A 144,179-nucleotide genomic window follows, 5' to 3' on the forward strand; every position below is an offset into this window, starting at 1 on the left:
GATTACTGACAACTACAACATTAATGTTACTGTTTTAATCACATTTAAGTTTCCTGAACGTTACATTAACATCAACCAGCCACAGTTTTATGAACTTAATGAACCACATTACAGGAACACGGCACACTTCAGCTGTTGACAGGAAACAACACAAACATTGTTAGCTTGATGCTACATTTAGCTGCTAATCAGGACTGGTCATCTAGCTCAGGTAGCATCGCTAATTCACATTAAAGCTAATATTCACTGGATGCTAACTCTCTTCTCTGGTCAACACACACAAATAAACTCCACCAACTCCTGGGGTTCATTGCTCACATTATATCCGACTCTGAAGTCGAACATGAAGTTCATTAAAACCAGCACTGATCAGTAAATTATCATTTATTACCAACCAGCTGTCGGAGTCCTTCAGTGTCTGTTGGTCCAATTGGCCGAAGGACTGAATTACTGAACTGAAAACTGATTAAAACAAGACAACAGACAGTAAAACTGTCTGTGGAAAATGTGCTGCTGCTCCACCGATAAATACCAACAAACTAAAACAAACTTGGTGGAAGTGTTGCTTTTAGTGATTTTTTTAAATAAATAGCAAATATGAGGCTTTTATTTTTCTGGAAGTAAAAGGAAACATTGCTTATCCGTAGTTTTGCTAACTTAACTTAACTTTAGCTGTACTTTCACCATGTTCTAACTGATAGATCATTGTTTTTATATTAAAATAGCTGCACTTCCTTTGTATATTTGGTCATTTTTTATGTTGCTGCTGTTTCATTGCAATTATATTTTAATAATATCACTTTAAATGCAGATAATTGAAAAAAAATGGCTTTGAAATACTCAATGAACTGATACGTCATCTAGTGTTAAACTGAATAAGAACTCTTCATAATATAAAATGTAACTGACTGAGCTGTATTAATTAAATCGAGATATTTCAAATTCAAAGAAACACAACATTGACTGAAAGAAGTGCATTTAGTTAATAAAACTGTTCATGGAGACACTGGTTCACATTACAGTAACACAACACATTTCAGCTGTTTACATGAAACTCAACACAAACATCGTTAGCTTAATGCTACGTTAGCTTAATGCTACGTTAGCTTTAATGAGGCTACGACTGAGCAGGTAGCTCGGTTAGCATCGCTAACATTAAAACTAATATTTACTGGATGCTAACTTTCTTCTCTGGTCAACACACACAGAAACAAACTCCACCAACATCTGGAGTGCATGGCACACATTATACCTGACACTAAAGCTGCATATAAAGTGCATTAAAAGCGGCACCGATACGAAAATAAACATTAACTTACCGAACTATCAGTCCTTTCAGTCTCTGCTGGTAGCATCAGCCGAAGGCAGAAAACTGGTTAAAACGAGCCAACGGGCAGGAAAACTGTCTGTGGAAAATGTTCTGCTGCTCCACCGATAAATAAACCAACGGTTATTATATCAGAATTAATCCAAAAGAGGAAAGCAGAGTCTCTGCTGCCTCCTCCATAGGACCTGTCAATCATTCCAGACCATACTGTCAATCAAGTAACCCCGCCCCCTGGCTTCGCAAAACTTTAACGCTCTATAAAAAAATTCAATATTGATTTATTTTAAGATCGGCCACCTGATCTCTCATTTTGACCATGAAAATTAACGAAAAGAAATTATATACAGTCTATGCACCGTACTGTTTGGCTCCACACTTCCTGATGACCACTTCCGGTCTCAGAAAATGAAAAAAATGGACCTTTTTTGTTTCTGTCTCTTTCTGATTTTACTTTTTTGTTATTCTAAATATAAAATGAAAATCAGCGCATTTTTAAAATTTCGTATATCCTGTTTTGATCATGAAAAAGAAAAACGCCTTGTATTTCAATTTTAATTTTTGTATTTTAAAACGAAAACCAAATAACCACTTGTTTTTTGTTTTTCAATACCCGTTTCAGAACGGAAAATCCAATTGTCAGATAAATACACGGACCGATGTGCCACTGCCCGTTCGTTTTGCCATTATTATAAAGGGTCAACATAAGCAGCACTGAGCATGATTGGCGTGTCTTCACTCCACATAGGCCACACCGCTCTGCTAGCTCTAATAACGGCGGCTGCACAGAAGGACGCCTGTCAATGTTGTTAGCTGCGTAAATATGGATGTGAATCGCATCATTGGCTGGAGCAGCCAGTCACCGGTCACTCACTGACTCACATTGAAAAATAGCACAAAATGAATTGTGTGTTTATTTTATTTTCAATTTAGGTTGGATTTTTTTGTGCGCAGCACAGATTTTCTGTGCGCGGAGACTTTGTCAGCAGTGCGCAATTGCGCACCCGCGCAGTTTAGAGGGAACAGTGCCCAGTAGTCTCATTTTTCACTGCAGTGTAAAGTCCTGCACCTCTATGGAAACAGTACAATTATGGGCAAGGAGAGAACTCAAAAATGAAAGTTGAAGTCTTTTCATTATTTGTTTTACAAAAATTGGACAATCCCATGTGTCCAATCTTATTTTATACATCAACTCTTGAAAGATATTTCATGCTGTATGTATCTTCCAGCAATTTGCTGATCTGTATATGATTTTTGCTCTATGCTGTATTGATTCTATTGGTGGACTTTATTTTATTCTACTTTTAATCGCTGTTGTTGTCTCCTAGCTGCTCTGTGTAAACACAGCCTGCAGCTCAGGCGACTATCCATCCATCCATTATCTATACACTAATTAATCCTCATTAGAGTCAAGGGTGCTGGAGCCTATCCCAGCTGACTTGGGGCGAAGGTCACCAGTCTGTCAGGGCTACATCCATCCATCCATTATCTATACACTGCTTAATCCTCACTAGGGTCATGGGGGGGGCTGGAGTCTATCCCAGCTGACTCAGGCGAAGGCAGGGGACACCCTAGACAGGTCGCCAGTCTGTCACAGGGCCACATACAGAGACAAACAATCACTCTCACATTCACACCTACAGGCAATTTAGAATGATCAATTAACCTCAGCATATTTTTGGACTGTGGGAGGAAGCCGGAGTACCCGGAGAAAACCCACGCATGCACAGGGAGAACATGCAAACTCCATGCAGAAAGATCCCGGGAAAGCCAGGAAGTGAACCAGGGATCTTCTGGCTGCAAGGCTAAAGTGCTAAGCACTACACCACTGTTCAGGTGACTAATCACAGAATTTTTGTCACATGACTGATTGTTGCAGTTGAGTCATGCTTCTCAGTTGCACTGCAGAGCATAGCACTTTTAGCTGTTTTTTTTTTTTTTTTTTTTAACAGCATTTGGTGCAAACAGTACATTTTAAGCAATTTTTTTGAACAATTTTGATTAAAAATTAAGCTTATATTTGGCAGAACCAAACGCAAAACTTTAACAGGCTTTGGAGGTTGAAAGTTTATCTGTATTACAGTTTCTGGCTCTAATAAAAGTTATTTTTTGTTGTTTTGTTTTTAAGGAAAACATTCCTTTCAAATGTGGTTGGTTTGGAGTTCAGTGGGTGAATATTCTAAGTAACTGTAAAAAGTGCAATATTTCTCTCTGAAACAGCAAAGGAAACTTGTTCTTAAAAATAACAGCTTTTAAATGACAGGATTTAACATAATCACAGACCCAGTGAGTGATTTTCAAAGCAGTCACATTTATTTGTCTTTTTATACACATTTGATAAGCAGCCTGTTGTGCTAGCAGTTGGCTTCGATAGGATTTACTATGGGATTTCCACAACGCTTACTAAAAAATAAATACAAGACAAAGTGTTCCACATCTCAAAAATATACAAAGGTTTGAAATTAATGTAAACTTTGAAAAACATGTATTTGTTTTTTACATAAACAATTTAACATTTGGGACAAATCCAAAAAGTTTTTGTATTTACAAATTTGTACAAAAAGAAAATCTGATACCTACAGTACAGTATGTCGAGGTTGATCTGAAGTCTGAATGAAATGCATCTAGTACCGTGAGTCTTCTCTAGTGTTGGTTCTTGTTTTCAAGAATGTTTCAGTTAAGTAAACGAACGAGAGGAGAAAAGCAATTCAATGCCACTAAGACGTACATGTTCTAGCCTTTGGCAGAAGCATCTACTGTTTGTAGTTTCCTCCTAAAGCGAGTGTGAGAATATTACTCAAGGAAATGTTGAACAGCTCCATGTAAGGATCTATAAATATCTCCAGGTACAGCAAGAGACAAATGAAACTTCACACACATCACTTTATCAGTGCAAAAAAGCAAACAAAAAAGTTGGAATGAAGGTTCACAGACTTAACTCATCGTGTACCCTGTTTTACTGGATGCCATTATATTTGTATGGAGTGTCATTAAGGCCAAAATTACGTTGGTGTTGACAGTGTACCTACAGGGAAGAAGACTCTTCCACAGGGCAATATGGTGACATAGATTGTGTCAACTTTGCATAATGGTTGCGTACCATCACTCCAATAAAAACCATGTATGTGTATCTATCTATCTATATATATATATATATATTTATATATGTGTATATATATATATATATATATATATATATATATATATATATATATATATATATATATATATATATATATATATATATATATATATATATATATATTATTGTGAACATGTGGGACAAGAAAATCTGTGTCAGAGTGCCTCAGAGTTACAGCTAAAACCTCATGTGTAGCTTATGTCTGTCCATGCCATCGTTTCATGCCATTTATGAGTTGCTTTCCTATTTGTCTCAGTGTCTTGAATACGATCTAAAATTTGCCTCTTATAAACAAAATAAGCATCTGAATAAACTATGTTATTAAAAATATCAGCGACTCACTGCAAACCTTCATGTTGATGTTTCCATTATTATAAAGGTGTACCCAGATCAGGTGGGGGATTTTTCTGTGTCGGTTATAAAAATAAATACATTTAGATTGTTTTGCGACACAGAAAATATGAAAGTATTTTTGATGGGGGGAATAAAGACTGAGGAGCGTTTGGTACAAAATAGCAGCAAATGCCAAAATCCAGAGCTTCCTCTTTTCATCAAACCTGACTCCATATTTAAAGGAACATCCGCCATCAAAACTGGAAAAATCTCACAAAGAAAACGCTCAACTTGCTGAGGCCCGAGCTGCTTCGTCGTTTATTGTCTCCTGTTTAGTAAAATAAGGCATATTTGATCCTCCTGAGCACTTTCCACTTGCCTCTTTCAACAATTCATAAACACACCAAGTCAGCAAACCAGAAATGACCCTTGTTTTATTTTTCTTTAAACCTCCTTATTCGCTCTCAGAATTCACTGCCTCCAACTTTTTTGATCACTTTTTCATCTCCCCTGTTAACACCTGCTCCCTTCTCGTCTCCAGAGATTGTCGAAGTTAGTTCTTGGCTTTGACATTTCCTGCCTCTAATTACTCCTCTTATTTATTGCATGACAGTTTTAAAATGTTGTAATAAGCTTTCTTTGCTATAATTTACTATATGCTTCAAAAAGGAGAGATTAAAAGATACAAAGACATCATATCAAATGCTGTTTACAACTCATATGAATAGAAGGACCAAAGGTTCACATTTTGTAGTTAGTCCTGATGTTTAGTTGGGGAGGGGGGGATCAAAAATAATTCAGTACAACTGGCTTGAAGAAATGTACAACTTGTGTCTAATTGCATAGGTATTCACAGAATACATACAGTTCATTTTCATAAGATACTAAAAATCTTGTACAAGTTTTTTTTTTTTAAATTCTGGAGTAAAATCTGACAGCAGAACAGAGAGAATCAAACATGAATATACTGTTGTAGGGCTGAAGGAAGGCAACCAGCTGGGTTACATGGCTTTGCGAAATGTGCCTTAAACTAACATTTAAAAAAATGTTTTTAGAACTACTTATTATGCTTCCTTTGTTTTTCTGGTGATTTTTTTTCCTACCGTGTGCAGATGATAAATAATCTTGTTTCTAATTCCAACTGTTAATTTCATAAAGACATATTTTTTAGAAATACATTTTATATAAAACAGGTAAAATTGCTGCCACAGAAAAATCAGAAAGAAAACTGCTTTAAAAATCATCCACAATCACTGAATTTATGAATTTAACGTTTATCAAACCGTTTTATCTAAATTAACCTCATCAGTTCTCCTGCCTTCACCTCATCATATATATTATATTTCATTCTGGTCCATTTGTTTTACCGTAAACTAATAAACTTATTTCATTTCTGCTCTGTTCTACGTGGAGCCCTGTGACGAGCGGTCGTCGTGAGGGCTTCCGTCTGAGTTCTCTGTCTCGCCCTCGGAGATGGCCTGCATGGGTGCCGAGTACAACCGGCTGCGCATGCCGTAGCGGCTGCTGTTGGCTGGTGGGGGGATTCTGGAGCGTCCCTGCCTGGAGGAAGAAGATGTGGGGAAGGATTTCGGGGAGAAGCCCTCAGAGTTGGCTTTGGGGTAGGGGCTGGAGAGCTGCTCTGGTCCTGACTGCTGCTGCTGCTGGGGGGAGGCGGGCTCCTCAGGGTGTCTGGGCGACTCCGCCAGAGACTCTCCGGGTGTTTTAGGAGTGACGGGGCTCTTGAGGATCTCTGTAGCCGACATGCGGTAGCTGGAGTCCGACCGGCTTCCCTTTTTAAGAAGCAGCAGCTTGAACTCCTCGTTGGAGGTGCTGGACTTCTTTGCGTTCCTGTAGATGGGGCCGGAGACTCTCTGGAGGCCTGGTGGGGTGACGCTGGCGATGGAGGGTGATGACACCGACACCGGGGAGCTCACAGTGCTGCTGGGTGGTGTGTTTCCGGACGCAGCACCGAGTCGGTTCCTCACAGCCACCTCAGCGGAGTCCTTCCTCCCCAACACTTTCCTTTTGGATCTGAGGATGATAAAGTTTATTAAAGAATCTCTGCAAACTCAGAGTGAACACAAAGATGCTGCTCTAAAAAGCACTCACCTGTGAATCATAGCGAACAGATCCTCAGTGGTGCGAGCTTTGGTGGGTGACAGAAACACGCTGTCATCCTCTGACCTCGACTCATCATTCAGTGGAGACACTGCACTGTCACTGGGTGTCGAGTCTGTTAACAGAAACACGTTTTATTACGCTGCATGTTGCATATTCATGTTACCCATGGTTAATTGTTTTGGCTTAAAAGGTCAAACAGGCATAAATTCCAAGAGCCCAAAACAAATCTTAGAATAGCTTGTTTTGTACAAACAACAGACATTACAAGGACATTAAACAAAGAATATCAGTCAGTCTACATATTTAAGAAGTTTAAGAACCACCCAATATTTGATATTTTTTACTTAACTAAAAAATTATTTATTTGGCCATCTGTTTTAAAATCACTTGTGACTTTTTATTTCACATGTCTGTGTTTGAGTTCAACCAAAAAATGATTTCCATTCACACACTGTTAAATTTGAATCATATCAGTGAACTGATTGGAATTAGTAGATAAACTAACATTATTGCTTTGTGGTTATATGCCTCCAGGAACCAGTCAAATTGCAATTTACATGCGTTATTTACATTAGTCCAGACTTTTGACATTTTGAGTATAGAAGAACATCATTTCATTATTTCATCCTATTAGATATTGTTTGAAATGTCGTCATAACTGGTGTATCAGTTCTTGAGTTCTTGACCTTAAACCTAACCGTGTTCAAAAACAGTCACCTTTGATAACCAAAATCTAATCAGTTCATTGTTTCACTTTTGTGTGAAATTTAAAGAAACTCCCTTCCAGATATCGGATCCATGATGAGGCATAAAAACAGAGGTTTTCCCTGTTGCCAGGCTAGAAACAATTATTCTATGCAGTTGACAAAATCTGTAATCCTGTGCATCAGCAATTGCCAACTTCTTACCATGAACGTTATTTTCTTCGCTGACTGGATAACCACACACAAAGTCAGCCTTGATATAATGTTAGAAAATGGCAGGACTAAGAGCAAAAAGCAAAAGAAAAAGTGCACGAGAAAGGGTGTGGCTAAGTATTATATAATTAAACCTGGCATTGTTTCAGAATTAGTTGTGAGCCTTGATCACATGTTGCACGAGTTCAATCAAGGAATGATTTCCATTCTCAGATTGTTAAATGTGAATATTTTCAGTAGCCTGATGGAAAATAGGCAAAAAAAAGATTAACTGGAATTTAGCCTTGTTGTTGTTTGCCTCCGTCAATCAGTGAATTTGCAGTTTATAAAACATCACTTTAAACTGGCAAAACTGACAACAAAAAGCAAGACAAAATTTGCACAAGAGAGTGTAGCTGAGCAAAATGAAACTGAACCCAGAGCTGGGGAGCAGGAAGTACAGCATGCATTAGTGATGAAGACATTAACTATCTACCTTTACTGAAATAATCCTCCGTCTCTGCTGTGGAATCCTCCTTGCCGTCCTGCGAGGCACTTTCGGCTGAAACACCTGATGAATCATTCTCCGCTTCTCTGCTGTCTTCATCGCTGATTGGACTCACTTGCAAAGTTTCTGACTGGCTGTCAGTAGCAGGCACTTTATCAAGACTGTTGTAACTGCTGGGTGAACTGTGCGGAACAGAGGCAGGAGGACATGTTTCTTGTTCACGCTGTTCGTTCTGTTGCTGTTGTAAAAGCTCTGATAGTGAGCCGAAGTCTCCAGAGCAGACGGATGGTTCTACTGACTCTCTAAATGTTTCTTCTCCTTCAAGGACATCCTCGCCCTTCTGGTCTAAACTTGGGTCTGACTGCAGTCTTTCTAAAGAAGCCTTTGGGTCCTGTTTGCTCCTCATCTCACTCTGACATGCTGCGTCTCCACTTACAAGCTCTTCGTTTGAGGTAAACAACGATTCACACGAATTCTTTGAGGATGTGAGATGATTATGATGTGCGTTGTACATTAAGGGACTCTTGAGCTCTAAAGATTTACTACTTGAAAGAGTGCTCTGTAAGTTCACAGAGGGGTACTGGAGTCTGGAAACTGCTTTGTCATCATGATTTCCTTCCAGTTCCTTACTGATGGGTCGGAGTTGTACTGAGTGTAGTACTGTAGGTGTAATGGACAGGGGGTGGGCGCTGAATACATCTGAGCTCGGAGCTGCTACAGGTTTGGCTGACACTGCAGCTCTTTGTTTGTTTTGCTGAAGGATTTGTGTCTGGGTTCTGTAAGCTGAGGCCTTGTTGCTGACGCTCTGAAGCGCACTTAAGTCCAGGTGGGAGGGAGGGATGACCGGCAGCTCCAGATCTCTCTTCGAGGTTGCTCCCTCCCTGCAAGACAACGACTGCAGTGACAGTGATGAAAGAGAGGACTTCCTCTCTGGGACTTTGGGCTTCCTTTTGTCGCTTGATGGTGACATTGGTCCGGGAAAGAAGGTGGAGGGAAATGAGGAGGTGGGTGTTTCTGACTGACTGGAGTAGCCGCTGGACGGGCTGGCCAGGCCTGCCAGTTTCTCCGGGGACGTCAGCTTGAAGTCTCCCTCCACTGATGGGAGTGATGGCGTGGTGGCTCTGGAGCCCGACTGGGACGTCTGGGACTCTGAGCTTTCCTGTGACTTGATGCACTCGATAACAGTCGTACCTGTTGCTGTGCTCGAGTTGGACAAGGATCGATAGGGATCACTGGATTTTAAATCATTCAGGAGCCAGAGATCTGCGTAGTCTGACTGTACAACGCCCTCGTCCTTAAATGAATGTGCATCTGTGGAGCTTAAAATGCCTAAATCAGGGAGATCAGCTGAGCCTTCAACCCCCCAAATCACAAGAGGCTCTCTGACCAATGAAGAGTTTTCCATGTGACCTGGAGAGCCGGACAAAACCAGCTGCATCTTCCTCTCTTTGGAAGTCAGAGGAAGCTGCTGCCCGCATGTAATCTTTGGTTCTTTCTTGTCAGGGATGTTTCCCTCACTGCATATTTTTCTTAAGGAAGAACTCCTTTTAGGCGGAGACGGCTTCACCTTTGGTTTCTTTAAAGAGAGGCAGCGTCTCCCCAGAGTCATGTGACCATTTAAGTCAAACAGGCCACAGTCAGAGCCAGAGGGTGCATAGTTGTAAGTGAAGCTTTTGCTACCTTTCAGACCGCAGTCAAAGTGCATGGAAGTGTAGTAACCTTCAGTGTCTACAGAGTAGTGTGAGACGGTGTCTGCTTTCTCTGATGGAGGTTTGTCAGAGTAGCTGCTCTCGCAGGTCGCCATACTGGTGAAGCTGGGACAGCCCAGGCTGCTCTCAGCCTCTCTGCTTGGCTCAGGGCTGAAGTTCTGTGGACGAGGAGGCTCCGGGTGGGAGTAACCCCAATCCCCCTCGATGGGAGTGCTAACCCCTACTTCCTCTAATATGTCCATAGCTGTGGAGGAGAAGGAGCCGGCCCGCTGGGTCCTCAGGCCCTGATAGGGGTCCAGCATGAAACTGGTCTGGTCATCATTAGTGTGAGTGGCAGCGTTGAGGGAGAGCTCAGAGTCACAGTGCGAGGAGCCGGTGAGTGGCGGAGACGCTGCAGGGGGGATTGTTTCCGATGTCTGGGATGGGCAAGTGGAGCTGCTGCCGCTCCAGTTCCCACTGGATGACTGGTGGTCGTCCTTATGGTCCATCTGGCCACCCAGCACCCCTGCAGCTGAGACAGAATGGACGGGGCTGCTGAAGGTGTCGGAACTGGACGAGATCTCACAGCTGCCCATGTCGGCCTTCCTGGGCAGTTGGGATCTGGTCCGCTCCATCCAGCTACGCTCTGGACTCTCCGACAGCTGGTTGTACTTCAGGCTCCCCAGCTGGTGTTCGGGCATGGCCTGGTCATCGGTGCTCTCTCCTTCATCCTTCAGAATTAGCTCTCTGGGTCCAGGTAGGAAGCTCTCAGCATTGAAGGGGGAAAGCTCCTCCTCATCGTCACTGTCATTGTGTCCGTTGTCCAACATCCGGCTGCCGTCTCGGGGCAGACTCCGGGAACGCAGGCGAGCTCCAACAGAGGCAGAGAACATGGCGTCGGCACTGTCTGGCAGCGAGGAGATGTTGCCTGCAGAATGGGAGAGGGAGAGGGAGACTCCCTGTCCTCTCTGGGCCCTGATCCTCCTCCGAGACGGAGCTCCTGAGATCAAAAACTCTTCTGTCTGGCAACCGGAGTCTCTGGTGCTGAGATGGCTGGCCAGCTCCTCGTTGGAAGGAGTGATATCTGGACTGGCATGAACTATCACTGTTCGCTCTCTGGAACCAGGAGAGTCATCAGAGTCTGTGAAGAAGAAGGAAGCACAAGGACTGTAAGCCAAAGAAAATACAGTTTACACATGAAACCTGAAATGAGCACACTTTGATGTTCTTGATACAGTGCTTCTTTCTTCAAGATTTATTTTTGGATTTTGTATTTGAGTCTTTATTTGAAAGGACAGTGAAGAAAGGCAGGAAACTGAGAGAGAGAGTGGGGGAATGACATGCAGCAAACAGTCGGGCTGGATGGAATCGAGCTGGTGATCCGCTACTCAGGACATATGTATCACTCTATGCAGTACTTTGAAGACTTGCAATTGTGTGTTTGGGTGGGTTTACTAGATTTTTTAGGGGTTCAACTCTCTGAACCTCAAAATCTGCCAGGGTATAAAAGGCATGTTATCTTTAAATTTATTTAACATATAGTAGAGAGAATTCATGGATTCTCAATATTCTTAGAGACCTTGAACCACTTATCAGTTCCATCAGAAAACTAGACAAAATTTAAGCTTAAAATTATGATCTATTATCAAAATTGTATTTTTTTTATAAACCCTTTGCACCAAATTTTGCAACAGATCCTGTAAAAAAAAAAAAAAAAAAATTTCTGTGGTCCTCAGTGCAACCAAGGAACCACTAGTGACTCAGCTGTAATCCACAATCACGTGACAAAAAGGACTATTCAGTTGAACTGCAGGCTGTGCTTGCATAGTGCAGATCGGAATTAACTCCTTGATGCCTGAATTTATTTACAGTTAAATAAAAAAATTTTTTGTGTGTTTTTGCTTTCCACTGATGCTAAAATAAGTGGAGATTGTTAATTTATCTATTACACATAGAACATAGATACAGAGATATATAATAATAACAACAAATATAAAATAACTAGGTCCCACTCCGACCAGTCCTATGAGAAACCAGTGCTAGCAAAAGGTTCCAAGGTTCGTATTGAATATTCACAAAACGGCATTGGGAGAGTGGATACGCTATCTCGGCTGCAATCTGAATGAAAGTGGTATGTTGCAAATTCACGACAATGGGCGTCAAGGCTTAAAAATGAAAGTAGTAAAATATCTACTATATGTAGAATCATCATTTGCTTTTGTAATACTGTTAACACATCCGATAATCACAGAAATGGAACTTTTTTTCTAATTTTTAATGATTCACAGCATTTAACTCTGTCATACTACACAGAAGATATTTTTTATGGTCTTTCTACTCTAGTCATGGTTGCGTTGTTTTCATACAGGTGCAGGACTTTACATTGCAGTGAAAAATGAGCCAGCAGTGAGTAAAAATGTGACAATAAATGGCCAGAAACGGCCAGAAACAGCTTGGGGTTAATAGGTTTAAGTTTATATTCATGCATTTAAGTGTCTTTGTTGCAAAAAACAAACATTTAAAAATCATTAAGTCATTTGTTATCTTATCTCCTCCTTTTTCCGACATGCAGATCATGACATACCCCAAAAATACCTCAAAAATGTAACAAAGACACACTGAAAATACGCTGTCTGTTTGCAGTTGATGTGGGTACTAAAAAATATATACATGAACGGCACTAAATTATGATTAGCACCCTTTTCATTGCAATGAAAGACTTCAACTCAATATAATTTAGCGTCTTAATATTAAACATTTTTCCTTTAAGTGACACAAGACAGCATGTAAAACAGCTACAGAACATGTTTCCTAAATAAGCAGCAGTTTTAAGTAAATTTAAGTCTTTGCGCGTGTTTCTGACATACTGAGTGAGATGTAGTAACATACCTAAGTCCTGCTGCACCTGTCTGGGGACGCCGGCAACCGTCCTCCGTCTCCTCAGCTTCCGTCTCCTCTGAAGCACAGACTGCGAGTGAACGAGCGAGCAGCGCACACTAGCATCTCTGTCAAAGCCAACCCCTGCAACGGAGACAGGACATCTGAGGAATCTTTGTTCAGCCTCAACTGCAGAGGCTCCTTCTTTAACTCTCACGCTGTCTCGTAAAAAATAATTAAATGGCTGAACTAAATTAGGTGTTCTACAAAAATAGCAGTTAGGAATGGAGGACAGAGATCTGATGGAACTTAAAGCCACAGTGTGACAATCTACAGAAGATGGTCTGGAGTCTGAACGTGGAGTTACTTGCTGCTAAATTCAATGATTTAGTTGTAACAAAAAGAAATAGTAAACAGTATTTGACCCTGAAGAATAACCAGAATAAACATCCTGCTGTGATAGTTTCTCTTCCTTTTTTTGTTTCCAAGTCTCCTGTCGCTCCCTCACCATACATTATGACTATCATGTGATAACAAGTCAGGCCTTTCAGCACCATAGCGATTTGCTGGACTTTGCTTACAATGTGCATTTTTTATCCCAAACTGTCTCTGACTCAGCCGGTGTTGGCCTACACCTCTCCTTTTGAGTCAATGTGAGCCAGAGTAAATTAACATCAGGCAGGCCTTTTCAACAATTTGGACACAACTAATTGGTATTCATGTCACAGCATCTCGCCTCTTTGCAATCGCAGCACAAAGCGTCAAAGCATGAGAAACAAAGTTAACAGGGCATAAAGCATGACTTGCACATTGAGAGTGAGTCTCTGTAGCAGCGTTAATGCCCATTAATAATGACTTGTTTCACTGACAGCTGCAGAATTTCATGATTTCCTTCCAAATATTTCATTTAATCAGGGAAATTAAACTCTACACAAAAACTGTTGTGGCACAGAAGAGTGCCAAGATCCAAGAATGCAGAGAGAAGGAGTGACTGTGTGACTCCTTTTCATGGATACTGGGTGTAAACAACCGTGTTAACTGTAAAAAGAATACTGTGACATTTTGAAAAATATGCTTATTTGCTTTCTCGCTAAGAGGCAAAAGAGAATATTGATCAACTGATAATTTTGCATGAATAGTAAGCAGGGGACTGGGTATGTTCCCCAGGAAATGTTAACCATCCAACACATAATTTCCTGCATTCTGGTGACTTCTTATGCCCAAATTTGTGCCTTTTCTGCATCAATTTATGAAGGAAATGTTCATTCACATAAAATAACCCCCACAAAATTCAGGAATCAGGTGACAGTTCAAAATATAATTGAATATCAATATAAATTATTCTCCCCTAGAGCAACTTTTCTTATTTAATATGCACTCATGTGTCAACACATATAGGCATGGTTTCCTTTTATGTCCTCATTTGAGTCTTTTGCTTGTTACATTAAAAAAAAATCCACCTATCTTCCCCTCTGAAGGTCACTAATGAACACATTATGTCTTGTTTAATATTGTACACACAAAAGTTAAGCAAAGAGCTTTGGAGTTGCTAGTATTCATATTTTGACTTGGGGAAATGTGTGTTGTGAAACTGAAAAACCTCAATTTCTGTAAATTTAGAATTTAGCAAATAAATCAGACTTTCATGAACAGCAAAATCATATCTCAAAATTTCCTATTAGGTATATAACATTGTTTTCAAGGGCTTTACCGCATGATCAGAGTGACAGTTAAATAGCTATTTCTACTTCTTTGTAAGATAAACATTAAACATTCTGGGCTATATCTTGTGGCGGGCGTCACAAAGCCACTAGTGCTGTCAATACTCTGATCTAATACTGAGCAAAAAAGCTACTAACTGCATTTCCCAATATGTCCAACCATTCCTTTACAGAAGAAGTAAAGAGGGCTGGCTCTTCTGAGTAACAGCAAACAAGTCAGTTTGAGTAATACACCCCACGGCTCAGTCCCACCACAGTAAACAGGTTCAGTGTGAAAAACATGAAGTGATTGAAATTTACCAGTCACATTAATGGGGATGACACATGAGGTGATGACTTGGGAACTGCATTTCATTCTCTCCTCTGGGGTGGGCAGCGGCAGAGCTTTAGACCAGTTAGTCTGCTTGTCCAAGGTGGAGGGGATGTTATGGATGGGGAACTTAGATCGGTGACCTAGAGCCACCCCGTCAGTGTCGGGGTCAGAGGGCGCAGCCTGCAACAGATGGATATTTGCATGGTTAGATTGTTAAGGTTGGCCGGTGTTACGTGAGAAGTTAGAAAAAAACATGAACAAACTCAGCTTCAGAAAGGGGGACTGTGCAGAGTTGGGTGATTAAAGTCAGGGATTATGCTGGCATTGTTGAGGGGCCGAAGACTAGATGTAGAGATTAGTGTCTTATTAATCTGCGGCAAACAGCAGATTGACGTAAATCAATACACATGCCCTTAAAGCAGCTGAGTTCCAAGAAGTAGTGGAAGCATGCGAGAATGAATGGAAAGCACAAGAAACATTTAAAGAATCTACTCTGGAAAAAAAAAAAACACCAAGAGGAACTCTAGCATTCAAACCTCGACTGCACATGTCATGATAAAGAGGCTTCACTCAGCAGCTACCAAACAGGACAGAAATGTGACAAACGGCATAAACAGTCATTTCCAGTCACGACATGCTGCTCAGGAAACTCTTAGCTCATGCTCCGACAATCCGTGGCACCTTTGCGAGTCTCCTGCATAATAACGAGTCTCCGGAAATATTCTGAGAGGAAATACTTGACTTCAGCATTCCTCTGAGCTTCAGTATCAGTCACCACACAACTCCAGACTTCCCCACAACTTCTGATCCGTCCTCACAGGATCCCCCCCTCGCTACTCTCCAGATTAAATCCCCCGTTGATACTTAAATACACCGCCGTGCTAAATGAATTTAATTTCTTACCTCGAGATTCCAGCAGAGAGACACATGTGAAACTGGGAGTGATTCTCAGGCTTTAGCTGGTTCCCACCTCCACAACCCGACAACCTCCCACCCCCCATTTAAAGGCAGCTCTCCAGCCTTTGTGCTCTCTGTTCCCAGCAGACCAATGAGACCCTGACAAAAAAACCCCAGCCACAAAAGAAACCGGTTTCCTTGGAAACTTCTCCCCAACTTGTAGGGAGGGGGAAAAAAAATCAAAGAGGGACACCATTTACAGCTGATTTGTTTTGAGAACAGAGTTTTTAGGAGCATCTGAGAGGAAGAAGAGGATGACGAAGATGGTGAGAGGAAAAGGCGGCAGAGTAGACACATGCAGGATAAAAAAAAAAAAAGAGGAGTGGCAGTGTTTGGTGTTTTTCAATGCGGGCATCGTATATTTGGCGGAAAAAAACAGCACAAAGAGAGAAACATGAGGCTGTCAGCTGTGCAGCGAGGGATCATGGGTAATCACAGACGCAAGCTGCGAGGAGTCGACCCTATCATTAAGAGAAACCCCGGCTGCTGGGCGGCTGTGATTGCGGCCCTCGTGCACACATTCCTCACATTCTGCAGACTCAATACCCTTCACATGAAACCCAACAACTACTGTCTGAGCAAATGTGTGACGTGTGGAGGAAACTTTAAAGTCCTTCTCCAAACTGGGTGGAGCAGGACGCAGCTACTGCCAGAGAAAAGGCTGCCTTTAGAGAGCATGCATTTAAAAAGAGATTCACTGTGCAGATTAGAAGAAGCCAAACAGGCAGAGGACAGGTGGAATAAAAAGGGTTAGCAGGAGCACTCAGGAGCTAAAAACGAGGGAGGGACGATCAATACCTTTCTGCTCCAGGGAGAGAAGCGGCAACATTCGGTAGGGGAGGAGGATCGGGTGGATTCGAACTGAACCACGGAGGGAAAAACACACAAAAACAAAAAGGACAACAAAAAAAAATGATAGGAAATGAACATGGTGATATTCAACATGAACACACACGCAGACAAAAAAAAGACAACAATAAAGGGGTAAACTTGTCGAGGAGCATGTAAAGATATTTGGGTCAGGGCAGGATGATGAGCTGAAAACAAAATCCTGAACAGTTAATGCTACATTTACTCTCAAGATGATGAAACAATGAACGAATGAACAAGCATTCATTCTGTGCACAGACCACAAGACATTATAGACACAGTCCACTTTCCTCTTTACCTGAGCTAACTGTGTTGTAGCATCTCTAAAATGCCTCTCTGGCTGCTTAAAGGGAGAAATGTGAACGTCACTTCAAAAGTATGTGAAATCTGATTTCAGGAGGTAAAACATCACCATGATTTAAGATAAAGGAACTTTTTGCAAATCTATTTTATCGGCATATCAAAAGGGTTCCAACAGGCTGATGATTTTTTTAAAATATAAGTATGCATCATGAGCAGATTAAGGCTTTATGAGACCTTGCAGTATTAACTGTGAAGGATTCTATTCATTACTCAATGCTCTTTTTTACTTGTCATGTAAATGTATTCCAGCTGGTTCATCTACAAATGATGTCTGCAAGATATTGGATGTGTAGAATTTTTGTTCTTAGGGGTTACAGGCATTAACATAACAGCATTTTACTCATTTACCTTTAAAAATGTGCCACAATTACACCAAATATCAGAATGGAAACTGTAAAAACAGACAGAGTAATTGGATTTTTAACATTCTGAAGGTCCTTGACCTACTCATCTGTGATGTGTTGTCTGTTGGAAAACTTAAACAATTCTAATATGAAAAATGTGATTTCTCAAATTAATCACTTTGTTTTGCATGTCTCATTTAGATAAAAAGAAATCACAAAAAATTAACTGGTTGCGTTAGATCCTGGAAAAAAAAAACACACACTTCTTGGTGCAGCCTAGAGATCACAAGCAGCTCAGGTGAAACCAGCAGACGCGATAAAATTCAAAGCATCTAAACTGCAGATTATGTTTACACAGAGCAGAGAGGTGATGAGTATGGAAATAATTTACAAATGTCGATACCATGTATAACCTTAAATTCTCCTCAGAATTAGTAATGCTGATCCCAGATTATTTAATTTATATAAATCATTTAAAAAAAAAATCTAATTTTGTTTTTACCCTTTTTATGAATTATAGCATTATAACTTTAATGCACGTCACAAAACACATTTTAAAGTTTCCTCTACTTCTATGGTTGTATTGTTTCCACAGAGGTGCAGAGCCCATGTGAGCCCACAGTGAGTAAAAATGTGACAGGAGAAAAAATGAACTCCCCCAAACAGTCTGGGGGTCATTTGGGTACATTTTTGACTGTTACTGTTGAAACTGTGTTCTAACTTCCTCTGTGTTTTTAAAAATTGCCATTCAGTAAAATGATACTTTAGGAATCATACCTTCCTATAGTACTGAGGAAAGTGATTGATTAACCTACAGACACTCCAAAACATTTGCCTGGTGAAGGTCTAGCACTAAAATGTAGCAAATAAATGCATGCTTTTTGGAATCTGCTGGAAACTTTTTGATAAGTCCATGCATGCACCATGCATACGTAAAGCTAATGTACATTCTTATGTTCAAATGGAAATAATACATGGTGAAGGCCTTTCAAATATTATATAAAGAGTGAAAAAGAAGTGACATCTATGCACACTTAAATATGCAAGAAGATTCTTGTTTTCACCAGTTGCTCAGATTAAGTTACATAACTTGATTTTACAGTTTTAACTGCATTTTACTTCTTTATTTCAACTGCTGAGCAACAAATTCTAATATGATATTCACTTTAACATTAACATCATCAAGAATTTTTATTCACGCTCAAGCGAAAAGATATTCGTCTCACCGTTGTTAAATTTGCCCCTCTCTGGACGACCTGAGGGGAGGGGTACAAGGGCATCGGGGGCAAAGCAGAGATGGAGATGGTGACTCTTCGTTCCCTGCTGCCTGATCGTCTCCTCTGGTGATCTGCAGCAGAAAATGCACAAAACACTGAATGAACTCTGTGGTGTAAATGTAATGTAAAGGTAATTTCAAAACCACAGACCAAAGGAAGAAGGAACTCCAGCACAAAAACAAAAAGGATGCACATGTTACAATGAAATCAATACAATATGCCTTCCATTAATACTGCCTTTGTAATAATAATTAATAATTATTATGTACTGACTTAAAAAGATGGTAAAATCTGATATGTAATAAGTCTTTCTGTTAATTTGTCCACTCATCCAACCCCTCTACTGCTCTTACATCCAGAATGCAGTTGCAAAATGTCTCCACAAGAGGGCAGAATGACACCAGAATCACAGATTTCCAAGAACATGGTCGACTGCATGTGACACAGACTTTGAAAAGGTCTTCTGAAATACAAGCGGAGGGCTGCATTAACTGGGACCGACAGGTACAGAGCAGCCTCTATGGCTTCCCTCCCATGTTGTGGTCGGAGGGGCTGAGTGGTGCTGAAGGCCTCACCTCGGTGCAGGGCCCACAGGTTGAAGTTGGCTTGCCTGTGGAGCTCTTCTACACATGCTGGCCGTGTGGAGGGATGGAAAACGTTCCTCTGCTGGTGCCAGGGAGCTTGGTAATGTGCTGTCAGCTTACTCTCCACATCCAGGTTGGACACCGCTGTCAGAGAGAGAGAGAGAGACGGACCGGGTCAGGAAAGCTCCAGGAACCACATACAAGAGTGTGGAAATCAACATCCCACAGCAGTATTTATATTATACGGCCTTTTAAACCCTCAGGGGCAACTGTTAAATACTAAAACATCTTGTTCCAGCCACATTTAATCCTTCTGTCCTTAAAATACTGCGTTAAGCTTGTTGCCAATATAAAGGAACAACCCAGTATCAGCTTGGTGAGGAGAAACAGTCACAAACCAACCACTTTAAGCGCTCTTTAATATGTTTCTTGATAAATGAGGTACAGTGCATGTCACGGGATCTATTGCAAATGCACCATATGCCAGCAGATGTAATGGAAAGGCAGCTTTCATCATAAGGAGCCTGCTGAGCTCCACGGGTAAGAAAATCTTTAAATTTCCACCCGAGCATTCTTGCAGTGATACACTGGTTCAGGTGAACTCCACAGCTTCTGACAAATGAGCCATGAAGTCGATATTCCTCCACATATGAACATTTCCACCAGCAGAGAGTCAAAAAAATGCTTCGGGATCTAAGGTGGAGATGAAATAACAGCATCATTAAAGTCTGACAATGAAAAGCAACACAATCAGACTCACTGTTAGCAGGACAATAGGCTGTTTACTAATGCAATGCCATCACCTGCAGCCTCACAAAAGGTATTAATGTAACCTGATAGTGTGACTTTCATCCTCTAAACACTGACCAGTACCTGGATTAAACCTACTACTCCCCCCGTCGCACCTCCTCGAGTTACACAGTTCAAATTACACATAATGCGTGAAGGGGCTGCATGTAGTTACAAAGTTAAAAGCAGTTGTTGGGTCTTTGTGCTGTAACTTGTTCGAATGCTGACTCCTTAAAATGCCACAGAAATATTTCATGATGTAATACTGTGTAGATAAATGAGCAAACACATTTTAACTTCCTCTTTGCACAAATGTCGAAGTCAGACTCTGGAAAACAAGCAAATCAAACACAACAGTTGTAAGAAATGGACACAACTGCATTAAACTAACAGCAGTCAGATATTAAGCTGCATAAAAAAGTATCACTCAGCGTTTGGCTTGAGATTGCATCTTACACATCTGTAGTAAAATCCAGGAAAAACCTCGAGGATTAACTGCTGAGCCTCTTGCTTTAGCAGACAAACGTTCCCGTCAGTCTTCCTCTACCTGGCCGACATTCCCAGGCTTGTACTTGACCTGACAGCTTTACCGAAACACACTCCGTCTGACCTCCATGTGTGATGAGAGCCAGCTTTGGCTGAGCACGCTCCAAGTTTGCTTTGTAGTGCAGCCAGAAGCTAACTTTAGTCTCTTTCACTCACAAAATACATAGTTCAACTCCTGATTGCAGCTACCAAAGGTCAGGGAGACTGAAGTAAACCTCAGGCTGCAGCTGCACATCTAGCTGCTGCATGTGATTTTCTAGCTGTGCTGCTACTGCTGTGATTTCTCTGACAGGTCTTTTCCAAGAAACATGGTGCCGTGCATGCCATCCCCTGGAGAGGTCGTGTGTTTATCTGTTACTCCGAGGCGACCTGACGTTTTCCATAAAACAGCCCAGAGTGATCTAAAAGGCCTCCACTGTGACCCTGCTGACCTGAAAGCATGATCTGTGCTGTGTCTCCTGCTCAGCTGTAGATGCTAAATGTGAACTCAGCAAAGAGCAGATTTACGCTGGTAGAGCAGAGCTGAATGAAAACGTTTTACTCCCACCAGATGTTTCTCTCTGAGTGCCATGTTTGATTTTTCATGTTTGCTGTGAATATGGAAACATTTCCTGGCTTAGAGTTGTTATTGACTTCCAGTGGAATTGTATCATCACATACTACTGTAATTTTACAAAATAATGTGGTCCAGATGATTGATTTCAAGGAAACTGTTATTGAAAGTTAAAGACCAACTTGGTAAAAATCAAGGTTTTTACCTTGTTAACATGCCCAAATGGATTTTGTAGTGTGCTGTTTACGTCATGAGAAATATAACGGTCAATACCATTTCTGTTTATTTCCACTTTGAAACTTTGCAAAAATAGTGTAGTTACATTTAACCCATTTGAAGGCAGGGTGGGACTATTTTAACTGAAAAAAATGTAAATATGTTGCTCTGACACACAGATATGATGTGTTAGGAGTTAATCAATGACATGAGAGCAACTTTAAGTCAGGATAAATCAGTTCTATTCATGAAATAGTTTGGAGAAATCTATATTTTTGATATTTGATAAGAGTTAAATTTCAAGATTGATCACTCTTATCTGTGCACAGATATGAACAACAGAGGAGCTAATCGAAGGAGATAAAGTTTGTTTTTGAAGTGCTTGTAGATACGGTCTCCTCTTCATTTCTTCCAGAATCTAGCAGAATCACCGTACAGGCATGGGAGATTAAATCAATCTTCTTAATTAATTCTCAGCAAGAGTACAATTACGCATATTCCCAAAATCTTAAACTATTCTTAAAATTTCATTTTGTTTTCTAATCACAGTGTGTTCCCCAAAGATCCATAGCAATTACAAGATTTCTTTTGCTTCTTTATCTTCTCTCTTTTTCTGCCAGTCGAGTCTATTGCAGCCACTAAAGAGTTTGGATATTTGCACACAGATTCGAGAGACTTGTCCGATTCTTTTGCCAAGTTTCTTGTCTGCAACTGCAGCACTCATTGAAGAGCACAAGCTGAAGAAGTGACATGCTCTGAACCTAACAGGGTGATCAAAAAGTTCCGGATGGTGTGCATGCATGGAGTGTATCGCACTCGAGCAACATGTGACAAATGTGATTTCTCCATGGATCTCAAACTGGAGCAGTGAGGAAAACATATTTAGTGTGAATCAGCAGCATGAGGAGGACCAGAGGTGGGTCAGTCTGAGATTGGAGAAGGAACTTCAGGTCAAGAGCACCTGGAACATGCTTGTTGTTTTCTTCAACATTTATGTGGCTATGCAAAGAAAATCATCCCCCAGTGTTGAACTGTTGAGGCAGAGTTCTACTGTAGTGTCTTTAGGCGTCTAAAGGAGAGTATTTGGCAAAAATACTCCAATGTACAGTGTGCCAGGTCACCATCCAGCGAATATGCATGGAGATTGTGACCACAACCACACAATCATTGCTCTTCATCTGTCCAGCTCATCAGACTGGACTCCCTGTAACTTTAAAATTAAGTTAAAGAGCCGCCACTTTGACACGTTTTAAGAGATTTAGCAGTAACTGCATACAGTGACATGTCTATATATTGGGACTTCTAGGGAACATTACAGGTGTTTCAGAAGCACAGCTTCACTGCACAAGGAGACTACTTTAACCAAGGTTAAAGGTAGGTATGGGTTTTGATTTTTATTGATACAGTCTTAGAACTTTGATGCACCTCATTTGCCTACTTTTCAAAACTGGGGAATCACTGGATTTCTTAGATCGAAGTGAATGTACAGCACTCTATGATGCCAGTTTTCACCTTACTGAGTTTTGTGCTTAAATTATGGTAATTTAATGTTTGAGTTTGAAATAGAAATTTTACCAATCCTCACCAAAACTGGCACAGAGGATTTTCAGACCGCGCCTCACAAATGTTGCCAGATGGATTTTAGATATTTAGAACCATCTGTCCATCACAGCCAATTGAATCTGGAGGTGAAGCTGCAAAACACACACTGTGTTGTACCACTGGGCTGCACTGCGATAAATAAATGTTCTCTTTCAATGCTTACAGTGTTTTTTTGTTTTATTTTTTTTGATATTCAAATTGCCGTTGGGACTGAGCCCTGCTGAACAGCTTGACCCCCCTCACTGCCGCTTGCAGCTATATTTGACATTATTTTCATACTGATCAAAGCATTCAGTGACCCCTTGTCTGCTGCACAGACACATCTGCATTTGTTATGTTTCCTTGAATTTATTTAGAGATATGAGCCCTCTGACACTGTTTGCCAGCCTCCCTGCTGTGATATGAACTGTTGGCCCTGTTGTGACACCATCAATGTCTGCAGCACACTAAAAACCCATTTGACAACAACAATAACAACAACAACCGGGACACAGACTGCGCTCTCTCGGCCCGACTCCATTAAACTTTCGCTGCTTTTATCTTCCCCCGGCTAAAAAACACATCAGTGCTTCCTTTCACCTTGCTCAGTCAAATCTCTGACTCTCAGATAAGTGAGTCTGTGCTTGTGCAACAAAGCTCGACTTCCTAAGAGGCCTTTAAGAGAGGTTTTCATGGAGACAGGAGTCCATATGGGGAAAGCCTTTAATGGTAATTTAGTGGTCAGCTGTTGCCCCAAATGAGGCCAAAGAAAACACATCAGCCTTCAGTCATTTCATTGACCTCTTGGCAGCTTTCTCTTACTTTCACAGTCAGGCTAAGTAATCTTCAACATGCTTTTACTAAACCAAATAAGCCACGTGGTCTCAGGTGAGAAGAAAAACAAGACTTATGACAAAAAAAAATTAAGTTTTCTAGCCTTTTTAAAAGTTTCAAACAAGCACCACACCTCTATCTTCTTCTTCTCTACTTATTCCCATTTAGCATCCAGCTGTGAATTTTCCTTATGAGGTGATATCACACACTCTATTATCTACTCCTTGACACAACCCATCAATCTCTCCTCCTCCTCCTCCTCCTCCTCCTCCTCCTCCTCCTCTTCATCTCCAGCAGGATCATCCCCCAATCAGTGCTGCCAGCAGCCCTGCAGGCCAGGAGAAGTGGGGATGAAAGCCTGCATCCTCAGACTGCTGCTGCCTTGTAATTTAGTCAGTATTGGCCCAGACAGGAGCCAAGTGAAAAACCCCTTACACCTACACTCACACTCTCTCACACCTACAATTTGCCAGTGGCCTGGGAAAACACAGCCGCAGATGTCAGTCATTAGGTCACACTTAGATTCAAACTTTTTTTTTTTTTTATTCCTGAATTACATGCAGCAGGGAGACAACCAAGCTTCACTGCTTCCATTCAGATCTGTGCAAGTGAGATGAGTTAATTACTACGGAAGAAGTGAAGAGGCAATGTCTGTGCAAAGATGCAAAAATATGTTTGTTTGAAGGTAGAGGCAAAACAGATCAGAAACTTGCAGCTTCCTCAGGAAACACAGATCTGCTTTGTCCACTTGTAGACTCAATATTTGGCATGTTCTTATTTGTAAAGCTTTTCTTGGTTTGCTTTATTAATATCTATACTAACTATTTATATATGTCAACAACAAAAAAGCTATGGGAACCTGCTGTCTTCGGTACCAGGACTTGATCCTGCTACTTGTTCCCAGAGCCAGTCCTAAACTGGAAAAAAGATTGTGTGTTTAAATCCACTGCAGCTTTCATCAGAATCAGCTGCAAAATTGCCCAAATCTTAAAGAGCTGATCTCACTAAATAAATTTAATTTGAATTTACGCAACTCGGAGAAAGACACATTTAGTTGTGACAGACTCACATGGGACCTGGATGATTACCCACCATTATGTTTTTTTAGTGATTTTATGATATTGCAAGGCACTGTTAATCATATGTAAGCCCAAATTGGTTTATATTTGCATGTCTGTAACCTGTTAACCCTCTGAACCAGCTGGCAGGTTTAAAAAGGCTTTTTTTTTTTTTTTTTTTATTAAATCTGTTTTTTTTTAAATTACCAAAATTGCACTGTTTATCAGAGGGAGAAGCTGTAAAAACAGAAAGAATCACTGGATTTTCATCTGTGCAACTGCCTATACTCTAAGTTTAAAATCACAATATGAATCAAAATCATTTTATTATTCATGTCACATTTAAAATTCTCTAGAAATTTACAGTTTGTTTTAACGAAGTTCTGTAAGGAACAAAAAATTCTGCACTCTTTGTTGCATCTGTGAAGCTATTAGTGACCAACAGTCACGTGACAAAAAAGCAGGGACCTATCGGCTGAACTGCAGGAAGTGCTTACACAGAGCAGAGAGGAAAAAAAAGAACGGAAACAAATAAAAAATGTAAGTAATAAAATATCTGTGCTGCAGGACTCAGGAAAATGGTCATTCCATTTTTTTCCCATTATTTAAAAAAATTCTCAAATCAATTCAACTTTTGTGTTTTTATGTTTTATGGCATTATAAATTTGCTATACCATCCAAAATATATTTTTGAAGTCGCTTTGCTTCTTGCCATGATTTAGTCGTTTCCATAGAGATGTTGGACTTTATTTACTGTGAAAACTGAGCCTAAAGTGAGTAAACATGTGACAGCTGCTTGAGGTTTAGAGGGTTAATTTGAGCTCTTGGCCAGGACAGTCTTATAAAAGCAATTCCTAATCTCAGTGAGGCATTTCCCGGTTAAATACAGTTAAATAAAAGACTGGAAAGAAAAAAATGAACAATGCGTGAATCCTGGGGAGAGCATCAGAGCATGTAGGACTTCCTTGCCAAAGGGTTTTGTTCACACTCTGCATCTCAGGTTAAACTAATTTAGCAGCCAAACAGCACGAGCTGAGAAGAGGAAAGCTTCCATATCATCATCTCTTACATCACGTGACGACGTCCGAACACAGCGCAGACATGTTTGTGCAACCGCTGTGGTTGAGGTCGTGCATGCAGCATAGAATGAAAAGGGAGGTACATGCAGCTCAATTAAGGCCCCAGTAAATTATACAGTACCTTGGGATGTGAGCGCAAGGCAGCATCCGAGAGCCATGACAGAGAGGTGCGGTTTTTAACTCTGCGCATCGGAGTGAAACATGAAATCAGTCTCTTCCCTCAGTCACCTTAGCGTGTCCCTCATGTCTTTGCAGCCTCTGCTCCACTGCCACACTGACCTACAGCTCCTCTGCAACATCTGCTCACACTCCTCCCCCAGTGTCCCCCTTCCCCACCCAGCAGCGCTGGGTACAGATGGTCCAGCCAGGCCCTGACTTGGACAACCGCTAATCTGTTTATGGTGTGCTGCAGGAGGAGAGGAGTGTTAATCCAAACTGCTGAAACAACACTGGCCGTGTAGCCCACAATGGACGAACATGGAGGGTGTAGAGGAATGTCAACGGATGCGCAGGATGGAGAATACTGTTGTCATTCACTTAAACACCATGTGGTTAAAACATGAAAGTGTCACTGTGATTCATTCTTTGAATAAAACATTATTATATTCTGAACAATTCAAATCTAGCATTGTTGTGAACATAACACAAAATAGAGCAGCTGTAAAATAAAACAATCAAACTATTCCAATCATGCAACATAACTAAAGTACCTACAGCTACATGTACACTGCAGTGACACAACGAATCTAAAAACGTACTCACCTGAATCAGGAAAATGTAAACAGACACTAATCAAACTGCTGAGATTCGCGTTTTTTCTGTTGCCACCAACATAAAGCTCCACACTGACTCTGCTGTCATTAAAGGAAACATCGCCGCTGCTGCTCGCTGTGTGTCGGCTGCTGGAGAAAGTCCCTCTGAGGTCTGATTAGTAAAGCACAAAGACCAGAGTCCTGATGCCAGCAGACACACAATAACAGCCGTCTCCCCGGTAATCCGCTCTGAGCCCACATCCACCCAGCTGATGCTGCTGCTGCTGCTGCTGCTGACCCACTGCAGCAGGTGGAGCAAGACTGGAGATGAGGTTAAAGCCCAAACGCCTGCAGAGATGCTCTGCTGAGAAAAACCCAGAGTGGAACGTTTGCAACAACTTACTTTGAGATGTGAGTTGCTTAATGCAGACATGATAGTAGCAGTGATGACTGGGAGCTTGATATACTGCTGTACAAAACATACTGTATGTATAAGAAGTCAATGTTTTTTTGCATTTCCAGCACACAGAAAGATAGTATGCTTCTTTACTGATCAGACAATAGTTTTTCTTTACTATCTCCTGTGCATTAGGTGGATTATACAGGACTGTAGCCTCCAGGTCGATGGCTGGTCGATATACTCATCCGATCCAAATCTCATTGTCAGATAATGTCCTCATGATGAGAAAGCGCTACATCAATAACCCTCCAGGATCAATCCATTATTTCTGCCATCAGGAGATGGAAACTGCTAGGTCTAACTTATTTCATGTTTATTCAAAGTCGACTCCAAACAAACTGACACAGTTACAAAGAAGTTGTCAATGTGCCTGCATTTTGTTAAAACAAACAGCCAAAAAAGTGAAGTGGGAACTTTTTAAACAGCAGTTTGTGAATCACAACTCAACAACCATCACGTATATTCAGTAAAAACAGCAGGCTAGTGTGTCTGCAGTCAATAGTTCTGTTTTCATAAATCAGGTGCATGTTGCTTTGCTCTTCATACTGTCACTGCAGTATAAAATAACCAGATTAAAATGACTTAATATGCTGCAAATACTAGTTTTTAATACTCTTTTTATGTTAATTATTATCAATTTAGGTTAATAAGGCTACCAGGTAGAGTACACTTAGTGGACTGTGGCTGATTTAGTTCATGTGGAGATAATGTGCAGATTGTTTCCCCCAACCGATTGGATGAATAGTGGGATTTTCTTTGGTTGATTACAGCTGTAGATTATGCATGGCTTAGACTCTACTTGTCAGCTTAAAGGACCAATTAGAATCATTGGATTTTTTTTTAAAGTAATGGAGGGCATCATAAAAAGGAAAAACAATCTGTCAGATATTTTGCATATATTCATAAATATGGCTCAAATGGAATATTGTCATAGTAGATTAAAACCAAAGTGTGCCACTTTTTCTGAAACTGCTTCTTTTATTCACGTCTTTGTATAACATCCTATAAATTGGTGGTATATTAAATTTGTTATAACAAAATATTTTAGAAATCAACAATTATTTCATATCTAGGTTTAATAGATGACTTAAAAATTAATGTTGACAATCATAATCGATAAATCACTTTGCAGATTTTTCACATTTTGAGCAGATTGATAGAGGATTAAATATTAATTCCCTCCATTATTTTCTCATATTGAAATGCACTGATTATGTTCACTTTATCAGCACAAGTGATGCAGGAAAGTGTGATCACTTACAAACACTGTCAGCATGCGCAGGCCAGTCACAGCCGAGACTAATTGTACTTTTAGTTCGGGAAACCTCAAGTCTCGCCTTCTCTCTCTTACTCTTCCTACCACACCTATTTAAATGGTCTCTACCTCGTCTCACCTGGAGCTTTGATGTGGGGCAGCGACTGAGCCCTCGACCTCTGCTTGGAATGCGATGCTGGGAACCAGGAGGCCTACAGGGGAGCTAATGATCATCCTGATGCTGCTGTCAGCCGTTTGGAGGTTCCACCGCAAACTGCTGCTGATCTGTAATCAAACCTCTGCTTGGCTTCCTGAAGCATTTTACTGTCCCTCACTACTACTGAGGAATGAAGAATGGACCCATCATGACAGGCAATTCTATTTATAGTCTCGCAAAACTGATTTTCATTCTGCTTAAGTCATTATTTAACATCGTGAGGTTTTTATGTGCGACGATGACATCAGCATGCAGGTTTGTGAAAGGTTTAATTGCAGCCCACTAAAGTCTACTTGTACTTCCTGACTTGAGGTCAGAATGCACGCGTTGGCAGAGCCACAGGCCCGCACACGAACACCCGTCTGGTGGTGAAATGAAATCACACGTGTGCTTTCAGGAGACGCTGCTTTATGTGCAGATATTGGAAAAGAGCCTGGATTAAACTGTATACGTGTGCTGGGAGGTACAGCAAGGAGTGGGGGAATCCCATCAGATATAACAGTCCTTATTATAACAGACACAAAAATGCATTACCTCACAATCAACACAACGTTCTGCTGATGGCAAAAAATGAGACAGATGTTCTTCTATAAATAATCAGCGAGGTGTATCAACACGCAGACCTTCATGCGAGCTGCAGTGACAGGAAAAAAAAACCTCAAAGCTTCCCTCCTGTGACACACTCCTCAACAGAGCTATGAAGTTTCTAATGTTTATCCATTTCCCAAACACACACACAGATGGAGTTTAAACTGCTCCGACTAAGAATTATTTTGGATAATATCTGAGCCCGTGTTGCTGCAGTGAAATCTTCCTGAAGATCGGCCAGCGCTCAGAGCAGCAGCAGAGGAGGAGCGGTGTGTGACTGAGGCCTGTTTTCTCAGCTGCTTCAGATTACCACTACAAAGTCTGACAGCAGGCTGCGGTGACTTTGAAATACTTTCCATTTCGAACCCTCCAGAGTGGAGCATATCGCAGGGAGGGCACGATGCCAACGAGAGGATTTCTCACTCTGAGCAGGGAGAGCGGATTTTTCGGAAAGGAGGAGGACGTGTTGAGTAAAGGTTTTAAATTTCTGACGTCCTCAGAAACATTTCCTTTGTAAAACTTTTCCAGCCTGCGTAATGTTCACGAGATTGTGTGGTGTGTTTTATAGTGCAGTAATGAGCAGGCTATTTTGTTGGAGTGTCATAACACATTTATGTGACATTAAGAATGAATTCGGACAAAAGTTTTCAGATAGGAATGAACCAAATAGATGATCTGGCACCGATTGGATCCACCAGTATATTTAAAGCTGCACTAATCAAAATACTTTTAATTAGATTGAATGTCTACATGTAGTGTACTGTTCCTCATATATATCTTTTACACAACACTGTAAGTACTTCCTAGCACTGCTGAGGGTTTTATCATCTTTCAGCTCATTGTTTTGGTCTTACCAGCTGCAGCTTTAATGTTGCGGTTCACTCACAGCGCTACCATTAGCAGCGCTCACAGCAACAGCAAGTGGCTGTTTTCAAATTCATTGTATACTAGAATAATCAGGAAAAAATGCCACTTAGCTGGTGAACACAACAGAGCATTTAGCAGCTACAAGCAAGATATTATACAGGAGTTGGTGGCCATGGGCTGGAGTCGAACCCATAACCACTGCATCAGGGACTATAGCCCCTGTTTTACCTGCTCAACCAGCTGAGTTATCTGCATCCTTCATTTATGACAAATATGTTTGATAAAAAGAAAATCTTTCAACATTTATCCTTCCATGCTGATAGGCTACTACTCATGACATGTAACCATTCAGATACCCAGTATCACATTTTTTTATTGATTTATTTAATCTGAAATTGGTTTTAAAAATAATGATACCAATAATTATTAAAATGCTAAATATCAGATCTGATATCTGGCTATTCTGGTAAATCCCTGACTGTTATTAAAAAGGATTCATAATGTTCTGAACATATTTGCCAACAACTTATTTATATAAATGTATATTATATTACTATTATTATTATTATGTTATTTTATAAGCAACATCGACTGTAAAAGATGAGCATAGCCATCACATTTGAGCCATCAGGACCTTGCTTTTTTATCACTCTCTGATACAGTAGTGACTTGTGAATTACAAACTAACCATACCCTAAAGCATAATCTGGTTTCGTGTCTGTTTTGCTCTAAACAGGACCATAATTTACAAAGCTGACGTCATGTTGTATTGATGAATATACAAAAGTGGCATGAGAGAACATAAATCCATTATGAAAATGTTTACTAAGGTAGCAAACCAAGTGATTATCAGGGTCATTTTCTCATAGACTTCTGTATAATCTGACTTCTTTTACAACTGTAGAAGTCGCCCTCTGCTGGCTGTTAGTAATAATCCAGGTTTAAGGTTCACTGGCTTCATTTTTCAGATGTGGGGAATTATATCTATCTTATATATACAGTCTGCACTTCAAATGAATGAATTAAAAAAAAAAGTTGCTCAAGGGAGGAGGAAGTTCATGCAGTTATGTAGTACCATCAATCGTAAATCATGCTGAACAGCTCAAACAGGAACAGCGGGAGTTTCTGCTGTAATTCTCAGTTTGCTGTAATTAAATCACGATTTACACTTATCAGCCAGAGTGAAAACAATGACGAAATCATTTGGAATTCACTCTAAGCAGATGTTCCCAGATTAGAATCTTAGAAACAAAACAAATCATTCACACCCTGCTCACTTCTGAATGGCTCTCTGCTCGTCTGTACATTCTGTTACCGTGTCGCCTCCGTACAGTCTGACCTCTTCTTTAAAGGGCATCCTACTCTTTGACTCACATTTGAACAAAAACTGTGAATGAGAGAGTTATTTGAGAGGGTTATTTCATTTTCCTGTCCTCTGTGTGCTCACTCAGCAGGGTCAGCGAGGGTCATGGTCTGCATTCAGCAACCTTTTGCCTCTTGACCTTTAGACACCTCATTATTAGGTCTGTATACAGACTGGGAGGTCAGCTCAAATCAGTAAACACTGAAGTAAATCACCAGCTCATTGGCCACACATTCACTCCACTTGGCTTCTTTTGTATCCCAGTAAATGCTCTAGGTACTGAGTCTACTGATGCTTAATGATAAAGCGTAAATATTCTTGCATTTTTAAAGTTGATTTCATAAAACAGGAGCTGACACTGCAGATATTCAGCTCTTTACTACAATCTGAGGCAAGAAATGAGTTGCAAACCCATTCTTTAGGGGCGTTAATGCATCACATATAGGAAACATTGAAAAAAAAACGGCAGGAAAAAACAGCCTATACACTAAAGCACACTTAAAATTCCTTCATCCCTTAAATCAGCACGAAATTCATTTTACAGCTCTTTCCTGATTTGCTACAGAGGCCTCTGCGAGGCTACAGCACACCCTCTCATATCACATCATTTAACGGTCTTTGAGGTCACAGCTGACTCCTATTGGGCTGTAATGGCTTCCCCGCTGAGCTTGGCCCGGGTCCCTGCTTTCGCTAGACCTTTGAAGTGCTCACACTCCGAAGCCCAGCCTCAGCACAGGAGGAAGGGGTGTGTCTGGGCTGGTCCCAAAAAAAAAAAGAGAAAAAAAAAAGCTCTCCGAGTTTCCGTCCCCTCCAGGTACACCTGGAGTCTCACAAATGAAAATGTGCGACCTCTGACCTCCTGCTTTTGTTCAGTCTGTACTCACGTCTCGCAGGCACCTCGAGAAAGGCGGGAATTCTTGGTAGGAGAGTAAAGAAAGAGTTCCTGGCTTTACTGGAAATAAAGGTAGTGTTAACCACGAGGCAGGATAATGAAAAACCCTGAAGTCAGAACAAGGGGAAAAGTAATATGAGCAGCTTCGGGTCTGTCAACACGAGGCCGAGCGCTTACGGGAATACGGCTGCATTTAAAAAGGTGTTTTCGCTGTGGCCAGACAGGATGAGCAGCGGAGGGGTGAATTTACCTTTCCATTAGCACACAGCCAAGAAAAACGAGAAAAGAATAGCAAAAGAGATTAATCTTTCATCAGCCTGTTTGTCTGTGAAAACAGCGTGCTTCACCGAGCCTTTTGTTCCTGCACGTCACTCGTATAATAAACCTGCATCATGGTGCCTCTGTACTGCAGATGTTACGTAAGGTAGAAACAGCTCCACATGCATGACTTCACAACACTGAAGTCATGCACTGATATTGATTTTAAAAAACGTTGATATCAATTTCATTTCATGCTTATTATAAGATATATACTTTAATATTTCCATTTAAACAAATTTAAATGTGATCTAGAGAGTTGTGATCAGTAAGGTACTATCTTCAGTCTTGTCTGTCAATTGCAAAGCATTTTGGGTGAGAGTCTGTTGTTTTAAATGTGCTATATAAATAATAGTAACTTGACAAAGAGGATGTAATGCAGTTCATACTGGGCAAGTACAGGGTGTCTCTAAAGTCTGGACACATAGGCAAAAATACTATGTGTCAAGAGATGAAATTTTTAACATTTTATTCAATATATAATTTTTTTATATAATGAATTTGATATATATTTGATAATTAATCAAATCTATATTTAATATAATAGCCATATTTAATCCGTGGAGGCAAAAAAATTATAGTTAATGAGATTTCCTATGTGTCCAGACTGTAGGGACACTCTGTAGTTTATTATACACTCAACAGGCCACCAGTCTTTCACAGGGCTGAAATGTCCAACAAACATAGATCCTAGATGGACTATGAAGGGAAGCAATACAACCAAACACATTCACAGACAGGATGAACAAGCACAGAGCTGTCAGAGAAAAGTCTGATGAGGTTCAAGCCCAGAACCTGTCGGCTGTGCAGGTGCTGCAGCTATGGGTCCACTGATATGGGTTTGTCAGGGCTGATCCAGATTGTTAGTAATTGAAGAGGCTGTTGCACAATATCTGGAACTGTATGTATATGAAATAAGAAAAAAACGTTGATGTCAAACACAAAATCCAACACAAAACACTGTTGAAATGACTTTTATATGGCTATTACTCATGATGGATCAGATAATGCTCTGCAGGCATAGACAGAAGCAGCTGCACCAGAGACAAGTCAGAGCGTTTTTTAAATTAATCAATTAAATTCTTTTATCGAAAAATAATTTTAAGAACACTATATTGATAATTGAAAAAATGACTGAATATCGGATTCAGTATTTGCTCAGGCTGATAATGTGTGAACTCCTAGCTGCAGCTATCTATATGCTGCCCTAGAGAAAATGAAACATCATTTATAATTAATTTTTCCCAGCAATACACTTGCACAAATCATAATAATAACAGCCACAGCCAAACAGCCTCATCATTAAAAGCACTGACACTGGAAAAATAAAACAATTATCATCTAGTTACAATACAACGTTCTGCTTTGAACCTTCCCCAGCAGAACATCTGCTACACTGCTAAAACTGCTCTACAGCCTAAAGCCTTAATAATCCTGCCTCAAAACTCCTCAGATCACATTCTAATTAAGCATCTACAGGATGTGCCAGAACAAGTCCGACCCACAACAGATCTTCACCTCCCAGTGCCAGACACCACAGGATGCCCCCAGAGGTCCTGTGTCAATAGACGGGGATCTACACAATATTAGGCAGGTGGTTTGAATGTTGTTTCAGTTAATAACTTTTTAACGTGCCACAAAAAATAAAGACTCACACGGTAGTACAAGACAGAGCTATTAATAAAAGGCTGGTCTGCACACTGTTGACTGACTGGTGTTATTTGTGCAGTCTGATTGTTTCATAGTCACAACAGCAGCCTTGGCCCTCAACTTTGGCTGAGGAACTGTACACAGCTTTTAAACAAAAAAGTAGCTCGCAACAACAGAAGCACGTCCAATGTTTTGTTCAGCTGCTCATTCATCAGCTTGTTAATCAGTGTGTGACAAGATGAAGGGTCAGAGGGTACAAGTCTGTATGACACGACTGTTTCCGGTCACAGACAGAGCCGCGGAGGTTATGGAAAGTGTGAACTGATAGCAAACATACATAGATGTGTATATGTGAACATATGTGTGTGTTCAGGTGTCTGTACACAGTGGAACAGTATCACTGCAACAAGTAACCTCACACATTTGTAACCTGGCTAAAGGTACATGGGAATATGCAGACTGTTATGTAAGTGTCTGAGCAGCTTAATCGCACAAGGTTTTCTCCACAGTTTCCTGTGTAAACACTGAGCTGTGCGAGCCTCAGACTCTGGTTTCACCAGTTTACTGGCATCACTCAGCGCTCACATGGAGCACAATAAGCAGAACAGACAGACCGTGAAGGGAGAGACGCACAACGAAGGGAAAATAGGAAACCCTGAATGCAGACACGAGGGAAGGTGTGGTTTTGGAGAGAGACAACGAGGGCTGAATTTGCGCCGGACAATTGCAATGGAAACCTCTGTTTAACTGAGAAATATGGTCAGACTGAGGTCAGCTTTGTAGGCGAGTGACCTGTGTGTGTCTGTGGGAAAGTCATTAGGAGGGAGTGGCATTAGGCCGAGCTGGCAGGGCCGAGCTGAGGCGTCCCTCACACATCTCTGCCTGCTGGGATTCAGTTCAGACTCAGAGAGAGAATAAAGTGGACGCCTTGCTGGTTCAACCCAAACCAACAGTTGGCAGGAGGATGGATACGCAGAGAGCAAACCCAGCAGCCCGCTGAATGGAAACAATGGAGAGGATCTGGCCAGTTCCTGGTGGCTTCCATCGCCACACCCAGGCAGCTCCAAACACACAAGCTGTTCATGAGCAGTGTGAGTTGGCATCTTTTAGGAAGAAAATGCAGCACTAAAGCCTCATTTGCACAGGGCCAGTGCTACCTGGGGACCTTGTATGATTTAGAAATGACCCCTCCCACACATATATCTCTACTTTTTTGCACTATATTCGTACGGAATAACGAATTCTGACTTTTACTCTAATTTACTGACAGATGTGATGTTAATAAGCTGCCACATTATGACTGTTGAGCCTCTTGAAACCAAGCAAAATGTTCCCTGATATTATGCATGCCATTCATCTCACCATCTTTTTAGATTTTGCCCTTTTGATGGATTTAAGCTGCTGTTTCCTTGAAAGAAACTTCTGATTTTGCACTGAAATGCTGTCAAAACTTTCAATTATAAATACCAGCACTGCCTCCATAGTTCTCAAGCAAGAAAGTGGCAGAAGAAAGGCACAGTGAAAAGAAAAACCTTGCAAAAAATAAAACAAGAAACCACTTTGGTGACTGTCAGGTGGTAGAGCGGGTTGTTTACCAAACCCAAGGTTGACGGTTCGATCCTTGGCACCTCCACATGCCAAAGTGTTCATGCGCACCATTTTAAAAACATCACTAAAGTGCACATTTGCATGGGACTAACATTATTACATCAACTCTGTGTTTGGCAGTTTTTATTGGAATTTTTACTTTACAACTGACAAATATGGCAAGTTTGCACAAGACTTAAGCCTTCAGATGACCTCAGCAATTACTATGAACTACTAGCGGTCATAATGCTGCTGTTGTACTGTGCTGTTTTTTGATTTTCCAGTTGACCTAAGTTTCAAACCTCACCTATGGTCAAGAGTTCTGGTTAATAAAAATAAAATCGTGGGTTAAAGGAAATCTGTTTCCTCCTTAGGGCGGCTGGGTTCCTCCTTAATGATGGCACGAAGAGCTTGAACATTTGGAGTGGAGTTGCTGCTCGTTGCATCGAAATGAGCCACCTGAGGTAGTTTGGGCATGTGATTACGATGCCTCCTGGCAGTCTTCCTTTGGAGGTTTTCCAATCACCTCCAGCTGGGAGGAGACCTCAGAACAGACCCAAAAATTGCTGGAGGGATTATATATCTCATCTGGCCTGGGAACGTCTCAGGATCTCCCAGGAGGAGCTGAAAATTGTTGCTGGGGAGAGGGATGTCTGGGATGCTCAGTTTAGTCTGCTGCCACTGTGAGCAAGCTCTGATAAGTGGAAGAAAATGGATGAATGAAAATACTCAGGTAATACTAGTCCCATACAAATTGAGCTTAAGAAAACATTAAATGTAACTGTTGATGAGGAGCATGTAGTGGGAGCACAGATTCTCAAAAGCAGTGTGTCACCTCCACCACACTGGGATTAGACCACAAGTATTCTCCTATTGTTTGCCTCTAACAATAACAGCGCATTGCTACAACACAAATATGCCGACATACACTGCTGGAGATGACTGTGCTAAAGTGGTGACCTGCTGTGTGACCTCTAATGTGTATGTGTGTGTAGCATGTCCACGGCCTGAAACAGAGAGGTGTGTGTCCACTCATTAGCCCAGCAGTGCAGAGAGCATCAATGAGCTGGAGTGTCTACGCTGAGGAAATCACAGCTGGCCTGTTAGCGCAACACTGACACCTCATCGCAACTCACGCCAACAGACTAAAAAAAGGATGGCATTGTGTGTATTACTGCGAGCGTTGTGTCTCTATGGAAATGGTCACATATGCGCAGAGTGAGGGCGTGCTCCTTCACAGTTCATCATACCTCAGCTGTGGAAAGTAAACTCAAGCACAGCCCTGTAGTGAACCAGGAGTCCTCTGCAGCTGTGTGTTTGAGCAGCATTGGGAAAACTAACAACAAAATGTACAAAATATGTAAAAAACGGTTATTTAAAAACAGACACAGATTGGTTCCAGATGTAGTGGAAATTTTATTGGTACTTACCTATTGATCATGAGAAGGAAGTCCATGGGGACATGAAAAAAAAAGAAAACACATTGTTAGTTGATGGCAGGAACATATCAAGAAAAACATCTTGTTATAATTACACACAGAGCTCAGTTTAATCTCCAGAGAGCTGGAAAGTAGCTGGGTTAGTTTTCATTACATTCAGGACAATTTTTGCTTTACTGCTCCTCTGAAACAATCTTATCTGTGAGATTGTCCCGAGCAGGAACCAAACATCTTCATCTCCCCCTAATCTCTGCATGCGCACTCCCTGGAGTGTTTCTTTCTGACATGACTTTACAGATGCCAGACTTGGGCCTCCGTCGGGGCACCGCTCACGTGTCGGCAGCCTCGCTCTGAATACGCCTCTGTCCCTAGGGAGGTGGCTGAGGAAATAAAGAAATGGACCTGGGTAGAGGCTGGGAAAAGAAAGTAGGCCTGACTCTTGAATAGCCTGCTGCCCCTGGAGGGCTCGCTCATGCAAGTGCTCCATGAATGGCAGGCCAGAGTATGCCAATAAGCACTGAAATCATTCTGGTTATTGTGCTGCGAGGGACAGGTGCCATCAAGCTGAAAGAGCAAATATTCTTTTTGGCTATAAAGCAGTGGCTGAAGAGCAGATATGCCTTCTGGATTTGCTATTTTGTGAGGGGCTTTTTGTCTTTTCCCTTATGCTGTTGGCATCTTTTCTTAGGACCTGCATCTCTTTCACCTCTTATTCTCGGCCTCGTGCTGAACTGAACTGCAGCCACCACTGAACTGCACAAGCAGCAGTTTGGTAATGATGGGTTTGTTGTTATGTCATGATGCCAAATTAGTGGGTGCAGCCAACGACATGGCACCCGTGACACACTCTGCTGGGTATGTGGTGACAGTTTTACGCAAGTCAGAGCGCTTGAGAATACAAGCCAATCATCTTTTCTTTTTCTCAGACACATGGAGACACTTCCAGCAGAAGTATATACAGTAATCTGGACAAGAGATTAAAGATCTGGGATGAATATATCATTGTAATTTTTCTGACAGATACTGTAATTGGATTTGCCCTATAATTTTTCAAAGTCAACCTACGGTACAACATTCACAGTATCCTAGACTTAAAGCGTGATAGAGCATTACACATGGGACTTTATCAAAAGTGTAACTGTAGGACAAGGAGGATGAATTTGTGAAAGCATTGACATGACCTAAAATTTGTAGTAACTTTAGACCTTGATTTCAATTTAAGACAGTTTCCTTGTTTGCCAAGTAAATGTTCATAAGCTTTGCGATTTGTCTAAAACTGCCATCTCATTTCGTGACTCAAATGATGATATTCGAACCTTTTCCAAATGAATTCACACAGTGCTGATTGAGTCTGTCAGCAACAGGTAAATCTTTCTGCATTTTGCAATATACTTGTGTTTTGAATGTGGTTTCAGTGGTGACATTCCTGCGCTGGTGCACCAGCAGCAGTTTGTTTGAATGTGAACCAACGATGACTCTTGCTTGCCAGAGCTGAAGAGGGCAGCAATCATAGTGATGGAGATGGAGGAGGCTACAGCAGATTTCATACCAGGTCTTAAACAACCTTGTTTTTTTTGGTTTGTTATTTACCTTGCTAACATGTTCATATGGTGTTTTTTTTTTAAATACATATCCTTCAAGACATGTTATAAGGGCAACAAGCAGCCAATAGCATGGCTGATCATTTCTGCTTTGAAATAGTGACCAGTGACAATCTCAAAAACATGGATGTAGACGTCGGGGATTTAACACAAAACAAACTTACAAAACTAAATCCTGTTTGGTTGCTGTTTATGGGTTTCGTATCATCATTTTTCTTCAGAATCAGTTTGTACTTCAGTCAAACGTACAGCTGAATTGCTGTGTCACTGCAACTTGTCATTGTGTCGCATAGAGCAGTTTTATAGAGCTAATTTGTAGGTGAGCTGGTGTGCTCGAGCTGCGGCAAGCTTTGGAGAGGTGGATGGGGAGTCGCGAAGACTTCGGGGATTTCACATCTAGAGGAGCCAACAGTGTACAACAGTTACATTTAGGCCATTTAAAATCAAGAAGGGATTTTTTAAGTGGGAAAAAACATATAAATATGTAACTCTGATGCACAGACGTGAGTTTTTACGGGTTTAATCAATGACCAGAGAGGGACTTTAAATACACACTTCAAACCTGAACATTACACTAAATATTGAGGTTAAACCTGCCTGACTCATCTAACAATCTAATCAGTTAAAGTTCAGGGCACTTATGGCCAGAAGTATGTTCAACGTCAGCAAACCAGACCTCCAAATATACATGCCAGAGGTTTAGCAGAAAAAATGGAGGTGTTTCACCTCATTCTTGTCCTGAAAAAACAAACAATGAAGACTGATGTAAATGAAAATAACTACAGAATGTCAAAGTAAAGTTGAGTGAACTAAGAAAGCAGGCAGCTTACCAAAGCAAATCATTCAAAAGAACTTTGTAAAACCTACAAGCTGCTCACCTGACAACACCAGCGGAGGAAATTAAATACGCTGCACATACAGAAGTACATCAATCATGCTACCTCAAAGCAAAACAGTGAAATACTCTGCAGACCGCTTTACACAGGATTGTTGCTGTGAGCATAATCATGGTGCCCAATGTTTTAAAAAGCTGGATTCTTCTGACATAAACTGCCACCTTTATTTATAAATATATCTTCTGTGAATGTAGTATGTGGCCTGAAGGCTGTTTTTCTTTTCTGCTCGGTGTTCTGGGTGTGTTCTCGAAAGTCTGTTTGGGTGGTTGCCTGTACAAGACCACCAGCGTACAGCAGAGGTGGTGGAGGGAAAAGTTATCTTCATCCAGTCAAGCTGTTTTTAATGGTGTCCAAAATTCCACCAGATGGCCTTTTTCAACAGATGGCAGTTGAAGGCAGACCACAGGACGAGTCTAAAGGCTAAAATCCCTGAACAAATTTTAGCCTAAGTCTCAACACGGCTCGTATCTACCTCAGATCCACTCACGGCTCTGCAAAGTCAGCACCAATACCGAGCTATACGGTTACATTTTCCAGCAAGAGCGCAGAAATCCAAACTAAAAACCAAGCTGTGAAGCAAAGTGCACACAGTAAAGATAATAAATGACCCTGAGAGAGGCCGAGCTGTTATCACTGATTCTGGAGTCCCTCAGTGGAAACACTTTGGTATGTTTCCTGTAATTTTACACACAGTCTCAGCTTGATCAAAAACACAAGCAAAACAAGAAAAAAGAAAAGCAGGCTCATTTCAGGAAGAGTAGTGCCGTAATCATAACAAGCTAGTTGGGTTCTTTCCCCCTTAAAGCACCTGTGGGAGCTGCAGCCAAGTAATAAAAACATACAAGCCCTTAAATCTGCTGCGCATCGCTCCCGAGGTTGCAACCCCCAGAGAGCAAATCAGGGCTGAAAAATACAACATCTGCTTGCTGTACGCTGCTGCCACCGATGCCCCGGACCCCGGAGAGGTTCCTGTGAAAGGATGGAATTTAACTTCCCTACTCCTCTGCTGAAAGAAGAGGAGGATCCCCTGATCCAGCTGAACAAACAGCTCTTGCAGCATATAGCCGTTTGGGTGGGTGTGTCTGCAGGAGTGTGTGGATATGTGAGCATGGAGGTGAGCCTCATCCTGACCTTCTGCATTTCAGCATAGCAGCAGCACTGACAACACGCAACTATGAAACAGAAACAGGCAGACGCACTAAATCTGCACATGGAGAGGCTGCCATGTAGGACATTAAGGTCATGCACTCGATAGTATATGGCAGGCAGAGATCTATTATCATAATTATCAACGTACAAGTCAGCTCAGCATGTTTGCTAATGTGCTCTGTATGTATACCCATATATGTATACATATACGGGTGTAGTAATAATAAATAGTCACACATGTAGCCAGATAGCCATGTTTGCTGAATAAAATAACATTAACAGTGCATAATATACTTCAACATAAAAATCTGTTTCAGCGGCCTAATTCCTTGCTTCCATTACACAAATCTGTCTGAAAACAAAGTTCTGCTCCTCTGTGGAAACGGAAAAACCATGGCTAGAAGTAGAGACAATTCAAACATGTCTCTGGTGTAGTAGAGCAAAGTTACAATGTAATAAATCCTTTAAATTAAAGATAAAAGCTAAAAATGATTTGTTTTTATTTTCTGTTATTAAAAAAATTAAAAAAACAACAACTGGCATGTCTAATTTTTTTTGCTTACATTTTAATTTGTTTCTATACGTATTCCTTCTCTACTTGATGTAAACACTGCCTGCAGTTCAACCCAGTCTAGTCAAAAAAAAGTTCCTGAATTTTTGTCATGTTAAAAGCTGACTTACTACTGGCGTCTCAGTTAGCTGGATTTTTTTAAAAACAGATTTACACATGTAGAATAAAGCGAGCTTGATGAAATGTTATGATTTTAGGCTTATAAACTGCAGGCTGCAGATGAGTCAGAATGTTAAAAATCCAACAATCTGATGTTTCTGGGTCTGGTGTGATGTTGGTGATTTATTCTATGAGAACAGGCCTTTCAAAGCTGCCAGTGAGGTTAGGGTTTCACAGGGTTAACTCATACATGTCACATGCCAGACCATGTTTTACAATGTATATGCTTCTTTTTACAACTCCTAGATTCTGTAGTTTATCAGAAATCTTACTGAAACAAGTAAATCTTGCATGTGTTGGGGACTATTTTCTACTTTTTACTATTTTCGATTTTCACATTTGGCACCTCAGTGAGCATGTGTCTTTAATCAACAGAGCTCTCTGGCACTGAATTCTCTTTGGATACAATCATATAACTTGTTAGCGGGATCAATATTTTCTTGGTTTTGGTTTTCATAGTTTCGCTGACGCGAAGAAAAGAAATTGAGGAGAAACAGACTCTGTCAAACATAAACAGCAAATATGTAGTGACAAAATTAATAACGTTTCACATATAAACAATAAAAAGCAACTAAAACCAATGAAAACTATTCATGCGGATGAGTCATTTGAATTATATCTGACTGGAGCATTCTGCCAATATTATGCTGGAAAAGAACATGAAACTACTGTATATTTATGAACACCTGGGGTCACGATGGCTGATGGTATGTTTAAAGTGAAAAGATGAATGAAATACTAATCCTGACCCTTGTGGAACCTGTGAGGATCCACCTGCCAGCTTCATGCACTTCTCATGGTATCAGAGGTGGGTTTAGAGTCATGAATGCTCTGTACAGTTGAATGTCATCAGATTTACAGATCATATGAGAAGGGGAAGCGGCGTTGCTCTGCTGCAGGTACATGTTTCAGCTAGAGGCATTTACAGGAAGCTGCTGAGGCAGCGTCTCTGGTTCCACGAAGGCCTCTGGTGTTTGAGAGTGATGCTGTCAGTCCTGACTGTCATACGGGGAAACTGAATCCCCCCCACGAGCAATTGGTTATCCTTTTAACGCGGCCCTCTGGCATTATGGCCGCCCTGCCTGCCTAAATATCAGAAGTCAGCCGGAAGCATGAGATTCAAGTCCTCCCAAAGCGGTGAACCCAATCTGAGCAGCTGCATTGTATTTTATAGAGAGAGCATATAGAGTTTCCTGAGGTTGGTATTCCCAGAGGTGTAGTATTTCATTTGGAGTCTGACGTTCTTGTGCCTTTTGTTTACAGTTCTGGCAAACTGAGCTCCATCTAATCCAGAGAATGTTTGATGAAAATGCCAACTTTCCTCATTTCCTTCAGAATGATCAAACAGTATTCGCTCAGTGACAGGCAGGATCAATATCTAAATCCTTTGTTTCAGTGAAAAACTTCTCTCTGATCCATCTCATGTCTCATTTCATTCAAATAAGAACAATGATGGTAGGTTAAGTGGTAATCAAGTGAAGTTTTTAGTATATTTAAAGCAGCAGTAACTGATATCTCCACTTGGTGGAAGTGGAATCAGCTTTACACACAACAATAGTAGTGTTTCCATGTAACTGTAACCACCAATTTGAAGCAAACTTTTTGAATGTTGCAGAAAACTTAGCAAAGCAAATGTTGGTTAGATTTGTTCCCAATAAATGCTTTGGAGTGAATAAACTGGGCTGCGTTGTGTCGTCAGAAAGTGGTGGTGTAGCTGCATTTCACATGGCTGTAATAAATGGAGTAAAAGAAGCAGAAACAAAACCAGTTGTTGTCCAATCAACAATAAAAAACTTTGGAGATGGAACAAACACAACTTTGTCCATCAATGGTGGGAAGTCTTCAGAAATGACATTTATTCAGGAAAGTTGTAATTATTCTTCCATGTTAGCTGGTACTGGTCAAGTTTCATTCTGTCCAAAGACAAAAACCACAAAAGAAGTGAGCTTAAGAAACATTTTGGTGAAATTGGGAATATTTTTTTTTTTGTTTTCACTAATTTTTACTAATACATTATGGACACATACCTATCATTGCATTGGTTTATATTATATTAAACTCACTGGCAGACAAATGCTGATTTACATCTCCAGTAGACAGGAAGCAAAATTATATCACCTTCTGGCCTCTTGATAAAGGTGAGTCCAATATTTCTGCTCTTTCATCATCGTTTTGTTCTCCACCATCTCCTGAGGGAAGCATCTGGCTTTTTTACGCTACTAAATGCTTAAATAATCATACATCAGTGCTTTGTGAACCAAAACAATGATGTTAAAGATGTCAAAATGGTCTGTAGAGCTGACAGAAGTGCACAGGTGGTTCCTGTGAGTTTGTCCCCAAAAATAACACTTTTTCACATTACATGTAGCAGATTCACCTTATGTTAAAAACAGTGATTAGTGCAGCTTTGACACAACATAAACAGTTAACGTTGATATGAACAAAGTCAGACAAAAGGAGAAAATTAGCGAGTTTGTTGAGGAATTACTCAAGACAGGGAACTGCTACAGATATGATCAGCAACGGAGTAAATGACAACACTAAAGTAAAAGAGGATGAAAAAGTCAATTTGACCTCTTATTAGGTGAACAAATCACTGTGGAGATGTTATCTTAAAGAGTCAGCTCGATTTAAACTGGAATGATAACAGAGGAAAAGTGCAGGAAAAAAGCATCCGTGTCAGTGTGAGAAAGGCTTTTAGATTGATTCTTCTCTGCACGTCAGCCGATGCAGCTGATCCGTGGTGAACAGGAGAGGATCTGTGTGTGTGCACATCAAAGCTGGGCCTCACAACTCCTGTTTGTGTTTCATTTTTCTTCTATCTGCCGATCAGTCGCTGCCTCGCTCTCTCTCTATGACCTGAGGATTTTTTACCTTATATAGATAACAGCTCGCCTTCCCATGGGCCTGCAGGACGCTCCCAGGAATACTGCCTGTCCCTTCCCATAACACAGGCATTAGGACAAACCAGGCAGAGAAGGCCAGGAAAAGGGAGAGGAGGGCATCCACAAAAGGCAGACTTGTAGAGGGGATCAGCAGGGAGAGAGGAATTTCTTCATTACTTTCTCCAACTTCTTAAGCTCTGCTCTGTATTATCTTTGTGCTCAAAGAAAGTCTTGCAGGACCTCACCAGCTTTTTTACTTGCAGCTCAATGTGTGGCTGCTTTGTGTGCCGTTCACACATTAGCCCAAATGTGTAAACCACCACTTAGGGCACTGCAAATTTACATCTCTCACCCACACGGCATTCTGTTGACAAACAGCTGAATTCTCGTAAAACACACACTGCGTTATAATGAATCCCTTGGCTCAGGATTTAACGCCGACCGGGCAGCGACTGCAGCACTCAGCAGCAGGCTAACTGCAGATTTCTGCAGCACAAGCCGAGCCAAAGGGCAAACGCTGGATGCATGTCACAATACTGGGACGATTCTTAGTTTCAACATTGTTCAAGATGTTCAGCTTGGAGCTGACTTAAGTCTAAACAGCAACAGGGACCACAAAGCAGGAAACGCTGTGAAGCAAGGATGAGCCCTCCGAGTGGGTTGTGGTTCTGGTTGTACTGTGTTGACGCAAGCCGTTTCCCAGATGGTTCTGTTTTGTGCACGCTGGTCCGGACAGGGAAACAAAGATCTGACCTCTCCCCATTGATCTCTTTGATCGCAGAGTATTCCAGTTGTTATTTGAGCAGAGAAAACACTGGGACCGCGCTGTGGCCCGGAACCAACACAATCTGTTTGTGCTGTTGCTTTATGTCCATCTGTCAACACTCTCCTACATCATTTTACTGTGAGATTTTACACTCCGTCTGTGCAGGCAACTCACAACACAGTGTGCAGCTTAGCAGCATTAGAAAAGTTCACAAAGTGACTTTTCCAGTCATCTGACCCAGCATCATTACATATGAAACATTTCCATATCCAGAGGAATCACAGCTGTTTAATGCCGGGTGAAAACCGCAGAGGAAAGTAGTTGTTTAAGGTCTGGAAAAATCTGTGCTTCCTCTAATTTTTTTCCTCACCAAAGTACAAGCTGCTTCATGGCCCACAACTCTTTTGTTTGCAGAGAAAAAGGTCGAGGGTTTGCATCAGGGTGAAAAGAGCCTCAGGAAGCAGCGAACAAAGTCTATGAAAACGGAGGTCCTCACAGATTGAACCCATAAAGGGCAGGAATGAAACTCAATATGCCAGCCTCTTATGACGCAATCCACAGTTTTCATATACGTTTTGTGCTTTCAACTTCAATGCTGGGAATTCAGATCCAAGTACATCTGAGAATTCTAGCCAAAGTCTGCTCCTGAAAACCACCTGAGGGGATCTGCAACATGTGCATTTAGGTGACTGGGTGCAACTGTGTGCTCATATAGTGAAGCATATCACATGAAAAACACCTATTCCACACTGAAAGGCTGTTATTATGGATCAACCTTTCACCTCCGGGTTTCTTCTGATTATTTTTTATGATAAAATGGCAGCTTACATTCCATCTGTGTGGTAAACTGTGGTGAAAGTTTTCACCTAACAAGTTTTAACATAGTGGAGTGTAAAATATGTGAACAAAGATAAAGCAGGGAGTTCAGCCAGTTGCTTTATCAAAGATAGGCGGAAGCTCTTGTTCCAAACTGGAGTGGAATTCAAGTACTTTAGTGATAAAAACACTGGATTACTTTGCTTTATGGAAATCCTTGTTTTCTATATTACAGTTGTTGTTCAACCAGATTACACACAGATTCTCACTAACATAATATATTTTACCTGACAAAAATGACTAACACATAATCTTGACTAGTATTTGGTCATTTTCAAGGGATTTTCTGATCCTGACATGGAGTCATAAACCTTTATTTTACCCTTAGGCTGCACCTCGCTTTTCTTTCTAAAGGATTATCTGAAGTCTTCAACACTATGAGGTTACTAAAGCAACGGATCAGCGTTATGTTCATCAATTAGAGGCTATTTTCTTTACAAGCTGGCCGTTCCCAGCAGCTCTCATGTTTCAAAAACACGTACAATTCCCCAGAAAATACCTCAGAAGTGGAAACTGCTCTGCCAAGAGACGATGAAGTCACTGCCGGCCCGCCCAGCCCTGCCTGACATGCTCAACATTATGTAACCGAAAAACTCACATGACATCAGTGCGGATGAGTTTAAACATCCAAACGGCTTCCTCTGATCTCACTGTCAAATGTCAGCAGGTTATCAATAACGAGCTGACGGTTCACTATCAGCTGATTGATCACCTACAGCAGAGATTACATTTCCCTGCACTTAAAAGCGTGTTTGATTGGTTATTTTAAGGAAACCACAATGATTACATTTGAGCAAGATAAGATTGCAGCTGCACGTTTTCAGTTGAGGCCTGAGCTGCTTTACATGAGTTCAAATAAAACACTGAATAGGTACTGGTGCTCTCTGGGAGAACTAAATACAGTATAATCTGCGCGTGCTGCCATTGGCCAGAAGTGCGTGGTCTGTCGGCCAATAGAGCCGCTCTGCATTGTTACTGTGATGAGTCCTCTGCAGTGGGGGAGCAGCAGGGGAGAGGAGGGCCGCTCAAAACAGGCCCGACCTCAATACTGAAGCCGACTGAGCAAGATGATTTCATTGTCTTCCCCCCTTTTCATCACCCTTCCCCATTTACGGACATAATTTGTTAAGTAAACAGCCCCCGTAGTGGATCATCATGTGAGCACTTTCACTGCTAAACTGTCCATCTGTCCACACTACAAACACATAAAAACAATCAGCACATTTTCCTCCATCTCATTCTAGAGGAAACCACTGTGCAAAGACAGCACTAGAGTTCATATTTCACTCCATGTGTAGTTATAGCATGATTATCTGTCTCCCTCAGCACAAATACTGGGCCAGTATAAATACAAGCAGGCAGCTTTAGTTCGCCCTGCCCGGCAACACAGCAGCTCTGGAGGTTTATCAGCTCCCATCCAAACTAAACCGATCCTTCCCGGAGTTTCCTCGTCTCCTTCTGCCTCATGAAATCTCCAGTAACTTGTCAGAGAGAGAGCAACCCTACAGACTAAACTACAGGCAGGTTCTCCAAAGTAGCAGCTTAGGACAATCTGGGCACAATTACACCCACTTTAATTTCATAATGAGTGTTTTTTTAAAGGACAGATGTAATTTTGACTGACCTTCCATCTTGATATGATTACGGACGTCTGCTTGGATCTTGCTGGAGTGTTTACCCGCTGTAAAAATCTAGTGTTTAAATCCATCTAGATGTATCGCATTTCAGCTGTGTCCTAGTTTCCCTGCAACATACTGCACGCCCTGTGATTTAAATCATATTTATTAGTCACCAAATATATCAAAAACTGCAACACAAACTCACTGTGAAACTCAAAATTGCAATAATGGATAACTGGCAGCCGTACAGAACGACACTGGATGATTTACAGGCAGTCTAAGTGCATCTACTGTTGTGTAATTCTTAAAAATGCAAGAGATTAGAGCTGAAATGACTGATCACTTAGCTGACTGACAGAAATGGATATTTATTTTGAAAAAGCATAAATCCAATGCTCAAGTTTCCTTATTTCAGCATCTTCAATGTGATCTATATGTCAATGCTTTATGTAACTATAAACTGAACATCATTTATTTTGAAAAAGCATGGATCCGAGATGATTTTTTTTCAAGCAAAATACGATAGTTTCCTTGCTTCAGCTTCTTAGGTATAAGAATTTGCTGCCTTTCTTATTTTTATGTAACTAAAAACTGAACATCTTTGGGGGGTTTTCACCACTTTCTGTCATTTTCTACACCAAACCATTCACATATTAATCCAAAAGCTTTTGAAAATTAGTTGCAAGCGCTTCAAATTCCTGGAAATGATGACTTGTTGTTACATTTTGATAATCAGGTTCAAACTACTTCTGCATGATTCTTCAAAATGTAAAAGAGCAGAGCTACAATGATTGTTCAGTTAGACTGAAAAATCATGAATCAAGAGTATTTTTTCAAGCACAGTACAATAATCTCCTTGTTTCAGCTTCTTCAGTGTAAGAATTTAATGTTTTTCCTTGTTTCATGTAACTACAAACTGAACATCTTTGTTTTTTCCCCCTCATTTTCAGTCATTTTATACACTGAAACAATCCAAAAAGCTATTGAAAATTAGTTGCATGCTCTTCTTACTCCTTGGAATGAAGATAGTTACATATTTGCATCTGTTCTCAAGGTTTCCTTCAATCAACAAACAAATCTTAAAATGAAACACTTTCCCCATACATGGCAAATGAGGCCAAGAGACTTAAAATTTTCCATTCAATCTCCAGTTTTGGGGCCAAAAAAGTGGCAGCTACATTCACTCTGGGGAAAGTACGACTTAAAAAAGTGGGGGGAGGCTCCACCAAACCCCAGAATTAGGCTCCTTTCAGATGAAGCAGAGGAAGAAGTGTGTATATGTGTAATTCAGAGTGTGTATGTGTGCTGGGGTGGGGACGAGGGGCCAAAACATGTCCTTTCTCCACATGTGAAAGACCCCAGACTCAGCAGCCGCCACTCAGTAATGCGTGACCACCAGCCCCTCCCATTAAATGAGCTTTTATCTTTGGGGAAGGGACTCCTTGGAATTGTTTGTGTGCTTGGTTTCGTCTTCAAGCCCCCAAACAATATCTCCGGGCTTTGCTAATCAGTAACTGTAAATTAAACTCTAATTCCTTGACTTCCGAGAGCCAAAACATGGTCAAGAGGTTCATTATTCCGCTTCCTGATGCCTCAGATCTTCACGCTGTGCCAACACACAAGCACCAGAATAACTGAGCAAATAGTAAATATTTGATAACTGGCAAACTCCTGCGTCTCTTCTGCGCGAGCTCTTCTTGTGTGGTCAGGAGGCTGTTCCGAGAGAGCTGCAGGAATGCGAGCGAATAGGAAAGCCAACAATGCTTTTAGAGCCACCGAAATCTCGTACACAAGCCACTTGCATAGTTCCTGCGGTTGTGTGTGTGCAGAATAAGCTCCCTTTGAAGAGGAGGCATGGGAAGATAAGGGGATTTTAATTGGCACACGGGCCTTCACGAGACGGAGCAAAATAGAAAAAGAAAAGATTGGACTACAAGGAGTGAAAAAAACTTCAGCAAACTTCAGGAAAATGTATCTTTTTTTTCCACTTTTCTGACTTAAGCGGGGGAGACAGTCCCACGTCTGAATGAAGGACTCACAGTGTGGGAATGATCCTGGGAAGCGACTGTGATTAGTTTGGCTCCAGTGGGCATGATATCGCAGCAGGGTGAACCTGGCTCCACAGGAACACTCGCTGAGAGACGAGGAAGAGAGAGAGAGGAAGGGTTGTTCATGTGAGAGAGAGAAGCCCAGGGAACAAGCCCGGTAATTTGGTCTCCGCAGTCTGACAGTGATTTCTAAGATGGTAATCACATCAACTGTGCAGCCGAGGCAGAGTGACATCACTGTGAGTTTATCCCGCCCTGGCAGACCCCGATGGAAAGCCAGCAGCAAGTCTGTGGGTCCAAAGCTTCGCTGCAGCTCTGCAGACCCTCTAATCATGAACAAGAGGATTGTGAGATATGGAGTAAGACGCTGAAGGCGTTAAAAAGCAGCTCGCTTAGTGCTAACAGATCAGAACATCATTCTAGGTTATTAAGAACTTAAGTTTTTCCTTCACAAAGCCGAGGTTGGTGTTTGTGCACATCAGGAATAAGCTCCTTTAACACTAAAGACATAGTTCCACATTTTGGCATCTTTGCTTTCCCTCCAGCAGTTAGATAGGAGGACTGATATCACTAAACACAGAGGTGGAGAGCATTAAGGCTAATTCATAGTTTCTGTATGACCAATGCAGACTTTGGAGGCAGATGGGCATATAGTTTGGATTCATACTGTACAAAAGCACAGAAAGCATTAACTGATCAAAGCACCTTCAAAGTCCAGCACCGACTACTTTAATTCTTTTAACGACGATTTATAAAAGGTGTAGATGACTGAGAATCTCCTTGTGTAGTCTCTCCTCATAACAAACGCTTGCTTTGAGCACTATTTGTTTTCCTGGTGCATGTGCAGTCGGTGTGCTTGCAGTAAGGACAGTCTGTGATCACATATTTTGGGCTGTAAGCAGACGACGGCAGAGGGGACTGCATGTACCCTCACTGACCTGGATGGATGACGAAATGTAAGTCACTCCAACCTTAGTGGAAAGCATGAATTGGCCATTAGTTTGATCTATCTGCACTTCTGAAACTTGCTATTTAAAGAGCCCATATCATGCATATTTACAGGTGTAAAATAGTTAAAATAGTAATTTGTTTACATGCTTTTGTGTTCAAAAATACTATATTTTTCTACACTGCTGCACCACCTCTTCTCACCTTTAATCTGAAATACTTTGTTTTAGTTCCTGTCTCTTTAAGGATGACTTTTTGAAAAGCCCAGTCTGCTCTGTGAGACAATGTTACTGTAACCCGGATATCTGTGTTTATGCGGAAAGATGCAGCCCTGGAACAAGCAGGACTAATAGGAAAAATAAACTTTCAGGAAGCTGCTAATGTTTTAGTTTGAAATCCCAACTAGCTGCTAGGGAGGCGTTATGTTAATGTGTTACATGATGGTGTAGATAAATGATGGAAGAAAAGCCTTCAAATAAGGTGTTTAAGGCATATAAGGCTGCGTTTTCTGTGGAAGAGAGTAAATTCCTTTGGTTTATATTTTGGGCTTTTGAAGTCTGCAGTCCTTTCACATGCTAATAAAGCAATAACAAACTAAATGTTAGAGAAAAGCCCTAAAGTATAATATAATCTCTTTATCACAGTTTATCTGGGTTGTTTAATCTGTACAAATAGGTGAATGTAAAGACAACACATTGTGGTTTTACTGAAGGAGTCCTGAGGTCTGGTTGTCACTTTGACTTTGTTCAACAGCCAGCAAATGCTCCAGGAAGTTGTGACATTTAATATATTAATAAGTGAGCTTTACAGTTGCTGGTGGGTGGATTTATTTCTTTAGACTGAGTCACATTTGGTATTTCCTCTTCTCTCAGATCTTAATACCAAACCAAGTCAACAGCTGCTCAGTGTAGCGTCACATTGGCTGTACAGACATCAAAGTGGGATCAATCTTCTCTTCTACTGGCAAGAAAGTGACCAAATTTTCATGCTTTCTGTCAAAATGGGGCCTATTAGGGTCTTGCTGGCGATCTGTACTGTGACTTACAACTCCTAACATGGAAAAGTACTTAAATTAGCCATAAATATTTGGAATAAATTAAAATAGGCTGAGACTGAGTTGGCAGATATTTGAATAAAAACACAGCTGATTAAAAGGAGGCTTGGTTCAGTGATGTCAGCCCACAACTCACCAGATGTCACCAACGCCTGCGTGGGTGGAGCCTGTGATGAGATTGAATATTAATGAGGAGAAACCAGGCTTTTCCACATGCTTTGTCTTTGTAGGGGTCACCAGCAGTGACACCAAACTTCACAGGGCCAGAAGTGTGCCACCTCACACGGGATCCCTTTAAACAGCAGATTAGGGGCGGCCAGTGGCCCAGATTAAACAGATCAGTTTGAGGTCAGGTACATACACCACATGTTTTCTTATTTACTCATGTTCAGAAACAGCATAAACACTGCTGCAGTTTAGGTATGTTCAGAAATTGTTAAGGGCATTGAAGTTCGGTCTGTGAGGATAGTTCCTATTTTTGTTTCCCTTCATTATATAAAGATCTACAATAAAACTGAAAAAAACACATACTATAATATATACTGTGCATATGAATTAGCTTGAGTATTGTTTTCATTATACAGTATAAAAATAGAATATTTCAAGGAAGAGCTGAGCAATTAATTGGAATATTATCACAATATGGCCAAGTGCGATATCCAAATCGCAGGAGTGGCAATTACTTGATAAAAGTCAAATGTGTCACAACAAACCATTACAGATGAAGCATCGTTGTTCTACAGAGATGGATCAGACTATAAATCACATTCTCCAGTTGTAAAGGAACATAAATCATTGGTGCAGAACAAAAATCACACCATCATTTTTCCTATTTTTGCTCAGTGGAAAAGAACAGCAAAAACAACCATAACCATCATATTGCAATCGCAGTATCTGTCTAAATAATCCTAATATGACATTTTTGCATGTCGTGATAGAAGCTGCTGTAGCATGTGGCCAGTAAGCACTAGTTTGAAGACATGACCTTTGTTCAAATACAAAGATGCCCATGTGAAACGATCAACAGATCCAAGGCCAAATAAATCCGAGCCAAAACATGAGCAACAGGATGGATGGAAGCGATGAGCATCAGGAGTCTGTATCAGAGGTTAAATGAAGGTCTGCAGATGCTGCTGCCTCCAGCGAGTATGAAGGACGCCGTTGCTCTCATCTGTTCAGGTCATATGAAGTGTTTAACCCTCTGAACTTCAAGCAGTTTCTGGGTGTTTTCTGCTCCTGTCACATTTTTTTTTTTTTGCTCACTGTGGGCTATTTTTTTTACTGCAGTATAAAGTCCAGCACCTCTATGGAAACAGTGCAATGATGGCTAGAAGTAGAGAAAAATCAAACATGTCTTTTGTGCAGTATGACGAAATTAGAATATCATAAATCATCAACAAAGAAAATTAAAGATGACTTCCTCTACATGCTATACAAAATTTTACCACTTACATTTTTAATGTGTCTTCTATCTGCTCTGTCTAAACACAACCTGCAGTTCAACCGAATAGTCTCTGAAGTTTTGTCATGTAGCTGTTGTCGCTAATGACGTCACAGTTGTGCTGAGGGATGCAGAACTTTTGGTCTTTACATGATCTTGTGCAAACTGTTATTGTTTTGGAGAATGTTTAAATTGTAACATTTAGAATAAAATGAAATTTCACAATTTTCAGGTTAGATTTGGATATTTTACGACTGGAACACCACATCACAGAGCAATAGTTTAAAGACCAGTGCAAAGCTGAAAATCTGACTTTTTTTCAGATTTTATTATTTTCAGATTCAGATAAATTTAGTGATTTTGGTAATATTTTTAAAAGATAACATAACTTCGCTGGTGTTTTGGGAGTTCTAGAAGATTGATGTTACAGCCACATATGACAGGATCCAACAAGTGCCAATGAAAACAAAATAACCTTCAAATGTGCTGAGTGTTGGATGTCTAATCCATCACGTTTCCCTTTTTTCTCTGTGGCTGTCAGAGTACAGCCTGTTGGAGCGCTCAGAAAACAACAGTAAGGTCACAGTCAGGTTTACCTAGTATAACCCCTGACATGAGGACTTTGCCGAACTCCTAATTTAATGCGCATGTGTATGTTTGTGTTCTGAACTTCAAGTGCATTTACGATCAGTGAGTAATGGCGGGCCTCTCCGGAGACCCTCTACAGTTTGTTTGTGGAAGGAAATGAGGTCTCGGTGGATTGTGGTTCAGGCTTGTCACTCTCTTTGGTGCGAAAACGTTGTATTCATGGTGCGATATCTGACAAGAAACATGAGTGGAATGACAGAATCACACTTCTAGTTTCCTCTGCTACTTTCTCAGCTATCTGTGACCTTGCCTGAAAGTAAAAGTCCAGATGGGCAGGCCACATCTGTGCTCAGAGGAATGTCTCTGCCATCAAACCTTTAACTCCTTCACCCTGAGGGCTCTGGGAATGTCAGGACTGTCAGGTTAGTCTCTCTCTTCCTTCTCCTCCTCTGTCTGATTTTCTAGACTTGCACTGACGACCATAACCAACGCGAGCCATGTGGTACGACAAGGCGCGACAACAAAAACAACATTGCAAAGATTAGAGGGGAAAAAGACATCGACCCTAAAACTAACAAACCTCAAGCTACTTATTTGGATGAAGCCCACCACATAATAAAAGAAGAGATTAAGTGAAGCATCATAATCCAGATGATCAGGGGAATATGCAAATTAACTGCAGTGACTCATTTGTTATCCAGGAGCTCTACTATCTGAAAAACACAGAAAGCAGGGAAGTAAGGATTCACACCATATGGACATTTCACCATCCTCATACTTTCAAACTTAGATGTGAAATTCCAGGATCTGAAGTCTGGCCTCCTCTTTCACATCTTATCATAAACGTTGTGTCCGGTCTTGAAAAGGTTCTTTGTGTCAGCGATCGGCGCTCCTCCCACCGACATCCCTTCATGTCAACATAAGCAACATGATTACAACACGAGGCCCAACCGACAATCCACACTGTCAACACTTGCAAATTAAATCTACTAAGACACCGCAACTAATGCAATAAAAATAACTGTGTAAATCGCACTCATTTCGCTCCACTTACACGGCCATCAAAACACGTCAACAAGCATGAGTCAATAAGCGGAAAAAATAAAAGTTTGACAGCATGAATCACACTGCAGCTGCCAAACAGACCAGTTTGGACATGAGTTTTTAAAGTAGTGTATTTCTCCACTTTGTGATGCAGCAAATGAGGCCGTAAAACGTGCAGTAAACCTATTAACATTACACAGAGAAATTTATCTTCAGCTCCTCCATAAATCTGGACATGGGTAAAGACATGTGAGTCGGGATAATCAATGGATCCCCACAGTCCAGGCATCCGAGTTTTATGTGTGAGATTATTTCTGCCATTGTAACCATCATGCCAAGCCAGGACTCTTTTGCTCAGCTCTGCTTTCAAACATATTTGTAAAAAAAGTGACAGGAGTAGAAATTCTGCACATGGAAGCACCAGATATGTGCAGACACAAACAGGTTGTCTCCATTTAGCTCTAATATTTGGCTAAAAACTGTCTATAAGAATCATAAATCAGCAACAAGTCACGTAACCGTCCAAATCCCAAAACCTGAGCGGGTGTGAAAGGCAATTTATCTTTAAAAAACAAAACTACCAAAATATACTCCATTGACGAGAGTTAGAAACTGTAAAAACAGAAAGAGCTGATTTTCAACTTGATGATGGCAATCACCTGTGACTTAATAAAAGTTAAAAACATTAGGATTATGTTATGACATCAAAATTTCTTTATTCTACATGTATCATTCAAAAAAAATATGACAATAAATCATATGCACTAGATTCTGTAAAAAAACAAAAATTTCTGTTTCTTGCGACAACCATGAGACTTCTCGGTTGAAATGCAGGCAGTGTTCACACAAAGCACACAGAAGACAAGATAAAATGTGCTTAATAAAATCTCTCAAGTATGTCCAGACATAATTTTTTCCCGGTTTATTGATCAAAACCTCTTGCGACTTGGAAAAATATCATACATATCGATTCCAGGTTTTTTCAATTTTGGAAAAAATAATTAGACTATTATTATTATAATTATATTATTATTATCACTTTGCTATACTGCTCAAAACACATTTTTGAGTTCACTGCACTTCTAGCTGTGGGTGTGCTTGTTTCCACAGAGGTGCAGGAGTTTAGATTACAGTGAAAAATTAGCCCACAGTGATTAAAAATGTGACAAGAGCAAACAAAATTCCCAGAAACTGTTTAGGGTTTCAGAGTGTTAATGAACCACATCTATTCCTGTTTTGCATATTGTGATTTCTGTGTTGCTTCAGCTGTAAACTAGTCATCACTGCGTATTCCATCACGCTCAGTCGGCTTCGGTTTGCTCCGATTAAAAGTTCTGGCGGGACCACAGGTAGTTCTCACAAAGCAAACAACAACAATCTGCTCTACGGGCTGCAAACAACAACTGCAAACCAACACACTGTTGTGACAGAGGATGACAGACAGGATGGAAACACAGACTGTCTGCCTAACACCCTCTCTGCCTAAACTCAAATAGACAGATGGCTTTGTTGATACGACTTCTTATTCTTTTGCATATTTCCACTTGCACCTCAAATCTCTATTTCCCCTTGAATCTCTACCGGCGCTGCTGAAAGACAGTGACACCTGGTGCAAGTTAAATTGCATTAAAATACCACAAATGTGATTTTTTTTTCACGATGGGTAGCCACAGTGGGATTCGTACCCCTGACCCCGGGTCAGTGCCATCGCCGCTGAGCAACAAAGGCCCGTGTTCAGCATATACATTTCACAGATGGAGAACGACGAAGCAGCTGCACGGCGCCTTTCAAACAAGAAGCTCGGCATAGTTCCTACTTATTGGCATGACTGGGTGCACATGACATCACTGGAAAGGCATGTATTCCTGTGTTTTGCCATTAGAAGTTGATTGTTGTTTGTAGCGAAGAGTGTGACGCATCGAACCTGGAACACAATGGAGCCACTGACATGGAAGTTGTGTTTGTATGGAACGATGAATGACGGACTGAACCCTGAATTAACTCTCAAGTGTTATTGGCTGCTAAAGTGTGAATTATGTTCAAGTGGACTTTCACTGTCACAGTTACACTGCATGAAATCTGATTTGGCTTTGCATGTGGTGCAATAGGATACGATGAAAAGGCAATAAAGGCTTCAGGCAAGTATTTAAAATATCTCGTGACATATTGGAAAAATTACATCCAACCATATTTTACAGTTAAACCTTCACTGGTTGTTATTACAAAGATCTTGTTCTATGGGCAAAAACATAGATCAGAAATAGGAATGTGATAAATCAGTGACTCAAGCTCGTACAAAATTAGGTAAAATGCTACAATAATAGCATAAGATTTACAGTATAATGCATATATGTGCAGTAGCTTCTATCGTCTGGATTCAAAAGTCACTCAGCACATTTTCCGGAGCTGTTTCACTCCCTCAGATGAAGTCATAAATTACAAGGAGTTTCACGGATGAGGAGGGTTCGAACAGAGGAGTAAATCACTCAAGATACCTCAGCCTGGGATCCTTCCCAACATCTCCTATTTCTTAGGTATTCTTATGGCAGAGGTCATGAAAACAAAAGTGGTGGGAAGAAGAAACAGTCAAGTGATTGTTGTGCAATAACTCAGAGTAACGCCAAAACAAACAGTTAAAAAAAAAAAACTGCGTCTGCACTTTGTGATCATATTAACAGATTCATCTGACAGACTAATATTTTTTTTTCATTCCAAGCTGATAATAAACCTGATATGAAGCTCAGCACATCTGATATTCATGTTGAATGAGTCAAACAAGAGTCAACTTGTGACTTTAAACTCTCACTACACATTTTTAATAAGATCAGGATCAGCTCTTTAAAGCAACAGACCCTCAGGGATCAAGAACAGGAGGTGAATATTGTCTGTATGTTCATGTTTACATATGTCACTGATATGGCTGTAGTTTCCAGGTCAAAGGGTAGACTGGTTGGTCGATACGCTCTCATCTGATCAAATTCTCATTGGTTGTACAATCACTGGTGTTACTTTCAGAAGGAAACAAGCGCTACATCAAGTCTTCCGCTATGATTCCAGATTAAAAGACAACAGGTCCACTTGTAAAAGCTCCAAACTGTCAAACATACAAGCAACACCCAAACTGGTGCTTTTTGAGTGTTTATGTTTGTTTTGCGTCTCTTTGTGGTCCTTTTGTTTGTCTTGTTATAGTTACAAGTGTAAACAGACAAAACATTGCATGTGTTTGCATCCCTGTTTCTTGTTTTCCATCTGTTTGGGTTCATTTTGGTCTCCTTTATTCAGCTTTAAACTATTTCTGGTCATTTTCTGTATCTTTGTGTGCATTTTGCATTTACTTGGGTTCATTTTGAATCTCTTTCTATTGGTTTGGGTCTTTATGCATCAATGTGAAAGACATTTTGCATCTAGTAGCGGTCCTTGGAGGAGGCTTTGTCTTTGTCTTCATTCTGCATCTAAATTACTGGGCTGAAAATCTTTATGGTCATTTGGAGTCGGCAGTTATTTTGTTGGGGTTTCTGCAGTCATTCTGCGTCTCTAGGTGGTTGTTTTGGGACTTTTTTACAGACATTTTGACAGTGAATTAATATTTATTTGTGTTCATTCTGCCTTTGTTTCTCTGGTTTGCACCTCTTTCTGGTCATTTTGTGTCTTAGTTGTTGAAACAAGAAATGCTAATGTTGTTTTGCATCTCTTTGTAGTACTTTGACAGCTTTTTTCTGTTATGCATTTGTTTGTGCTCATTTTGCATCTCTTCTTAGTCATTAAAAAATATTTGGATCAAACCCCTGTAGTAGCAAGAAAAAGTAGAATGGAATGCAGATTGATTGTCACGATGCCAGAAGCCCACCAAGTAAGAATGAAATTGTATTTTCTAGGTGTGAAGCAAAGGTAATCCCTTCCTTCCTCTGCCAAGACGACGCTGGATCTTCTGCACACTTTCCCATTTGCCTGAGTACTATGTTTCAGTCTGGCAGCGCTACAGGTTGAGCACACAGATCATTTTCTGGCAGAAGACCAACATCAACAACAATCAAGAAACACAGAACCAAACAGGGTGTGGGAATGTGCTTCACGGAGTACAGACAAGAGCACTGCTTGATACAAGAAAAGAGGATTCTTTGACCTCCGTTTTCCAGGCTTGGCCTCTGTAAATGATTACCATCTTCTTGAATACACACAAACAAAAAAGGCACCATAAAAAGACCAGGACAACAAAAGGCAGCACAAGTGTCATTAAGAAGCAACTGGCCTCCAACTCTTAAATGGGAGGTGGCTTGTGTTCAGTGCCTCTCAGTGACTTTCTGTCTTATAATTCCTTGACGTGGATAAAAATCTGATTCAAAGATCAGAGCGGCGAGCCCCTCCCCGTGTCCTGCAGTCCTCAGACTGTGTTTAAACCAAGAGATCAGACACCCATAATCTCCATTGTCCCGTCCAGGATAGACGACAGGGTCCTACCGTGGCCCACTTTAACAAGCAGGGCCATCTGCAGAGTCACAGATGGCTCTGGCAGTGTCTTACAGGTTCCCACATTCAGAGCCAGGGTTAACCTGATATGAGCTGGTTTACTGAAATGAAAAATCCACACAACCAACCCCACACTCACACACACACACACACACACACACACACACACACACACACACACACACACACACAGAGAGTGAATGAGGGCAAAGAAAAACAGAGAAACTGTTGTTGCTTTTGGTAAGTCGTCCTAATCTGCCCGGGTATGCAGTTGGGTATTTATTATGTTTTTAAGCTCAGGATAACACGGCAGTGATTTTTCACACCGTACCTGCACCTTCATCCCGGCTCTCCGTCTACAACACAGATCTCCTGAAACACGCAGCATGTGCTTTTGATTGCAACCTGTTATTCTGTCAGAGTGAAGTTGTCTTTGATCCACTCTCTTTTCTTGCTACACCTCTGAAAAGAAAACACACAATCAAAGAGCAGCTCCTCCACCCTGTTCAAAATAACTAGAAGGCTCATGGCTAAACATTAAAAAAAACCAACGGTTTTATGACAGGAGGGGACAGACATCATCAAGGAGGTAAATGAGGCATCTGTGTCGCAGCCTGGTGCCACCGTGGCATTTAGTTAGGTAGCGAACAAACAGCAGGGCAATAAAATGGACAAGGGCACACTCTGAGGACACATGTAGTGAAAGAATTCGAATCAATGGTCATCACTGGGTCCTGCCCAAAGGGACATTTCTTCCTTTACACAACGTGCTGCCAAGGTAACAGTCCAGACATTAAGTGAATGGAGGGACTCCCAACTGACAGCCTCATTCAAACTAATCACGTGACCAAAATCTCCGCATCTGATTGGCTGCTGGACGAAGAAGTTGCCAGGCGTCGTCTCAGCATGGGAGCCTTGACCTTGACCCCACGTTGAGGTGAAGACGGGAGGCTGGGAGACTCCAACCTCCGATGGGTGAGTGCGCTTCGTCTTTGTGTCCCTCGATGGAGAGGTAATGAGTCACACAAAGCTTCCCAGCAGCCGGCCAGCTGGCATGCAGCTCTCCTGCACAAAGAGACCAGTGAGGGTAGGCCTTCGCCCCAACGCCGCTCTGTTTCAGGATGGCAGCCAGTCAAGACCTGCTTTCCATTTCTTTTGCACGGCTGCTTTTATGTCTGTATCTCAGTCAGATGTGTTTCTATGTGTCTTTATCTCTTTGTAGAGGGATCATTTAACACAGGTTATGTACCAGCTGTTGGGTACTCTGAGGAGTGGGTTTCCTTCATGCCACCTTGTGTGGTACAGATATACAGCTGTAAATATATTGAAGATGCATTGGGACGTGGATAGTCAAGGCCATAGAAAGATCAGTAAACAATGGGGCTCTGGGCACAAGCTTTTTAAAGGCCCCCTACCCAAACTGAACAAAATACAAAATCACAACAAAAGTTGATGTGTTCTGAGTCTTTGTGGCCCTTTAGCATCTCTTTGCCACAGTTGTGTCTCTATTTACATTGGTTTTACATCTAATTGTGTTCAATTTCATCTTTTTCAGTCAATTTGAACCTCTTTTGGGTAATTTTTTGTGTTTGTGCAGTTATTTTCCATGTATTTGTGTTCATTTTGCATCTTTTTATGCAATCTTAACCTCTTTTTTCTCGTTTTGGGCAATTTTGCAGTTATTTTGCATCTGCTTGTGTTAATTATGCATCTTTTTGATAAAATTTTGACCTCTTATTTGAGTCTTGGTGGTTGTTTTGCATCTATTTGTGGTCCTTTTCTGTCTCTGCTGTTATTTTGACTGTGTTTACACTGGTTTTACATCTGTTTGTGGTCCTTTTATTCAGTTTTAACCTTTTCTGGTCAGTTTGTGTGTATTTGCAGTTAATTTTGCATTGCTTGGGTCTCTTTGTAGTCATTTGGAGTTTCTTTGCAGTTGTTTTGCATTTCTTTGCATACATTTTGCATCTAACAGTGGTGATTTAGTTTTTTTTCATACCTGTTTTCCTTGAATTAGAATCTATTTGTGTTTGGCTTTGCATGTCTTTTTCATTGGTTTGCATCACTTTATGTTCTTTTTGCTTTTCTTTGTAGTTGTTTGCCTCTTTTTGTTACAGTTTTGTCACTCTTTGTAGTTGTTTTTAATCTCTGTTTACATTGGCTATGCATCTGCGTGTGTTCATTTTGTATCTTTTTTAGTGAATCTTGACCTATTTCTGGTTTGTTTGTCTTTGCAGTTATTTCATTTTTATTTGTGTCCATTTGACATCTCTTTTTGACTGAATTGCATCTCTTTCTGTTTTTTTTGCTTCCCTTTGTAGTTGTTTGCCTCTTTTTGTTGCAGTTTTGTTACTCTTTTGTAGCTGTTTTGAGTAATTCTGCGTCACTATGTGGTTGTTGTGATTGACTTGCCATCGAGAAATGTTAAGCATGACTTCAAACGGAAGCCCTTGGGCAGTAGTCCATCAAAGGTAAACATGCATTCAGACACAGTCACAGATACATTAGATCACAAATGCAGCATAGTTTGAATGCAAATGTATTCAGGGCTCCTTTGAAATACTATCTAGGGAAATTTGTAGAGTGCAAATAGCAGGACAAACCTCTCAAACGCAGATGGATGGGGCTAAGCTGCCTGTTCCAAAATTCAGAAACGGTTTTGAAACTTGCACCTGAGCTAAAAGTACCTCATAAATCCACCTCTCTAATCACATGACTGAGAGAAAATGTAGACATCTTTAAAATGCAGATGCTTCCTACAGATACACTTGATCAAATTTTCCATGAAGCAGCCATGCAACCACGCTGACAGTCGAAGTCCTCCCTCAGAGGCAGGATTTGCCACACATCACTTTTATTATAAGATGCATAAAATCAGTCTTGTAAAAAGAAACAAACTTCGCACTGTGGGGAACTGTTTGGAGACATTTGGCCAAGCAACAACGTTGGTGAGTTGGAACGCGAACGCCTCTCACAAAGTATCTCAGTTTCCCACACAATAAAAGGAAAATATTACAAACACACAGAAACCCACAAACAAACCCTGATGTCTGGTTACAGTTTAGCAGTATTCCTGGAGGAGGACGGAGTAGAAATGAAAGTCCGTGCTTCTAATGAAAGACACCTTCCATGGAGCTCTGAGCTCCGGGCTGCTGGCCAACAGATGGGGCTTTTCAGGCGGCAACAACACAGCAGCACCTTTAGGTACTTTCCCCCAGCGCACCAATTCAGATTTAGCCTGAGGCAGAAAATACTCTGTCTTCAGATACAGCGACAATCCAGAGCGTCCTGACCCTCCATTAGTCCTGTGATGCAACAGCGGTCACCAGCCCTCGCATTTCCCATAAATGACTCGCCATTAAAAGCTATTTCCAGGAACTTTTCTCCAGGGTCTGACGGCGAAAACAAGCCAAAACCCCAACTGCAGTGACTGAAATCTTTTTTCAGCCAATCGAAAATGTTATCCATCTATTTGTACGAGGTAACAAAACTCAGCGGAATTATTCATGAAGCCAGAGTCATGTTTCACATAGAAACAAACCTGAACTCTTTGTCAGCTCTGATGACCCCTGGCATCATTGTTACACACCTGTCACACTGGTATCAAAAGACTTTTCAAATCCTGCCACCTGCTTTAAGTTACCTTTGTTGTTTTGGGCGGCATTCAGATTTTATTCTCCATTGAATACACTGTAAAAAATAACCCTGTAAAAAAAAGAATGAAACTCAGGCAGCTAGGGTGAAAAGGAAAAGGTATGTTTAAAAGGACTGACTACTGTAATGTTCAAAAACTGTAAAAATGGTAAGAATATCAACAAAATAATCATATGTTTAGCTGATTTAAATACAATAAAAATGTTAATTAATCCCATTTAATGTTATGGCCACAGACTTTGATGAGGACATATAACATTTTGGCCTCATTTTTTTCAGTTACTTTTACTTGATGTCATCTGCAATTCAACAAAAAAGTAAAAAAATTCTAATGTTTTGGTCTGTAATATAGCTAAAAAAATGTTCAAATAGCTTTTTAAATATGGCAAAAATTGTGTCCATTTATGGTCAAATGTTGAAAAACTATAGAAAAAAGAAAAATACAGAATTTTGAAGGGAACACTGTAAAGCTTTGGCCTCACGTTTTCCTGTTTTTATTGTTGTAGATTTTTTTTGTTGATTTTTTTACAGTTACCATGTAAATTAATATCTTTTAATATCTATCTTTAAACATCTGATTTTACTCATTATCGGTTTAAGAAAATGGAAAAATCTGTCAAATCTGTAAAATATCAATATTCTAAACATAGTATATATAATATAACATAACATAATAAATGATCCTATCATTTACAATCTTATTCAATATACATTATTTTTACATGATTATCTATCCTTTACATCTTTGGCCTCTTTTTAAACGTGCAAATGAATGTTTTTTTTCTTTGATTTTACTAGATATAATAAATAATTAAACAAAACAAGGAAAATTTGTAAATTAACATCAGAACTGTTTTTAAAAAGTGAAATTAAAAACTGTTTTTAAAAAAAAAAAAAACTATATTTTTTACAGTGTACTGTTTTCACTAATGACCACCACATTCGTGTGGCTTTCCAGGCAGCTTTCTTTCCATCTCGTACTCCAGATTCCATTCGTCACGCCGCTTTTTAAAGGACAGTCCCTTCAGTTTGATCAGTTTATCCTCCACAGAGCACAAAACTAATGACACTTCTAAAAAGCATGTCAGGAGTTTTCTTTTTGTTATTGTTCCTCTTTCAGCAAGAGTATAAAACCAGAGGAAATTTTGATTGATCTAACTTTGTATAGCTAAAAATGAAACATTAACTCTTACATTAAGTGGCTGGTTGTAGAGTTCCTGCCAACACAGACTGGGCAAGTCATCACAAAAGCCTACAGCAGCTTTGATGGAGGATATAAACTGGGTTTGTCCCAAATATCATTTTCACTCCATTCCTCCAGCCTCTTATTCCCAGCAATCCAAAGCTACTCAACACATGACTATTATCCCCCACTTTACTATTAATGAACTGTACTATTCCTTGGCTTCTCCAGTGTGCAGTAAACACGGCTGCAGTTTGTTATGGTGAGATTACACCACTCTCACCGTAAAGCAGCTCTGGAGAGGCATAATGACACAGTATGTTAGAATCTAAACAGGTGGAATCTGAGAATTTAACTATTTCTGCGCTCTCATTGTGAAGCAGCAACAATAAGCCATCTCATTCAATACATGTTTTCAGTACTCAGATGTCAGTGGAAGTTCCCTCAAGTCACAACTCCCATGAGCACTGAGGGCGCGACCGTTACATTAGTAACCGGATCTTTGTTCAGGGTGAGAATCCATTTCTTGGAAACATGTTTTATTGACCGATGATGACATAGAATTTCCCTGTTGTCTCCTAATTAAAAAACCTACGGTAAAAGCTGCTGTGGAAGTTTGATTCGTCATGAGATCAGTAACAGTGGTCACAATGAAACCGAACGGATTAACTGGGAAATCAAATGAACTCTGAGCCACGAGGACATCTGATTACTGATTGAACTGCAGTAAAGTTCTGCAAACTCACACAACATTGAGCCTGTTTTTACAAATTCTGTGCTCACATTTAGAAAAACTCCCTCTGTAGTGATTTACACTAGAGCGCTTAGAAACTGGATGAGATTTTAAACCAAAAGATTTACTCAGCGTACAAATGATTAGTTTCTAAGGGTTGATTGGTGGCCAGTAAATGTTTAATTCAGAGCTGCGAGCTGAAAAGCAGAACATTATGGAGAGCAGGTCATCCATTTTTATGGTACAGCACTTTTTTTGCTGCTATAGCAGGATGGTCTCCCCCCAGTGGGGCTGCTGGGAGCGGGACTGGCTGAAGCCCAAAATAAGAAACTGGGATAGTGAGATGAGTGAGAGCAATAGAGAAGCCTGGGGGAGCAGCGAGGCACAGAAATTACTGGCAAGAATAAACGATGAATCCGGATGGCGAGGAAACGTCCCGGAGGAGGAGGGTGTAAAGGAGGGAGGAACAAAAGCCAAAGGAGGGTGAACTTGAAGCGCATGTTTCAGAGAAAGAGTTGACCTCAAACGCTGACCTGTCCAGGAAAAACCTGCGTGGAGGTCATCCTCAGATAGTGTGATCTGAGGCATTAAAGCACATTAAATCTTCACTATAAAATGCTTATTCTCCTAGCTCTCAAGACAAATAACACAAACAGAAGCTTTGTATCAAAACCTCTGTATCCAGGTCAGCGATGCTCATTCACCAACATCCACTAGTCTTCTACCACTGGCAGTAAAAGTGCAAATGAGAGAAAAGGAGGCTACAAACACAGCAGGGAGCAGATAATATCATGAAAAGAGCCTGAAGGGACAGAAGTGAGCAGAGCAGAGGAAGGACGTGGAGATCAGAAGACCGTTTGTCAGGAGCAAGACGGTTTAAAAAGTAAAATAGCCAAGATTCTTTCTGAATGAGGCTTCATCAACGTTCGCTCCATTGGTGGAGGAGTTTGTGGTTGATGCAGTTACTAATCAGTCAAGTTGCATGAGACAACAGGGACATGACAGACTATCAAACTTGTTGTAGCCAGACATTTAGTTAAGCTACCATAAGCTTCATTAATGTGGTTTCTCTCTGTCTTGTAAGGGAGGTTTTATGGCTTGTCTACACTAATATGTGTATTTTGTAAAGTGAACATTTTCCCAAAAGTTTTGGCCTTTTATCTACATGTAAACTGTATATCAAAAAGTGAGGATTTGCAAAAACTCAGGCTCACATGCAACCATGTGGACGTTCAAAATGGCAAAACTTCTCAATTCACACATGCCCACTGTTGCTTTGTGTAATGACCATGTGCCTGAAAAACAGCAACAATGGCGGATATATAGTGTTTTCTTTACCTTTGGTTAGCAGGTCCAAGTTTACAACTTAACTTGCCATTGCTGCACCACTTCAACAACAACCAAAGGCCTCTGTGTCTGCTGGCCCACAGCATCAGTGGTTTAAAGTCCATCCCAAAAAATGAAAAGACAAACTATTCTTCACTGGTTTCTCATGTATTCTTAATGCAGACTGGTCTGGCACACTTGTTAGAGCGTTTGAACACATTTTTTCATCCCCATCAGTGGAAATATTTTGCAAATTGTTGGTAATATGGACAGAATTCTTTCACAAACAGATTATGTCATATCAGAATAGGCCCATCTAAAAAAAGCACCTATATTAGTGTGGACAAGGCCTTATGTATACATGATTGGAACATACACAATATCACAGGCTCAATTTCAGCAGCATCCAAGACTTCTTTGCACAATGTGGGGAAATATTTCACATTGCATGTTCTGGTCTTTTTTAAACTTAAACTGTCGCCTCACAAACAGAGGTAGTTAATGAAGCAGTCCTTGGTATTGCTTGTTAATTCTGAGGACGGTAATCTGGTTAGCAGCTTACATCGGAGCAGATAAATGCACTGTCGAATGTTTTGGTTGTATTTTTAATTTGGAATAGCTAAAAAAATGTATCGCTCTCCACGCATTTTAAATGCTCAGTATAACTCTCTACTGCAGCTCACTTTGTCAGCATATGGAGAAAAGCTGGATAGACCTGCCGTGCTGGTTATTATTGCTCAGCTATCACTTCGTTTTAGTGAACGGTCAATTTGAGCTGAAAAAACACCACAAGTTCTGCATGTAAAGACAAATCAAGCAGACAAAATGGTCTTAGCTTTAACTGACGAGGCTTTCGTTCACACACACCCTCATATCCAACAGGTGCTTTCTATTTATGCATCAGTCGTGTGATGGTAAGATGATGGATGAAAAGGCTCTTTCAACTTTAAAGACTCAACCTGGCTGATCCGTGCGCTCGTATGCAGACCAGAGTTCACATTCCAGTCAGATCCCAGTCTAAACACCTGCATGCAACCACTGCAAATTCACACGTGTTTCCTTCCTGTTAAAACATCAGCTCGGTTTTCTCTCACATTTTCTCCATAATCTAAGACTTTCAGACTTAAGGTTACATCGCATGAGACAGTTGTTTCCAAATGGGCATCATGACATTTATACTGCAGACACAGGTCGGTGATACTCTGCAGTTCACTGCAACATAAAGCTTTTTATTGGTAAAGGAAAAGTCTTTCAAATAGCATGAGGGGATTTACTTAATATAAAGCTCCCTTTTTTACAGCTGTGACTCACCACCGGCATCTAAGATCCTTTATCTCCTGCTTCCTACTAATCTCTCTCACCAGATAGTGAGCCAGCCATTCACATGGACTAATAACAGGACAGTTCCTAGGAACTTTACTCGACTTTTTATCTTCTCTTCTTGCACAGATTCAGAGATGCATCTTGCAAGTAATTCCGTTGCATAATATTTAAATGGGTCTTTGTGACGCAGGTGGTCTGGGAGGAAGGAGCACAAAAGCTGGGTGGGATATCATCATTTAAAGACACAATGAGTGAAGAGAGGAAACCAACACAGGTGGCATGAAACGCTTCAGGCTAGAGGCTAACAGCGAGACAAAGACCAGCCGACAATGGTTTTATAGCCCTCTGAGCTGTCAATATTTCTCCAGGTTGCCACGGAAAAGAATGCAGTGAAGCGTTGTAAACTGCACGCTGCAGTAAAGTTAGTTTAACCTGAAGTCAGACGTGTATTTACTTGATCTGTGTAGTTTCAGCTGCAGTACAGAGTAACAGCAACATGTGTGTTCAGACAGCAGGCTGGACAGATGTTAAAAGAACCAAGAACAGAGAAAAGAGAGCTGTTTTCTTGGTGATTGATACACCTTGGGCAGGTGATACTAATCACAAAACAACAGGCATTGTCTGTGAGTGAGTGTTGGTGCAGCTCAATGGGTGGTTTAAATGTGAGGCTACATCCACACGAACATGATCTCTGTCCAGATGAGCGTTTAGCACGATTTCAGAAATAATCTCAGTGCATACTGACCTGCCTGTAAACTCTAATTACATAATAATTCATGTAATCTGGGAATGCGCATGTGGATGGAAACAGGAAGCAGAGGATCGGTTGCTTAGTTGTAGAAAAAAAAACAACAACCAGAAATTGTAACTCAACAGCTGCTAGTAGAGCTGCACCATATTGGAAAATTCAGTAATGAATATATCCCGATATTAAAAAATACAAGAATCGTCGCCAGACTTGAACAACTCTATTTGAATACAAATGTAAAACAACTAGGATAATATACAGAGTTGTGTATCGGGATCAAGAATAAATAATACTGGAAAAAGCCATTTGGAAACCTTCTCATATGGTGAAACAGCAGCTAAGCCATCTAGAAATAGTTATTTGCTTTGGGTGGCATTCAGATCTGCCTTTCAGTCAGCACACGTAGCTTTGTGGTGTTGATTTAATGGTCAAACAAATTAGTTGTGTTGCTTCATGTGGTGCCAACACACTGCTGACAGAGTTCCTGTTCTTGGTCTGCGTCATCCTTTCTGTAGCCAAAATATAACCATACAACTGACCTTGTGTTTTTATTTCACAACCAAATCTTCTTTTTGAGCGTCTCCCTGTTTGTCGCTGATTTTGATGTGCACGTGTGGAGCCAGCACGTCAACAAACTCTTGTGAATGAAATTTTCTAAACAAATAACTCAGGAACCAGGAAGTCAAACATGTGCTATCAAACTTCTTCTGTAGATTAGTCGTGGGAAATGAGAATTGCGTGAACTTTGTCTATGCATCAAGCAGCAAGAAAAGCTGTAGCACAATGTGTCTCAGGTTATTTGTCTTGTGCACATTGTAGTGTTGATGCTACACTGCACAGATCTAGCTGCTAGACAACAATGTGAGCAATGAATTAACCACTGGTGGTCAGGGATGACGACTTTGGTTCATCAAGCGGGAGATGAAACACAATGACAAATAAAACCTAATCAAAGCGAGCATTACAGCCTCTGTAATTGTTTCCCAAATTTCTGTTTCTGCTCGTCCAGACTAAAATGCAACTGTAAAGTTTTCAAACTAAAACAGGGTCAGCAGTGTTTCCAAAAGTCTCAGTTTTAGGGACTGGAGTAGTGTGGACCCTCGACTAATAATCTAACAATAATTAACAGTCTAATTAGCAGCACAGCAGAGGTTAAGTTTTTTAAAATGTAAATGTCTTAGTGTGAAGCAGCCTGACTCAACTTACAGAAACTACAGGACGTAAAGATCCAAAAGTAGCCATGCAGCTGTTCACGGCTCAGTTCGTCTGCAGCCAAGAGTGACAACCGGGTTGAAAGTCTTTGTTTACCTTGTTGAGTCGGCTCTGACAGTTTAATCGGACGTGGCTCTGCACCGGGTTTAATGCTCTGCTGACCTGTGGCCATTCAGTATCATGTCAAACGTTAAATCCGCTCTAATTGGCCGGTCAAGTCTTTAGAGGACAAGTGATAAGCAAGATGGAGGCGGCTGTGTTTGCTCTTTTGTGTTTTGATGGGGTGTGTAGAGGGGGTTGGTTGGGAGGTCAGCAGGCTTTTGGAGGTCAGGGGGGTAGAGGACTTTGCCCCCCCACCTCTACTTCTTGCTTGAATTGTGGCCCTTGACCTCACCGTCAGAAGTCCATAAAGAGGAATGACTGCTGAGGAATTTAATAAATGTGTTTGTGTGGGCAGAGAGACACTGTATCTTATCACAGCTCCTGATTTCTGCAGGACAAAAACAATCAACTCTTGCCAACAACAAACTAAAGCTCAACTTCCTCACGAGGAACCTGACGTTACACAAACAGGAGTTTTTCCAGCTCCGTCAGAGAGGCCCTTAACACAAATGTTAGCCTTTACACCTGAAAATATACAAAAAGTGCAGCAAAGGAGTTTCAGGCGACTGATTCGGGAGTCACTTGCTCTCGTGGAGGGTCCCACCGCAGGAATGCAAAGTGTAATAACTCACACATTTCCCTCTAGCAAAGCAATAAGAAAGCTCAATTTGAACAAAACGTCTCCTTTCATAAACAAACTCAGCCTCCGGTTTTTCCCTCCAGATCCCCCTAATGACACCAAGTCAATTTTAGGGAGCGTGTGTGGTGGGGGGGTGTGAGGTCCCAGAAGTGCAGGCGAGCACTGTGGTTTCCTGGTCACTGGCTCTTTGGAATGCTTGACTTGACAGAACGGTTCAGCAGAAAACCACTTCAATGGCAGGCCGGGGGGCGGAGGTGCAGGGACGCACACGGAGTTAATGGAGCCTGGTGGATGGGAGACCTTCAGGTGGGTTGTCAATAGACGGGTTTCCATATGTGACAAGTTCATTTGAAAGAAACTAGTGAAAAGGAAAATTGTGTAGCTTCAGAAAGTACATGGTTGGGATAAACAGAGTACGACAAACGAAGCAGAATCAGCTAAGTGTTAAATGTTATCTCTGTCAGAAATTATTCAAAAAAAGGTAAAAAATATCACATTAAATGTATTAACACTTTTCAAAAAGTCAAAAACTACCTTAAGCAAGGACATTTATTTTGCATTCTGCCTTATTCACAAACATTTTCTAGTGTGATACTTAAAAATGCTCTTAAAAATGCATAATGGAGTCCCAGCTAATGCAGAAGTCTGAGGACAACCTCAATCTTGGTTTGCTTGTAGCTTGATACTGCTTTCATGCTCTGGTCCAAAAAAAATGCAAAGTCAGAGTGCTGGATATGAGCCACGAGGAAGAAGAAAGAAATGACATCAGCTATATGACAGTTGAATGATAACAACAAGCCTGAGCATCAAGGCTGTCTAGGCTTTGTCAGTGTCTGTCTGGGAGGAGGAGGAGGAGGAAAGAGCGGGTTGGTGCAGGAATGAGTGAGCAAAGTCTTTGAAACCTGCTCTATAATTAGCAGGGGCACTATATCAATGGCAGGTTGTCTGGACCTGCACAAATATGCTTATAGCTCTGATAATGAAAGAGAAAAGAAAAGCAGATATTCCTGATTCAAGATGCACTCATATCTGTCCTTTCTCTGGGCCTTTCTGCTCTAAAACATATTTAACTCAAATAAAAGTGGACTCACAAGAGAGGAGGCTACTGATAGAATCTGATTTCACTCACTGACAAAACATTCTCATTCCTGCATTATCTGAAGCTTAGTCGTGAACTCCAGCATTGACGAGTAATGACCTCGGATGGAGTGAGCATTGACTCGTCGATGCAGCCTCACTTAGTGAATCAAAGTCGCAGTAATGGCCAGAGTGGGTCAATGAAATGCAGAAGTGAAGAGCTGTCAGCCGGCTAATGTGGCCTCCTGCTCTAAGCTGCTCCAGCGGAGTTTAAAGGAGCTGCTGCTGCCGTCCACTGAAATTCTTCATTCCAGAAGCTGCATGAAGTGAAAGACAACTGGAGTGAAATTAAGAGATGGGGTACAGTAGCAGCAGAGTATAAATACATGGTGCTCGATGTTTTGTTGTGAGTTGTTAAAGCAGATGGAAAAACAGCACAGAATAAAGCCTGAAGCAGCTCAAAGCACAAGAGAGAGAAACTGTACCTGCTGCAGACTGTTGTCTTACGTGTTGCCTAACATGAACTGTGGATGAATCAAGGTGCTGCATGACCTGATTTCTTCGAGTTCAGACATTCTAGATGACTGCATTTGAGAGAAATGTAGTCATAAGTAATTTCAAAAGAAGCAGGTTAATTAATTTATTATTTCAGAGGAAAATCCCCAGTGTGCGGCATAATTGTGAATACTTGTTAGCAGCCGTATCAATGCGGTGCACTTATCTAAAAGATAAGATATTGATACTGGCTGCTCTTTTAAGTTTGGTTATTTATTTACAAACTATTTTGATAGGTAAATTATTTTTAAATATTTTATTCCTGCACATCATAACACTATCTACGCATTAGTGTAAAATAAATCCCACTCCTCTTTAGCTGCACTTCTTCATCATTTCTCTGTTTACTGAAGGTTGATGTTGTACTACTACAACCGATAACGTATCTTATCACTTCCTAGCCTCACATTGTCAGACTTATCTCTACAGCACTGTGCTCAATAACGTCTGGCTGTACCTAATCATCATTCTGGGATGAAAGAAACACTCCGGTTTGTTTGTAATTCTTTATACCCATCATAATTGTCTTGTGTGGTGCTAAGCCCAGGATGCAGCAACAGTTCCCCTAATAATAGTGATGGGGGGATTTGTTTTAGTGGAAATTTGCATGCAGAGAACCAAGCACTGCCATTAAATTGGCTTAATCACAGGAAAAAACAAATCCAAATATTCAGCAAAACTTGTTGTGAGGAGATTTTGAACATGGTGACACAAAGGAAGCAGAATGTGAGAAAAAAAAAAACAGCGTAAAATGTGCAGCGGAAATGATCAAATAAGACAGTTTGCAACACTGCAGATTCAATGACATCCTGCTCTGGTATCCATACAGAGACACACAAAATCCTCACTGTGTTTAGTTCTACTCAGCTTTGCTCTGTGGTGCTGTGCGACTACTGTTTTCCTCTATTTGGTATTGTGAGGCCGTCTCTGGCTCGGTCTGTACGAGGAATGTGGTAAACTGCCAGCCATGTGCTCGTGTACCAGAAAAGCCAGAGGGCCACTTGCCGCCACAAGTATTACAGCTCCCCCTCCGCTCTGTGTAACTTAAAACCCAGCAGAGTGCTCTAACATGGGACGGCACTGCAGCGACTGGCCTGCCCGAGGAGCTCTGATGGTAGTCCAACGCAGACATTGATGGGGTGTCACAGGAGAGCTGTCCAAACACAGGGCTGAGGGATATATGCCAGGCACCTGGTGTGCTTGTGAGACGGAGGATAAAAGAGGGAAAAGGAGTATTTTGGCATAGACTTGGATCATTAGATTACCTAAGAGAAAGCGCTGGCTTTTAGTTTTCATCTTTGCTGAACTATTTTTGAGTGCATCTTGAGTTGTTTAGCAGGATTCTCTTGTATAAACAGTCGTGTCGATAAATCGCTTAAGACTTCCGAGAGCACAAAGCAGACCTCTGGTGGCTGATAGCGAATAAAGAGCTCGACACGAGACGAAGCAAAAGTGAAAGAGAAACGCTGCACTTCTTGCAAGTCCTTTGACCCAAATGTGTCTCACCCAGCATACGAAAATCTGCCTGCATGCAGAATAATAACACAGAGGGAGTCGCAACGCTGAACAACAACTCAAATGATGTTTGTCTAAATCACCACCAGATCAACTCCTCGTAACCAACAGTGTGTTAATGACAGACAGCATGAGTGACACCTTCCCCACATCTGATTCTCATCATCTGACACATAATTCAGTGTGAATCTGCAGCTGTGGGCTCCTCCAGCAGCCACATCATGAAGGCCCACCCCCACTGAGCTCTCCATGCCCTGACCTGCTCCATTTACACTTATTGTCATTCAGATGAGAGGGGGGGTCACTGTTGTTTAAGGCTACCCCTGACACCATTAATATGAAAAGCACAATTAAGAGTAATTAGGCTTTTCCAGGCAAAAAAAGGGGTTATCCGGAAACCCGGCACGCAAGATCTACTGCACGACAACATGTGGCACGAAGGGATTTGATATCCTTTCATCCTGTAATATTACAGTCTCCATGAATGAAGCAGAAGCTGAAACATTTCAATTTAATTTGGCTGTTTGGGCTAAAATCCATACAAGAAGCTCAAATGACAAACTTAACTGTGAGGAGTTCATTTGAAAGAGTCGCTTTGATCACAGCAACAGTTTAACTCTAATTTTGAAAACTTTAATGGAGTTTGGTTAAACTGAAAGAGCTGGACAATCAGTGGCTCACATGCACTCATCCAACCTAGTTCAAACTGGAACTCACAACATAAAGTGTCTTTAAGACCAAACTGCAAATTTACCTGCCTTTCATTTACAGCTTCACGACAACCAACAACCAGGATCACTCACAACAGACATATTGATAATTCTGAATCTCGTTCCACTGCATTTACCACCACGCACGGCAGCGAGAAGCAAGCCACCAATCCTGCTCCAAACAACAGCCGAGACAGGCATTTGCAGATGAAAAACAAATCTCTGCAGACGTCTCCAGGCTTAAATTGGGTTTAGGAAGGGTCTGGTGCTATCAATCCCTGCACATAAATACCTCAAGGCAATGTAGCCCATTCACAGACCACAGGAAGCAAAGGGTCTGGGAGACATGCAAAGACTTGCTGAACCTCAACTAAAAAAAGGGGGGGAGTAAATCCACTGGGGTATGTCCACTGCGGCACAAACTTGTTCTGGAGATGGATAATTCTGGGAGGTGGGGAGGAGAAGAGGAGCATACAGGTTTTCCTGAGTGCTTCGTGGAGATGTGGAGATGTGTGTGTGTGTGTGTGTGTGTGTGTGTGTGTGTGTGTGTGTGTGTGTGTGTGTGTGTGTGTGTGTGTGTGTGTGTGTGTGTGTGTGTGTGGTGGGTGGGGGGGGGGGGGGGGGGGTGGGGGGGGTGTCAGAGATTAAAAGAACCAGGGGATGGCTGCATGCTGTGTTATCAGGGTAATGAATTCTTACTGGTAGTTAAGCAAAGTTCAATACAACTTTCAAATGCTCCAGGGGCACTCAGAAGTCAGATTAGTGAGCTTCACCCCCCAGCAGAGGTCCGTATGTTTTACAAATATTAACATAAGGGCGCTCATTGCAGTTTAAACGTGCCAAAAAGTTTGTTTTGCCGAAATTACACCCCCGAATACGCAACTTGCCTCATGAAAGAATCTGTGCGTAATTATCAAAGTTATGTCTAACTTCACTGCAGTTCCTAAACCTTCAGCTACTAGATGGTGAAAAACTGTCCCTGGATGAGTTCTAGTAAAGTAATAGGTGGCGGTAAGTGGGTGCTGGCATGAGGTCGGGACAGCCAGACTGTCACACGCCCCTCAGCGTGGGAAGACATGGAAACATGAGCGCAAGTCTTCCAGCATTGACTTATGTGCACCAAAACTGCGAAGAAAATACGAATTTACGACTAAAGTTAACTTATGTAATGAGACAGAAAACATTAAAGATGAAATAGAAAGTGTCGGACCTTGAAACGTGGATTACCAAGCCTCGGTGGCGCACAAACGTGGCTTTAGTGCGACATAAGTGTTTTTAAGCGCATTTCTGTCGTGATTTCACAACAAACTGTCCCTAACTTTATATCAATCTATTTGCGTATACAAGTCACTGAAGGAAAACTTTTCCTCCTCATGCAGTTTTCCTTCCAAGACGCACGCAGGAGACGCAGCTCCAGAATAAAACGGACTGATACTTACGCACTGCCTCCTGTTTGGGGTCCAGCTCGGAGCAGGTCTGCTGGAGTTGGCTGATCTTAGTCTGCAGCCCTCTGACCCGCTGGTTGGTGGACGTGAGGTCGTTTTCCAGCTCCTGGAATATGGAGCAGGCATGTTTGGCCAGGTCCGATAGCTGTCGCAGGGTCCGAGATAGAGCCACATTACTGATGGAGACCAGATCCTCGAAAACCAAACCCTCCTCGTTGGGGATTTGATACCTGCACAGTAACTGAGGTTCCACGACCCTTTTGGCAAATGGCATGTTGTTGTGGACCGCTGAATAAATCCGACAAAAGTCACCCAAGAGTGAGCAGAAAGCGGTGCTCTGGCCTCGGCCCCTGATCCGGTCGCTGTGAACTCAGCTGCTGCTGCTGCTGATGCCCCCCATCCTTTCATTTGTTACAGAGGACTGTTGTGCTCCTCGCTGCTGTGCCGGGTCATCTGCTGCCCCAACGCTGGTGTGTTTTTCACTGCTCCAAACTAGAGGTGGTTTTTAAAAAAGAGGCGGCGTGAAGATCCGGAGTGGAGTCTGAGGGATCCGTGGATGAGGACTCTCAGGCTTCAGAGTCACCAGGAGGAAACTAATGATGAGATGAGACTGTACACACATCAAGCTTTACGCACCACAGAACACAAAAGGGGAATGATTAATTATTAAAGATGGCCTCAAATCAAAGGGTAAAAAAAATGTAATTATGATAATTTTTTAAGTCGCTTTCTAGCTTTTTCCTGTTTAGTTCAAGCATGAAAACATCCTATTGGGCCCATGTGTGTATAAAGTAGGACTCATTATTTGCTGACTGCTTATTGCAACTTACTGTATACACACTGACACATCATTAAGCGTATTTTCCTCAGTTTGTTTGTCACTCTAAACTAGAATTCAAACAACTAGCTGATTAATTGCTGACAGAGTATTAATCTGCAACTATTTTAAGGTCAGTTTTAGACCAAAAATGCTCTGCTTTCTGCTTCTGTTATGATTAAAATGCGAAGATATTCGGATTTTCTTTGCATTTCACAATGATAAATGTAAAAGTTTGGAGAACTGAAGTTAAAAGAAGATATACTAATATACTATCATCACTATTTACTGACATAAGATTAATCAAAAGCCTAAATGTGTATCAGTAATGAAAATAATGCTGTCATGGCCCAGATTTTTTACATTAAATGCATATTCAGGGATGGCAACAGAGACCTTTTTTTTTTTTTTTTTAACGAGTCGCATTTTCTTGGTTAAAAAGTTTCAAATTTGCTCTATTTTGTAGGTGACAATTATTTGTCACTAATAAGGAATGTAAAACTTCTAATGAGTTGAACAAACCAAACTGTCTGCAATCACGAATAAAAAGTAAGCAAGTTGTATGTAAAAGACCAACATTGTCACATGACCTGGAGCAGTTGCAGTGTAAAGATCTGTTATCACAATGTGGAACAACTTAGCAACTATGATCACTGAAGAACCAAGTAAGGTCAGTTTTAAACTAAAAAACTACTGAAATATCTATGATGGAATGCAGTCTGATCTGTTGTGATGCTAAGTTTTTTGCTTGCCTCTTGAACTTCAGGAATAACTACTATCTATCTATCTATCTATCTATCTATCTATCTATCTATCTATCTATCTATCTATCTATCTATCTATCTATCTATCTATCTATCTATCTATCTATCTATCTATCTATCTATCTATCTATCTATCTATCTATCTATCTATCTATCTATCTATCTATCTATCTACCTGCTGTGATTAGACGTGTTATATGTCTTGATTTATATGTTTGTTGTGTCCCAGGAACAGCATCTCCAGATCAAAATAAAGAATAAAATAAGTCTGAAAAAGTAATGACCATCCCACTTCTTATGAATGGAAGTCTTTGGTATTAGTCATCAGTAGAGTGTTCAGAGTGTCCAAGGCTTTCTGATGTATATATAAAACTCCTGATGACGGCTGTCAGAGTGGAAACACGTCAGTTTATGTATTAATAAAGAGGTTTTATATTTAAAATCAGGAAGCCTCAGATACTCTTTGGACTGTGGACCGACACTTAGGACTTCCATCAATAAGAAATGGGACAGTCATTATTTTTTCATCTTTACCAAGTACTGGCTCCATCCTGGAAGAGCACCTGATGTTTTTTCTTCACTTTTAAACGTCCAACTTTAATATTCTTGACCCAGTGCAGTACATTCTATTTTTTCTTCAGGTAATAAAAAAGTTCAAACCACATCTGCAGCACAATATGAAGTATGAGGAAGTCCAAATTACCACAACTATGTCACCAAATAAGTACTTCCAACACATACATTAAACATTTTCTTGAAACTACAAGAATTCCTCTTTTGCATTTTAACATCCCTGTGTACGTTAATCTTTGCTTTCACCTCAGAGTGTGGACCTGACAGGCCGGACCGAGCTTCATTCACATTTGCTGAATGAGTGTTTAGCTAAATCCCAGCAGCTGACGGGGCCAGAATCGACAGAGGTGACAGCCTCAGAGCCCTTCCTGTGGCCTAACTAATGTCCACACTAGAAGTGCAACCTTTGCAAAGCCCGGCTTCGGACAAAGGAGGGACGAGAGCAGCGGCGTATGCCGTCATCTTTGAGTAATGGTGTCGGAACAAAAGGGCTAACTTGAACGGACAAAAGCTGCTAATCTTTGTTGTGAGAAGAGTCAGCGTTAACTTGCTGCCACCAGGGGTGATATGGATACAGTTTGTTTACATGGAACTTAGAGAAAGTGCTCTCTGTGGCCTTAGCGGTCAACATGGTACACAACATCACATGCAACATCGCTTAAACGCAAAATAATTCAAAACTCTATTACAATTCTACTATTTCATTTAGCAGACACTTTTATCCAAAGCGATGTACATCTGAGAGTAGATAGAACACAAACAAGGATCTAGTCAGGAGAAAACAACCTGGATAATTGCCATAAAATAAGTTCAAGTGTCACAATAGGACTGTGGTGTCTACAGGCAGTAGATGTAGCAGGATTTTTTTGGGGGGGGCTTGATGACTGCAGTGTGAAGTCTGAGGCATTTATCCATCTGTTTTTCAGAAGTTGATTGTGCAAGTAGTGCACCTTCCATGGCATCTTTGTTAGGAGCTTGGCCACTGGAGCTCTGCTCAGTGGTATTAATATATGAGAAATATATGAGAAAGATCTGGTGTTTTCAGGTCATTTTTTAATCAAGTTCTTAGAATTATGCTACTTGGAAATACCAGGTGTTCTCATTTTTGTTTGAGTTACCACAAGCTTAACTTGTGTGTCAGTGATCACAGGTGTATTCACTTCTTTCTGTTTCCAGTATAGTCTTTTTAAATAATTGTTTTTGATTGTTCATAACAAGGAATGCTCTACCTGTCCCCTTAGACATTCTGCAATTATTGAGAGAGTTGGAGTCATTTGACATTTAAGAGACTTTGTCCTCACATCTGTTGAATTCTGCATATAGTTGTCTTCATTTAATCATGTCTGAGTTGCTTCTTTCTATATTTGGTCATTTCTGTGTGGTTTTAATGACATGGACTGATATGTCACTGCTGGATTTCCGTCTTCAAGCATTAAATATCACTCTCCAGTGACGTGGATCATTAATAGTAATGGCCGTGTCCATAATAATAAGCCAGTTGCTAAGAGGGAGATAGCTAGATGGCAATTATATCAAACAGGCATATACTTAGAGGCAACACATGGCTGACACATATAGTTTCCTGATCACGTGCAGCTGTCATCTTGAAATGCAAACCAAACACTTTTAAGTGGTATTTATAGTTCAGTGAGAATGGCTTCCTGTTAAGCTGTCTGATTTAATGACTACACACACTCCCCTCCTGATGTGTACGATGAAATAAAACCTACAGCGTGGGAGGAGATGCTGTAAGTTGATGAGGCAGGTAGTGACACGCAGCCCTGTGCCAAATATTGGTTATGGCACTGAGGAATTACAAGCGCCTTGTTGTCGTCTGGCATCCTGTGTGTTTCCCAGCCTGAACTCATTCACTGTGTGGCTCATTCATTTTCTCTGTTTGTTTTCTCAGATGTGGCAGCAGCGTATTACACCAGAAGGCCTTCAGACAGGCACAAACACCCTCAGCAGCTTTCCCTCAATTAAGAATCGGTTTCACTTTGCTCTTTATTAAAAAATGTGGGTTCTCCGCTGAGCTCATTTTAATCTTGGAGGATACTTAACATCCTGAAATGCAGTTGAATGCTGCTCTTTCCACACAGTGTTTTCTGCTCTAAGGCTGTACATTTCTCAGCGAGACAAAATCATCATCAAATTTTCGCAGTAAACAATTTGAAACTGCTTTTTTTTAACCTTCAAAATTTTCCTGTTTCTAATATTTCTAAGGCAAAAACTTGACAACAAACTCCTCAACAAGTAAAGCTGTTTTCCTGTTTTATGCCTCCTGTGAATTTCTTCAGATACGGCTTTGAAGCAGCTTGCACCCTATTTATACTGTTTTTAATAATTCTAACATAAAATTAAAACGATACAGTTGTTGAATGTTGTAAGAAATGATGGAATGGATGAATATTTTTCCAGACAGCACAGCCATAGCATACAGTGTTGCCAGTTATAGTGCCCGTGGTGTTACTAATAGTTAAAATGTTAAAGGTAGCAATTAATGTTGTTATTAATGATTTTAAGTAATTCTGGTCTCAATATGAAATCAACAGTGACTTCAGCTAAATGCTAACATGACTACATTCTCATATTAAGCAGGTTTAATGTGTATTAAAATTAATGTTTATTATTGATTTGCAGTAATTGTGCTACTATGCTAACATTTGCCTTGTAGTGCTATATCTCCTCAGGGAAACATGTATCTTTCTGGGTTATAACACCTCAAATCATCACTGGCCTTATGCGCCACCATCTCTGATTTGTTTTTGTATCTGTGAAATTTTAGCTTGATAGATCAGATACTTTGCGAGATTAAAAAACACAACAAAACATAGCAAAAAAACATTCAAAAAGTCATATTTTGAGAAGCATGAAATTCTGTTCTACTTGGATTAGGCTTTCCTACCAACGCTTCTGTTTTTGTGATACAACTTGTCATACCTGCTCAATCAGTTATGAAAGTTCAACGAAAGTAACATTTATTTATTATGAAAAGCAGTTATTGTGACATGCTGCTACATTTGGTTCAGAAAATATCATTAGCTCACTGCAGCATTATCAGTTTTTTGGTAATGTGTGCTTAAAGAGGGGCCATTTTTTCATATTTCAACTCACAAACAATCAGAAACTGTTATAACTACTTGTCCAATAGTGCAGACTCTGAATCAATGGTATTGATGGATAATGACAGCAAAAATTTCAGCCATTTTTCACTAACAGTTCCTTTGATATTGTTGTTCAAACATATCCTTAAACTTCGATTTGTGAAAACGTGTTGAAAGTGGGCCAGTCGGCAGTTTTTAGTTTGATACATGAAGCTAAAATGTCACAGATGTCTTATAAATATCTATATTTTATGCTATAAAAAATATAGGAAAATCAAAGATGGTTCAGCAGAAATAGTTCTAAAAATCCGATGATTTAAGATAGAATGACTCCTCCTCCAAATGTTATAGAAATGTTGTCAAGACATTTGCGTCACCATCAAAGCTGTTGGGATTCCTCCTCTGGGCTCCATGAATGTGTGAATTTTTAATGCTAGCAGCTGCTGAAATATTTCATGGACCGAATAACAGACTAATTGTCATTCCTAAAGCCATGATACTAGCGTGGTGGAAGCTGGTACAAGTAGCATGTAATGTGTAGTATTTGATCGTGACCAGAGGAGCTGGTTACAGTAAGTGGAGCACTTGAATGAGAGAAGTAGGTCCATCAGTGTGTCAGGTGTCTTAAATAAGAGCCAAGCGTGTCGGTGGGTATTTTTGGACGGCAGCAGCGGTGGAGGGTCTGGGAATACAGCCATCAGTGGTGATCCGTTTGACCTCTGCTTGTTGTGTCTGTGTTGGAGAAAGCACAGCTGCTTTGTGAGGGCCAGAGGGTCTCACTGCAGCCTGTTTGATCTCTACTGTTCTCCTGTCCAGGATGTGATAACGACTGCTGCTAATGTAGTCACGCTTCAGCTGAGGCTCCTGTTGCTGCCGCCAGCAAACACACAAGATCAGCTTTGACTTAGAAAATCTACCATTTTTTTTACATTATTAAGTGCAGTTTTCACTGAATATTGTGGGAGACACAACAAACCGGGCAGCTGAGAAAATTTCGAGCATCAACACTTCATATCCTGCATTCTGGGGAACATTTTGCACCAATTTGTGCCTTTTTCTACATCACTTATTAATGAAAATGTCTGTTTATGTCAAAGAAAATTCAGGTAGCTGGTTGTGATTCAAAGTACAATGGAATGTACATCATATATACATACATTTATTAGTTGTATGAGCTCATAATTCACATTATGGGAGTAAAAAACAAGACCTAGTGCTGAAGAAAAAAAGACTGGCGCCTGCACAAGGTGTTGTTTCCATCCATTAGTAACTTTATGGCAGTTCTTCAAAACAAGTTGTCTTTTTCTAACATGTTTTTATCGGGGGAGCTAATGATAAATTACACCTTTGTCTACATTCATGGCGCCTAAAACAACATTAAGTTATCTGTACACATCAGTAAAAAGGTGAAACAATAATAAAAGAATCAATCAAGCAGTAAAAATAGACCACTTTATTGATTAGTTTGATTACTGTCTTCGACCCAGAGATCAGTTGTGCACAAAGTCAGGTTAATTTACAGTCCGATGCTCACATGCAGTATCAGGCATGCCATCAAGTATTCCAACCACCTCTCATGACCCATCAATTGTGTGGAAAAAATGGTCTAAAGCAAGCTTAAGCAGCACCGCATTTCTGCATAGATAAAACCAAAACCACATCTGCTTGACCAGACATTGGCTATTTTGAAATCTATCCTGCAAAACATGAGGAACATTGTGCTCATTTATTTTCTTTTTTTAACCATAATCTTTTTTTCTAAACTTGAATATGAGTAAAATCATTATGACTGTAGGGATGCTGGTCAGAATAAAAATATCTTGGATTAAAAAAATCAAACAGACAGTGTTTAAGTCAAAGATGGAACAACATATCAAGTAAAATGTACATACTTCATACAAATCCAGTGTGAAAAGCTCCAACATTCTTCATTGTCTTAATTACCGCATCTGCCACTGCTACAGCCTTTTGTTTTGTGCAGGTTTAAAATGCTTAGCTAAACCAAAATCAGCTCATATCTAATGTGGCGGTATCTAACATTAAGCATAACCTTGCAAATGTGCATCTTCATTTGTTTTTCTTCAAGTGCAAGAAATATAAGATTGAAACAGTAATCTGTAGCACCATCACTTGCTTTAGACCACATACGGGGATATACATGTATATAAAAACAGGGAGGATTTCAGTTCTGACGATTTCCACAGAACAAACATTTATCAGTCATGACAATATGTGTGCAAACTGTTACATGTATTGTAAACAATAGAATGTCTATGGGAGAAACTAACAGTAAATCCAAAAATAAGTTAGAATGTCAGAATGAAAAACATGATATTTTACAGGTTTATATTATACAGTGATTACAAATGCATGGTTTATTCTTGCAAACATCATTAAAAGTAACATGTGATGTGGGACTGGAGCTGTTATTTGAAGAAGAGTAACATCCCTGCTTGTTGAATCAAGCCCTTTAACATTTATTCTGTACTCATGAAAAAACAAACCCAGTAACTTTCTGCGTCTTTCCTCAAACATTCATGTTAAACAGAGAAACCGATGTTTTCCGGTGCAGGACTGGTAACTGGACCCTAACCAGACCTCAGGCTGGGTCATGTCGAGGCCAAAGGCCGCAGGATCTCCAGCTGGGACTCCAAGGTGACTCTCTCCTGGTGAACCACCTGCAGCCGACCAAAAGAAAACACGACCTCTGATCACTGGAGTCTGAGCAAGAGCTGCACATCAGGCGGTCATAACGTTATTTGCTTTGTTAGCCGTGGTGACGACGGCTGAGAACAAGGTTAAAACTCTGCTAGTGGCCCCAAAAGGCTGCAATGTTCATTACATCAGCAGACGTGCTGCACAAGGATCACGCTAGTATGTACATTTTACAGGAGCTACGCTTAAAAATGTACATTTGTCCTATAGGTAGCGCTACAAGAAAAGCCGCAGGGTCGATTCAGTCAGCAAAAATGTGCAATAGATTACATGAATGTAGAATATGTTTAGCATTAATATTTGGAATCTGGGTCCTGACCTTGTCGCTCCTCACAAGAAAGCACAAAGCTCAGCACAGCAGGGAGCGGCGATAATAAGTAGCCCCCTGAGGGACGTCCAGTGCCATGTTAGCACAGCGGCAGACTCAAGCTGACGGCCTGTTTGCTATGGCAACCATAGTCCGTAACAGGACTAATCCCCTAAAGTGGCCCCTGACGTTCACTGCACCCCAAAATATGACAGCATGAACGGATCTATTCCCAGAGCTTCTCCAAAGGTATTTAAGGTCACAAGGTGAGCAGAGTCTGCCACCTCACATGGAATAGATTATGATGTGCATGTGGAACATATACAGCATTGATAGATGGCTATGCTCCAGCATCACTCCCCACATCGCACTAGAGAAAAGGTCACTGCTAAACTAAAAATTTATGACAATGTGCTTGTTGGATTTGGAGGAACAGTGAATGAAGAGCTGATATTTTGGCCTGCGGTTGGCAGCAGAGGAGGGAAGCATCAAAAATGAAAAGGGCTCTGTAAATTTCACAGCAAAAGGCCTGCAGTGACATTCAAAATCCTGCCTGACGGTCATGTTCAGTGATGAAAGAAGTTGCAGATCCTATTTTATTTAAGCTAAAGTATGAATACAGCAATATAAAAGTACTCTATTATGGGTAAAAGTATTGCAAGAAAAATCCTACTTAAGTAAAAGTATGTTAAGTCGTGAAAAAAAGACATTAAGTAAAAGTTTTTAAGTAAATTTTTGGGTTTGTTGGACTGATATATGGCATCATTATATCATTAATACCGAAGCATCAGTGTGTCTTTAGCATGTTGCTGCTGCAGCTCAAACTACTTTATGTCAAGTTTTATATAAAAAAAACAGCAGATAAATCGGAGGTGTCAGGAAAGAAGGAGAGTTCTGATACACAAATATGTTTTCAGTTTTTGAACTTTGTCTCTGATGTTTGATTTTCAGTGGAACATTGTTGAAATGAAACCCCGTGAGAGTGAAAAATCACTATTTGGTGGAGCTGTAAACAACTCTGACATCTGAAATTTGATCCTGATTTACACGCTGCTTTTTGGAAGAAGTCAAAAATGTTGGAAACCACTTTTTAAAATCTAATTTAATGGTAAAAGCTTGTTAGATTACCCATTGTGTAAAATATTCATCTTAAAAGCAACTAAAGCTGTCAGATAAAGGTAGTGGAGTAGAAAGTGCATTATGTCTCTATAAAATGTGTGGACTGACAGTATAAAGTAGCAAAACAGGGAAATATTCCAGTAAAGCATGAATACCTGTAAAACTGTACTTTAGTACCAAACTTGAGTAAATGTACTTAGTTACTTTCCACCACTGGCAGTGCTACAGGATCCTGACTATCCATGCTAAACGTAATGAGAAAGGTCAATAATTGCCAAGTTATCTTCTCTGAACATCACAGTTTTGAAGTGAAACTTCACTTAAAGTAATAGACGCTTTGGAATATTTACAAATACTCTCAAATTTGGGGATAAGTAAAAAGCCAGGCTGTAATCGATACCAAAATGTCTGTTTTTGATCTGTGGAGATTTCATTAAGATTTTCTTGAACTGTCTCCGGGCAAAGTCAAGGCAGAGCTCTCGCTTTTCCATCCAGCCTCTTCTCTGCACTCACACACCCTGTTGTATTTGGATGCCTGACCGGCCCAGGCTCTATTTCGAAGAACACAGTTGTGGATGCCAGTGGCTGTTTGGTATTTCAACAAGGCCTGAGTCTATATAAAGACACATATGCCTTTCTCTGCAGAATTCCACAGATGCTTTGAGGGAGTAGCAGAATTAGACGGAATAAATATCATCCCACATGACCTTATACAAAGAGAAGAAGAGGATTATAAAACCTTGAAATCTGTGAAATCAAATAACCTGTTTGGATCATATTTGAGAATGTCAGAAAAATAGGTCATTTGTTGCCAGCTCTCTTCTCTTCTCCTCCTTTTCTATTCTTTATTCTCTGCTGTATTGAAGCTATAAAAGCGCTGCATGAGAGCGTGAAGGTTTCGCTCCTGGATCATTTACGAGGAGAACGACAGGCATGCAGCATGTGCTCCAAATGTGAGCGCGAGCGCCACAGGCAGATCCCCAATGCAAACAGCCAAGTCTTTGCCATTAGTTCAGCTATGAGTGATGGGTCGAGGAGCAGACAGTGGAGCTTGGGGCTTTTCACCAAGTTGGACCGGCGGGAGCATTTGCTGTCACTTGCAAATGAGCACAATTCAACTTCTGACACACAATCGAGAGCTTTTGGAAACAGCGTTACCACCACCACGCTCGAAAATGCAGTGTTGTTTGATTGAACTGTCAGATTTAAAAGCACATTCTGTGTGTCAAGTATGCAGCCTTTTAGATGAGGTTTGCATGAGCTGCAGGGTTGGTTTTTACATTTCAGTGTCCCTAAGGGCAGAAAGTTCACACAGATGGACACACTAGTTTAGCAAAGCGCTGTGCATAGACTGTGTTGTGCTCTAAGGAAAAGGAAAATGAACTCACCTTCAGTTGCTGCTGGAGCTCACTATTGAGGCGTGTCAGCACTGCATTGGTTTCCTTGTTCTTACGGATCGCCATCTGGATTTCCCTCTTCTGTTTGGACAGCAGTCTGAAATAACGTCATTCATTATTATCAGCTTTTAAATACATTGTTTAGGAACACAAAATAGCATAACATCACTAAAAGGCATAAGATGCATGCACAATCTCTGTTTCCTTCTATCTTATCTCAGGGCTGAGCACAGTGTTTGTTAATCAACTCTCAGACAGGACTGTGTCACTCGGCGTCAAGGCGCATTAAAAGGTCAATACAAAGATCCTCGCAGCTTTACATCAGTCAACCAGTCATTGCTCGGAGTCTCCGTTTATTGATAGCCACCTTCTACTGCACTGACAGTTTCACTGAGCTGTCTGGTCAATGAGGAGACAGAAGCACACATGCTAGAGTCATTATGGTGAGTCAGGGTGCGCCTTAATGTTTGCTGAATTCCCCTCTCTGGGTGTGTTCCATCAGTTTTACGATCACTGTGTACGTAGAAGAATTCATTGTGCTGCATCAATTAATATTATTGGCCACTAGGGGGCATTTCAACAAACAGTAAAAACTGACATTGCCTTACTATTAAGCATATAAGGCCAACATTTTAGCAGTGACTTACTGTCGCCTTCTGGCTTGCTCTGGAGGTCAGGCATATGGGTTCTGTAAAGCGTCTCGAGACAATTTGACTGTAATTGGCGCTATATAAAATATAAAATTGAATTGAATTGAAATTCAATTATTTGTGCGTCATTAGCATTTTTATGGGTTTACGTTTTTGTCGACCCTAATGCAAGTCCAATATGTACTCTACCGTTGTCTCTGCTTTGTTTGCAACCAAATTATTTTGCCACTTCAGCCTCTAATTTGTTCACAGTGTTCATAATCAGCTGCTAACTTTATTTATCTGCCATTAGTGGTGAGCTGGTGGCAGACAGTGAGTTTCCAGCGCTTTTATCATTGAAAGAAATGCTGGAAAACGATGCTAATGAGTGAGGCAGGGATTTAATATTGTAGGCTGAAGAATTTAAACAAGTTCGAAGATGCAAACTACAGTTACGACTTGTGTTTGTGTCCCTCTGCCACATAATCAAATTATAATTTACATCTGTATCAGCCGAGACATGCATCCTGTCTTTTTGGATGTAAAAGGTCATCACTTCATCAGTTTTTCAGTGGATACTGGTGTGAAAGTTTTTCATAATTAGTGCCTGAATTCTTGAGTTGCTACCAAAAATGTGTTTTGTGAGATCACACTGACCTCTAACGACCAAAATCTAATCAGTTAAACATTGAGTCCAAGGAAACATTTGTGCCAATGTAGAGCTATTCCCCTCGGCCTGATCCAAGAGATAACACAGTTACAAGAATGGGACAGATAGATGTGCTAATGGATGAACAGCCCCAAACATAATCCCTTTTTTTCAATTCTCAGTTTGTACATCCTCGATTCCTTCCCTCATCTCCTAGTGCCTCAAACCTGACATGCAAAAGAGGGAGGCGAGGAAGAGAAACAAGGAGAGAGAAGTTGAAGTTACAGGCATTTATTAAAAGGAGACATTAACTTCAAGGAAGTAGTTTTAAAGTCAGTTAAATATGATTTTTGGTGCAGCTGCATCACCTGTTGTGCTGCTGTGTTTTATGATATTTTCCCGATAAACAGTGTTAATGACACTTAAAGTATATATTTACTTATAATTAAATGCACAGCATCTCATAATGTGACAAAAATGAACAGAAGTCAGACATAATATTTTTATTTAAGACATTCTGGGAGGTATTAAAGAGCAGTGCCACATGAAACAGCACTATATAAATAAAGTGGCACATATTATGATTGTGTGATATTATCCTGACATACTGCTGCCACAGTGGTTTGTATATTCCAGCTGCGCCTATTTATTTATTTATTTACTTCACGTCAAATCTTTGCAGAAAAGTGTGCTTTCTCACTCACAGCTCCTCCGCTAAGCTTCCCTTCTCCTCAAGATGCATTTTAGCAATTCAGCCATCCTTCAAAATGGCGTGCTAAGATACATTTCTGGGTCACAGGCAGGAGGGTGGAGGACGGAGGAGACGAAGTGGCACAAAATAGAGAAATGAGAAAAGCCTTATGCCTCTGGCCAAAGCTGCGCCGGTGTGAAGACATGAAAGGCTTCACAAAGCGATCAGTCTCACTGGGTTCATCGCTATTTCTAAATTACATCGAGTCATTTGATTCATTGCTGGAACATAAATGAATTATACCAGCTTTAACAGAAGTCACCTTCCCTGGAAGTTTTTTAGCCACTGCTGTTTGCTCTAGTTACTGTTGCTTAATGAAATTCATCATAGAATTCAATCTGACTACACCGAAAAATTTCAAGCGTTGAATGTTTGACTAACTTTTGGCTCGTTTTGGCAGCCGGAGGAAACGACACGGCAGGCGGAGGCGGAGTCTCCAGGTTTTGGCTCTCTGGGTGATATTTCCTGCGAACTGGTTTCTGTGGCGCCTGACTGTGAGAAGAGCTGATGACGTCCTGAGGAGTAAACAGAAACAAAGTCTGACAGCTCATCGCAACAGAAACCTGAGCAGCAGAAGCAGCCGGGCTCTCGCATGTCGTGTCTGTCAGCAGTTCTGACCTGTTTTGACTGATTTGTCGGGTCTTCAGTACTCGGTCCAAATCTGGAGCGTGGACTCTGCTCTTCAGGTTTCACACTGCTCTCCTCCTGCAACACAAACAGAGGAGAAAGCAACATTAAATGATAGTAAAACTTAGCCTGGACGTCAGCTTTAGTTCAAAAGATTTCTCCCCACAAAGAGCAGAGTGTTGATGTCGTGATGAGGTGAACTGACACGAGGGAGCTGCTATAAAGAGGGAGGATGAAATGTATCTGCAGGACTGTGGATAAATCAGCAGCTTCCCTGCAGGGACCACGATGTAGTGCTCTCCAGACACGACTTCTTGCCTGCTCAGAGGATGGATTTCCTCAGTTTTATTGCATCTCCTTGCTGAATTTCAGCCGTCATTCTCTTTTGGACATAAACTTTAATGCATCAACACCTGTGCTCATTCAGCAGAGAGGTTAATAGTGCAAAAGTGTGAGGACGGACCCTTCACAATAAAGTTGCTAATTTTGGCTCATGGCAAGACGACAAGTTTAGTTATTGCAGAAGTGGAAGACACTTTGTCCCCATCTGTTAATGTTGCATTCAGTGAATAGGTTCCATTATTTCTAAGGGCTGCTCTCTCCATTGTGGTGGCAGCAGAGATGTCTGGGCTTTCCTGATGGTTTAAACAGGCCCTTGCTTTAATTTGTACCCATGAAGCCTAAAAATGCATTTTCCTGAGAAACGCTACCAAATGGCTCTGAAATTTGCTGCCCCGTTGGATGTGAAATGCAACCACAGCATGGAAACTTATAAAGGCACCGTAGCAGTTGCTACAGTGGCAATGAACCACAGGAACCCATTAGCTGTATGTGTGGTCACATCAGCTGGAGGTCATGGATGTTCTACTCCAGCAGGATGAAGGCTGGTGTTACACAAGTGCCATCACTGTCACCAAGACTCTCTGGCTTCCTACAACTGGCCTAATTTAACACAAATTACTGGAAACTAGGTGAAACTGAAGCTGTTATGTGCGCTACAACTCTACTATGTGGTCACTGTGCTAAAACTGCACAATGAGTGAGGTTTGTAAATACAGCAGAGGAAGGGAAAAGAGACAGTTTCAACCCTGTCTGACTTTTAGTCTGAATGTATTAACTTCTGCGGTGGATCGATGCTGACTCTACCTACTCTCAGGAGGAGACAGTGGGCCTTGAAAGCATGGATGATAGCTGCACTGACAGATACATGATTTCAATTCTGCTGTGCTTTAGAAAAAATACAAAGATGACATGGCAGCAGTTCTGTTCTGATTCCAGACTCAGTGTTTTAGTTGCCTTTTATACTGACCCTGCTGTGGTCACTATGAAGGTTTGTGGTTTGGAAACGTGAAGCAAAGTGACAAAAAGAAAGGTATGTGAAATAAAACAAGGGTGAAGGAAAGGCAATGTCCCTCTCTGGTCACTTACCAAACAACGATCTGTTAAAAACTCATCAAAATTACATATTTAGAAGTTTCCTCTGTGAAAATAATGCTTTCCTACATTATAATGGCTTTGATGTCTTCTAGATTGTGAATCTATGAAGTCTTCATCACCCCGCTGCAGCACAAGCACACCAGCTCAACTTCAACTTTGTTCAAACACTGTGAAACTACTCTATGCTACACAATAACAAGTTGTAATATTACAGTAATTCAGCCATTCATGTTCATACATGAAAATGATTCTGAAGAAGAAGAATACAGAAAGTTCCACCCTATGGTGCTAACTGCTTATTTCCCCTATGACGTGTCGTGCTGCAAAATACAAAATACACAAACAGACAGGAGGGGATTCAGCAAAGAAAAGAGATTTTAGTGAATTTAAGTGAAGTAAAATGTGAAAGTGAAGTTTAAAAAAAGGGAGGTGCGGTGAAGAAAAATAAGTGAGGTAAGTCACATGAAATCGAGTAACTTTTAGTGAAATCAATCGAATTAAAGTGAGGTTAAGTGAAGGTAAGTGAAATAAAGTAAGGGTAAAAATGAGTGAAGCAAAGCCAAAAAGCTTTAGAGACGTAAAGCAAAATAAAGTTGAAGTTAAATGAAGTTGATGTAAGTGAAAAAATAGAACAAAGTGAAAGCAAAGGAAAATAAAATGAAGGTCAAAATAAGGTAAATTAAATAAAGGGAGAATGAAGTAAAGCTAAATAAAGTTAAACAAGGAATAATTAAGTTAATTTATGCTAAGGCAGGTGAGTTGAATTGGAGTAAACTAAGTGAAGAGAAACAAAATTAACTGATGTGAAGCAAAGTGAAGAGTAGCTTTAAGTTAAATGAAGTAACAGCAAGTGAAGTGAGACACAAATTAAGACAAATAAAACAAAGTTAAGGTAAACGGTGCAGGTGGGGGAAAGACAGGCTGATTAAATACAGCAAACTGAGGTGAATTTGACTGAAGTCACGTGACGTTATATAAAGTGAAGTAACAGAGTGAAGTGAAGCTGATTTTAATTAAGTTACACTGAAGTTCCTACTATTACCTTTTAACTAAATACACGACAAAACTGAATGACATGCACAAATAATGAACAGTATATATATTTACAGCTGCCAAATTTAACTGCTCCCAGGAGCCATCTGCAAAACCCGGTATCAAATATTCACCTTTACCTTAGGACCAACATATTTTATGTAAAGGAAGCTATTTTTAACGACACCTATAGTTCACTCATGTAAAACGTCTCTCTGAGGAGCTTGGGCTGGTTTGAGTTTCTGTTTGTCTTACTAAGTGAAAAATATACATGCAGGGCACAGATACCTTTGGGATCATCTGGTGGGGCTGCTTTTAATTAAGTAAAACATCATGTAGGGAGAACAAAATACGCTGATACTACAGCCAAAAGTGACGGAAAGGAGAAAGTAACGGATACAAGAGCAGAGTGAGAGCAGTAGAAGGTCGCCTCAACCACAAGTGATAACAAAGACAGCACAGGAGGTACACAACAGACACCATGAGAGGAGGGAGGCTGGACTGAGTCTGTCTGAATAAAATTAGGAGCTGCTGTGGCCTTTCACCTTAAAACTACATCTGGTTTGTCACTTGAACGCCAGAAGGTTGGAGTCACAATGCTTCACTCTGTTCCCCAAGACGACAAACAAACACTGTGAAAAGCTGTGCCAGTACAAACCTTTTGAAAATGGGAAATGGGGATTTTTTTTCACCTGCATTTACAGGCAATTTTGTCCACTTAATGTCTGTATATTTTATTTACAATGCCTGTTGGGCACAGAATTGATGGTCAATAATGAAGGTCAATTTAGTTTGGCTATTTAACAAGAATTTACAAAAAAAACCTCTTTCATGTCAAAGTGGAAACTGATTCCTCCAAAGTAATGCCAATTCATTTAAAAAAAAAAAAAGTATTTACACATGCCGCAATTGCAGCGTTAAGCCAATGTGGCTGAGTCTTAATCAGCTCTGCACAACTAGAAATGCAATTTTACAGCATTCTTCTCCAAAAAACGGCTCAAACACTGTCAAGTTGAAAGAGTCTTTTTTCCACTTTGACATGAAAGACTCTATTGTTGTAAATTATTGACAAAAAGGCCAAAATAAACTGATCATGAATCAATGTCAAAAAGCATTAAACTAATAGACGCTATTTTACCTATTTATTATTTTTTAATTTGTTCTTCAGTTAAAATACATCTCATATATTCAAGAAAATCCTCTGCTGAAAAAACACATTTTGTTTTAAGTTCAATAAATGCATTTTACTTTCAGTGTTAATTAGGAATCGTGTTAAATAATCATGATCTCAATAATGACCAAAAGTAATGGTGATTATTATTTTGCCATATTTGAGCGGCTCTAATAGCTGATATGAAAATAAATATGTCAGTACAGTTTAACGAGCAGCACATGTGGTGGAGGTTGAGGCACTATGAAGTCAGTTCTGAAGGACATTAACCAGGCGAGGATACTACTTCCTAATATGGTGCCTGCCCGTGCTTCCTAGATTAGACTCCCCACTGGGAAAAGAGGAAATGTTAAAGGTTCTCATACAGAGCGGCACCAAAATGACATAAAGAGAATAAGGAAGTTCTCCTCCTGACTGGATGGTTCTATGAAAAGGAAAAAAAATGTTAAACATATGGTTTTACAGAAGAGCTTGAATAATTTATGTGCTATACTCAATCGAACCTAATTTGCTGGAAGATGGTGACACCCCCTCTTCAAGCTGGATGATATGATTACATTCTGCTTGAGGTTTCTCTCTTACAACCTTTAAAATGTTTAGAATATTAAAAAATAGGCTGCTAATCATGCACTGGATCACTGTGTGGTATAACACAGTGCCAGTATAGATTGGTCTGGATACCAAAGTTGTGACTGGACATGCAACACGTCACTTCAGCCATAAATAAATCTGTCATGTCTTCATTTACTTGCAGTCCACAAAACCAGACTTTGATGTACGGATGTATGTCATAACCTTTGAGTTTCTTTGTGCCTTGAAATAGAGGCTCGTATATTTGTCAAACACAACCTCTGCGACAGATTTACAGCACAACATCTGAGATGGAAAAGCCTGAAGTGGAAAACGCTGACATTTTAGGAATGCAATTTTTACTTTGCCTGCTTTATTTTTTCCTTTTTGCTGAGACAAACTGTGCTGCTGCTTGCTATATATGCAAGCTCTAACCGATACAAATCAAGGAGGAAATTCAGTCGTACATCATGTTTCATGCTCACCTCTTCTCTGAAATGACTGAAGTCTGCAAAGTTCGGCTGCTTCACCTTATTGTGGGGAGGCACCTCTGAAACGTTGATAAAATGAGAAACCTGACAAGAGAGGTGCAAAGTACTGATTAACCAAAGCTGTCTTTCCTCGTTAATTTATGAGACATTTAAACTGTTGGAGGTCAGAGGAACAAGAAAAGCTTTGTTAGCTCAATATAATTAGCATTGATTGCTGCTGCTGAAATCTGTAATGGAACAAGACTTACCTGTGAGGTTGATGGTCTGGGAGGGAGGGCTGGAGGAGGCAGCAACCATCCACTTTTCACCCCTAAAATCCAAAGGTTTTACATTAACAATGTCACACATACGCTTTGAGTCAGGTTTCACTCTTTAAAACACAGATATGCTAGTTTCAGCCTCTCACCTTTCATACTGAGCAATAAAAAACACCCATCTCCATTTCTGCTTTTGTCCCCCATGAAAGGAGAACTGCCATCAGCAAAACACAATAACTTTGCTGCTTCTGGCTGCTCGTGTTCACACTTCCTGTGTTAAAAAAAAGACTAATATTTTGGGAGGATCTGGGTGAAACTGTGGATGCGAATCATACCTGGAGCTCCCTGCTGGAAGAGCTTGTTGAGGTCCAGCGAGGAGGCCCTGGAGTGGGTCTTCTGTGGTCGAGGCGGAGGGGTGGGAGGCTCTTCTGCCTTCTTCATAGCATCTTCAATAGAAGTGCTGGAGTAGGACCTGTAGGAAGGTCACATAAATGGTTAAATGAAGAATATAACGATGAGCATTGTGGGATTAGGTGATATTTTTAAATTCATTCGTGTGGTGCAAGGGGAGTAATCTTCACCTTGGTCTAGTTTTTGTCCTCATTTGTGGGTCCAGGTCTTGAGGTGGTTCTGTGAGAGAGAGGATACAGTAAACAAAGGTGTGCCAGGATTTTGCTCTTGTTTGAGGGGCTGTAAATGAGAAGCAGAACTTCCTGTTATCCACAAACTGTAATTTCACTCATGTAAAGCAGCTCAATCTACGCAGCACATAATCATCGCTGCCATTTTTGCAGATACTTTAATTACCAAAATATGCTACATCCTTCTGACACGCCTAAACGCTGCCATGTGCTGTCAAAATGCATTTATTCCTGTAAAGACATGCTCCAGTCTCAGTTCAGTCACACTTAAATTAACAATAACATTATACAAAAGAGGAAAGATTCCCAACGTAGCGAAAGTACAGTACATAAAGTGTTAAAGCATTTGTGGTACCCTCTGACTGTGGCCACATCTGAAACTTGCAACACATGACGTAAACAGATGTACTCCAGAACAGAGAAATCATCCTCAGCATCACCTGGTCTCTCAGGAAAAGCACCGAGTTGTAGAGTCTGTTTCTCCTGAGTCCCCGTTCTCTGCACACTTGCATCTGCAGACACAGCAATAAAGAAATCAGCCTCAGAAATGACCACATAAAGAGCACAAGACTTCAGTATGCACAGATTTTATAGAGTAATGATGGCAGCGTGTGGATATATTTGAATGTTGCATAAACTGCAACAGTGGAGTGTTATTTTCATTTTTAATTTGGTCAGAATTGTGTGTGATAAGAATGAAATCAGTTTTTGTCCGTTTCTTATATACGTGTACAAGCTGGGACAGCAGTATGAAGACTTTATATGTTGATTCTGATTATATATATTTGATGCTTTACTGACACCTTCTGTTTTGTAGCTTGAAAACTGAAAGAAAGTAAAAAAGAATATTGAAAAGCTTCTTATTGTACCTTGTTCATTCAAGCAAAGGTGCATCAGTTTTGCATCTGGCTTCAAAATTCAAAGAGTTAGTATTATTTACTCCAATAAAAGGCAATTCTACATCAGTATTATTACCTTGTTTACTGGATTCCTCCTTCACATCTTGTGTGATTGTGGTCAAGCCTGGCTGGAGTCTCTCTATAACGCCTCGATCCTAAACAAACATAGACCACATATAGAACACTCCATCACTGTCTGTAAAGAGACAGAAATAATGGAAAGAGTGTGATGTGTTTCAGGAAGTATTAGCTTCTACTCTAAGCTCAACATGTTGATGGGACTCTGCGGCTCCTGGACTGGGCTGGTCCATCTCATGTTTAGCTTGTTAGTGCCCCCTACAGGGACCAAAGAGGGACTCCACATTAACATTTTTAAAAACTGGCAGAAGTTCTGAGAATCTGTCTTACCATCTGACTGGGCCTCGGTTCTGTATCCTCAAATACAATTAAAGGCTCTGCACTCTGCCAAAGAAAGCACACATTACAAAGAGCTTAATTCTGAAGAAGGCCTAAAAAAAAGACAACAAAAAACCCAAACATGAATGGCGTTGCTTGTGTTTCCTCACTTCAGGAGTCTCAGGTATGTCCTCTTCAGACTGCATGAAGCCTGGCCTCAGGGTTGCAGGGAGGCTCTCTGGCAGAGGGTAGCCGTTCTTGCGCGCCACAATTAAGTGAAAGGCTGTGCAGAACTCAGAGAAAGTGAGAGCTCCATCTCTATCCACATCACTCAACTCCCTAAAAAAATAGTTGGAAAGACAAAGAATATCTGCAAAATCTAAGAGCTGTAAAATTACAGCCCAAACAACAATTCAGAATTATCCATGTAGATTCCCAGTCACCTAGGTCATAATAATCCTTAGAGCATCAGTTAAAAAGCAACTGGAATTCACTAAACATTCCTGAAGACACTTCCCCTCTTATTCAAGAGGCTTCTTCAGTTCTGAGTAAGAAATTAGAACTGTAGAGGCCTTTTCAATGAGAGATGAAACGTCTTGAAGAACTTAAAAAAAAGGAAATCCAGTTGCTTTTCACTGAAGCTCCGAGACCGACTGTTTTATTAAGAGTGTCAATAATGACAAATATAAGAAACTGTAAGTAAACTGGTTTACGTTTTTAGAAAAAATGCAAATTTTTTTTAACGTTTGTACATATGTGTACAGTTACTGTCCCACTATACTGCAGAATAGAGATATTACCATCAATCCTCACATGTAATTTCCCTCTTTTGCATCCCTGCTGGTAGCCTGGCATTAGGGTTAACGTTATTTCATCGTCTGCTTTTCATGCTTGGTCTTGACAGCTATTCACGTGTGTTTTTGGGTTTTCATGTGGCTGAACATTGTTTTTGAAGACAAAATAGAAAGACCCTGTTTAAAAATACTTGTGTACGTGTGGATGAGGCTTAAAACTGTTCAAAATATTCTTGTGGTGCAACCTTAGTACAACACAGCACAGTAGAGTAGAGTAGAGTAGAGTAGAGTAGAGGTCTGCACTGAGGCCTCTGCCTCAGTGGGCATGCTGAGCACCCAACCGACACCAGAACAGAACAAGGACACACAACACAGTGAGTCAGCACTTACCAAATGTGGGAGAGCTCCGGTATTGGGAGCTTGGATTTTGTGAAGAAGTTCTTTGCTACAGCTCCTGAAAAAATCAAACAGGGGGTAAAACTTTTGAAAGCACAATCTTCAGTCTAGAAACAGGTGCAGTGAGTGGGGTGTTATTACCCAGAATCAGAGCCCCCAGGTCAGGCTGCAGGGTTTTGAATTGATTAGTGTAATACTCCAGCTGTTCCTCTGTAATCCTCCAGGGGTCATCGTCAGTGTAGTCCACGAGGCCCTGCTGATCGAGCCTCTCTACTGAGGAAGCCTGAGCAGACATAAAGAAACACAAAGTAAGATGTAGCATAATATAAATGACATTAGGTAAATTTAGCTGTAATGTAAAGAAAACGTAGTCTTACCCGAGTCATGGCCTGCTGCTCCACAGTGGGTTTGGTCCCATAGTTGCTGGGTGAGGAGTGCTGCTCCAGCTGAACGATCGGCCGCGAGGAATGTTTGCTTTCATAGGCTGCAGGGTAGAGGAGAAAAACACAGCTTTGCTGGAGGAGAAACCTGAGGCTGACATGCAGTGATTTCCTGCTGATTACACTCCTGAAAAATGTGATCTGAGAGAATGACAGACTCAGGTCAAAAGGACCAGGAGAGAGAATCAGAGTTTGGAAGAATGAACAGGTGTCAAACAGTTAGCAAACACACACGACTGCATCTTTTTCATTTCTGCACATCGAATTCTACTATATAATACAAGTGAGTAAGCAAATTGCTGTACTGTTGCAGGACTGACAACTGTCTCACCAATCTGTGAGTCAACCCCATTTCTCTGCTTGGAGTACTGGTAGCTGTGGTAAGTCAGCGGAGACCGAGGTGGAGAACTACACGGTGATCGTGGTGGAGACCAAGGCTCCTTTGAACAAAAGAAGAAAGTATTAAAACATTTGGTATTTCCAACACATACGCTCTGTTGAGGATCATGTTTCTGCAACTATCCTTGAAGGTATTTTATGTATTCGTCAAATGCAGGTCAAGAAACCTGTTGACAGGAAATTAAATGGAAAGTGGTAGAGGTCTGGGACATTAAGCCCATAGGCTACCAGAGCACAGCCAGGGACAATGTTTGGGTAGAATGCAGAATAAAAATTCTCCAACCAGCCACAACATTAAAACCACCTGCCTCAGATTATGTGGGTTTTCTTTGTGCCCCCATCAGGGACTGGACAAAAAACATCTTAAGATGAACAGTAGATTCTTTACGTCCTGAGGCCTCCATGGATTGAACTTGTTTTTCCAGGACATCTCACATCCTGCATCACACTGCCTCAGTCGAATACATCCTGCTGCCATATCTTCCTCAAGGAAACTATGACAGGCACCCAGCTGTGTGCATGATGCAAAAGAAATCGTGGCTCATCAGGCCAGTCCACTTTCTTTCATTGCTCCATGGTGAGGTTATGATGCTCGGGTCTCCAGTGTAGGCACTTTCAGCAGTGTAATGTAGTTGACATGGGCTCACAAACTCCATATGCAACAAGCTGCGATGTTCTGTGTGTTCTGGCATCTTTCTATCATCGTCAATATTACAGTTTTCAGCATTTCTGCTACAGTACATCCTCTATGGGGTCAGACCACACAGCCAGCCACATGCATTGGTGGATGTTTGGTGCCCATGAACCTGTCGCTGGCTCCCTAGCTGTCTTTCCTTGGACCACTTTAGGTACTAACCACTGCATATCAAGAACAGCCCATAAGACCTGCCATTTTGGAGATGTTCTGACCCAGTCTTCTAGCCATCTCAATTTGGTGCTTGTCAGAGTTGCTTAGATCCTCACATGAGGCCATTTGTCCTACTTCCAACACTCCAGCTTCAGGAGCCGACTGTGTACTTACTGCCTAATATAATCCAAGATAATGAAGATAATGAAGGTTATTCACTTACTTTCATTGAAACAGTGTTTTAATGTTGTGCTGATGTGTGTGATTTTAAACTGGCACTAATATGTCAAATGCATGCTATTAATGTCAAATTTTGATGGAGCTGCCAAGTTGTGGTCAGGAAAGTCATTAGACATGCAATTTTGAGGATCATGTTCCTGCTCTGTTTTTTAAGCTGACACTGAACAACTGTGCTTGGCATCCACATCATGTTTAGGTTTGATCTGCTACCCTGAGTGAGGCTGATCATTCTTTTCTAATCTCTGATCAATGAGGTATATCTGCTCTGGTGATTACGGCTCACTGGAATGTGGCCAGACTACACAGCTTGCACTAACATATCTGTGACAGTGATCCATGTATGCAACTCAAACCTATCTCAGATCACAGTCCACACATTGTGTTCTTGTGGGATGTTTTAGAGTAATAATCACCTTTTTGTCTACATTGGCCTCCAGGTGTCTGAAGGTGCTCCTGTCTGCTGGAGTCCAGGAAACAGAAGTGGGTGCTGATCCACACTGAGCCCCCTGAGTGTCAATGCTGGGAGGGACGGCTGGATATCGCAGCTCTGGTTCATTCTTCAGCCCAACAAATCTGGGCAGAGGTAGATCTGCAGAGACAACATTAGGACACTTTTTAATTCTTGTTTACCTTTGTAGATTTTTTCTCCCCTCGACACTAGTATATAAAAAAGATTTGTTTTCAACTTTTGTCTGATCAGCAGCTTCCTGTCTGATGACCTTTGATACGTCTAGAATTAGAATGTGAGATTTAATCAGGATGAGCGTCTTTACAGGTGAGCTGCTGCTACACACTACAGTGAACATGAACCTCTGAACATACTTCTTGTAATAATCCATCCAGCTATGTGGTGCTGTGGGGAAAACAGATTTTCTCTTTGGTTGGGGTGCGACTGATTGTGCACTCTTGTAATAAGGGCAAACCCACTTAGCCCTTTCCACGCGACTCCCCTTTCATCCAGATTAGACCAAATCCTGCCACGTTAAGATAATCTCCTGATCCCCTTTTGCTCTCATAAGACGCCTCCTCTGGGAGCAGCAGACTTACTGGCTGTTACGCTCTCCAGGCGGATGGGCAGACCAGACTGGGCGGCTGCGAGCAGCTTCAGGGCCACATAGAATTGAGGAGTACCAAAGTAACCCAGACGTTTAGCTCCACACACTTCGGTCACCTGAAGAAGACACAATAACAGGGTCATTTTCCAAGAGAGAACAAGCGTGGCCTAAGCAGTTGATCCAAAGCAGTTGAGTCTATAATTACACCCGAAACAATGTTCTCACTTGATTATTTGTTTCTAACAATCTGCTTCTCTGATACATCTCATCTTTCACACTGCCTGCAGTGTGTTCCTTTTTTTCTGAAACACAATCCATCCAGGCCTTGAGCATGTGATTATTTTACACCCTGATCAAGATACTGTTTGGTACAAAATTATGTGCTCTGCCAACAGTGTAAAGCTTGAAGAAACACTATGTAAGGGATAAGCAGCACAGTGAGATCTGTTTATCCTGTACGCTTTTGATTGGAGGTACAATGACTGCTGTAGGGGGGCCAAAGGAGATTAGGATTATGTAGGACAATCCAGAAAAGAAATCACAGAAATGTAACTAAATTGCCTTTTGGCAGAAATAAAGCAGGTTCTTTAACAGCAAAACTATTTATAACTGAGTTTAGATCTTCTGCAGACCTTAAATTAAAATACAGAGAAAAACCATGATCTCCTTCTGCCATGGAAGTATTAATGGTGTCTGATATACTATGCTCACATATTACCCTCAGCTCATTTTCCACCCGTTCCTAGAAACTAATCAGTATTTCTTTGCTATGGAAATGCCGAATAATTTGCTTATTGACACATTTGTTTAAGATTATGCATGTGAAGATAATATCAACCCAAATATAAACACTATTCAAACTAGATTTGTACATAAGACAGGCCTAAACATGTTCGGCAACATGCATATTTGCTTTCTTGTCAAGACATGTTAGTTACTTTTCCACTGTAAGTTTTCAACAAAATGTTTACCACTTAAATAGAATGATAGTTCTCGATATGTGCTAATGGACAGGTACAAGCTGCCATTCTGGTCAGCTCGGAGTCTGTTGTTATCATTTCAGTATAAATAATGTGGGTAAAATGATTTAATATGTTGCAAACAACAGCGTTTTATGTTTACTTATGATTGAATCAGTCTAGCAGGCAGACAGCTCTCAGTACTCTGTGGTCCATTTACCCGATGTAGAGATAATGTGCAAATATTTTTCCCCCGGCAACCGATTGATTGGTTTAAGAGTGGGTACGATTTCACTTGACCAAGACTTTCTTTGGTTGACCACAGCCCTGTTGCTTTTACACTGTAGTTTATCAAACAAGTGTTTATTAATTTGCCAATATTAACGGACAGTCCTGTATTTGTGTGATTGGAGGCCGTGCAGGTAGCATGGCTTTATTCAAAGGCACCTACCATCTATCAGCATCATCTAAATAAGTTAATAAGGAGCACATTGTACTGAATCTCTTTGGTTTCATCCCCACTAAACCCAATGTGAACAAACAACACGTTGTGGTATCACAGGGCTAAACTAATTAGTTGTTAGCTTCAAATTGGAATCACTCTAAAGGAATTAGAGTTCATCCTTCAACTTCTATCTATGATCATTCATGCAGCTCACTAAGACAACACTGATTTCTATCATCATTCCAAAAAGGCTTATATGGAACAAGACATCCTGCTAAATAAAGTCTTTTCAGCACAAGTCACAAAGGAGTGACTGACAGATTCCAGACTGTCAATTTTCTTGTGGAAACAATGGATTAACACAAGTTATCTAACACAAACACGTTTTTCATAAACACAGAAAATCCAGAAATCTCCTTTTAAGTCAACCACTCAAGTGTAATATTATGCAACCCCACATAAAGACGTTTTTTAGTACACAATGGCTGGTATGTGTTTATGAAATATGGAATGACAGGGGTGCTGTTAATACTTATTGTCTAATGAGGTTGAGGGGCCGGTTGAGTGCATGTGGCTCATATTGTCTTATGAGACATTACTTCTGCTTGACCTGTATTGTATTCATTCAGCAGCTTTCAGAGGGACAGGAATTCCAAAACAACTGCAGTCTGGTGAGATGCTGAGCAGACAGTGAGGGTCAGGTCTGCAGTGTTGCTGAGTGCGCCTGAGGTCACTGGAGAAAGATTGATGATGGGATTTTTTCAGGGCCAACGGTGAAGGCCTGGAGGAACCAGACTGACAGGTCAGATCTATTGCCTGAGGGACAAAGTTATTTAAGGGAGATGGAAAACTGCCAAACACATTTCAGCACACGTAATGCCACCACTGAATCATGTGCCTTGTGAATTAATGCGAATGAGAATGGAAGATGAGCCACGCTACTGTAGCAGAAGGGACTATCTGACAAAGGTTTCACCTTTTTAAAAATTTTGCAGCAGACTTTCCCAGTCAACAGATCAGCATGTGCCACAACTGAAAGCCTGCTGGTACTGTAAATTGCACCATTTAACTAATACCTGATTACATACAGCAGTGTTGAACAGCTTCAGTATCATTTCTGTAATGTTAATAAAAGCATCTAGTTAATTAAACCAAGACTGAAGTGCTTATTCTGCGTTTGAGCAAATGTTGGAACCCACCAGTAGTGTGTAATTGTGCACTCCACTCCCATAAAAAGAAGCATTCATTTTCCTTTACAATTATGTAAAATATATAGTTCTGGTTGCTTTTCAGGTTGTGCTTTTACATTAAAAACCATATGACAGATGCATAAAACACATTTCTTTGTCAAAGACTAAACCAGTGGTTCCAAGTGGCGCATAAACTGGACCCTGTTGTCTTGTTCTAGCTGCTAACAGTTCCACTATCTTTTTATTTAGGCAACTGTATAAGGTCCAAAAAAGTCAAATTGTCCATTAATTCCCCACAAAAAGCAGAATTTAGATAGCAAGCACCCCCTTTAAGATCTACCCTTTGACTCTTATGAGGGATCTGATCCCTTGGTTGTGAATCACTGCACCAAATTACCAGTCTGACTGACTGGAAGTAGGATGCAGGTATAAGTCCACCATTGGTTGCTCAATTCTGCTTCTGCTTTCCATTTTCTTCACGACAGGAAACAACAACAACCTCCAAGCAACAACTAACCACACAGAAAATTTCAAGTTTGGCAGAGGATTTGGGTCGTGCAGTAGGGCGGTGTTGGTGGATTATCCATTTTAATCACAGTGCTCATCTGCCTGCATGCGAATGTTCCACCAAAACAATTCCACTTGTCGCTATTTTTAGGGACCCCCATGATGACTGTGATTGGTTTACAGAAATACAAACAAGCCAGAGAATACTTTTTCCTCCCTGTAGCAGAACAATAGTGAAATGCAGTCAGACTATTATGTTTGATGAGTCTGTTAAACTACTAACTGCATATCGACTGATCAGCTGCAATATTGAAAATGCTGAAAGGTAAAGTTTACGACATTGATTGCCTCGTTACTACGCAATGCTTGCTGGAACACCTTGGGTTCTTTGACACATACCACCCATGTAAACATTGCTACAGACTATGCCCACCATCCAAGCAGCAGTGGCCTCAACCTGCAGGACAATATGCCTTGCAACACTGCAAAAACTACATAGTTACGGCGAGAGGAACATGACAAGAGCTGAAGGTGATGACCAGACCGCCAAACTTCCAGATCCCAATCTGACGGAGCATCAAACTTCCAAGTGCCAGACACCACAGGAAATGTCCAGGCTGGTTGATGAAACTCATACTTTTATTTTTTTTTAAGTAGATTTTGTTGATAATACTTGGAAGTATAAATGCAGAACTTGTATTTTTTTTACATTGCTCCTTTCACTAAAAGATCTGGATTCTTTTTCCACCTTTGCAAAAAACACTTTAACCGTCATACCTGGATGTCACAACAACGCAACCAGAACACAAACCAACAACTCATGCAACTAGACAGGTTTGGCAGCCATATCTGTCAACACATCAGTGAACGTGCCTCTGAGTGCAAACACATACCGAAGAGTTGAACTACAACCCGACAACAAAACTCACATATTTATTCTGTAATTTCATATATTTACTACAAGTTCCAGGTAGAACGCTGATCTGCATCACTAAAGACTGTGTACTCAGAATGGCTGCTGTGGCTGTGATCATGTTCCCACAGCAAAATATCATGGGGGAACATTTGCATAGCTAGCAGAGAAAATAATCTAAAGTCTGTGCACGTCATTGTAATAAGCTCAGCAACTGATTTCACCGCAGCAGGAGGAAATGTCATGTTTTTCCACTTATCTGCTGTAAACACAGGTGAGACAACAGGATCCTTCCTCTGTAAATGTGATCACTATGAAAACATGTCAGCAAAGCACACCTCCACATTTAACACATGTTGGAAAATGTCCTTGTTTTGTGAAATATTAGAGACTAACAACAGCAAAACTTAAAAAGGCCAAATTACAACATCACATCTAACTCATCGTACAACTGAGAGGAAATAAAGGGCTCTGTGATTCTGTGTGACACAGTGACCTAGAAGTCAGCTCAGACTCCAGGAGTGATCCTGCAGGCATCCTGCAGCAGCTCCAAACACAGCTCTGAAGGCTGAGTGTCAATCACCTCCAAATGGTGGCGGCGATCCAGGCCGGACAGGAAGGAAGTGCAGCTCAATGCCAAACTTCCTGACACCCACACAGAGACACAATAGGCTGCCATCGCCGGGAGCCGACCCCTCGGGACGGAGAGTGGCCTGAACGGAGACGGCAACCTGCTGTGTTCATCTGAGCTGGAAAAATGTGTTTATATATTCTTGTGATGGGTCAGCAAAATGACTTGGTGCTTCTATGTTGGAGCCAGAACAGTTTAACACTGCCAATGCTAATAAATTCTCTGTCAAGCATGTCTGGTATCAACCTTTAAATCATGATTTCTAACTTGCAAGTAAGTTTTTGAGTTTTACATGGTATGAATTAGACTCTCACTCTGTCTGAAAAGACTTTGAAAGCATCAGTGAATAAAATAGTAGATTGAAACTTAAAGAACCACACCAGTGCTTTTGTGAGTTTAACTTCAAACTATGCATATTTTTGTAATGTTTTTCAAATTCTGCGGTTGTAGTTTTACATATTTGTGGCTGTGGCTCAGGTGAAGAGTGGGTTATCCACTAATCGCAAGGTTGATGGTTTGATCCCCAGCCCATCCATACGCTGAAGAGTCCTTGGACAAAACACTGAGCCTGAAGTTGCCCAATGGCAGGCAAACTTCTTAGATGGCAGCTCTGTTTCTACTACTGTGTCTGAATGGGTGAATGGGAAACATTGTGAAGTGCTTTAAGTATCACTAAGGCAGAAAAGCCCAGACCATGTTGTCTAATGATGACCAACAGACTATATAAACGGTCAATCAGTTGAGCTGATTGAAAATAATCACTGTCATGTTAAGTGTAAGTGTAGTAAATTGGCAAAAATTGCAAAACCACTAGTGTGGTCCTTTAAAAATGGATTTTAAACACCTCACTCCTACTGTCAGGTAATACAAATTACTAACCTTACACCTAATTATAAAATGCATAACTTCTCTTAGGAGTACAAACAGACTATATAAAGAGTCAGCCAAGTAATCAAAAAGTGCCTAAAAGCTTATTCACTAAAAAACAATCACAATCATGTTAAGTGTAAGTGTAGCAAATGTGCTAAAACTGCAGAACCACCGGTGGGTCCTTTTAAAAACAGATTTTAGAGACCAAACTCTGATTGTCAAGTGACACCAACAGCAGCAATGCAAGACTAATATGAAATTCCTTGGAACATCACAAATTCCTTTAATCATTATAATCTTTTAATCAATGAGAACTCAAGTCAGACCTTAAATTCGCCAACAAAATCTGCCATTTCTCTTATGAGGACCAACAGATTATCAAAACAATCAGTTATTCAAGAAAGACACCGAAAGCTTAATCACTATTAAAAATAATAAGTCATCTCAAACTTGCAAAACCACTGGTTTGGTACTAAATGGATTTTAGAGATTGAGCTGTTACTGTCAGGTGACACCGACAACAGCTGTAATGCAAAGCTAATCTGAAATTCCTTTGAACACAAAGATAAACGCTTGCAAATCAGAGCTAAATGTCTAACCTTACACCTAATTATAAAATCTATAACTTCTCTTGTGAGGACTAACAGACTATATAAACTGTCAACCAGGTAATTGAAAAAGGGACAAAAAAGCTGAATCTCTATTAAAAGCTATTACTGTTATGTTAAGTGTAAGTGTAGTAAATTGACTAAAAATGCAAAACCCCTGAGACCAAAATCTTATTGTCAGATGACACCGACAACAGATTAATCTGAAGTTCCTCGGATCACAACAGTAAACAGAAATTGCAAATCAAAACTAAAAGCCTAACCTGAAGTCTATAAAAGACTAGAAAACCTGTAATTCCTCTTATAAAGGCCAACAGACTATAAAAACAGCCTATCAGTTAACCAAGAAAGAGACTGACGGCTTAATCACTGTTAAAATAATCACTTATGTTAAGTGGAAGTGTAGTAAATGGAATAAAATTGCCAAACCTAACTCGTCCTGTTAGATGACCATCGACACCAGCATCTACACAGGGATTCCTTGGATCACAATAATAAAGAGGCTGGTAGCAAACCAGAACTAAAAACCTGTCTTCTACCTAACTATAATATCCATGTTTTCTCCTATAATGATCAGCAGGCTGATTATTGATGTGCTGAGGAGACATCTGCAGATCTGTGAGGAGGCTTCCAGTATGACTGAGGGCTTAAAGGAAAGGAGGTGTGTGACTCCTCTGTCTCACTCTCAGCACCAGAAAGCAGCTCTACAATGGAAAAAAAACGCTTCATTGTCACACCCAGCAGACCTCAGACTGATCATTCAGTGTCTCCTGCAGATCTGTGAGGTTTTCTTGCAGCAGCAGCGGCTTCATTCCGGGGAACATGTGATGCAGCCGCAGACACTCACTTTATGCAGGGACTCGGGAGGCAGCTGAGACGCCTTGAACAGCTCCGCCACTTTGCCGGACGACAGTTTTCCCGAAGTGTCCGCCTGGCACAGACCGTGGAGACCTGAGTAATACCTCTGCTCGTGTTCGTTCAGGGGGATGAAACTCCCCGTGGACGCCGCACCGGATTCCTGCTCCATTCCCGGGGCTGACGCATGGAGGATCCGCCGGAGAACAAGCAAACAGATCAATACATGCTGGAACCCGGACACCGGCTCCTGTTTCCAGCCGGAGGAAGAGGAGAAGGGAGGGTTTAGCAGGTGGTGCTGGCTGGTTTCACCTCCTCTGATCAGTGATCTGTGCAGACAGACTGCTGCCTGCTCGTCCACTCCTACCGCCTATTGTGGCTGATTGTAGCAGCACCACCGTCAGCCTGCAGGGGGCGACAGAGCAGCTGCTGTATTATAATCCCTATAAAAATAATCAATTAAATGTTGTTTTATTACCAGTTACTGTGCCGTGTTTGTCATGATGTATCATATTACAGCTGTGCAGTGTTTAACAATTAATGAAGTCTTTAAATAAAGAAATAATTAAAAATGAATCCGTGAAAGAGCTTAGGGAAGATTTACTGTACGCCCCAGAAATTTACCATAATAATAATAATAATAATAATAATAATAATAATAATAATAATAATAATAATAATAATAATAACGATAATAATAACAATCATAATAATAATATACAGGGTGTCCTATGATGTAAATATCGGAGTGACTACATGGTCAGGAGAAATGATACTTAATAGGATTTATTTTCGACATAAATATTTTATTCTACAAATTTCAAATGAAAAATTCTGGGGGACAGTAATTTGATGGTAATTTGTTCACGTAATTGGTAACTGCCACGTCCAAATCTGCTTTCTTGTTGGCGCTTGTTTATGAAATTTTCTAACAAATTCACGTTGCACGTTCATTCACTTTTGACTGTTTGGATGTACATCAGTTAATATCAATACACATAATGCCTTTTCTGCTGTAGTAAACGGCATGTCTATTACTGAAAGCAGAAAAATAAAAATGATTACACTTTTGTGAGCAAAAAGAGCAAACAAATTTTAAATTAATTATTACGTGATGGAATGACGTCAATTTTTTTGGGACACCCTGTACTTTATTTCAAAACTGTATTAACAGGGTACTTTACCAAACTTTAAAATGAGGCATAAACATTCATAAAGACTGTGCAACTTTAAAAAGAACAATAACATCATCACTGGCTTTAAGGAAGGGATAAAACTAATGCTTGTCTGTGCATGTGTTTTTTTTTTTTTTAAGCTTATTTAACTGAGACTCTAACCGGACTGTAACAGGAAGTTTGGTTGAGAGTGTTAAGGCTACAACAGTAAAAGCACACACCTTCTTTGTTTTAAACCTGGAACTTCTGACATTAACTGACTCCAAGAAACGCAGTCCACTAAAAATATGTGAATTCACCATAACATCATCATTAAAGCAACTGTAAAGCAGCATTAAAAAATTTTAGTATAATTTTATGATCTTTCAAAGAAAAAAATAGAGTTAAACACAGTAAAAGATACAAAATGCAAACACAGAATTTTAAAACAAATGAATTCATACAATAAACATCAATTGATATAACAAATATGTAAAGGAACACATTCAAGGAGAACACTTATGTTTGAAATGCAAAAACAATACACCCTTCCACTGCTGTGTTCATAAGCAATACAACATATTTTAATACAGTTGAGGTTTATGACTGGTCATATGTTGAATGACTCACCCTGACTTCTGGTAAACAAACTTAAGGTGAGTATTACTAATGGCTTCATGACTCTTGTAGGATTTAGCAGTATTGTTGAGAGATTGCAGATATTGTTTACTTGTTTTAAAACCACATCTTTAACCATTTTACCCATTACGGTGAGATGAAAAAGCATATTTTCAAAGCAATATAGTGCAAGATTGATTGTGATATAATAGATGTTTTTGAAGCTTGAAGGACAAGAAAAAAAAGTTATATAAAATAAATATTGGACTATCGGCTAAGTCACAGATCAAGTATGAGTAAACATATTCAATAATCTCCTCAATATAAGAATAAAAAATGTAAAAATTCTGAAAGTTAATACAAAGACGTATTTAGAAAAAGATTTTTAAAAAGTGAATGATTAGAAAAAAGTTAATTACATTTAGTGGAGATCACACAGTAATATAGTCAGATGCAGGGTCAGTGAAAGTGCAGACTGTTTCCACTGAGGTAATTAAAGTGCTGCCAGATTTCATTATATTTAAAGACACACCTTAGAAAGTAAATCAAATATGTTCAGCGGTGGCATAGTGAAGAGTGTCTTAAATCCAAAGGGAATGAATTGGTGAGGCAGATTATTTCCACTTTAACACTGATGAAAGGCCTCATAAAGAGATGAGAAATGACACAATGTTGGACTTAAGCCTTAAGATTGCTTCTATGCTTCTTCCCAATGTTATAGCTGCATTAGATTTGTATCACATATTCCAAATGCAATATTGTTGCGAAGATTTAAAAATAAAAATCACACGTAGACATTTTTCTCGCAAGTTTTATATCAACTAAAAGTGATGACTGAAATGTTTACAGCTCTATACAGTGATTTATTGATTCATCATGTTGGGTGATACTGTGTGTATTGTATTAAGAGCAAAGCAAGATCGCTGAAAATATTTAAGGAATTAAACAGGTGTGCAAGAGAAGATGTGTGCAATATGTCTCGTTTTAAGACAACAGCATGAACCTCCTGGGTTTCTCATTTCGTTTAAATTATTAATGACTTAAAATTAGGAAGTTTAATGGAAAACAAAATGAGAAAATCCAACAATATATTCAAGAGCAGCTCCATTATTAGCTGCAGTTTTAATTTTTTAATGACTTAAATGAACTGAAAATGTAGCTCTAGTGATTGAGCATTTCATTTTCATGTAGTTTTGAGGAAGCAGTAGAAGCTGAGATATTCTGACTTTTTGTCCTTAATATGATTCAAGCTCCAAGAATGCTGCACGCCTCACTGCAGACCTCTGTTGCAGTAAAATGTCTTTAGACTCCAGCCTACTAAATACTGTGAACCCAGTTTGTAACAAAGTCTATAACTTGCAAACCATCACATCAGAAACTTTTTTTTAATTTGCATTCCGTGAAGTACTTTCTGAGATGAGTAACCTGAACTTCATGTGTGAATTCAGCCAAGTGCCAGTTTAAGAAATCAAAAATTAAAATCTAAAAGGTTTAATTGTTGGATACAAGTTTTGCCACTCTGCATTTTTTTGGTCATGTTTATGCTGTTTCATTTCAAGAGATATTAAATGAGAAGAATATCAAAGTCCAGTCTAGTTTGTCTTCATTGTGCTTCTACTGCCATCATCTGTTCAGCAAAGACACCTGCAGTCACAGCACTACACCAAAATCAATCTCTGTAAATCTAGCAGACACTAGAGTCAAGCTAAACTAATTAAAATTAATTATTTGGGGAAATCTCACTAAGATTGTGAAAACAAAAAGACATCCAAAATTATTAATGTTTTATCTCTGTTTATTACGTTTTGTCTCTCTCTCATTACTGGAATTCTTGTCATATTTTCTTAAATAAAAAGACTCACAATCTGGATTTAGGAGGAAATATCAGTTTTGTTACTGTAACTGGGATGATTCACTGGGTGTGTACTGCAGTGTAAATCTCAGAAATGTGAATCCTTTTCCTTCATTATAGGTGTTGTCTGGTTTATGGAAGATCACTCGACATTTTATGGGAGCAAAAGATCGTTTATTGTGGGCCAAATGCATGATTTAATGTGGCTGGCTGGCCTGGATAGATATGATAGATAGTATGATAGATACGATCTGCTTTCATGAGTGAGAGACTAAAAAGCAAACTTGGCAGCAGACTTTGCTTGCCTTGTGTCAATTTAGTTCCTTATAAATGGCTGTACCAGGCACACTTCACTCAGGAGTGGTTGAACAATTAACCAAGTGGCTGTCAGGGCAGAATGAATGATTAACCTTAAATATACTTAAATATTTTTATGGGCAACTAAGTTAGGCATGATGAGCAAAAACAGGGAGTAAGAACAGTGCAGCACAGCTTGTAATAAAAAAGTACAGCTTGCTATGTACTAGTGTTGCACTGATTCTCAGAAGGAGTGCAACAATGATGTTCTCATCTTATTTCACAGCAGATACAGTCAGATGCTTTACTCTTTTTCAGTTGTACAGATTGTGCGTTCCCAGTTTTTTTTTGTCACAGAAAGGAGCAAAATGTTATTATTAAAGTGTGCTGGACGCTGAAGAGGTAGGTCACCCTGTACTGAGTAAAGAGAGCAACCTGAGCCGCTGTGTTTTCCTCCTGGAGACCTGCCTCTCTGGCATTAGCGGACCTATCTGGTTCCTTTAGGAAGCTGGAACAAACAGGAGCACTTTAACTGCAGCGCCCACTCTACACTCTCCATGTTGTACAGCAGCCGCCATTTTTTTCCCAGTTTTTTTCTAAAGAGGGCGGATTAGTTCAGGTGTGTCCTGGTTTAACCATTAAACCTTTATGCAGTTGAAGTTCCTCTGCTGACATCTTGAAATCACAGCTGAGCTTTGGCAACGTAGTGTCATTCTGCTCCTGGTTTTCTGGAAAAATGTTGGATAAAATCTTGTTCCTGCTCTGTTTGGCGTCTGCTTTGGCAGATGAGCGCTGCATGCCAGGTAAGAGACCCCTTCAGAATGTGGCTTTTTGTAAAATAATTTAAATATTAACATTTTATCACACAGTGTACACACAAGTGTTGCTGCCCTAGGATCACCAGTTCAACTGTGTGTCCTTATTGCTCCACCAGTCAGTGTGGAATGCAGCTTCTAATCTCTTTTAGTCAGATTAGACGCATAATTCAGATGTTTGCCTGTGTTTCATTGAATATCAACAATGATCCTTAAACGTGCGCTAAACCATAGTCAGACTATGGGGAAATACTGTAGCCGATGTAGCTTGAAATGATGTTGATTTTTCCTAACAGAGCTCGAACTTTGATTTCTCTACCAGGACAAACTGGGCACACTATAGCTGCATTATTTATTTAAAGCCTAGGACAGAAATTTATGGCACATAGAACAAATTTTAATATGTTTTATTTTTATAGATACTCCACACGGCTTCCAAGTTCGACTCAGTATCAAAACTGCTCTTGGAGATGAAGCTGTACGTACAGATTTACTATGTTACACACAGCTCATGCTACTTCAAAGTATTACATATTTAAATAATAATGTACTGAATATTGTCCAGAATTTTCTCAAAGTGCACGTGACTGCTCACTATGAGGACATCTGGTGATCAGTTAAAGGTCTTTAGTGAAAAGCAGGCCGTGATCTGATGTTATTGATGTTGCAGTATGTCTGGAATGAAAATGAAATGTTCCTTTTCCGAGCATCTCTGGCTTTTGCTATGAGGAACCACATGAACGGACAGCAATTTGAGTAAGAATTTTTAAACAATATTCGCTGTTTAGTTTCATAAAGTTAGAAATGTTTGACTTAATAGGCTCAACTCTTGTAAAAACATAACGAGATCTGTGACTCCTGGTTTATGAACGTGACATTGTTTTTATTGCCTTGTGGAATTTTCCCAGAGTGTCGAATATCATCGTGTGCAATGAGACCATGAGAGTGTCCTTCTGGTTTATCGTGACGTCGCCGCTGGACACTTCGCAACTTATTGATCAAGAAAATGTGGAGGCTGCTATCAGGTAATCACATGATCCAGAGACACTGTACCTCTACTTGAAAATATTACACCTTTTTTTTTTCCAGAGGTCAGAGGTCACATTCAACTTTGACTGTCAAAGTCAGAGTTGCAATTTTGTAGTTCTTTTAAAAAGTGTTGTCCTTGTAAACGAGGTGTGTATAATATTACAAAATCCCATTAGCAAAGCTATTGGGAATTTGACCCCACATGCAAAGTTAAAGTAAAACTAGTTTTTGTCAAACAGTGACCATTGTGGGAATGGGTAAATATTAAATCATACGTTATCAGGAATATCAACAGACAGGGCTGGCTCTCTAATATTTATCTTATGTTTGCTACATTAGCAAAACTCCTGAATAATGAATTCAAATGTACATTTTATGAAGAAGAATGTTTTAATGTGAATGTGTTATTTTGCTAACATTAGCTAAAGTTAGTCCAGTTAGACCAACTAAGACTAGTCTGGTGTGAGTAAGTGTGTGTGGTTTTGGTAATGAATCCAACTTGAAATTTTTATTAAGGGGATACTAACATGAAAGCGTTAAAGGTGTGTATTTTGTAAACATTAGCCCAACATTAGCCACCACAGGCTAACACCGTAGCACATAAGGTCGCAGCAGCAAAACTCTTCAGTACGTATTACTTAGAAAAGGTGTGTCATATTGTTTGATTGGGGATCAAGCTTCATTTGGATTTGAAATCAATACAGTTTCAGTTCAAGGAGGAGGCAGTTCTCTTATCAGTAGTTTAGATTTGAACATTTAACACTTCAACTGACCAGTTTTTTTGATACAGATGTTAATACATTTTCATATAAAAGTGAAGCTTTTTTGGTTAGTCTCATGAGTTAGAAAATCCCCTGCAGCTGCTGTATTGTTGCTTCTAAAACAGGTAGAACTTGGGCAGTAACCTAAAGCAGAACAGTTGAGGTCTTGATCAGTACATGTTGGAAAACCTTATGCTATAATGTCGGCTTTATATCTGATAGGTGTGATTTTTTGCGAAGTGAGCGCTGAGATAATAAGCAACAATGTAATTTATGCAAGTCAATCTTTGTTGCAATCGCCATCTACTTCATTAGTTTTTGGATATAATAGCGAAAAAGAGATTTTCCTCAGGCCTCACTGTGGTTAAGAAGCTTAAATGTGTCCAGTCACTACTCCTTTGTCACTGAGAGGAGCCAACTCAGTCAGGATGGGCCCTGATATCTTACCTTTGGAGGTTGTCCAGATAAAGTAACTGGCAGGTGATTTACAATGAGGCCTTGCAGATGTAGGTCTCCCCATATTCTGACATCTGACACTTGAGCAGTCTGCTGATTGTATTGGAGAAGAGAAGCAGTCTTGAAGTTGTCTTCCCTGTGACATTTGGGATGTTTGGTTGTTTGAGCCAGATATATGATGTTGATCTGTATAGATAAAAAAAAATAGTATTTCAGCCAAAGCAAGACCAAATCTCGAGTCTAGACTTTGTAAGACACATCTTGCGATGCATCTGGACACATACTTACTCTGCCAAAGAACGCAGTGGAGTTATGTGACGATCGACATTGGTTTGTCTGTCCATCTGTTTGTCTGTCTGTCTGTTCACAAATTTACTCAAAAACGGACTAATGGATTTAGATGAAATTTTCAGGGAAGGTCAGAAATGACACAAGGACCAAGTGATTAGATTTTGGCAGTGATGTGGCTTATAGTCTGGATCCATGGATTTGTTAAAGATTTCTGAATCATTGCAAGATAGCAGCATGGCGTCACTGTAACCATGACAACAAGTGAACTCTACATCAGCTGTCTGCTGATGATCACATGATTGCGATCCCACTACAAATCCACTGTTACGGACCACACATTTTTTAAAGATTTCCTCTGTCGGAAATCATACAACGGCTGAGCAGCCTTGGAGGAATACTGCGCTCTCTGAGTGCTTCTCTTGTTAGGGATAATGTGTTATCAGGGGTTCAGACAACCTCATCTCGGCAATACTAATACTAATACTAATACTAATACTAATACTAATACTAATACTAATACTAATACTAATACTAATATTACAGCCAGAGTGAGCCTCCAGTTTGTCCCCAAGTAGGTATAAATAATAATAATAATAATAATAATAATAATAATAATAATAATAATAATAATAATAATAATAATAATAATAATAATAATAATAAATAAATACATAAATAATGTCTACACTGTGTTGGGCGTGAGAAATTATACACTAAATGAAGAAGATCAAATAAGGAAAAATGAATAAATCAACAGATAATGGGGGGAAGTGTGTTGCATATATGTACACATAGATCATAATTATCAATATAGTATTTCTATTCCATGTTATTCTATTTTATGTAAAAGATCGTATATTCTTATAGAAGAATAAAAAGAAGGTAGAAAAATAAATAATGTTGTAAATGTTGTAATGTCATAATGTTCAAATGAATAACAATAAGTGCTAGTGGGTATAGGTAGAAGTATGTGATGACTACTTCTTATCCATAGCCACCTTTAGCCAACTCCTGCTGTCTCGGTAACCAGCCTCATGTCTCATTGTTAGCTATTCTCCTCTTCGCTTCTGGCCCAGCATGTCATAGGCCCCGCAGACGGACTTTTCCTATCGTGCATTATTGTGGCACTGCTCCACAAACTTATCATACTTTCATTTTGTTTGCTAAGCTCTAGAAGGACAAACTTCTTGGAGGCCTTTAGTAGCAACTCCACATCCGGCCTCTTACATTGTTTGAGCACTTGATGTTTCTTTCTCAGGTTCACCTTCCAATTGAGAACATCATTACAAAGTACTTAGATGAACTGGAGGAGCTACTGCAGAGAAAGTTTTCAGGGAAAAATGTTCCACCTACTTTTAACTGCTGACCTTGACCAAGATAAGACATGATACAAAACATGCAGCAAAATGTAACTTGCAATAGACACGTTAGCCGAAAAATAGTCAGTATTCCTAGCAGTGTGACAGCTTTGTTGCAAATACAACCGGCTGAAGGCTGGTGTAGCCACAAAATGTGAACATAAGGCTATTTAATGTGTCTATCCACCTGCCACGTCTTGTTTTTTGTTTGTTTCAGGAAGTCCGATCACTGACTAACTTGTCCTTGACCTTGTCAAACTCTAGCCATCTCTGTCAGCCAGCAGGAGCAGAATTATTTGTTCTTTTCAAGTCATTGTTTTAACAAATGTGAAACTTGCTTTATACCATTATGTTCCTCCTTTATGATACCAGGGTGCAACTTTGTTTTCACCAGAATAATTACTTTAAATCCAGCCTTAATCTTTTTTTCCCCAACAGACAATCCAGGAATCGCATCAACAGCGCCTTTCTGCTGACTGATAAAACTCTGGAGTTTGTCGACATCCTTCCTACCCTGGCGACACTGTACACTCATCCCACCCCCCCATGGCTCATTGTGTTCGGGGTGGTCATGGGTGCGGTCGGCGCCGGCATCATCATCATGCTCGTTTCCTCTGTGGTCCAAAAGAAACGGTGAGCAGATGATCACTGATAGATTCATTTATCTTAATGAAAATATGACAACTGAGCCTGATGGGTCTTATTTCTCCTTCCAGCAAGACAAATGGGAAACCACAAGACAAGGACGATGATGAAGAGACTCGCGTGAAAACGGTGGAGAACGGTGATGCACATGATGGTGTTCATAACATGTCATTCTCAGAAGATGAGCGATTCACAAAAATGTAAAATGCTTCTAACAGAAACTCTTCCATGTCAGTGACATAGGGAAAAGAATGTTATCCAGCTGCTCTGTGTGGAATCTTGTTGCACTACAATGTTTTTATCTATCTGCAAAATCATGTCATTTTAGTAACAGGTACTAGTTTTAAGAAACTGATTTTAAAAGTTCATGATTTTATCCCAAAGGTCATCTGCTGAACATTTCAATACTGCCGTGACGATCTGCCTTAAACAGAAATCAACCTGTCATTTTTTGATGCCACTACTTTCACTTCATAAATAGATGTATACATTTCTGGTGTTGACGGATGATGAAGTAAGAATCTCTGTTTGACAGGGTTTGTGTGCGGATATTTTGCAAATCTGTCCTGTCTTTGAAACAAAATCTGGTAATTGTTTTCACCATTTACAAGCAAGAAACTTGTCATTCACAACCTGATTTGGGAACCGTCGTAAAACGCTGTGTCAGAATACTCACACATTTGCTTATCTGTGCTCATTGTTGGTACAAAGTTGCAGAAAAATGTCTGAACAAGTGTGAAACTGTGGTCAGTTCAAAATATAATGTTTGACTTACACTATAGTGCCTCCTGCAGACTATTTCAGGTAAAGTAACATGTCACTCTCCCCCAGTGGTTCTGCATTAATGGTCATTTTTTCCACACATGCTAAAAGAAACACATCTGTTGATATCCATAGACACCGAGTGTTATGGTAGAAACTTCCCCAGGTAGCATTTTAGTTCAGGGTTATCAACTATTTTCATTTAATGATCCCATAACTTAAAGTAACTTAGTGATTTTGATAAGTTCAGCCAAAAACGTTTACGTAAAACAAACAAACAAACAAACAAACAAAAAAACAACAGAACTGAACATCTTAATCTCATGACACCCCTTGATATATTTCAAAACCATTTGTGGGTGCTGAAAAATGCAAATATTTATGTAAAAATGCGCAAAAATTCCTGGAACATGGAGGTGAGACTGACACTATTCAATAAATGTAACACTACTGAATTCATACTTTACACTAATGATGATAAATTATATCTATTGATTTCTACAATTATTAATATAATAAATAAAGCGCATGATGAGCTCAAGCTGATGCACTACAATTTAAGACAGTTTCTGTTTATTTCTACCTGGTGTATTTCACATTAATGTTACTATTATGGCTCTGTGGTTCATGCTAATATTGCTCGGTTTGTTTTCAAGTCAAAAAAATTTGCTATTTGGAATGTTAAATTTGCTGAGAATGCATGAGGCTCTTTCTAGAAAATGCAAACAGCTAAACCTCGAGAAACTGGTTCCTGCTTTCACTACTCTGCTGCCGACTGAGGAGGAAATTGTTGCTGCAAAGAGTGAAACCTGTTGATGCCTGCTGTGGAAAATATCCACGAATGAGAGCAATCCCACCTGTGAAACTACAGGAAATGAATTTAATAAACATTACCGTCCTGGAGATGATGTTTCAGCGCCTCACAATCTGCTGTAAGACCATACGGTAAGCGAGACATTCAACGAAAAGCTATCTACAACCTCACTCATGTAAACAAATCAATACGGAGTGGATAAATAAGCAGGGTGATCAAGTCAGCTGGCAAATCAGATCACTAGTGCACTGAGCAAAAGATGAATTCAAAAACAAATGTGTGAAATGATTCATGTAAAAATGATGTTTTTTGGGAAAGCTGCAGGAAGTTTGTGCTTTCTGCTCTACAATATGTTGTTTTGTGTGACTCCTTGCAAGCCTTTATCTCGACAACAAAGGTGGAGAGTAAAACGTTAGCATGTCACCTTGAGCCACAACAGTCACATTACTGGTACACCTGGTTGAAACAAACCCGAATTATCCTTTAAACTCCTACTGGAGTAAAAATTCTTACTTACTCAAATCAAACAATCAGAGTGAAATTATTAATTGCAGAACTTATGAAGAAAACAAAACAAACGATGTTCCCTGTTTACAGAATATAACAATCATTCTTTACTTTAGAACCAAGAGCACTTTAATGCAACAACTATATTGTACTTCTGAAAGCTCTTTGGGTGCAAAAGAAGGAAAAAACTTCTGTAGGTTAATTACAAAGACCTGATAATCTATTTGGTTTCTTTAAAATGTCATCCACAATTTCTTATTGGAGATAATAGATATTATCAATCTTAATGCTGTAGATAGAGATCTTCTTTTTTAATTTCTTGTTTTATCTTGTAAAATAAAATACAGTAAAATTAACTTATGACCTGTAGCACAGATAATTTCTATGTGCTGTAGATACTAATATCGCTCCTTCTCGCTCTCTCTTTTTTTTTTTTCTGTTTTTATCTTGTAAAATAAAATCTCACCCCAGGAAGGCCTCATAACTCTCTTGCCTTTTTGACTTCCAATCCCCAATCAGTTTTGCATTTAATATCTCCAGTTGAAGCCCACTAGATGGATTTTGGCTTAAAAACAGAAACTAAAACTTATTTCTAACTATTTCCAACTGCTCTGTTGGGATTTTCCAACACACAGCTCTGATGACAGCCCAGATGTAATCCATATGGTTAACTTTAGGTGGCACCATCGTACTGTCAGCTGCTGTCTGGACAAACACTGACGTCCTCCACTTCACAGCACTTTTCTTAGCACTCTTTTAAGTGCACTTAAATGGCAATGTACCTTTAAAACATTTGAATTTCAAACATATGTTAATTTACTGTTATTTTAATTTTGTACAGATCGACTCTCTCGCTCTCATCTATATTTAGCTCCTTGTTAGATTAAACGTGTTCCTGTGATCTGCGAGGAAACTTGTCATTTTGGACAACATTATTTCGTTATGCTCTCCCAGAACTGGCAGTGTTATGTCAAAAGATATCCTGATAATACGCAGTCTGATGACTGGTTATCATTTGGCCCCACTCCCTTTAACTCTGCATTTCATTTTCTTGCCTGAGGAGTCCACTCTCTCTTTTACAGCTCATTTTTCTTGTCAGGATGCCAAAGATTTTCTGTCAAATTCAGTTCAAAAGCATCCCAATCTTACTAGAACAAGGCGGATTAAGACCTGAATTCCCACCGTAGAGGAATAGAGGAAGTGGGAATAATTGCACAAAGTCAAATACATTTTATCACATTATTGAAAATAATGTCATTATTTTAATAACTCATCCTGATACCTTCTGAATGCTAAATGAGTTTTGAAATAGCTATATAAATGAGTCATTTTCCAATGACAGACTGCCTGAAAAACATTACGCAATCATAAAGTAAATGATTTTTTTGCTGTTGCCTGTCTTCAGGGTTCATCACAAGAACAATGTGTGTGAGTACCGCGTCGCATAATAGCTTTTGCCTAATTTTGTCCCTTTAAAAGGTAGAAGATAAGCAAGCCTCTGGTGATAATTCTAGATGAGCAAACACAAGAGAGAATTATAAATAATCTTGTGTGGGTGAAATTACAGGGAACATTGTATATTGTGCGCTCGTGTCTGCAACAGTTTAATAACAGGGGATCAGACACTTAATTTCCTGTGTGATTAATATCCAGCTCCCAAAAAACTCTCGCCCAATAACCACGAAAGCCGAGGTTGATGTTTATCTACATATGGACATTATTTACTGTACTTTCACAACAGTACACAAGTCTTTGACAGTGACAGTCTAATCATTTCTAACTGTGCAAATTGCATAGTGAGCAGGATTTTCTACTGTAACGGTGAATAATTGCAGGACTGTCTCTCTCTATGGAGCTACATGATATAAATGTATACAATGAGGCTCCCTGGAGAGACTCTGTGAACACATGGCAGTGGAGGCCTGCATCATGTACGCTCGTGTTGGTTTGAAAATTCTCCAATTCAGATGCAAATGCATTCAAATTCCAAGGATCTTCTAGTGAGTGTGCCCCTATTAAACTATTAATTAAATATCACAATTCAAGTCAATATTTGATGAGGCCTATTTTCTAACAATGCAGCTTTCAGGGCTTCAGAATCAATATTTTAAAAAAAAGTTAATTTTTCATAACTTTAGCTTTGAAAGCCCAAGTGCATTATTAATATCAGTTACAACAGTATGAAAGTGTGAAAAGTGACAGGTTCCATATGCATTTTCTAAAGACAGTGGAGGTGAAAACTATACGCTGTGCACTGATTGCACCACAGATCTTCACTACACTGGCAGCCTCCTGGATTTTTCCCGGCAGGGGGCAAAAACAAGACGATTTCTGTCAAACGCTGTGTATTCTCCCACCCCTGCTGCGTTTAAAATCCATCACTGTCAGGGAATGTTCTCCTCTCTCAAACTTCTCCTTTATTGCAGTCTAGAAATCCCATCTCTGCTGTTCTTTCTCTTTGTCCTCACTTTGTTTATGAGTCTCACTGAGAGTAGCCTCTGCCGCTACGCCTCCCTCAGTCGCTTCTCCTCCACCGCCTCCTCCTTCCTTCTCCTTCTCTCGGTCTCGGATGATGTCCACGAGCCTCTGAAACTTCTGATTTAACTCCTCCATGCCTCCCACCACTCTCACGTCGTCCTTCTCTCCGTCGCTCTCCAGTGAGCTCAGAGACTCGGCCCTCGAATCGCGGCCCTCGAACTCATAAGTCTGCAGCGAGTCGTAGGGCGGCTGAGAGAGGTCGAAGGTGACCTGATCCAGACGGATGTTCAGGAGCTCTTCCATCCGGAGAGGCTGCGGGGCGGCGGCTTCTGTTCTCGCAGGTTCCGCCCAGCCTCTGTTGTTAGCGAACATCCCTCCAGGTAAGGGCAAAGACTGCGAGGGCAAATCCTTTCTCTGGAGTCTGCACATGTTCAGTAGCTGCAGCCCCGTTGGATACAACCCGCCGCCGCTGGTCCCGTTCATGCATGTCCCTCTGCCGTTTGGGTTCAGCGAGCCCACAATGCTGTACGTGTCTCCTTTCAGGTAAACAGGAGGGTTTCCGCAGCTCATCTGACTGCCGTTTAAATAATTTTGCTCTGAAACGGAGGGAATGGAGGAATCAGTATCAATGTCATCCGTCGTGCAGCTGGTGGCTCCAGTGCTGACCTGAGTCTGGGATGACCCCGGTCGGCCCTCTTGTTGGTTTGATGAGAAGCTGGTGCGACTTTGGCATGAAGACTCATTGGGGTCAGAGTAGGTCAGCTCTGCAGCAGTGTCGGCTGGTGTCGATGCTGTTTCTGCGGGGTTTATCTGTAAGAGAAGATGGGAGAAGTCAGACGATTTTAAAAGACGTGCAGAGATACTGATATGGAAGGTAAAAGAGGCTAAAATAATTTCTTTTCATGTAATTCGATCACCACTAAATGCTGGAATTTAAATATCACTGAAGAGACTGTCAGGACATATGTTTGAATGTATGTGGCTATGATGGATATATTCAAGTTTTTCAGCTTCCATTGGCACATTTGAACGTCTATTTTTTGAGTTATTCGACTGAGAGAACTTGATTGAAGAGCAGATTCCATTGCAACCAAATTTTGTAATCTCAGTAGAGTCTTGAAGTTTTGTGTCTCAAGAATGTTGATTTTGTAATTATACTGAACTTTTTGTTAAGTCCCTGATAAACAAAAAAAAAGACCAAAAAGGTGCTTCCTGATACAATATGTTACCACTAAATCTTTATAAATGTTGATTTTTAACCTTTTAGCCTTGAGCACCCAGATACTTGGATTTTTTTGTTTTACTGTAACTATCTGAACATTGTACACATGAATTTTCTACTGACTTTGTGAATCTCTACATACTTAATATTTATGATGTTGTGGCTTATTTCGATTTTTCTACTCTTTTTAAAGATTGCTCGCTCATCATGTTATTGTTATTGCACAACCTTGAGGAACTGTGACCTTACACTTCACTGCACACACTGTATGAGCATGTTACAAATAAAAACTCTTCAATGTTGAATTTGTGCAAAAAAAAACATCAAGTTCCAAAGTCACAAAATATATATATGCACACGTATTCAAAAAGCAAAACTACATCTCTGAAAACTTGCTTTTTAAAAAAATACCACTGAAGTGGCTGTATGGGCTATGAACGATGAGATTTTTGTCTGTGTTTTTCTCTGGTTTAAAGAGCTTTGGACTTGAAAAAGCTGATGTCAGTGGCCACAATTTAAATCACAATCTGATTAAAGAAGCAGATTTTAACATGAAGCAGATTAGCTCCATTTTGAAATTGTTGCATATTTAATCCTAAATATTTTAGCCTGAGATTTTATCTTCAATTGTGCAGCTGTAATCAATGCCACAGTAGGTGTTGACTTGTTTATGAGATTCAAATCCTTCCACCCTTCATTTTCTTTAATATAGTTGTTAGATCATTTTTTTCTGTCTCTCTCTCAGCACTGCTGTCTGACCTTGGCCTGGTCTTCATTCTCTTTGGTGCCAGCTGCGTTTGCTTCACTTCCCTCATCCCTGCCTGCAGTTTTGCTCTTCGCCAGCATGTGTTCTGATTCGAAGCTTCCAGGGCTCATCTCAGGGGAGCGCAGAAGAGGCTCAAAGGTGCCTTGGTTCTGGATGACGAGGGAATTGCCGAAGTGACCTCCAGTGAGCCCGTGGGTCAGCTGGGTTAGCTGCAGACCTGCCTCGAGTGGCCCGGCTGGATAATCTCTGAGAACAGGCAGTGTGTGGATGCCATAGCAGAGGCGTCCGTAGAGCGGAGCAGAGCCGGGGCGCTGCTGAGGGTCTAGGCCGGGGCGCGTGTGACGACTCCAGCTGTACGTCCTGGCCCTTGGCGGATTCTGCTGGGTGTACCATCTGTGCCAAGAGATAAATGTCAGAGAGGCACACGGTCATACACAAACACGCACACACTCCCACAAGCCACCATGGCAAGGATAAACTTTGCTTTTTTTTAAATTTTTGGGAACAGCTCACATGTTTCTGTTGTTATGCATGTGCTGTATTCTGTGCATGCTCTGCAGCGCTGTAATGTCAAAAGCTGCGGTGTCAGCCTCCCCTCCCCCCTCGTCATCATAGGATATGATGTTCTCCCTGACATCATCCTCCTCGAAGGGTGAGTGGGAGTCTCGTTTCTGATGGCGCAGTGACAGTGAGAGTGCACACACCACTAAAGGACAAAAAAGAGGGACACAACACCACACACGGTTTAGATACTGCAGAGGGAACCTGACAGAACTGTTCAGCATCTTTCAAAACAGTCACAAACAACATATTCAAAGAGAAGCGACTGAACCTACCCAGCAGAGTGGTGACACAAGCCAGCATGGCCAGTAAGGTGACCAAACTGAATATGAGAGACGGCGAGGCGGATGAAACGGGCAGACAAACCATGTGCCTCTCCCATCTTCTGTCCCTCTGTCGGCCCCTGTCCTCTGTTTGCATTCCCCCCCGCAGACAGGGACAAATGGTCACAGTGACTGTGCCAGTGTTGGTCAGACCCGAGGCCCCGTCGCGAAGCACAACTGGCACATAGAGGGTGAGTAAAGATGAAGAGAAGCCAGGGAGTGGCTCCAAGGCTGACTGGAGCACCAGACTGGCTGTCACACCTGATAACGTGGCAAAGAAATCACACATCACACACGGTCAGCTGCACAACAAGCATGTACCAGTTTTGGCTGGTGCCGAGTTTCTGGGTTCTGCTTGAAAAGGAAAATGAGAACCATGCCGACCTCCAGTTTCCCGGATGGTGAGGTTGACGGTAGAACTGGACTCTGGCGGGATGCTGAAGTGAACCGGGGCGTCCTGACCTCCTTGGTCCTTGTCGACGGCTCGTAGCACCTGAACTACCTGCAAACAAAGATCAGGATCAATGCTCAGTTTTACTAATAACCGCAGATAAGAACCTCTTGAAGTTATACATTTATTTTCTTCTTCTGACATCTGAAATATTGAAATTCACCCATTCTATCCAATTAAAATCCCTCACTGATATGCACCATGTGATCAAAGGTTTGCTAGAAGTTTTTTTTAATTATTTATTGTTGTTACCTTTGCAGCAAAAAGCCACACAGTGAATTTACATACTACAGTCACGTCTCTATAGAGTAGGTGTCATTGTTAGTTGTGGGTTCTGTCATGAGGGATTTCCAGCAGAGAATAAAACATGTGGTGCAGTGTTTCTAATTTTACATCAATGTTCGTGTAATGTACTAAGTTACTCTATGCTGCAAGCAGTAGCTGCCGCTTTATAATAAAATGTAGTATTTTTATGTTCTGATTTTATTTGCCCCATTGCAGTTCAGAAATGTTTTAAATTGGACTTTATCCATATAAAACGCTTCGATAACTTTGTGTTCATAACTGCTGTGTAAATCTAGTTTATTGTTATTATTATTACTACTACTGTAAAAGCATTCAACTGGTGAAACACAGGGAGGCTGTAAATGTGAAGTAGCCACAAAAACACAGACTGACTGCTCATCGATCACTTTTCTGACAGGCTTTTAAAATGCACAGCACGAAATTAGATCGCGACTGCAAATGTTATTTACCGACCTTTGTTTATTGAGATGATCTTGCACTTGCTGTTGCCCCGGTAACCATAGATGTCACCAAATCAACCAAAACTGAAATAAGGTTGACCATTTTAAAGTCATAAAAATTAGTTAGTAGGTTTTCCAATTCAGTGTAACACGCAAAGGAAAGATAGCTTATTTAGACACTTGTGTTTTACAGAATAACAAACAACAGTAAACCGCTTATAATAGAATAAAAAATTCCTCCCTTTTAGATTAAAATTGTATTTTGAGGGAAACCTGGCCGTTAAGTTACAAAAAGGATAAAATCATGTAGGACAACAACAAACCCAGGACAAAAGCAAAACTCCTAACAACAATCAAGGGACTAAAGATATACAAAATAAAATGCAGCTTCGAAATAGCAATTGCACTTTTCAGTTCCTTTGATCAGAGCTTTGAACTCTCAAAGGGAGAAAAAATCATTAAGCTGTGGTGTGTTTTGAAGGTTATTCCAGGACCAGGGTGCAAAGTAATAATTGGTGGTTAAAACACAAGTAAACCATGATGAGTTGGTTTTGTCTCCACTCTACTTTAAAAACAGAGGACCACAATAAATTCAAGTCAACAGTGAAAACGAATGAGAGAAATTCTACAGGTTATCAAAAACAGCCTCTTGAAGAAGCTTGAGACAGAATGGGTGAAAAACAAGAGCACAGTCTGAAGTTAAATGTAATATCAGGCAAAAACAAAACAAGAACGGACCTGACCGGGGGCACTGGAGTCACACACTGATGTTGTGTATTGCCTGTCCAACTCTGGCGCATTGTCATTCTGGTCTAGTGTCTCTATGGCAACCACAACCCTTGACACAAGATTCGGATTGTCTGAAAGAAAAGGAAAGCGACACAAATGTTGAAATGATCAGAGAATTTCAAACCATTTCCACTGCACACTTTGTATCCCCTTCTGCAGGCAGCGCTCTCAGTGAAATATGACATTGGTGAGCTCTGTTGCTCATAGCGCCCGAGGGCAGAGGGGCTGACATACCCCTCTGTGTGGCGATGACAGTGATATTATGCCACTGCTCCTGCTCACGGTCCAACTCCATCACTGTGCTGATAAAGCCCGTGTCAGAGCCGATGCGGAACAGAGCCTCGGGGTCTGACTGGGGATCGATGGAGTACCTGGGAAACAGAAATGGGCACTATCAAGAATAGGAGGGAAAAAGAAAGCCCAGAGAGGCCAGAGTGAGCGACTAAATGAGTGAGTGATGGTGTAATAACCACCTGATGTTGCTGCTTTGTCCTGTGTCTGGGTCCACGGCGTAGACCCGACCAACAGAGCAGACGGGGGGGCAGTTCTCAGACACATCCAGATGGTACAGAGCATGGGAGAATTGTGGCGGCTCATCAGCATTAAGGACCATGATCCGGACTGTCGCCTGGTCCTTAAAGGGACCTTTCCTTATGTACCGGGCGTCCACTATAGGGTTTGCAACTTCCACGGAGAAAGTGTATGAACTGCGGATTTCATAATCCAAGAGCTGTTGGGTCATAAATAAAGCAGTCTCAGTCTGTATCAGCTGTACTTTATTTAAGACCTTTATATATAATAACTCTCTGAACCCCAAAATCTGCCTGCGGGTGTGAAATGCATGTTATCTTTACAAAAAAATCCCCCAAATCACACCATTTATTGGCGGTGGAATCTGCAAAAACACAAAGAATTGTAAAAATTTCAACTTTCCAACAGCCTTTGAACTACTCATCTGTGACATGCCTTTTAGTTTGGGAAAATTACTGAATTCTAAGCTTGAAATCATGATATTTAATGGAAATCACTCTCATTTCTTAGGAAAAAAGTTTGCAGTAACCACATTCTGCAAAAAAAAAAGAAAAAAAGAAAAAATGCTCTTTGTAACCAGGAAGCCATCAATAGCTCATCTGCAACAAAATGTCACTTGACAAAAATTCTGGGACTATTTGGCTGAAGTGCAGACCATGCATACAGCTAATGGAAGTAAATTAAAAATATAAGTACGTAAATATGCGGAATATGTAGAGCCACCACTTTTTTTCCAGTATTGACAACATCTGTGGGCACAATGAGTAAAATGTTGTACATGTTAATTCCATTTTTTTCTTATATTTTTAAAAAAGAAATATTTAAAGAACTTCAACTTAGTTTTTTTTTTCTTTTTTATATGATTTATGGCTTTGTATCTTTGTTATACTGCACATTTCTGAGTTCTCTCTGTTTCTAGTCATGCTTTTACTGCTTCCACAGAGGCACAGGACTTTATATTGTGGTGAAGCATGAGGAGCAATAACAGAAAAACCCCACACACTGCTTTGGGTTCAGAGGGTTAATATGTACATTAATCTTCCCCGTAATTCATCTGAGATACCTTTCTCTCTTTTCATTCTATACAACATACATTCCATTTTAGACTTCCTTTTTTTTAATCTGGCTCTAATAAATTTTCATGTAATTACTCATCAGCCCTTCTTCTTCCTTCACTCTCTGCAACCTCTTAATTTAAGGCTCCACAGTACAGTAATTATTACTGAATGCCCAATGCTGTCAGGGCTCTTGAAAGTAAAAGGACAAATTCACACTGGCTGCTTTTAACATCACCTAATCACTTCAAATAAGCTACAGTGTTTTTTTTAACTAGCTCATTATTAGTTCATTGTTTCTCATTAACTGCCCAATGTAGAGCCCTGGGAGTCTGAACCTATCAGCAACAGAGGATATTCGAGTGGGGAGCTGAAGTGTTTAACTGCCGAAAAAATATTAATTGGCAACACCGGACCAAAGCAAATTTGGTTAATTCCCTGAAATATAACAAATTAGAGGTTTTGCATTTGTTATGTGGCCTTTTAAGAATAAACACGCATATATATCCTCAGATCTTCTGCTAATCAACTGAAGCTGCTCACTGGTCTCTCACCTTGTTCAGCACAATGACTGCCTCTTTGTCTCTTCCGGTTACGTTGAATATTTCGGCCTCGTCGGCGTCCATGATGGTAAACTCCAGCTGTGCATTTTCCCCCAGATCGGGATCGGTCGCAGTGAGACGGCCCACCTCCACACCTGGAGCCGCAAGCTCCGACACAGAGAACGACCACGCACCTGTGGGGAACAAAACACTGAATATAACCGTTGGAGCGCTGGCACTGAATCCTAGATGAGGCTGTTGTTTGGCTCAATTCTGTGCCATGTTATTAACATAATGGATGTGGCTGCTCTCCTACACATATTTCATGAGCAGGTTTGAAGGATTGTCCACGTTTTTCAAATTTATCTTAATCTAAAGCTTGCATACCCACATGTACATGCAGTGGAACAGGCACTGGTTGCTTTATTAATTCCACTTGTCCAAACTAGCTACAAAAAGATCTTCTCCTAATGCAATTCTTAAGTAGGAAATGGGGCACGACATCCAGAGTCCTCAGTTCTTAAGTTCAGCATAAAGCTAATATCATGTAAATGAGGTGAGTCTCTTTCAAAGCCACAGTAATTTTAGTGTGGAATTCCCTATTTGTAGGGATGTAAATTTTCTCCTTGCAGAGCTACAGAGCAGAAATTGTAACACAGAAGGAATTTTGAATTAAAAAGACTGACTTGTGAAGATACACACTTTTCCAGTGTATTTCATTAGAACTTCATTCTGGCATCAAATTTTGGCTACTAATGATTCAAACACAAGTTTATGGGCCTCAGTAATCAATTATTTTGGCAACATGTGGGATACTGTAGATGTTCTCTCTTTTTATTGAGCTGAAAGGATTAATCAGACAGACAGTCGAGGGTTTTTAAGTCTTAATCAGACAAATCAAGCAATTTAAAGACATTATGTTGGTTTCTGTGAGCTCGTGGTGGATATTGTTGAGAATTTTCTACCTTTTCTTAGACCCAAGGACTTATAATAAATAATGTTGTAGTATTCAAGATTGGTCCTGGTTTTAAGACAACTTTTTGAAGGTCTCGGCCTCTACTTAGGATTTCAATGCAAGACCTGTCAAGTCTACAACATGTGAGATGTATCACTACATTGCCAGTGCATTGTCTGATTTATCTGTTAACATCGTTACTGTCATTTGAATTAGATTTTAAATCTTTCTGTTTCAGATGTCACCAATCAGGTAAATAATGCCAGTTTAATATTTCTTTTAGTTTTTAGTCATGGTTTAGGTTGTCTGGACTACAGCATTAATAATGAAAGTAGTTGTCCAGTCCACCACACTGATCAAAACTAGATCAAAATATTGCATGGACTGCCATGAAATAGTACATATTAGACACTCACGATCCCCAGACAATGAAGCCTCCTGACTTTGGGGATCCCCTGGATTCTTTTCTAGCTCGACTTCCATGTTTGTGAATGACAATTTGTCCACACTTTGGTTTAACACCAAATATATCAAAAAATTAATTGAAGTTTGTGCTTGGTGCCAATTGGAAACTAACACTAACACTATACGTTACCATTTTCTTATGTTCTCTTATGCGTTGTCTGTTTTTTCTTTGCTGTCCTTTTCCCTCTTCCCTTTACCCTCAGCCTGGTTCTGCTGGAGGCTTCTTCTTTTTAAAATGGAGTTTTTGTCTTTAATTTGTTGCTGAAGTGCTTGCTCAGAGGGAATCGTTTGGATTTTTTGGGTTTCTCTCTAGAATATGATCTTGTAGGTTCTTCACCTATGTGTTTTTTATTCTAAACTAAGAGCATTTTATCTGCTAAACATCACTATGCAGCTCAAATCACAGCAGGGCCAAAGTGTAACACTTCTAGCTGTTAATTCTTGCTATTAACACTAACGTGGATATTCAGACTAGGCTTAGCGCTGTATATATTTCCTCTTTTATACTTGTAATAAGCTGTATTCACAGGTTATTTTTCTAACAATATTAAAATGTGCTTCAAAAACGGACTAAAACAGAAAGACAAAAATAAAACTAGTATGAAACAAGAGCAAAAACACAACATATATAAGATACAAAATAAAAATTAATTAAAATTCACATAGATATGAAAGCCTTTTTTACAAATTAAGATTTAAGAACAGTGATAGATTTAGTGAATCAAATCTCAGATCTCAGGTAACTCATTCCATGGTTTGAGGGTTCAGACTGCAAAAGCACAACAGGTCTTTGTCAGCAATGAGGTGCTGGAAACAACCAGAACAAGAATCTAAAATGACTTCCCGGCTCATACGGAGTTAGTAGATCCATAATATAGGTAACCACTTGATGATGCAAGGTCTTGAAAGTAAACAGTAGATTTTTTTTTTTTTAATCAATGCGCAAAAGAACAGGGAATCAGTGCAGGAAGGCAAGTGTGGTAGTTACATGATCTGTTTTTTTTCCCCTTCCAGCAGCATTTTAAACCAATTGAAGGCAATGACAGGAAACCTGAGTTCTACGTTTGACACTGAAACAGTAGATTAATTTACCCTTCAACTACCAGAAAAAAAAAGTTGACAGCTATGTTATTTGCTTAACTGGTATTATTAAAGCGACAAACATTTGCTAGCTCAAACTATTCAACCCCTTCAACCCCAAAACTCAGTGGCAGGCTTGAAAAGCGTGTTATATTTTAAAATTGCCAGAATTGCACCATTTATCAGAGCCAGAAACTTTAAAAACTAAAAGACTGTTTGGGTAGTTCCTGAGCTAATCATGGGAATCTGTTGGAAAAATGAACAGAATCTAAGCAGATAATAGTGAAGTTTCAGCGAAATGAATTTTTCTCGATAACTCATTTCAAAATTAGACAAAAATCAAGTGTTTACATTAACCACATTCTGAAAAAATATTCTCGCACCTTGGCACAATCGAGAAGTCACGTCAGACTCAGCTGCAGACAACTGTCATGTGATGAAGATTGTGAGACTTTTCAGCTGAACTAGGATGAACAGCAGGCTGTGCTTTAAACACTTCATCTATCTATACCATGTGAAGCCACTGTTGTTTTTAATATTACTAACATATGGGGGCACTTGGAGGAATGTTGCACATGTTAATTCCAGGTTGTTCCATTTTTTGTAAAATACATATTTCAAGAAATATTTAGTTTTTCCTTTTTTATGATTTACAGAGTTATAGTTACGTCATACTGTACAGAATAGGTTTTTCAGTTCTCTCCTTCCAGCCATGACTGTGCCGTTTCCATAGAGGTGCAGGACTTCATTAGAACAAAAAAAATGAGGCCAGTGAGTAAAAATGCAGAGAAACTGCTCAGAGTTCAGAGAGTTAAATGTAAGCATTAGCTACTTTACTTCAGCTGATATTATTGTGGAGAGAATATCTTTGCTTTTTTATCTGATATATTATACAACTAAACATGTTATTAGGTTCTGGGACCTTGTGACCAAACCATAATAGCAGCAGCACAATTTCACACCTTATTTCCTTTAACAGCACGATTATTTTGCATGTTATTTTGCATATTCCTTTCCTTGTGTGTCTTAAATGTAACATGAATGCAGATCTAGTTGATTTGATTTTAATCTCTAGACAAGCAGGTATGTATAATCCCATCACCACTGTGACAAACGCATAAACCCCATCAAATTAACTGATGATTAATTGTCTCCTTCTGCTGTTCACGAGTTGTAATTATTAAGCCGAGAATTAAAGCCTTGCTGGCTAAATCTGTGCTTGTGTTATTGTTTATCCTGGATTACAGTCTGTCCACTTAGCAGGCATGAAGAGGCAGCCAGTGATCTGTGGCAGGTCATGTCATTTACTTGGCGTCCCTTGATGACTTCTGCATCACTTGGAATGCTGCGTGGCAACAAGAGGCAAATTCTGAGAAATGCTTTCATTTTAATCAAAGTGGCACTACCTTGCTGATTGTTAATCATCTGAATCCGCCACATAATGAAGGACATTTAAGAATCACACCCCTCGCATTCAAAGAGCATACTAAATGAGCCGTTTGCCTAAATTGTGGCATTATTGTCAAACTGAAAATAATGACCCGCAGTGAAGTGGGGAGTGCGGGGGGAGATATAGTCAGATATCAGTAAATAAACAACAGACTGCTGGCATTTGGAAATATTAAATGGCTTCTATAAAACATTGTATTGCAGCACAATACATCAACATGAGGAAAAGGGGGCTTTAAGCATTAAGATGAATGGCAGTAAGCAGAGACGGTCAGGATGAAGAAGTAGGGTAGAAAGGGGGAAAAGCGAACAGAGTGGAGGTAGTATATAGAGAAATGCAGTATATGTCTCAAAGTGTTAGACACATTCTGCAGTGATTTTACTGTCTATTGAAGCAGAAAGCACTGAACTTTAAGATGAAATATTAATAGCATGGAACAGGGAAAAGCCTGGATAAGAAAAAGCGGACATGATCTTTCACTCTTCTACGTCTACAGTCCATTTGAACCTCGGGGACCAAACGGGAGTGTTTGCATGAATGTTAATGCCACTCTTCTTGGCAGAGGTTATGTTATAACAATTGATGGCAAAAACAATGATTAGGAGGAGAGCATAAAACAGAAAGCGAATGCTGGACTGACAGGCTGTTTAGCTACTTTGGAGCTTACGTCTTATCTTGAACCTGACAAGGCAACCAGGACCCAAAGGAGGCAGAAAATATTAGACTGCTGTCACAAATGCCATTACAGGATGTTTCATCATTTTAATCTTCACTCACACATATTCTACAGCTATGGAGATAGAAAGCAGCCAACAGTTAAGTGGTTGATCTGATAACGGCAGTGCTTACTCCTTCTGAAGTGAGGGGGGTTGTCGTTGACATCGCTCAGCCTCACAGTGACGGTCGTAGTCCCTGATAGTCCACCCAGATGCCCCCCCATGTCTTTGGCCTGGAGGACGACCAGATATTCATCCTGAGTCTCTCTGTCCATGTCAGGTATGGCTGTCCGAAGGACGCCTGGTGGAGAGCAGAGCGGAACGTGGAGCAAAAATCAAGACGGCGACAGATTTCGCTGTGACACAACGTCTCTTGACATTATCATCAAAGCGAGTCAGATGCATACATTTTAGAAACATATGACTTGGGGCTGCTTCTGTTTCTGAACAGATCGTATAAAATGCAAGTTGATGCAAATGTTCTCAGCCACACTGGGGATTTGGTTGGAAAGGGTATAACATATGATCTCTAAGAGCACCGATGGGATCAACTATGTAAAGCCATCAGCTGTAGAGGCATTTTATCAAACAGCTTTAAAGGGCACGTGTGCTACAAGAGAGGATGTGAACAGACCTGTCTGAGGGTCCACAGAGAAAAAGTCCTGGCCCTGAGTTATGGCATACACCAGCCGGGCGCTGTTTCCATATGTTGGATCATCCGCATCCCTGGCTGTGACTTGGATGATGGACGTGCCTGTGAAAGAGAGGAGGCATGACACAGGTGACACAGCAAAAGGCCGTTTTAAATTGAAGTCGCTAAGCAGGTCACTGGTTTATGAGCTATCTAACAATGATACTTCACCCTAAATATATCTACACTCCTCCTCAGCTGCCGTAAAGCCTGAATTTTCCCCACAGGGAAGTGTAATCTTACGCTACATCTATCCTTTGAATATCACATGTTTAATATGTAGGATTATAAGGATAATCCAGTTCTCAGCTGTGTGTCGATATGCACAGAATGAAAGAACACGTGGTCGAATACCCAGTTTCAGTATAGTACAGTTACCATCTCTTAAGTTGTACCACAGGCAGCAAATTTAACCACGTTATTTCCACCCACTGTACTCAGCAAACCTCGGTTATGACCAGTTTAACACAGTGCCACGACCCAGTCTGTAACTAGCTGCTATATCCTGTAAAAACTGCAGCGTCACAACCAACCTTTCAGAAATATCCACAGGAGCCCTGTGTGTTTTTCTGTGTTTGATAAGTGGAGCAATGTGACTGTCTGCAGCATACTGACATGTACCTATAATAGTATGAATAGAACCACATGTGCTTCCGCCATCTGCTTTCAAAATTTGCTTCAGTCGCACAGAAATCACTAATTGGCTTTAAGATATACTATACTATACTGTTGGGTATTTTATCCCAAACATTAAAAGTCTGAACACACATAAAAACAAGAACCTCAAATTCGTACTTAAGTATGGTATTTCAGTAAATGTCTATAGTTGCTTTCCACCACTGTCATCGGGCTTGTAACAAGGATTTACATTGTGTTCACATTCCCCTCTGGATGTAAACAAATCAGAAAAAAATGATGAAATCTTGTGGAAGAAGTAGTGACGTTATAAACTAATTAACTCATACCGGTAGCTATAAAGGCACATACATTTTCAGCATCATTTAACCCCATCAAATCCCATCACCAAAACTAGTTGTTTTCCACCACAGGAACATTTGTGCATTTTCTGAATGCTGGAACCGCCCCTGTAAAACCTCTTCCGGGGCTAGATTTTGGGGGACAAAAACATGTCTACTCTGGGGTGGGTAAGTCTGACTGGCCCTAAAAAACTGCTGTGTGAATCTTGACACTGACTGGTTAAACTAAGGGAAAACAATTAGTTAAACTCAGAGAGGATAAAGGGATCCATTTTTCTGCCTTCTCAATATCCTCGTTGAATAATCTAAAATGTACCATATAAGCTAACAGAAAAACTCTCGATTGTTCTACTTCATGTGTTCATACAACTGGAGTTAATGTTATGGTTGGAGGTTGCACCGCGGTAGAAACAGAAAAGCTAATAGGGCTGATTAGGGGGCTGTTCCTGTAGACATTCGTGTCACCTCTCACCTGCCCTGAGCTGTTGCAATGGAAAGCTGCCTAGTTACATTAAATAAAGTTTTACAACAGTCAAATCACAGTTGGTGGAATGAAATGTTTGATGTTGAACCCCATCTATTCTGCAGGCTGCAGTCAGGGAAACTTGGACATTTTGACAAATCCATGAGTTTGTCAAGAATACTGCAGACATAAATATGATAGCTGGGAAGTTGACTTTGTTTTAAGATATTGTTTAGCCATGCAAGCAGGAAACTGACAATGCCAGTCTGTTAGTTCGTCAGTTAGTCCACTGCTGTAATCCTGATGGAAAAGATTTGACATCTATTGGATGGGTTTTCCTCTAAAACTGGCAGTGCAGAAGAGGATGACTCAGGATGTTGGTGATCTCTAGAGTTTACGTCATTAGTTTATGATCAAATAACTGCAAAGCAAATGGCATTCCTCTCAATCTGACCCAAGTGTTTGCTGCGTATTAGCAAAGGTTAGCATACTAATAGGCTAGACCACTATAGTAACTAATATATATTAGAATTTAGCATGCCAACATCATCTTTTAGGTCGTCAATTGTTAAATTAATCTGCAACTGTTTTGATGATTAATCATTTGCCTTAAGTATTGTTTTGACCAAACTATTCTTTGATTCAACCTTCTTAAATTTTAATATTTTCCTGTTAGTTGTTTTTTACTCTTTGATGACAGCAAACTGAATACTTGTGGCTTTTAGAAAAAAGACCTTTGTCATGTTGGGCTTTTAGAAACCCAATAGACGTTTTTTCATCATTTTCTGACATTCTCTAAACCAAACAACTCATTGAATAATCGAGAACAGACAATGAAAAATAATCTTGTTAACATGTTGACTTTGCCAACATGTAGGTTTTAGAATTGCACATTCAGGCTGTCTGAAATCACTCCTTATCTATTATATAGCCCAACATCTTTCTATTCATTCAGCATCTGAATGGAGTGTCCAAGAATGAACTTATTCTCTCATAGAGCCCTTAAAAAAATCCCATAACAAAACAAAAAATTGCTGCTTCTCGCTTACAATCCCACAGTGTGATATGCTGCATTTTACAGACGAAAATTACTCTACACCTGTTAGAAAGGCTGATGATTGCAGACACAGTTTCAGGTGTTTTTCTGTGAAAGTTATCTCCACTGGAACCCATTCTGAGCGACATGAATTCAAGCTGAGCAAAGCGGCTGCTCTTCATGAGGGAGAACACGACTAACATTTTTACTGCCACCTGTCAAGAGGTTTTGCTTTAACGCTGTCATAGTGCTGTACCTATGTTGGCCATCTCCGGCACCATGGCCACATAGGGTTCATTTGGGAAGATGGGCGGATTGTCGTTGATGTCCTGCACTCTGATGATGAACTCGGAGGAAGGCTCCAGGGCTCGGCCGGTCTCACGGTCTACAGCTGTTGCGATGAGACGATACTGGTCCTTCTCCTCCCTATCCAGGGATTTGGTGACATGTATGTTGCCTGTGTTGCTGTCGATCACAAACACAGAGCCCACCCCCTCTCCCTCCAACATGTATTTAGTGCGTCCGTCTCCTTTATCCATATCGGTGTGCAGCTGCAAAATCAAACACATGCAGAGCAGATTACTGTGACACCTTCAGGCAAACACCTTCAGATGGAGAAAGCTGATGCAGGTATCGCTCATTAACACTCTTCTATTTGTCTGGCAAGTGCTGCAAACCTGACTGTGTGAAATGGGTGATTTATGTTAAGTTGAGATGTGCTCAGTGAGTCTGAAATGAATGGCACCAGGTGTGGAGGATACATATGGGACCAGGATGAGTAGTGATGCATACAGCTAATTAACTCACTGGACCAAACATGCCATCAGGGGTTTGTTGGGGGCAAATCCACATCAATGTCGACGGTGGCCCTGCAAATGTTATACATATATGTTCGCAGATGCATTCTGTGAAAGCAGGCGGCATCCATCTGTAAATCTTTGTCTCTTCTATCCATCTGTCCCTTCCTTCGCCTTCTTGTAAATCCATCTGCCTGACTTGCCTGTACCTTTTAAACTACCTCTTTTTCCAGCCCTCGTTTCTCTCTCTTTTCATCAAGTTACCTCGGTTACACAGAATGCCCATCTGCTCACATTTCTCATTCCCCCCTTCTCCCTCTCTTACTCTGTCTCTCTCTCTCACACTATCTGTTTTGCTCTCTGGTGCAGAATACTGGTTCTGTATTTAATGGCAGAGAGGATATTAGTGTGAGCTAGATAGGTAAAAGGCCAAACACACAGAAATAGAAAGCTAAAGAGATTACTCAGCCTTCATCACACTGAGCTTTCTGACCAGGAACCTTCACATCGTTCTATCCTTAAGGCACATCTGCACATGTTCATAATCCACGCGGCTTACTCACAACCTCTGCTGTGGACCTTAGATACTCATGAGAACTAAAGCCTTGACTTTAAAATACAGCTGCAACATTGTCTGTTTACAAACGTGGGGATATTTCAAATGACTTTTGCACAGCGTATTCGTTCTGTGGCATGAAAATTGTGCAACAAAGACAAATTTAATTGCCTGCATAATGGCAAGTGCAGAATTAGTCTAATCGTTTGTGTGCTTAGGACAGATGAGTATCTATATACCGCAGCATACAGCTGTGCATAATAACAACATATGTTCAGGGCAAGTCACATACTTCACATCATGCGTGCAGAAACCAGGGAAAATATGAGATTAGTGTATATTCTGTGTGCGTATGTGTTAGGGGATGAAGTTGGGATTATAGAACTCATGATAGCATACCCTACAAATTGCTAGATAAGGGACTGTTTTTTTTTATTCATCCCTCCATCCACACCCCTCTCCCTCCTTTCTTCCTTAAAGCTACCTTTGATTTTGATCCCACACTTCACCACGAGAGACATCTTTGTCAGAGTCTGTGCCTACCTCGCTCCCCTGCTCTCCCCCACCACCCCCTCCACCCCACTTCCCACTTTCTATCCAGACCTCCTCTCCTCACTGTCTAATTGCTGGCTCAGTCCTGCTGTGCTTCAGTCAGCATGGAAAAACACTCTCACGGTGGGGAAGAATTTCATCCACCCCTTACAAACAAAGCAAGGAAAAGACGAAACTGTGCCTTCCAGTCCCTTTGTCACTTTCCCTCTCAGTCTGTAATCTCAATTTTCCCCCTCCTCTCACTCGATGCAGTACATCCACCTCCGGGCTTATATCTGCTTCTTTCTCTGGCAGCCGAATTCTTTCTTCTTCTTCTGCACAGGTTGAGGTACCTGTGATGTGAACTGTTGATAGCTCACCTCAAACCTCGCACCGGCAATAGGTTTGACATGATCATCCCTCTATTTTTGGCAAACAAAGTGAGCTGCCACTGAGAGAAAAAACGCTATGCTTTCAACCCCCTCACAATGCAGGGGTAGTTTATTACATGAATATCAACATCAAGACTGCGCTTGCAGAAGCATGAGCAGTCCCGTGTGTCCGCTGATTGCTTTAACACCCCTCCCTGACTGTATCAATAACAACCAGAGAGGAAGATTAAACATTTATGAGGTGTATACTGCACTGGTAAGAATCCAATCTAGACTGTCACTATAAAGTATACTGCTAGCTACAAAGTGGCTGGCAGCATTCCCTGTTAGCGTTACAGCTGATATAATCCTACTCTGAGTATACTGTAGCTGCCAGCAGTTGCATTAGTGTGGAGCGCCTGACTGTGAAATACTCCAAGTGAACCCCTGGGATGGAATGGTTCAGGTGTACTGTGGATTAAATCATCTCAGACACTTTTCGTGTAGCGGCACCGACAGTGCTTGAAGGTTGCTGGTGTGGCGACTGTGAAAACTCATGCAAATGACATGAAGAGTGGGGATGCTTAAACACTACAATTATGCTTTTGCATCATTCCTGGGAGCATGATAGTACATTGTGAACACAGAAAAACATCTTGCACACACATACATGACATTTTTAGTGAAACTACTACTATACAATTACAAATAAATCTTTCTCCTTTTTTCACATTTGCTGTTCTGTAGCTTTAGGATCACCTTAAGTGCACAGTTTGCTCATTTGCCCTCTCTCAGTGACAACTAACATCCATGTAGATGCAACACTGGCTGTTTGGGGTGACAAAGCACTCCAGAGATGAAATTTGTGTGAGTAATATAAGGTAAAAGTTTGCTTTTCGGGCCACTAAACAGCAAAATGGTTAGGGCACATATCACATGGGCACCTTCACTGCATGTCATTTCCCTGCTCTTTTTCCCCACACTACCTGCCTGCCTTCACAGTCTATCTCATAAAACAGAAAAACAGGACAAAAACACAATATATCACAACAAAACCTTCACTTTCTGCTTGGATGAATCAACCTCCAGCAATTTCAGAACAGCAAATTTCTGTATGTCTGCTATATTTTGAACTACACTGCTAGTTTCACACTGGTTAATGGGGAATTAGTGAAGCACTGGCAAAGATAAGCAGGCACAGAACACCCATATATAGCTTATAGTTTTGGTTATTAACCTAGATTAATGAATTTGTTTTGCACTATATTAAGCTCACTAGCTAGCTATTTGAAAAGGTAGTTTGCTAAACTAACTTGACAATTCAAGCTACACAGTCACGGCATTAGACCTGCAGTGTGGAACTTTTGTTTAGCTATTTTAGCAGTGAAAGTAATTACATAAAGACTGTTGATACATGCTTACACAGTAGTTTTGACTGCAAACTTTCCTCTGAACACAATTTTCCTTTTTAATTCAGAGCATTCAAAAGTTTTCTTGAATGCTTTTTTCTTTTTTTCACCGTTCACACCTAGCTGCTGTAATCTACTTCATCTCCATCACTAAAGTCACTTCCCAGACTTTTAATTTGACACTTGCCCATATGCTGTGAAATACAGAGAGCTTTATCATTCTCCAACAGGCTTTATCATTCATGTGTAAACTTGTTTGGCATTCATTAATATGTTAAAAGCATGCACTTCAAATTTAAACTCAATATTGAGGAGTCCCTTTAAGAAACTGTCACATTTAATATTAACTGTGCCTATAAATTTAAAAAAATCTAAATCTAAGATATGATGTTGTTTGACTGTGAGCTAAATCACATTTTAACTCAATGCCAGAAGGAGGTTACTATATCAGTAAGTCAGTTAGCTATGTTAGTAGCAACTGAGGGGTCATTCTTAAGTCGAAAAGATATCTGGAAAAGAAAATACCTCGTTCAGGGATGTTTCTATTCACTATGATTATGCAAATATTAGGAGCTGGGTCACTGAGACAACGAGCTGGAGGCACTTCTTCTCTGGATGGTGCAGTTGCAGAAGATGTAACAGAAGATGAGAGGATGTGTTTAAAGAAGCACCAGTGAAACCTCTATGTAGAAAACATGATGCACTGATGTCTGTTTCATGCATTCGTTTAAGGAGATCTACAGTTTTTTTCTCTCCACACAGATATTTTTTTGCTCTTCACTAAAGCAGATGCTTCAGTGGCTGTTCAGCTCATACATATCATGACTTATTTCCATAGTGCTTTGTCACATTTTTATGCCTCTATGCAGATGACATCCAAGGCCGGAAGCATTATGTTTTTGGGTTGTCTATCCATCCCATTTTCGTGAATGCCAAGAGCATATTTCGTCAAATTTGGCACAAATATTTGCATGGACCCGCGGATGAACTAATTACATCTTGTGGGTCAAAGGTCACTATGACCTCACAAAGCACGCTTTTGGCCATAACTCAAGAATCATATACTAAATATGACACAATTTGACAGAACTGTCTAACAGGATAAAATGATGAAGTCATGACATTTTATCTTCAGAAAGGCAAAGGTCAAGACTGGACCAACTTGGATATAAACTGCAACTTGACTTGGTAGGCAGAAGCATACAAGCACAAGAAGGTAACTCTTTTACTGGAATGTCAATTTTTCCATTTCAACCAAGTGTAAAAACTTTGTTTATTTCTATTTAAACCATATGAAATACTGAGGTGAGGCTGTGAAGGTGCTTATCATTCTGCCAGTGCTTCCCTGCCTCTCTTGTAACCAATAACATTGCAAGACATGACAGCTGTTTTGAAATTACCAACTTCAATTTCCAACTTTCAGATTGGTTGGAATTGTGGCACTCTGTCACTCAAACCTGAGAGCGCAAAGAGCAGAGATGTTGACAGCATGACAACGTGATTGCTTCTGACTACATGGAGCAGGAAAACTGAGAGTTAAAGAGTGAAAGTGGGTTAAAAAGGTTATAATTGTGCATTTATGTTGAAAATGGAAACATTTAGCAGCATCTATTGAGCACAGAAGATATTTTTGTTTGCTGCAATTAAATCATTCTTTGTGTGACTGTAATTTGTCTACAGAAATGCATGCGCTTGGAAAAGTCTTTTCTTGAATGAGGCATGAACATAATTTCTTACAATACAATGCTGGTGATTCACATGAGCATGCTGGCAGGTGGTGAACAACAGCTTACCCGTCCAATGAGCACTGGCTCAGGTCCTCTGTACTCCTCAATCACAAAGAACTGGTTCCAGAGCCAGCTCCTCCGATGGCGAGATCGAGGCTCCGACCGATTCTGTTCAGACTCTGTGACCCACTTAAAGAGGCCTTGTGTCTGCTCAGGCTGAACGTCGCCGACACCTGTCTCCAAATAGAGCCCGGCCTGCAAAGCATCCTCCTCCTCTGAACTTGGCACTAGACTCTGATCATTAATTACACCTTCAACCACTCCATTAGTCAAATTGCTTCTTTTCTTGCGGTTCACACTGAGTTCAGGGCTATGTTTAGATATTAGGGACTTGGCAGAAGGTTCAGGATGTTTAAGTATGACCATTTGCCTCGCCGCGTTATTCTTAAAGTCAAAATCATTAGGTTTTGCGTCATTTAGTTGAAATGCCACATTTGGCAGGGATCTTGCATCACTTCTTGCATCCTGAGCCTGACTTTCCTCCAACTCTTTGATCCTCACGAAAAAGTTGTCCTTGGACTCTGGGTGAGGTAAAACTTGTTCCTCTTTGCTCGATAATACGTCCTGATCTTCCTCCAAAAGGCCAGCAGCCCCCGAAATGCCATTTCTTTCCCCTTTGCAGAATAAAAAAAAAAGAAGCACAACATGTGCTGCCATTTCGGATGTTCAACAAATAGTCTGTTTCAAGGAATAGCTGACAAATAGATGATCAGATGTAGGCTATTATGATAGCTTGTTTGCAGTGTGTTTTCTGCTCCCGCTTGGGTGTTTCGTTTCTTCTCCCCAGAGCGCGTCTTCATTTCGCCTCCTTTCCTCACATATTCCCATGCAGTACACATGCTGCACAGGATCACCTGAGAGAAGACATAATTAGTGCAGTCTTGACTGTATTCATTAAAATGGAAAGCAAGTTCTTCAAGATACAAATCTGAAAGAGGCACAAAGAAGCTGACATCTTCCTCATTATCTAGTAAGGACGAGGATATTTTGAGACCAATTTCTAGATAAATGTTTCTCTACTGTTTGGTGAACAGCTTTGTTTGCTAATCAGAGCTCTCTGCCAGATGCTGTAAAAATAGCCGCGAGTTTTACACAGAAACTATGAACATTACGGTCTGATAAGAAATTACCAAAAATGGGAGGGTTCACTTTGTACCTGATGTGATTAGTCGTTCTCTTCCCACTGCTGTTGTCGTTGCTGTTTTGTGTGAATCTGGGTATTGATCGCATTTGCAGGGAGATAAGTATGGTCTTAAAAAATTTCAATTAATTTAGAGCCCGAGGGCTTGACGATGAGGTGGAGCTCAGGTACTTTACTGCTCCCTGTCACACACAATTGCCTGGACAGCAGGTGATTGATGCCATCCCTAAAGATGGTCTCCCCATGCTTCAATGCCCAGTAGTGAGAGAAGTTCCCCTTAAGAGATTAATTAGGCTCATAAATAATTTAATCAATGACTTGTCCTCATTTCCCGAAAGTTTAATGATCTGCGTTTTGTCAGTATTTGAATCAGATCCCAGGCCATTGATCTTTGAAACTTGATGCGGTGAAAAAGTGTCAGCAACTTAAAAAGACTGAAACTGTGTGATGTCAGTTTTTCCATCCACGTCCCACCTGCATCCATCACTCTGCCTCACTATTTCCTGGACTGACATCTGTTTTCACCCTTATGCACGCATGGAGATGTGCATTATCATCCCCACACTGCAACAGTGCATGAGTCAGAGGAACACAGCCATGTAGGCTTCCAACACATTTAAATAAAGTTTTCATTAATGCATTTGAGCATTAAAATTCACTTGCAGCTGCATGCAAATTATCAATAATTTGGCTGAAGGACATAAGTGATATAGTGCATGCTGACAAACCCAAATCCTCTGGTCTCATCTCACTTAATAAATGCACAAAGGACGTGCACGTGCTTTGATTAATTTAGTGGAAAATAGGCACAGGGTGGGCCTATAGAAATGCAGCAGCCTTTGATAGCGTGGTATAATATGGACCATAACAATTTCTGATACATCCAAATTGATATGCTTCATATGCGAGGAGAAGCATGTGAAAATGAAACCAATGTTCTTTTTCTCTGCAGATACTGACCTACTTAAAAAAGTACAGCTTGACTCAAATTGAGAATTTGATCACAGGAAGCATTAAGTAATTTCTGCTCCTTTTCCTCAAAAGAAAAATCCACCCTTGAATTTTTTTGTCTCACTTTTCACACCAAATTACACCAAGCCATCCATATGTAATGCTCCATGTTCAGCATCTGCATCTGTTTGCCGGCATCTCAAATCTATGAAAAATACAAGTGGCTCCTGTACAACACTTTTGTCTTCTTCTGCTATTGTGCATTAGCATAGACTGAGCTCACGGCTTACATTTCTCTCTGCCAGCTTTGCTCCAAAACCCACGTTGCCAGCAGTACATGTCATTCACCGCTGTTTGAAGTCTTCCGAGTATGAGTGTGCGCGAGATATGTGTGAAATGTAAGGCAGGGATAGAGGATGAAAGCGTGAGGACGATTTGCTGTTGCCGGCTCAGAATGGAATGATGAGTGGTGACATAGCTCTAAATTGCAAATCGCTGTTTCAGTCTCACTTCACTCTGCATCGGGTTGCTTCACTGCAACGAGGCTATTTCGTTTTTATTAAAAATAGCCTGTGCATGTCAGGCCTTTTACATAGGGAAAAATGGGAGATGGAGGCAAAGAGGGAGCAGGGGAGAGGTGGGTGGGGAGGGGGGTAGTGGTGGAAGTACACTGGGAGGGAGAAGATGGAGGGAGGGTGGGAGGTTGGCTGGCTTAAACGGCCAAGACGTGGACAGATTCTGCTCCATTTGAACATCTCTGGCTTTCTCTGCTCCTGCCATCCCTCTTA

The 144,179-nt window shown here is 40.5% G+C and overlaps 4 protein-coding genes across 9 annotated transcripts in view; 1 reads left to right on the forward strand and 3 right to left on the reverse strand.

Annotated features, from left to right (window-relative positions):
* Positions 1-5,217: 5,217 nt before the first annotated feature.
* Positions 5,218-76,171, reverse strand: nhsa (Nance-Horan syndrome a (congenital cataracts and dental anomalies)). Of its 6 annotated transcripts, none has more exons than XM_023272891.3 (9): positions 75,692-76,171; positions 19,310-19,462; positions 18,684-18,805; positions 17,049-17,093; positions 14,911-15,103; positions 12,902-13,033; positions 8,313-11,153; positions 6,909-7,032; positions 5,218-6,830 (listed from the first exon to the last, which is right to left on the reverse strand). In XM_023272891.3, the coding sequence occupies exons 1-9, from the start codon at positions 75,969-75,971 to the stop codon at positions 6,203-6,205; spliced, it is 4,518 nt and encodes a 1,505-aa protein (XP_023128659.2). In that variant the 5' UTR covers positions 75,972-76,171; the 3' UTR covers positions 5,218-6,202. The 6 variants fall into 6 exon arrangements, with proteins under 6 accessions (XP_023128659.2, XP_023128658.2, XP_035805265.2 ...); XM_023272890.3 differs by lacking the exon at positions 17,049-17,093 and adding an exon at positions 16,679-16,741 and having other exon boundaries at positions 75,692-76,170; XM_035949372.2 differs by lacking the exons at positions 17,049-17,093; positions 75,692-76,171 and adding exons at positions 16,679-16,741; positions 26,737-28,196.
* Positions 76,172-82,385: 6,214 nt separating this feature from the next.
* On the reverse strand, positions 82,386-107,577 carry reps2 (RALBP1 associated Eps domain containing 2). The gene is made up of 19 exons (XM_023272892.3): positions 107,185-107,577; positions 100,207-100,330; positions 99,573-99,748; positions 98,005-98,113; positions 97,611-97,717; positions 97,375-97,516; positions 97,228-97,291; positions 96,214-96,382; positions 96,056-96,109; positions 95,724-95,802; positions 95,189-95,260; positions 94,689-94,737; positions 94,443-94,579; positions 94,099-94,160; positions 93,845-93,934; positions 89,141-89,227; positions 88,904-89,037; positions 86,485-86,590; positions 82,386-83,633 (listed from the first exon to the last, which is right to left on the reverse strand). The coding sequence occupies exons 1-19, from the start codon at positions 107,362-107,364 to the stop codon at positions 83,565-83,567; spliced, it is 2,010 nt and encodes a 669-aa protein (XP_023128660.2). The 5' UTR covers positions 107,365-107,577; the 3' UTR covers positions 82,386-83,564.
* Positions 107,578-111,698: 4,121 nt separating this feature from the next.
* cltrn (collectrin, amino acid transport regulator) lies at positions 111,699-117,791 on the forward strand. The gene is made up of 6 exons (XM_023272893.3): positions 111,699-111,916; positions 112,348-112,406; positions 112,599-112,684; positions 112,837-112,953; positions 116,262-116,456; positions 116,540-117,791. Exons 1-6 carry the CDS (start codon positions 111,850-111,852, stop codon positions 116,670-116,672), a joined length of 657 nt encoding a protein of 218 aa, XP_023128661.1. The 5' UTR covers positions 111,699-111,849; the 3' UTR covers positions 116,673-117,791.
* Positions 117,792-120,250: 2,459 nt separating this feature from the next.
* LOC111570238 (uncharacterized) overlaps positions 120,251-144,179 on the reverse strand; it is a 26,235-nt gene continuing 2,306 nt past the window's right edge. The window contains exons 2-14 of the mRNA XM_023272883.3: positions 141,306-142,153; positions 136,105-136,399; positions 133,316-133,435; positions 132,815-132,982; positions 128,028-128,209; positions 126,361-126,617; positions 126,122-126,258; positions 125,837-125,958; positions 124,286-124,403; positions 123,854-124,162; positions 123,531-123,723; positions 123,011-123,410; positions 120,251-121,839 (exon numbers count right to left, since the gene is read on the reverse strand). Coding sequence (XP_023128651.1) covers positions 120,979-121,839; positions 123,011-123,410; positions 123,531-123,723; positions 123,854-124,162; positions 124,286-124,403; positions 125,837-125,958; positions 126,122-126,258; positions 126,361-126,617; positions 128,028-128,209; positions 132,815-132,982; positions 133,316-133,435; positions 136,105-136,399; positions 141,306-141,956 — 3,813 coding nt within the window. The 5' untranslated portion in view covers positions 141,957-142,153 and the 3' untranslated portion in view covers positions 120,251-120,978. The remainder of the gene's footprint in view (positions 121,840-123,010; positions 123,411-123,530; positions 123,724-123,853; positions 124,163-124,285; positions 124,404-125,836; positions 125,959-126,121; positions 126,259-126,360; positions 126,618-128,027; positions 128,210-132,814; positions 132,983-133,315; positions 133,436-136,104; positions 136,400-141,305; positions 142,154-144,179) is intronic.

This window comes from Amphiprion ocellaris, chromosome 2, assembly GCF_022539595.1.
Source record: "Amphiprion ocellaris isolate individual 3 ecotype Okinawa chromosome 2, ASM2253959v1, whole genome shotgun sequence".
NCBI lineage: Eukaryota > Metazoa > Chordata > Actinopteri > Pomacentridae > Amphiprion > Amphiprion ocellaris.

Bases quoted from the DNA above. Each gene is read 5' to 3' on its own strand.
- reps2 (XM_023272892.3), bottom strand. From the start codon at position 107,364: ATGGAGCAGGAATCCGGTGCGGCGTCCACGGGGAGTTTCATCCCCCTG. The intron at 97,517-97,610 runs GTAAGACTACGT...ATGTCTGCTCAG, and splicing joins AGCAGCAGGCCATGACTCGG to GCTTCCTCAGTAGAGAGGCT. The intron at 94,738-95,188 runs GTGATGCTGAGG...TCTCTCTCACAG, and splicing joins TGCTTTTCCTGAGAGACCAG to AACCACCTCAAGACCTGGAC.
- nhsa (XM_023272890.3), bottom strand. From the start codon at position 75,971: ATGCCATTTGCCAAAAGGGTCGTGGAACCTCAGTTACTGTGCAGGTAT. The intron at 15,104-16,678 runs GTATTGATCGTC...CATCTGTTGCAG, and splicing joins TCTCTCCCTGGAGCAGAAAG to GCTGCGCCCTCTGACCCCGA. The intron at 7,033-8,312 runs GTAGATAGTTAA...TTCTGTTAACAG, and splicing joins GGAGGATTATTTCAGTAAAG to ACTCGACACCCAGTGACAGT.
- cltrn (XM_023272893.3), top strand. From the start codon at position 111,850: ATGTTGGATAAAATCTTGTTCCTGCTCTGTTTGGCGTCTGCTTTGGCA. The intron at 112,954-116,261 runs GTAATCACATGA...TTTCCCCAACAG, and splicing joins AATGTGGAGGCTGCTATCAG to ACAATCCAGGAATCGCATCA. The intron at 116,457-116,539 runs GTGAGCAGATGA...TTCTCCTTCCAG, and splicing joins TCTGTGGTCCAAAAGAAACG to CAAGACAAATGGGAAACCAC.